General features: G+C 33.6%; 12 protein-coding genes and 4 pseudogenes across 18 annotated transcripts in view; 3 read left to right on the top strand and 13 right to left on the bottom strand.

Annotated features, from left to right (window-relative positions):
- LOC120170835 (oxysterol-binding protein-related protein 1D-like) overlaps positions 1 to 6,407 on the bottom strand; it is an 8,408-nt gene extending 2,001 nt beyond the window's left edge. The window contains exons 1-4 of the mRNA XM_039178693.1: positions 5,525 to 6,407; positions 4,089 to 4,445; positions 3,487 to 3,571; positions 2,695 to 3,161 (exon numbers count right to left, since the gene is read on the bottom strand). Of these exons, the coding sequence (XP_039034624.1) occupies positions 2,695 to 3,161; positions 3,487 to 3,571; positions 4,089 to 4,445; positions 5,525 to 6,037 (1,422 nt within the window). The 5' untranslated portion in view covers positions 6,038 to 6,407. The remainder of the gene's footprint in view (positions 1 to 2,694; positions 3,162 to 3,486; positions 3,572 to 4,088; positions 4,446 to 5,524) is intronic.
- A 7,998-nt stretch (positions 6,408 to 14,405) lies between these two features.
- LOC120170846 lies at positions 14,406 to 19,091 on the top strand (annotated as a pseudogene).
- Positions 19,092 to 21,975: 2,884 nt separating this feature from the next.
- LOC120170858 (probable pectate lyase 5) lies at positions 21,976 to 23,665 on the bottom strand. Its single transcript, XM_039178707.1, has 4 exons — positions 23,517 to 23,665; positions 22,685 to 23,434; positions 22,459 to 22,597; positions 21,976 to 22,387 (listed from the first exon to the last, which is right to left on the bottom strand). The coding sequence occupies exons 1-4, from the start codon at positions 23,618 to 23,620 to the stop codon at positions 22,166 to 22,168; spliced, it is 1,215 nt and encodes a 404-aa protein (XP_039034638.1). The 5' UTR covers positions 23,621 to 23,665; the 3' UTR covers positions 21,976 to 22,165.
- Positions 23,666 to 29,308: 5,643 nt separating this feature from the next.
- LOC120170797 (ultraviolet-B receptor UVR8-like) lies at positions 29,309 to 33,761 on the bottom strand. Of its 5 annotated transcripts, none has more exons than XM_039178686.1 (7): positions 33,743 to 33,761; positions 32,343 to 32,382; positions 31,938 to 32,218; positions 31,489 to 31,838; positions 31,003 to 31,404; positions 30,362 to 30,746; positions 29,309 to 29,774 (listed from the first exon to the last, which is right to left on the bottom strand). In XM_039178686.1, the coding sequence occupies exons 3-7, from the start codon at positions 32,160 to 32,162 to the stop codon at positions 29,532 to 29,534; spliced, it is 1,605 nt and encodes a 534-aa protein (XP_039034617.1). In that variant the 5' UTR covers positions 32,163 to 32,218; positions 32,343 to 32,382; positions 33,743 to 33,761; the 3' UTR covers positions 29,309 to 29,531. The 5 variants fall into 5 exon arrangements, with proteins under 5 accessions (XP_039034617.1, XP_039034608.1, XP_039034613.1 ...); XM_039178677.1 differs by lacking the exon at positions 33,743 to 33,761 and adding an exon at positions 32,524 to 32,775; XM_039178682.1 differs by lacking the exon at positions 33,743 to 33,761 and adding an exon at positions 32,503 to 32,521.
- Positions 33,762 to 34,966: 1,205 nt separating this feature from the next.
- On the top strand, positions 34,967 to 35,665 carry LOC120173698 (annotated as a pseudogene).
- Positions 35,666 to 36,575: 910 nt separating this feature from the next.
- Positions 36,576 to 40,720, bottom strand: LOC120170789 (neurofilament heavy polypeptide-like). Its single transcript, XM_039178658.1, has 6 exons — positions 40,485 to 40,720; positions 39,917 to 39,984; positions 38,872 to 39,811; positions 37,203 to 38,732; positions 37,042 to 37,096; positions 36,576 to 36,816 (listed from the first exon to the last, which is right to left on the bottom strand). The coding sequence occupies exons 1-6, from the start codon at positions 40,612 to 40,614 to the stop codon at positions 36,681 to 36,683; spliced, it is 2,859 nt and encodes a 952-aa protein (XP_039034589.1). The 5' UTR covers positions 40,615 to 40,720; the 3' UTR covers positions 36,576 to 36,680.
- A 1,168-nt stretch (positions 40,721 to 41,888) lies between these two features.
- On the bottom strand, positions 41,889 to 44,029 carry LOC120170780 (very-long-chain 3-oxoacyl-CoA reductase 1-like). Its single transcript, XM_039178647.1, has 3 exons — positions 43,368 to 44,029; positions 42,305 to 42,374; positions 41,889 to 42,212 (listed from the first exon to the last, which is right to left on the bottom strand). Exons 1-3 carry the CDS (start codon positions 43,997 to 43,999, stop codon positions 41,925 to 41,927), a joined length of 990 nt encoding a protein of 329 aa, XP_039034578.1. The 5' UTR covers positions 44,000 to 44,029; the 3' UTR covers positions 41,889 to 41,924.
- A 21,357-nt stretch (positions 44,030 to 65,386) lies between these two features.
- On the bottom strand, positions 65,387 to 80,125 carry LOC120173691 (annotated as a pseudogene).
- A 903-nt stretch (positions 80,126 to 81,028) lies between these two features.
- LOC120170736 (regulator of G-protein signaling 1-like) lies at positions 81,029 to 100,997 on the bottom strand. 3 transcript variants are annotated; one of them, XM_039178622.1, is made up of 13 exons: positions 100,779 to 100,997; positions 100,493 to 100,613; positions 100,334 to 100,397; positions 100,170 to 100,254; positions 99,746 to 99,819; positions 99,210 to 99,401; positions 99,030 to 99,118; positions 98,679 to 98,917; positions 98,381 to 98,505; positions 98,118 to 98,239; positions 97,829 to 98,051; positions 94,304 to 94,313; positions 81,029 to 81,050 (listed from the first exon to the last, which is right to left on the bottom strand). In XM_039178622.1, exons 1-11 carry the CDS (start codon positions 100,856 to 100,858, stop codon positions 97,854 to 97,856), a joined length of 1,389 nt encoding a protein of 462 aa, XP_039034553.1. In that variant the 5' UTR covers positions 100,859 to 100,997; the 3' UTR covers positions 81,029 to 81,050; positions 94,304 to 94,313; positions 97,829 to 97,853. The 3 variants fall into 3 exon arrangements, with proteins under 3 accessions (XP_039034553.1, XP_039034560.1, XP_039034556.1); XM_039178629.1 differs by lacking the exon at positions 100,779 to 100,997 and having other exon boundaries at positions 100,483 to 100,593; XM_039178625.1 differs by lacking the exons at positions 81,029 to 81,050; positions 94,304 to 94,313 and adding an exon at positions 85,842 to 85,851 and having other exon boundaries at positions 97,820 to 98,051.
- Positions 95,563 to 96,286, bottom strand: LOC120170759 (annotated as a pseudogene).
- Positions 100,998 to 102,845: 1,848 nt separating the features above from the next.
- LOC120170770 (protein NOI4-like) lies at positions 102,846 to 103,370 on the bottom strand. The gene is made up of 3 exons (XM_039178640.1): positions 103,281 to 103,370; positions 102,989 to 103,180; positions 102,846 to 102,895 (listed from the first exon to the last, which is right to left on the bottom strand). Exons 1-3 carry the CDS (start codon positions 103,287 to 103,289, stop codon positions 102,872 to 102,874), a joined length of 225 nt encoding a protein of 74 aa, XP_039034571.1. The 5' UTR covers positions 103,290 to 103,370; the 3' UTR covers positions 102,846 to 102,871.
- Positions 103,371 to 105,311: 1,941 nt separating this feature from the next.
- Positions 105,312 to 112,729, bottom strand: LOC120170725 (CAP-Gly domain-containing linker protein 1-like). The gene is made up of 10 exons (XM_039178613.1): positions 112,612 to 112,729; positions 112,402 to 112,526; positions 111,991 to 112,284; positions 109,551 to 111,884; positions 108,546 to 109,211; positions 107,563 to 108,415; positions 106,829 to 107,475; positions 105,929 to 106,076; positions 105,757 to 105,838; positions 105,312 to 105,663 (listed from the first exon to the last, which is right to left on the bottom strand). Exons 2-10 carry the CDS (start codon positions 112,474 to 112,476, stop codon positions 105,561 to 105,563), a joined length of 5,202 nt encoding a protein of 1,733 aa, XP_039034544.1. The 5' UTR covers positions 112,477 to 112,526; positions 112,612 to 112,729; the 3' UTR covers positions 105,312 to 105,560.
- A 2,997-nt stretch (positions 112,730 to 115,726) lies between these two features.
- LOC120167043 (GDSL esterase/lipase At3g48460-like) lies at positions 115,727 to 117,065 on the top strand. Its single transcript, XM_039176174.1, has 2 exons — positions 115,727 to 116,446; positions 116,548 to 117,065. The coding sequence occupies exons 1-2, from the start codon at positions 115,742 to 115,744 to the stop codon at positions 117,058 to 117,060; spliced, it is 1,218 nt and encodes a 405-aa protein (XP_039032105.1). The 5' UTR covers positions 115,727 to 115,741; the 3' UTR covers positions 117,061 to 117,065.
- Positions 117,066 to 117,201: 136 nt separating this feature from the next.
- LOC120170711 (probable LRR receptor-like serine/threonine-protein kinase At1g67720) lies at positions 117,202 to 121,743 on the bottom strand. Its single transcript, XM_039178609.1, has 15 exons — positions 121,568 to 121,743; positions 120,896 to 121,433; positions 120,273 to 120,784; positions 120,018 to 120,147; positions 119,787 to 119,858; positions 119,633 to 119,701; positions 119,446 to 119,517; positions 119,255 to 119,323; positions 118,984 to 119,156; positions 118,648 to 118,898; positions 118,420 to 118,546; positions 118,250 to 118,315; positions 117,980 to 118,166; positions 117,760 to 117,892; positions 117,202 to 117,681 (listed from the first exon to the last, which is right to left on the bottom strand). Exons 1-15 carry the CDS (start codon positions 121,635 to 121,637, stop codon positions 117,358 to 117,360), a joined length of 2,793 nt encoding a protein of 930 aa, XP_039034540.1. The 5' UTR covers positions 121,638 to 121,743; the 3' UTR covers positions 117,202 to 117,357.
- An 11,183-nt stretch (positions 121,744 to 132,926) lies between these two features.
- On the bottom strand, positions 132,927 to 137,022 carry LOC120170704 (protein WVD2-like 7). The gene is made up of 9 exons (XM_039178604.1): positions 136,609 to 137,022; positions 135,709 to 136,233; positions 135,008 to 135,619; positions 134,747 to 134,805; positions 134,599 to 134,661; positions 134,229 to 134,328; positions 134,065 to 134,136; positions 133,711 to 133,821; positions 132,927 to 133,336 (listed from the first exon to the last, which is right to left on the bottom strand). The coding sequence occupies exons 1-6, from the start codon at positions 136,675 to 136,677 to the stop codon at positions 134,250 to 134,252; spliced, it is 1,407 nt and encodes a 468-aa protein (XP_039034535.1). The 5' UTR covers positions 136,678 to 137,022; the 3' UTR covers positions 132,927 to 133,336; positions 133,711 to 133,821; positions 134,065 to 134,136; positions 134,229 to 134,249.
- A 3,595-nt stretch (positions 137,023 to 140,617) lies between these two features.
- Positions 140,618 to 141,305, bottom strand: LOC120170688. Its single transcript, XM_039178596.1, has 3 exons — positions 141,170 to 141,305; positions 140,814 to 141,091; positions 140,618 to 140,774 (listed from the first exon to the last, which is right to left on the bottom strand). The coding sequence occupies exons 1-2, from the start codon at positions 141,264 to 141,266 to the stop codon at positions 140,913 to 140,915; spliced, it is 276 nt and encodes a 91-aa protein (XP_039034527.1). The 5' UTR covers positions 141,267 to 141,305; the 3' UTR covers positions 140,618 to 140,774; positions 140,814 to 140,912.
- Positions 141,306 to 143,145: the final 1,840 nt, after the last annotated feature.

Genomic DNA, 143,145 nt, shown 5'->3' with positions numbered 1-143,145 from the left:
CTGCATTATGTCAACAACCACTGGCAGTCAATTATAACGTAAATAAACTCATTAAAACGCTGTTATGAATTCCTTCGGCCTAGAACCTAAGAATGCAAAACACCATGGCAGTAAGTATACATTTAGAAGCAAAATATGCATATATGTTCCTGGACAAGTTAGAAACAATCACAGAACCATTATGCCAGCATCTTCCTTGATTATTTACTGAACCTGCAATCAAATTAGAATTCCACAGCTAAAAGTTTAGATTATGAAAGGAACAACTTGGAAAGAAATGCAACAAAAACTTGGTTCTTTTTCCGAAATTCCTTAGACACAATATGAGATATTGAGTTCATATTTGTAAAATGGAAGGTACATAAATATAGTGTCCCTACTAGGGGTGCTTATCGAGTCGAGCACGAGCTGAGCAATGCTTGACTTGATTCGAAAACTATTCGACTTGTGTTCAGCTCGTGCTTGACTCAACTTGATACTCGATAAGTTACGACAAAAATTTGCTCGACTCGTGCTCGTTAAAAAAAACTTGTTGCTCGACTCGAATTGTTGCTTGTTAAGTTCACTAGAACTTTTGCCTTTTCCCCCCAAATATATGGAAAATATAGTAAATAGTATATAGAGCTTAATAGAAACATAAATTAAAAAAGTTTAACAAAAATATATCAAAATAGTGCGTGAAGCAATTCCAAAGTTTAGACTCCAAAGAAAAATCCACAAATACACCAAACTAACATATTACAACCAAAGTAACAATACATGAATACACCAATGACCAAACAAACATATTACAACCATTTAAAAAAAAATAAGTTTAATAATACATAATCAATCCTAAAAATAAGGTAATAAACATATTAAAAATTAAAAAAAGTTAACGAGCTGCTCGCGAACTTATCAAGACTCGTTAAGGTCTCGAGTTGAGTTCAAGTCGAATCAACTCGAGTCGATGATTAGCCGAGTCGAGCTGGAGTTACTCAACTCAATTATCACCCCCAGTCCCTACTCCCTACAGCAAAACATCTTTTTCTAAGGCACTGATTTCCAAGTAATCAAGCAAAAGACAATATGTAGTAGAAAATGACAAAATAATGGAAGTGAAAGACATTCAGAATTATCTTCCCTTTTATGATATTTCTTTTCCAAATTCCTTCAGATTTTAAAGCTAGAGCAGCAAACGGGGAAGTGGATGAATATGCTAAGTTGGGGATAGGCTAATTGGTTGGGGTATTTTTGTTGCATTGAGTGTGTTGTATTTGGGGAACTTCGGTCTTTTTTGACAATTGTGTTTTGCTTGCGGTTGGTCGATTGCCTTTCGAATATAGTTTTTATGAGTTCGGCATAGTAATTGTTGTGTTTCTATAGTTTTTTGTAGCTCATTGTTGAGGTGGTAATCAAGGTTGTTTGTGGTATTGTATTCTTCTTGTACTTGGATTTATGTAATAAAATTTTGATGTACTCTTTTCCTCCTTCCAATGACCGTTTCCAATGTCCGTTGAGCCACTCTTGTTGTTTGACGGTTATGAAGGGGTTTTTAACTAGACCTTTCTTTTTATCAAAAAAAAAAGCTAGCAGTTTTTTGAAGGGATAAATTTTCTCTCTCTATGATATTTCTCTAAACGGCTTTTTATAATTCTAGCAGCCTTTTTTTCCCTTTATGGATGGAAACAATAACACAATGTAGAAGAAAACCACTAGCATGTCCCCAAAAAGAGCATGTCATTCCTACCTGATCATGCATAGAAAAACCATCAATCAAAAACATCCATGAAAACAACAGGACAGCTAGTTCAGTAAGTAAATTGAATTGCTAGGGTCCATTAACATTTTTAATCTTACAAAACAATATTTTCTTATATTAATTTAAGATTCCAGCAGTTAAAGCCTCAAAGAGACTGCAAAGCTAAAAATCCAGTCACTACATTTTCAGATCTAGCAACAAAAACAAATTTAGGGTCATTCTTCAACTAGCTGGCTTCAAGATGACCAGATCTCATAGACTATCCCGGCGTTCATCTCCTTGTATTTATTGCAATGTTAGGTCAGTCTAGCCTTACCCCTTGAAAATGGTTTAAAGAAAGGGGAGGCGTTTGTTGACATCCATGACAACAGTTCTGAAAGCAAGTAATGCAAAAAGATCCAAGGCAAAAGGGAAATTGGAGGTGGGAGTGATGTTTATTGCAGAGCAAGTGTGGAAGTATGCCCTTGTAAAAAAGCAAACAAAGCTTGAAAAAAGGATGGGAAAATATTTAAAAGCAGCAATTAAGGATGAAAATATCAAGCATCGAAACTACAAACAAGTTCCCCAGCAAACCCAACCCAGAGAAAGAGTCATAAAGCCAGTGGAGGCACATATACAGATATCCCATTCTAGAATTATCTCTTCCTCCTCTCATTTGCTCCGTAGTTTCCTCGTTATTTATTTATTTATTCTGATTAGACAAGAAGCAAATAGTTTCAGAGCCAACAATACACGATAACTGACAAAGGCGCTAAATAACTGCTAATGATAAAAGAGACAGCTTCAAACTAAAACCCTATAGACAGCTTCAAACTAAAACCTATAGTGTATTGTCACATTCTAATATGCTAATCTACATAAAGCCAGTACATAAACTACCTGGATTAAAGAAACTAGCAGATCATGCTTTAAAACTTCTTTGCCACAAAAGAAAGCAGAGCTGAGGACCTGACCTGCTTTCCCCATTCCAAGGCTCGATCAACCAGGTATGAATACTCCAAATCCTCGAAGCATTTCTGCAATGAAGAGAGCGGTTCATTGAAGTACACAGGAAGACAGACTCCAGATAAATCCTTTCCAATATTATCCTTGATAATAGACCACAAGCCTACTGGCTTCTCTTTCTCCTTTGGTTCTGGCAGGTTATCCCTTCTCTTGACATAAGCATATTGAATGGTCCTGATTTCCTTTTCAGGCCTACACATACAATCAGAAAACAAAGCATCTTTATCAAATACACAGCCACTTCCAGTTTCCCTACACCTATAGGAAGCACTTCTTAGAGCTTCTGAAGTCAAAAAGTCATTTGTATCAAAATATGTTCCATCATCTTCATCTGTTTCAATGTCCGCACCATCTTGACTATCATTATCCACATCAGAATCAGTAGCACTACCCTCTGACATGACAGAGTAGAAATCTGCAACATGTGGAAGGCAAGGAGTTATTAAACTTCTAATCTATATTAAGACCAGGTAACAAAAGGAATCTAGTCATGGAACTTTTTCCTCACGAATAAGTTCTTTCAAGAGAAATTTAGCTGAAACTTCCTGCGGTCAATCAAGTAATTATTTAACCAACATGTGACCTAGGGCTTTGAATCAAAATTTCCCCTTGAAATTATGAAATAAAAAATTGCTAATAAGTTAATCAGCAATACTGAATAAATGTTACACAACATCAAAAGGGGTAAAAGGTGGGAATTAAAAAGAAATTATTTACTACAATTTAAAAGCAAAACAAACCACTAAATCGTCTTCCTTCTCCACAATATGACTTGCGTTCCTTTGTTTCATCAACTACAGTAGTTTCAAGCTCTATTTTCTCTGTCTGCAAACAAGACAGGAGATGGAAATTATACCTCAAAGGAAAACTTTTACAGAGCTGACTTTCTACATATTCAAGAAAAGCCAAATGTAAACAATATAATTCTATAAAAAAAGTAAAGAAATTATGAATATAGAAGCCAACAGAGGAAAAGGGGAACTGGCTTTGGGTATTTGAGTAAAAATCACATATAAAACATTTAATAATAAGTGAAATGCTTTTTGCTATAGACTTTAATGGGCTTGTGTATAGAATATAAAGTAATTTATTCATGCATAGTAATACATCAAACAAATACAGGTGATCCTTAAGTTGCTGTGTCAAATATCTTTTACTAAGATCAAATTACCACTACCACATTCTATGAGATAGGCAGAACATTAGATATAAAGGCGGAACATTAGGTAATATATCAACTCAAGCTACAAAGGCATAGTGGAAGAGTTTAAAGAATAGGTAAACACTCTACCATATATTTGACAACCAAATCGTACTATTTCACAATGAAAATCACATGTACCTCTAATTGCCGCAAGGTGTCAAGTAACTTAATATGCTTGCATTGAAGAACCCTGAGCTGATTTTGCATCTCAGAAAGTTCTAAAAGCATTATTGACTCACAGTCTTTAATGACCGTCTCGCCAATGCCTTCCTGTAACAAACGTGATCTTAGCTTTTCGGTTGAGATGACGACATCCTCAGAAGTTTGAAAATCATTACTTGACAGCACTCTAGGGAAAAGATCTTTAGCAGCCAGCAAGGCCTCAATCCATGCAGTTCTGTCCTCTCTTGACACACATCGCAAATGAAGAGTCTTTGTTCCTGTGAATATTGTAAGCCTTTTATCATCTGACTTGCTAGCACGAATTGAAGAAACCTGTGCATTAGCGTCCAAACTTTTCAGTGATCTTTCCCCAAAAACAGAATAAAAGATATTTTTAGAACCTAATTTTCTACGAGGTGCTCAAAGTGATGGAGGGTGGCAAGAGAGTTTGTTTTAGCTTTCTGGTGGGCATCTTTTTATAAACAGGAAAGGAGTTTTGAACTTGTGCCAGTGTATTTTGCTTCAATAAAGTAGGCTAGTTTATGTAGTTGATTCTCATAAGAAATAATGAGTGTACTTTCTTATCGGGTCATTCTCCAGAGTTTTCATCCAGAATGAAGCAACTGCAAGAGAATGCCTGAAATTACATCTGGAAAGTTTACTGCCACAACAATGGAAAAAAGAAGCATGTAAAAGGCTAGTATACCATATGGACTTTCTGCAGATGTTAGTGATCTAAACATTAGAGATCACAAAAACAGACTTTCGTAGAAACAAGTTAATCTTCAAAGTATTCAAGCGTATCATTTTTTTCTAAAATGAACCCAGACCACCTTCTCTTCTTTATTCCCGTTAATCCTCTAAGAGAACATCTGAAATTATATCTGGATAGTTTATTGCCACTACAATGGACGAAAGAAGCATGTAAAAGGCCAGTCAAATATATAGGCTTTCTCCACAAGAAAGAAATCTCAATATTAAAAACCATAGAAACAGACTTTCGCGAAAACAATTATTCCACACTTTAAAGCATCGAAGCAGGGACTTTTTTTTAGAATAAAATCAAAAGGACCTCTTCTCTATTCCCACTAATCCTCCAATCTTTCAAGGTCACTCCAAGGTTCGATTCGATGGGTTCTTCCAAGTGGCTCCATTGGAGGAAACTAAGAAATAATGCTAAAGAATTTCCAGCATAATTTTCTAGTATTAAATTTCTAGGCATGCAATGCAAGCATCAATAACCACACATCGAGAATTAAAAAACTACTGAAAGGGAAAGTTATGGTCCGTATATTCCTTTTCCTTCTAATAAAATACTGAAAGAACGGGCCCTTTTGCCACGGAAACAAAAACAACATAAAAAGCGGAAATTAAGTCTGAACCGAGTAATAAAAGGAAGAAAGCAAAATAACCTTCAGATGAATTTCACCAAACGGCTTGCACTGAGTCGTCACCGACTGAAGCCGATTGCTACTCCAGTTAGCTTTCCTCATGTACCGGACCGAATCCTCGCCGATCACTCGTACGCTCTTCTCCCTCGATGGACTCATCAATATCTTATCAGGTCCGTGAATTTTATAATACGAGAGAACCCCGTCTTCCAACACGAACCACCGCGACTTCCATCCTTTTCCATAATTCACCCATTTGTACAGTATCCCAGCAACACCGTGGATGCCAGTAACATCTCCAACAATAGGCTCGTCAAATAATGCCATGGAGGTCGGATTCATCACCGAGGGCGAAGATCTGTCAGTGTCGGCGTTGATGGAGGAGACCTGAGAGGAGAAACTCGGTTTCGAAGAGTAGTTAACGGTCCTAACGGGAGTTTCGATGCTCAGCTGACATTGACCCGATTTGGTAACCCCCGGGTTAGCCCGGTCACGATCGATGGAAACCGGTGCAATGCAGCATAGCGGATTCATCTCTTCTCAGAATCGAACTAGAAAAACAGAAACAACAACAAACAAACGGAAAAATAAATCTCACATTCACGGAGACGATATCCGATCAGATTCAGACAAATGCCGGAGACGAAGAAAAGCACCGGAAGAGAAGAAGCAGAAGCTCCGATTGGGGAAAAATCGGGCCGGATCCGAGGGAATGTGAGACCCGATCGGAGCTGTAAACGGAAGGTTCTCGAAATGACATAGAGACGGAGATTCACAGGGAAGGAGGGAGAGGGAAAGTTAGGAGAAGTTATAAAGAAGAGTTGCAGTGCGCACATAGATCCATTTATGGCAGTGGTCAGTGATTTCAGTATAGGAGTCGGGGAGGTCTCGATGCGTAGGTTAAGCTAAAATGCCATTAAAATTAAATCCCAATATATAAATGCATGGGGATTTCTTTTTCTAAAAATATATTTTTAATAATTTTCGGTTTGTTTTAACGATTTTTTCGTTGACGATGATTGTGGGTGAGGGGATACAGCTAACGTGCGCACTTTTGTATGATTTGAAGAACTGGAGGGGGGAAGTGCTTGTCCGTTGGTAAATGGCCCCCCGTTTCATGCGTAATGACTCTCTTGTCCCTATCCCCCGCATTTATTAACCATTGATTAATGATTACGATGTTTCCCGAGGGCGTTATGGGGATTTCGTATCCTTTGTGAAAGCGATTAATGAAAGGATAGGATTTTGATGCCCGTAATAGAGCAGCACCGTGACCGGCAATACATCCGCACTTTCTTTCTCGCATTTTTATTTTACCAATTTTAAAGAAAGAGTTGATTTTGATTAACCCCACTTTAATCTAACCAAATAATCATCATTATTAATGGTTAATGATTTGGTCCGCCTGCCGCATTACCAACAATTTTAGAAAAAGAGATTGCTTGTTTATTGTGAATTGGGTTAAGTGAAAATATTTAAACAGCTCCAATTTTAAGGAGTGTAAACCAAGGCTATTTATTGGTTCAACGCTTTTTCCAGACACTTTCAACGTCAGTGCTGATGCTACTGCTGCTAAATGGCTCTACTGAAATCAAAACCTGCCATTGCTTTTCAAGCTTTGCCTGCCACTCTCGCTTTGGTTCGCTTTCAACCAAAAAAAGGATGGGGATATAGTCATGACATACTCGAATAGAGGACAACCCTTTTTATGCTAATAGGAAAACCTAATGAAGCCACCTTTTACAACTGTGGGATGTGGATCAAGTGTGATGGTCCCCTATCGAAAGGTGAGATTTTTTTTACATAGTCTACTCGTTAAAGATTTGACGATGATGATTCATTTGATATCTAGATCACGTAAGAATTGAAGTTAAAGATTTTAAGATCAATTTGTGATAGAATTTGTGTCAATAGAGAGATCGTTAGATATTAACTCAAATTCTAATTATAAATTAAGTTATATTTCATTATAATTCTATTGTTCGAAGATTAATTGATTTTGAGCTAAAATTACTATTTAAATAAGAGTTTTTGTTTATCAATTATTTGATTCAATATGATCTCGGCTTTAGAATTAATAAGAAAAAATTAACACAGTTTAAGAAAACATTGTTTTTTTTAGGATTTATGTTACTTTTTTATGAAAAAGATTGTCTTACACCAACGGTAAATAAGTGTACATCGAACCCTAGAAATATGTACAATTGAATCATAATGGTCATGGCATCTCTCGTATATTTTCGCAAATAAATGATGTTATATGATAAAATGTGAAAGAAGCATATACACGATATTAAAAATGTCAAGTTTTGTGAGTGCTCATACATCATGTTGGTAACGACAAAATTTAAATTTTATTATCTAAAAGCGTCTCTAAATGTCTAAGATGATATTGGGGAGGGATTTGGTTTTTGAGAAATACTTAAGGGTTCCACTTGTATACCAAAAAATCACAAAATCAACGTACAGCTATCTGAATAAAAGTTTGATAAGTAAAATGCAAATGTTTTAAAAGTTCAAAGACTCTCAATGTAGTTTACCCTAAAAGATAAAAAAAATACTCTAATGTATACAAGGATAAACCCTCTAGCCGGAGTTGAAAATTTTAAACCATCATATGTTTTAAATTTTTTTAATGATTATTTATTTTTATTCTTCTAAAATTTTATATATTTATTTTTTTTAATTTTAAAATATATTTGTATAATATAAAATTATGCGGATATGCTATATAGTATATATAGTAACATAGAAGGGATGATAAAAGATATCCACGTCGACAACGTTGTCTGAATTGACCTCCCAACTTATCTCACTCTGGTATTTAAAAGGTTTGCTTGGAAATTGCATAAAATTAAATTAAGCAGCTTTGAACACCGTATACTTACAAAGAGCTGGAATCGTGAAAGTCTGCCATTAATGCATTTGCAGATTAGCAATTATCAATGCCGCTGGGATGCTTTTAGGGTGTGTTTGGTTGGGGGAATGTAAAATTTTTATGGGAATGAAATTTACATTTCCCTGTTTGGTTTGACCGAAATGTCATTCCCGGTAATCTTATATTATTAATAGTGGATTTTTTGGGTATATTACAAGGAATGTCATTACCTCCATTTCATTAGGTATTGTTAGATTACCAGTATTTTGGACCAAAATGTCCTTAAAAAATTTTATTTCAAAAAAATATTTATTCTGTCATTAAATGATAAAAATTATACGAAAGTTAAATTACAAATATATCTTTAAACTATTTTAGATTTACAATAAAAATCTATAATTAAAATTTTATATGAAGTTCAGGGGTTAAAATAAAATTTTACCATTTCATTAAACATTTTTATATTTTTAATTTTGTAAAAAAAATTATAAATTTAAATTTTTTAAAGAAAATATATAAATATTTTCCAACTTGTTAAAAAAATAAATATATAATAAAGACAATTTGATCAAATATACATTCTAATAATCTTTTATTCCTTTAACCAAACACAATAATCTTACATTTCTGCTAAACCAACCAAACACAAAATACAACATTCCCAGTAATCATATTCTCTGATAATATTTTATTCCCACTGGTAATCTTACATTCTATGAACCAAACGCACCCTTATTACATTGCAGAAAGGGAAAACCTATACCCATATATACTATTTTTTATTTAAAATCTATTTTTATATATATGTAAAAGACTTTTCAGCTCCATTCCATCAAAATAAATTCTTAACTTTAAATTTGTCGCAACCGTCTTTCGATTGGGTCCCGGAATTGGGCTTCGACTTAGGAAAATGGATTGGAGTCGCCACCGATCATTTTAAATCGATATTTAGGTAGATCGGACACCATCTTACATGGTCTGCGTTTTACCAGAAATATGTCGGGTTCGAGAGTTGGTTACGGTAAAGGAAGGATTAGCACCCTTGAACCGCCCTTTCGGTACCAATTAATTTGTCGGTTGTCTTAGTTGCGAAAAGTTAAAAAAAATTAAATTGAAATTTAAAAATTCGATTCGAATTGCTTACCTTTGATCGATTAGAATTTATCTACAAAGTTAAAAATATTAGATAAAAATAAATAAAAATAAATAAATATTAAATAAACCAAAAAAAAAATAATAAAACTAACTAAAATAGTAAATCAAATGAGAGAGAAAAATATTAGAAAACTAAAAAAATTAAATAAAAAATATGAATAAAGAAAAAACAATTAAATAATAAAATTGAGTGAAGTAAGGTTAAAAATGAATAAAATGAAATAAAATGAAAATGAAAAAAGAAATAATAAATAAAAAAAATATTAAATAAAACAGAAACAATACGAGGAGAGAGAAAAAATAATAATTTTAAAAAATATTAAAAACAATCAAGGCTTTGAGGACCAAATTAAAAAAATAAATCGGAATTAATGGGTTAAGTGGAAACTAAAAAGAGAGCTGCAAAAATGAAGAAACAAAAGGTTAGAAGGACTATATGATAATTAATCTTAAACATCAAATAGTGGCTAAAATAGAATCATTAATGAACCAACAACCAAGATTATCGATTAAACTAAAACTAATTAATGGGCAAACAGTGACTAAAACACAAGTGAATAAAAGTAAGAACTAGAACCAACACAAAATTTTATTCATGGGTTTGAAGATGAAACTACAAATAAAAGGAGCCATTAACATGCAAATAACCCATCACAAAAGCATGTGGGTCCCCTCCACTATATCATGTCGTTTTCCATTGTAACATTAAAACACATGTTGATTAATGCCATCAAAAATAGAAATAGAAGACCTAAGAGCTCTTCTAGTTTCTTCTACTCACGGGGAAGATTACCTTCAAAAAGCAAGCTTTGGCACCAATGGAGGCGATGGCCAAGTATTCGACAGAGAACGGGGTAAGCTTTCTTCAAATCCTTTCTCGTTTTTTATTTTTCGAACGAGTTTGAATTTTTTTGGTATTTTCCTGGCTTTAGAAAAACTCCCCGAATGCTCTCTCGAAATGTTTATGTGTTTCCCGTTCGAATCCGTTTTGGTCCCCCCTTTGCTTGTTGATTTACATGTGTTTAAATAGCATAGTGATTGGCTATTTTTAGACAGATTTAGAGTTCCATTTGAACTCAAATGCTTTAGTTTTAGAGTTCTATTCGAACTAAAAAATGATCATTGCTGATTTAGTGTCGAGAATTCCGGAGATGGAGTTGTTGGGTGAAAATCAGTGTCTACAAAATTAATTTAGATATAATTTGATAAATTAAAAAAATTAAACATTGATATTTTTAATATATTTGAATTTGTAGATAATTTAATGTATGGATTTATTCAACATGAATGCAGTTGATATAAATCCAGATTCAAACTACATACACATGTGAGATGAATAATCAAGTTAATAAAATTCAAATAAACAGATTTTTGATTGATAATGAAAACAATATATTATAAATCCATATGAAATATTAAATTTCACTAAAGCTTTATTTGGTCAACATAAGTCCTTTTTAAATAATTAAATATTTTATTGTATATATTTAATAATTCGTGTGTGTATGAGAAATTTAAAATCTCCATCATCCATGTACATGATTTTAACGACTATGACTAGAAGATCAAAGTCCAATACCCCACTACTTCACAACTAATTGGTCTATATTGTGGGCGAGAGATTTGAGGTTGTTATAGATATTTCTGGAGTAATTTTTTTCACGAAAAATTATTTGACGTTCATTTTGTTTATATAAATTTGTTTGCTTTAATGTTTATATATCTTATATAAGGTTTATTATCTAAATTTAAAGATTTAATATTTAAAATTTTGGTTTTAAAATTTAAGATTTATGATTTCAAGTTTAAAGTTTGATATTTATGATTGGATTTTAAAATTTTAAAATAAAAACAAACACATTATATAAATATATGCTGAATAATAATTTATTTCTTAAATGATTAAGTATAAAACATGATATCCATATATGTTGATTAGTTATAATTTTGTTTTATCTTTCATATATGTTTTATTTCATATCCATAAAGTTGGTAATTAACTATTCTAATAAATTTTAAATTGTAGATTGTAATCACGTGCAGAAGTAAATTTTTATATTGTGTTGTAAAGGTGAATTTTTAAACTTTTGTAGATGGACAAATTTATAAAATTTCTTAATGTAATAATAAATTATTAATAAAATTCCAGAAAATATATTTAAAATTTTAAGAATACGATTATTCTCCCTGTTCACTATTCGATTCATTCCTGATTGGAAGACATAAAATATAGAAGAAAATGAAGGTGGTGTAAAGAAAAAGGATGATTTTATTGGGAAGAAAACAAGAGCTGATGGGTCCAGAAACAGAACCTGAAACATGATGGGAAATGTCTTATGTTTTCTTTTTTCTAAGCAAAAAATAATACCAACCAATCGCCGACTAATTTGCGACCCACATGAGCCGAGGTGGCCAAACACGTGTCACGTGCCTGAGTTGATTTAACGTGCATTTGAACAAAGTGCCAAGATGTGACCACCTCGCTCCTTTCTTTTGTTTTTATAAATAAAGGACTTCATCATCGTTAACTTTGGATTCTCCTTGTCTTCCAAAAAAAAAAAACAACTTATCATGTTTTATAAGAAAACAAATGTAGAATTTGGACATAGGATAATAATATCAAAAGACAGTGAAGTTTAAGAGATTGAATCCCATTTATAATTTTAGATTAATTGATTTCCCTTTTAAAATTCCGTGAATTTTTTTACATTCGAATTATTTTATTAATCTAAAGTAAATATAAGATAGTATATGTTTAAGGATAATTCTTAATCATTTGATATTAAACGTTCATATTCTAATATTCTAAGTGCTCTAACTTAGAACTTCAAAAAATAACAATAATCTTTTTATCACCGAAATCATTTGATTTATGCTTATATTAAAAATTTAAAACACTTAGAAATGATTTTCAAAATGAATCCAACACCCATGCATTATACTTGAATACAAAACCATGAAATATATATCAATTCAACCGTACTACACATCACTTAACATTTCTGTCAAAGTCTAACATTATTATGTTGAGTTAATTGTATCACATGTACTCAAAGTAAGAGAGTTAATTGTATGACATGTCCTTAAAGTATGACTTCATTTTAAATTAATCCTTAAACTTTTTTAATATTCTAATTTATCCCTTAACTATAACAATCATTCTACATTAGTCCACAAACTTTTGAACATTTCAATTTTATCCCCAGACTATAACATTCATTCTATAATTTAGTCCCCCAAAATTTTTTAAACATTCTAATTTCATTCCAAACTATATGTATATATTAATCACATCCCTTGTTAATAATATCGTTAGACCAATTTATATTATTATACGTTTGAAAAAAAAATTTAGGTTAAATTATGGTCGAAACTAATTATATATTTGGATGAATTTAGGGATGAAATTGAAATATTCAAAAGCTTGGGGACCAATTTAGAAAGAGGGTCATAGTTTAGGGATAAAATCAAAATGTTCAAAAGTTTAAGGACTATTTTAGAACGAGAGTCATGGTTGGGGTGAAATTAAAATATTAAAAATTTAAGGGCTACCTTAAAATAAGAGTTATGATTTGGGGACATGTGATGCAATTAATTTTATTATGTTTCACTTAATCCAATTTATTATTTATCAAGTTCAGTAGTGCATCAATTCAGTTTCTCCAACTATTAAATTACCTTATGTGCCAAAGTGCATAGATAATCAAATTACATGTAACATTATCTTGACTGCACAACAAAGTCCACGTATTTTGCAAATCAGTTCCTTTATCTTCTTCATCCTATTATGGCTTGAATGTTTATTGTCCCTTTCCTTGTTCGACTACTATCAATTGTAGCAGCCACCCACTCCAACTTAAAGAATGGAGATTTTCTCATTGAACTAGAAAAAAAAACCCTAGAAATTTTTGCATAGATTGTGATATGAAATTTTAAATCTAACTGTCATCGGTGAGGACGATAAATATGATAATCAATAATAATAAATAAGTACAAAAATCTAAATTTACGTCTAATTCTAAAATTAATAAAAAAATTCAATTCATTATATTATTATTATTATAGAATAGGTAAAGTACACAAATGATCCTCTGATTATAGGATATTGTTTTATTGAGTCTTTCGACTATTAAAAGTTATAAAATGATACCTCGACTATAGGGAGTTGCTTTGTTGAGTCTCTCGACTATTAAAAGTTACGAAATGGTTACCTGACTATTCATTATGTTCTAAGCTCGTATTTTTCAGTTAAAAAACTAACTATCATATGAGTTGAACGATAACATACAAAATAAGATATGATAGTCATTTGAGATCATGAGATCCGATTTTATCATATCTAAGTTAGCATGTTAACGTCTAGCTCAAATTGTCGTCAATATTTTTAGTGAAAAATGACGGGTTTAGAACATAATGAATAGTCAAGTGATCATTTTGTAACATTTAATACTCGAGGAACTCAACAAAGCATCTATGTATAGTGTAGGGATCATTTTATAACTTTTAACAATCAAGGTATTCAATAAAACAATAACCTATAATCAAAGAACCCTTTGTGTACTTTACCCTATAGAATAAAGATCGAGTGATTAAAACGATAATAAATTAAATGTTTAGTGATTAAATTGAAAATTTAAATTTTGATGAATAAAGTTGGAGTGAAAATAAGGTTGAGTGGTGAAATTCGTAATTTACTCTATTGTTTTATTGCTAAGAGAAGTACCAATCAGGAGAACCAGAACGAGAAAGGAAAAAGAAGAGGGAATTCGGAGTTTTGATGATAAAGATTGGATTTTTTAATGGCTAGTTTTACTTGATTCCCCATAGTTTGGAATATCGCTAACGAACAACTATTGTGTGAAGAAGCATCTCGTTGAAACTTCGCTTATCTTTTTTTGGTTGGGATCGAAGTTTATTGTTGTTGGTATCCACTCAACAGTGCCATTGGGGGGGGGGGGGAGCTTGTTTTTCCTTATTTGCGCTTCTTCAAGCGCGCTTCATGACCATGATCTCTTGCCCCCAATTCTCTCTCGGATCTCGCTCGCAGATCCACCATAAAACCAACAGATCTCAAGCACCCGTTTTGATTCTCGATGGACCCAACTTCTCGCCCCGCTGTCGTCATTGACAATGGAACTGGGTAGGTTTATTTTTCCCCTTTTTTGAGTTATAGTAGCTGTATATTCATTGCTCACAATCTGTTTGATGAAATACAAATTCCCCTGTTGGTATTTCATTTGTTTTCTTGAATTGGTCCTTTTTGGCAGATATACTAAAATGGGATTCGCGGGCAATGTAGAGCCGTCTTTTATTCAACCAACGGCAGTAGCAGTTAACGAGTCTTTTCTCAATCAATCCAGAACTTCTTCCAAGTCTAATTGGTCAAGTTATTCAGCTGGGGTACTGGCAGATCTTGATTTCTTTATCGGAGATGAAGCGCTGATGAAATCAAGATCGAGTAACACTTATAACCTCATCTATCCTATTAAGCAAGGTCAAGTTTATAACTGGGATGCTATGGAACGGTATTGGCAGCAATGTATATTCAATTATTTAAGGTGTGATCCCGAGGATCATTACTTTTTGTTGACCGCGAGTCCTCTTACTGCTCCTGAGAATCGAGAATATACAGGCGAAATTATGTTTGAGACGTTTAATGTTCCAGGCCTTTATATTGCTGTGAATTCTGTGCTTGCTTTAGCAGCTGGGTACACTACCTCTAAAGTTGGTGACTGATTTCCTGAATTGTTTGTGTTTCTTTTGTTCTATGTTTTGGTTAGTTATTTACGAATTACGAGCATGTTATTTGAATCAGTTTGGATCCTTGACTATCCCTGATCTTTATTATTTATTGTATTAAACTAAAACTTTTAATTCTGTATCTGTGTATCAACGTTGGGTTTAGAATGGTCAGCTATTCAGTAAACTAATTGATTTAAAGCCATTTAGTAATTGAGAAATCAGTGCATATATCTATTACTAATCATATGAGTATAAGCCATGGGGTATTTTGGATACTTCATAGTGTTGAGTTTAAAGAAACAGTCTATATTGTACTTAGCTGTATACCCTACATTATGTGCATTTATTGTCTTGCTAATTATCCATATATAGTGTTTGCTTCCATTTAGATTGACATACAATTTTCTTAGTGTGAGATGACAGGAGTGGTGGTGGATGTTGGAGATGGGGCTACGCATATTGTACCTGTTGCTGATGGTTATGTTATTGGGAGCAGCATTATGTCAATTCCAATAGCTGGAAAAGATGTTACACTCTTCATACAACAGCTTATGCGGGTACTTGTTTTTCCTCGACTCCTTACCCATTAACATAAAAGTAATTTCTGCTTCTTGATATTAGAAAGCTTTTTCTTTTAAAGTGCTTTGTTATTCATTTACTATTTATTCAAGATTTCTAGTATTTATAGTTATTTATATGTCCTGAAGAGAAACTTATCTACTCGTCTTAGTGTCATTCAGCCTTATATATGGTTGTATTAATAAGCTTATGTACTTCTGTTTTAAGTACTATACTTTCACATACACAGTCCCAGTTGTGACAATATCACTATCATGCATTCTTCCAATTGCCATTTGGATTGTGTGGTATCTTCTTTTTAGAGGAAGCTGAGTGATGTTTTAAATTGTATTGTCATTGAAGAAATGCTAGATATAAGTTGACAACAAGAGCTGTTCTCAGGTAGCTGGTCAAATTAATGCGTCTTTTTTTTTTACCTCTCTTGTTCTTATTACCTTGCCTGAGATGGCTTTCATCAAAAGCTCAAAGGTGCTAGACTTCAAACATTTCTCTTCTTGTAGTTGTTATCTTGTACATGTGTAACTTTGATTCGTGGTTATGGATATAGTAAAATAATCTTTATGCATTCTTCTTGAATTCTTTTCTTTTGACACCATTTTTTGCAGGAAAGAGGAGAGAAAATTCCACCGGAGGACTCATTTGAAGCAGCTCGAAAAGTGAAGGAAATGTACTGCTATACATGTTGTGATATAGGCAAGGTCATATTTTATTTCACTGGATTGTGATTTTTTAGAACTTTTTGGCATGAGTCATCACCTCATGATCATTTCCTGGCATGAGATACTGTAATGAAGTTCTCATGTTCTGACTTTCCAATGGTAATTTGATAATGACTATTTAGGAGTTCAACAAGCATGACAAAGAGCCGGGAAAGTATATCAAACATTGGAGAAGTATTAGACCGAAGACTGGGGCACCGTACTCCTGTGACATTGGTTATGAAAGATTTTTAGGCCCTGAGGTTTGTCCTCTTTTTTTCTTTCAAACTCATTCCTTTCGTCTAAGATTACTGGAACTTTTGGTTTTTCTCCCCGTTTAATAAGTATATTTGGAGTTGGGGTTAGTCTAGGATAACGCTGCTACATTAACATTTTCTTGTGGACCAATTTAAGCACCAATTAGCTAACTCTATCAAGTGGTTAGACTCTTGGCTGCTTTATGAAGATTTCTCCTTCTATTAATATAAATATATTACACAATACTCACGTGCATACATATAAATATATCAATCGTACAGCAGTAGCACACAAGCAATGATTTTCTTGTTCATTAGGATTTAATTGTGAGATGTTTGATCATCGTTTTCCTTGTTTTCAATGTTTAAGGCTTTAAGCTATGTTTTCTCTTGAGACTTTGGTTGCCTTGCTTCAATCATTTCTTGTTATTTGTCGAAAAGCAGATTCCTCCAACTCTTTTCTCTGATCTGCTTAAACTAAAAATCTTCCTTCGTTTATGAGAATATAAGTATGTCCTAGCTGTGATCTTGCTGACAATGAGTTGGTGTAGACCAACTAGAACAAAATATTTCCTTGTCTAAATATTTTCTTCATTTCTCTGTGCCGGTTATATATCTTAAGTGCATGGTTTTGGCATTTGCTACTTTGATGTTGCAACTATGTATTTGATAATACACTGCTTTTGAGAAATAAAATTTTGATTAACTTTGCTGCTTATAAATTTCTTCTTGAATCTTGTTAATGATGTTTATGTATTGATTGGTTTGACAGGTTTTCTTCAGTCCTGAGATCTATAGCGGTGATTTTACTACTCCCTTACCAGTTGTAATAGATAAGTGCATTCCGTCAGCACCAATTGACACCCGAAGAGCTTTGTATAAGGTAAAGTATGATATTCTCACTAAAAAAGGAGAAGCAGTTTGCAAATTTTTTTGTTCTTTTATCCAAGATAAATCTAAATGAAACAATATGAAAGTATCATATTTGAAGGTTGAGATGTACTGATTAAGGATTCACCTAGCAGTCATGCACTTTGCCTCCTGATAAAACAGTCTCTTTTTAAATTAACTTAAGTGGGATGATGTTCTTGATGTGTGATTATTTTCCCTTTAAACTCTTGAATCAGTGTTTTTTTATTTATGAGCTGATTAGATTTTGTTTTCTCATACAATGTCTGATACTAATCTATATATTCAAAGTCATAGTCGAGTTATTCCTACCCTTTTTAACCAAAAAAAAAGTGCTTAGCGTAGTTGCAATATGCTGATAATGGCTTGTGCCTACAGTTGGTTACATTGTTGGTACTTAACAAGAAGCAAGGAAAGCTTGAAGTTAAATACATAAGCCTGATGACTGAATTGACAAGAGAATGAATTTTCACTTGTTTTCGTCATGTATCCTTATAAATACTTCAATGCTCTCTTTTCACTATTGAAACAATTTTCAGAACATAGTATTATCTGGTGGATCAACCATGTTCAAAGACTTCCACAGAAGGTTGCAGCGAGATCTGAAAAAGATTGTAGATGCCGAGTTCTTGCGTCTGATACTCGAGTTGGTGGGGAAATAAAAGTAAGGATATTTTTGCTTGTATTTTTATCCTACTGTGATTTTCGAAAGCTAATTTCTAATCCTGTTTGGGTCTTCACCTTCCAGTCACAACCCGTTGAAGTTAATGTAGTCAGTCATCCTATCCAAAGATTTGCGGTATGGTTTGGAGGTTCTGTACTTGCATCAACACCTGATTTTTTTGCGGTATGAATCTCCACCCATAAGCTCGTCTTAGTCTCTTTTCTCTTTACCAGCTGCCGAATGGCTTGAGTTTGGCATTTATGGTTTGTCACTGGTCTTGCTTGGTTGATTTGTCAATTGCCCATTTGCTTTACTTCTAGTGTTATGTTATTCATCAATCTTAAATTTTCAACACTAGAATGGCTGAAAGTCTTCTAACCTCCCCGATGTGCAGGCATGTCATACAAAAGCTGAATACGAGGAATATGGAGCCAGTATTTGCCGTACAAATCCTGTTTTTAAGGGCATGTATTAAGGAAAATGTCCATTCTCCAGCTGATTATTGGAAAAAGCATTCTCTGATAGTGCTTGGGTGCATGACTTGCTATTTCAACTTTAATCTTGCACATCAAGTTAATTCCCTAATTCCGGCTTTGATCGGTGCTCATATGCATTCATTGCAAGAGATGGTATAAAACATGGTAACCGGTCTTCAATTGCAGTAGTTCAAAAGGGAAGTTGTTTCATTCATTCTTCGATCCAGAGTTAAAAGGGGTCCTCACAGTAGCCTAGGAATGCAGTTAAACACTTGTTTCCATCAGGCCCTGCCAACACTGATGCATCAGATGGAATACCGAATAGTTGGTGGGAAATCTTCTGAAGAGCTGAATTCCATTTATAATGTTTTAGCTTACTCAGGTGATAGAGATTTTACAACATTTTCTGTTAAATTTGTGTCGGCCAATATTGATCAAAGTTTTGAAGATTCGATTTCATAGTTTTTGTTACAAAAAAAATAAAAATAAATAACTAATAAACATAATATTTCACATTATCATACAGCTAATGGACTAAAAGGAAAATTACTTATAGTCATCTTGTACATCTATGTATATATACTATTTATATTCTATTGTTAGTTAATGTACAAGTACAAGCAGCTGCCTTGTGCAAATCTCAAATTTGTCATACTAAGAAATTTGAGTAAACGTACAACTTATGATTAATAGGTCTGCGTCATGAGGTTTACTACACTCTCATGAAGCGGAGCCAAGTCAGCCAGCTATGGCTTCCACCTTCACGGCAGAGACACCGATGGTGGTTGCATCACTAGGAGCAGCAGCAAAACTTCTAGCATCCAGATCACTGCCAGCAGGGGCAACTACATCAACAGCAGCAGCGTCCGGAGATGGTGCAACAGCATCGACGGTGGTAACCAACGTGACTAAAGTGATTAGTGTCAATTTGATATTATTTCATATGTTTGAGATTTCTTCACTAAGGAAATGATTCTCCTTTTTTTTCTTCTCTCCCTTTTAGTGTGACCTTTGTAATTGTCTTTAACTTGATCAGAAATACGTTTTAAGATTCACAATTATGAATTAATCAATTGAACCTTTAATGATAATATAATATGTTTGACAATCAAATCTCATCATGTTATTCATAATCCTGGCTAATGAGGATTATCTATTTTTTTTTTTTCATGTCTTTATTTTTTAAAGAATAGTCTTCGTTTTTTTCCATGTAATTATAGAATAGATGGTTACTTAACGGTTAATGTTAAATAGTTGATAACATAGAAGAAAAATAATGGAATAGCTGGTTTTTGTTGATTGAGATTCTAAATAATTTACGAATATATATATATATATATATATATATATATATATATATATATTTATGAAATAGTTTTCCTTACAACAATGGATGCCCTCAGATCCCGTCCAAGTATTTCTTCCAGATTTGCATTTAATGTAAGTCCTTTTCTTTTAAAGAAAAAAAAAGTTTATTTGGTTTCGTTGAAGATAGGGAATAGTAGTGGATGAAATGGGTAAAACAGTTGACACAGAAAGTTACTACAATGTTAGAAAAAAGACCGAAAAGGAACATTCAACCCTGTTCCGTTTTTAAGCTTTTAGCTATAGGAGTAAATGTTATTCTTTTTAATTCGAGTAGTTATATTTGTAGAGTATATATATATATATTCAGGGTTGGTTTGGGTCGGGGTAGAAGAGGCTCCAGCCCTGGACTCATAAAAGTTTTATTTTTTAATGCATAAAGAATGGTTTCACCGGTTAAGTAAGGCCCCATAAATTTATTAAAATTTTTCTTGAATTAAATGTAATAAACGTTAATTATTATAATTTTTTGGAAAATCCAATAGACGTTAATTATTTTTCAATTTTTATTAACCATTTTTAAATTTTTCCTTTTTTAATTTAAAATAAAAAAATGTTAGTTATTGTACGAATAACTGTTCATTTCATTTTGAAAATTTATTATAACTGTTCATTTCTTTGCAGAATTCGATTTAATTATAAATTGTTTAGAAATTTATTATAACTGTTCATTTTTTTTTCAATTTTCATTAACCATTTTTTAATTTTACTTTTTTAAATTTAAAAACAAAAACGTTAGTTAAAGATTTTTGAAACTTGTTTTGTATTTTTAATTGATTTTATAAGGTTGAAGTCACTGGATGATAATAAATTAAGAGAATGTTATAATAATTTTAAGATTATTTTTTCTCATAATAATTTGTCGGATGTTAATGCAGTTGGGTTTTTTTCTGAAATGAAAATATTTTTCTAAGTTAAAGATTATTTTTTTATCATAAGTTAGAGATTATTTTTTTTCTCATAATAAATTAAGAGAAGCTTTTGTAAGCTGAAATTGTTGAAAAATTACTTGAAGTTAATAATGTCACAAGAAAGATTGAATGAGTATGTAATGAAAAAAAATATTGAAAAATATTGATGTTGACACTACGATTTTGTATCAAAAAATGCTCGAAGACAATATTTTCTATAAAATTTCGTGTGCTTTAATAGTTTTTTGACATTTTTGAGATGATAATTAATTACTATTTATTTATTTTAATAAAAAAATTAATATCAATTTTATACTATATATTTTTTATTTTTTAAAATTAGGAATTTATTTCTTTTATTTCGTCCCGGGTCAAAAAATAACCAAGTCTAACCCTGTATATATTATTAATAATAAAAAAATTATGAATAATTACTATCTTGTAATCATCTTAAATTATATAAAATAAAAGTTTTCATGAGATTATACCGAATCTCAACAGCTAAATCGATCCGCTTTGCTTTCTTTATTGTAAAATTTTGTAATATTCAATTCTAAATGTCCTTATATAAATTAATAATCAACAATTATATAAAAAAAATCACATAATGATCTTTCGATTTTAATTTATGGATGGGATGGTGGATAGAGGTGTCATTTATGGCGACAGGAATTGTCGGACCACATGACACGTGCTTTAACAGTACACACCTATATCGGTTGCTCGTCAATTGGTGTCGGTGGAAGCTGAACTTTCATTCATATTCTTCAAGCCCCCAAAGCTTGCTCCCTTTGTCGAGGGAAACCCACAGGCAGTCGCAATAAACAACACTTAAAAATGCTCGACAATGATTACTTTCATTGATTTTAACTAAAAACATACAATTTATCAAACACATTTCTCAGCTCTTGTTTCCGTTAGCTACTTGGGTGCTTTTACAGCAACAGGCTGATATAATCCATTCAAGATTATTACTCGTACACTTGTACTAGTATACACCATTGCTTTACTGTATCTATATAACGTCACTAGCAACGGGAACCCCTCTTGCAAACGAGTGCACCCGCTCCGGCAGTTAGCGAGCTCACTAAAGACGACGGTCTCGCACCCAAGCTCGATGCCCTGGCGTAACTCGATGACGCTCCGGTTCCGGATGCAGTGAAGAATGCTCCGTTTAACATTAGATCCCCTTCCGATCTCCAATTCCATTGCTTCCATTGACTTTGAGGCGCATCCTCGTGTTTTGTGACCTGAATTTCGTATATTTTAATTTAAAGTTTATCCTTTTAAACTTGAAAAAACAAAGTTTAATTGTTTAGACCTCTTTGTTGTCTTCAGTGTTTGGTGCAAGAAATCTATTGCCTTGGCTGTTGATTGTAGGCTCAGCACTGCCACCAATTGCATACATTATCCAATGTGTATAATCATTGTTCACCACGTGAAAATAACCATGCCTACATCTGCATGTACAATGTAAAATGGTAAAAAAAAGGTTACTATATTAAGGGTAATGTTTGACTGTGGGTAAATTTTATTTTATTTTTTACCTGGGCATTCTTTGTACAAGTCCTTCTCCAAAGTGGTTGAAGGCGATTGTGACTTGCATGTTCTTGTCTTGTTTATAAGTGTCACTATGTCCTAATAACATCACCTTGTCATGATGTGTCATGTAATTATTTGAAATGGTGATGGCGGTGGAACCATGAATGGCGTCGATCAGCCCGTCGTTGCAGTTCGACAATGAGCAATGATCGACCCATACATGGCTGCCTCCGAATATCGATACCCCGTCACCGTCGGATATCGTCCTCCAACCGTAATGTTCGGGAGAGTCCCTGACGTAAGCATTCCCTCCTCTCTTGCAATCATGAATGTTGATCCCGTGGATGATGATGTTCGTCACGTACTGAACGGTAATGCATGGTCCGCCGGCAATGTGGACGTTGGCGCCTCTGCCGTCGATGGTCTTGAATGAGTTCATAAGCAACTCTTCCTTCAATTTGATTGTCATGTCACCGGAGAAAATGATCCATAACGGTTCATCTTGGATAACGGCATATCTAAGTGTCCCGGGTTTAGGGTTAACAGGATCATCGTCACGGGGGTCGGTGACGACGTATATTTTCCCATCCCTCCCACCAATGGCATGCTTGCCGAACCCGATGGCGCAATCGGCTAGCCTCTGTCGATTCTTTTCCCAATGAGGGTCGCACCGCCAGCAATCGTCGATGGGATTGCCGGTTCCGCAAGAGAGAAACCCCAAGCTCCTCCTCGCCACGGTAGCATTTCTTATGCTCCTGCAAAAATGGATGAATATGTATTAGTTTTTTCGTGTCGCCATTGACGAAAGAAATTAAAGCAGAGGAAATCAGAACGTACTCATTGACTTGCTGGACAACTTGTTCGGGGTCTTGAACTGGTAAGGAGAAAACAGAGGTGGGAGCCATGAGAGGGAAAAACAGTAGAAACAAGAAGATTGCCATTAATCCCTTTGTTTTTTATTGCTTAATAAAGTCTGTGAATGTACAAATTCTGAGGAACTGAGATCCGACGAGGGGTTTTATAAAGGGGATAGAAATATTCATTACTTTTGGATGTTAAGAATAATTATCTTTTTATATACTATAAATGCTAAATTATATAAAAAAACATTTAGAGGATCCGATGATTTTTGGAAGACACGATTTTTCTCTAACCTTTATGTATGTCGGTAAAAAAATTTCTTTTCAAGAGACTGTCTTGCCTTTTAGACATCTTTAAAAGTCATTAAATTTTCTTAACGTCTTCCATAGAGCACTGTACATTCATCGTAAATAAGAAAATGTCGTCTAATACTTGATATGAGAAAAATCATTTTTTTCAAAGCATTATCTGATCAAATTTTTTGATTCGATATTCATACTACATAAATTATATGTGAATTATTTTTAAAATTATTATAATTTTAATTTCATTAATCCATGTTAGCCATCTTACAACGTTATGTTAGAATAACGTTAAGGATGTTTTGCTGGTTAGGATTTAAAAAAATTAGAAATAAATGAAGATATTATTAATTTAAATAAACACACCGACACTCTGTGGATCCACTATTATTGTGGATCGTCTATTCTTTGTTGGTTTCCTTGTAAACTCGAGGACAAAGTTCTCTTCTTTCTCCATCCCATCATCTTTATTACATAATTTTACCCAACTTTTGATTTTTTGAATTCTGACAAGGGACGAAGCTCCCTTCCGGCCAAGGAGTCCCGGTACACGTTAAAATTTATATATTAGATATAATTTTAGTTTAATAGTAATTTTGTTGATATAAAAATAAATATTTAAATTTAAAAAATATAAAAATTTATTAAATATTTAATCAAGTAGGGGTCGAATTAAAAAATGATAAATTAGTGTTCTCAAATTTTGGTCCAATTACAATTTAAGTCATTGTAAGTTTAAATATTAGACAAATTAAAAAAATTAAAAATTATCTTTTGAGTTTTTTTTTTAATTTAGGGTGAATACAAAATAATATATGTGCAAAGACTTTTAACTATTTGACAATGATCACTCATAGTCCTACATACATGCTTGAACTTGGGATCTCACGGATAATAACAATCCCTTAATCACTAAGGTCGTTTGGTTTATGCTGAATTTCAAGTTTAAATACCTAATAACTCTTTATATTTTTTTTTAAATAATCTAAAATTTCAACCTCTACCAATATTTAATTATGTATATGTCCCCATATATATTAAAACGATCACATTAATTAGCCTAATTATTCATTGAAAAGCCTCTCTCTCTCTCTCTCTCTCTCTATATATATATATATATATATATATATATATATATATATACACATGAATTGCTAACTCTCCCATTCTTAAATTTTAGTACCTAAAAGGACAAACATCCATAAATTCATTCGGCAGACTTTTAGCTTCTTAACTAATGATAGAGCTTTCATTTATCTGTTTTTACCCCCACTCCCCTTCTAAATTCCCCCAACCTTGTTTGCCAACTTACAATATACATAAATATCTTGCATTTATATAGAACATCACTGATAAAATAGATGAATAGTTATTTTTAAATGATTTTTAATATTTAAGATTAATATTACAAATAAAATAATTTATTTTTAATAAAAATTTAAATTAATCCATTAATAGTTTGAAATACTGAAATTCGTGTACATATAGTCATTATTAGAACTGTGGGTCTGATTTTAATCCCAATGCAGATGTAGTGATTGACGGTAACTGCTCAACCACATGCTGCACCATGTGCCTCCTTCATCATATATTTTCCAATAAAATAAAAGGCTTCCCATTATTGGTCTTTTCGTTTCTATATATTTGGTTTTGATTTAATCATGTTTAATTTATCGATCGATTATTATATATCAGATTTTGTAAAAGTTCATTTGGGAGTAACTTCTCAATTTAGTTTTTTACATTAGTAAATATTATGATTCAAACTCCTGATCTTAAGGAATTTAGTATTTCATCTCACTAGACCAACTGATTGTTGATAGTTTTTATATATTTATTCAAGAGTTACTTATGTCACACATACTTCAATTATAACCCTCGTTCTAAATTGATCCAAATTTTTTTTAAATGTTTAAGTTTCATACCCAAATTATAATATTCATTTTAAATTAGTCCTTAAACTTTTTAAATATTTCAATTTCATCACAAATTATACGTATTTACTACTCACATCTCTTGTTAATAAAACCATCATGTCAGATTATATTATTATATGTTTGAAAAAAAATTTGGGTTAAACTATGGTTGAAACTAATTACTTATTTGGATGGAATTGGAAGATTCAAAAGTTTGTAGACTAATTTAGAATGAGAGTCATAGTTTGGGGATTAAATTGGAATGTTCAAGATTTTAAGGACTAATTTAGAATAAGAGTCATAATTTAGGGATGAAATTAGAATATTTAAAAAGGATCGATTTGAAATGAAGGCCATAGTTTGAAGACATATGTCCAATTAACTCTTTTTTAATTACTATATTTGTTTCTTTTAATATTTAACACATTATAATTTTATTAAATTTAACTCGTTAAATATTTTATTTATTGTCAAATTCCCGAAATGCCAGGTTAGCATTCTAAAGTTGGCGGTTGGTTAAGAGATAAACTCTGTGATGATGACACCATGGATAGTTCTCTTCTAGGGTAGTTTTAATATATGTCTAAGAAAATGAGTTGTAAAATATTTTTTTTAATATTTATGATAAATCGTTATCTAAAATATTATTTTTTATCAAAAATATTATTTTTTTATCAAAAATATTAATTTTGCTACATAATTTTAGGTATAGAAAAAAATATTTTAGGTAATGCATAATATTAATATTTTTAGTAAAAAAAATAATATTTTAAATAACGCCTTACTTAAAATGTTAAAAAAATATTAACATTTTTAATAACACATTTATTTAATCTTATATTAAAACTGGCGTACCTTGACAACATGTTTATATAATCAAAAGTACAACGTGGTTACGTTCGACAATTGATACTTTCAATTTTATATCCAAAATGATTATTGATTTAATAAAAATAATTATTGATTTTTAATAAATTAATACAAGTTTTTTAAGAAAAAAAATACCGAGATCGAATACACATTTCAAAATATGAAAATAGCAATTGCGGCTAACAAAAATATTATTTGAATAAGAACTCGTTGAATAATCTCAATTGTTGGAGGGAGTGTTGTTCTCTCTAGAAGTATTAAGTTTAAACATTTGATTTTGCGGATATGAGTACGGTATCAATAGTTAAAAAAATTTGAAATATATATTACTTTAAAATCATTTTATGCTATTAGAAAAGAAAATATTAAGTGAATAAAAAATTGAATCAAATATTAATACTTAATTTTTTTGTAAATTTAAAATTTAAAATTCAAATATGTTGGATTAAGGTGGATTTTAATTTAATTTAATTTGAGATTGAATAGAAAGTTGTAGTTTGGGAGATTGAAGTGGGCACGTGCGTAAGTCCGTACCTACCGTGAAACCGGTGAAATGATCGCCATTTGTCAAGGGGAAAGGCACGTTCTCCCATGTGATAAAAATTGACATTTTCGACCTCAAAAACTCTTCACTTTAATACTCAGCGGTGGATGCCATGCACCTATGACTTCTCTAACTTTAAGAAAAAGGCAAAATCGAATCGTTCATGTCATAAACCTACCATTATTTACCAATAATATCCACTACAACGAGGATGCATTTGGCCTAGGAGACTTGATGCATTTGCCCCTAAAAGGTAGTAATTTGTTTGCGTCACCACTTAAATATCTCACTTAAGTGATACATTTAAAAATATTTTCTCAAATTTTAAAATAAAATATGTACGGATAATTTTTTAGAACGATCACTATCAATAAAATAAATAAATAATTTTAAAATAGATATATGTCAACTGTTCCCCTTCGACATGTCTGTTCAAGACACGTGGCTATCTGTTCTCAGCCATATGTCGTGTTTTTTGATAGACAACATAGACAGATTCATGAGTTACAATGTGCAATAGAGAGTGGTCATGAAAACAAATGATGATAGCATTATCCCACTAGCTTTGTGCATTTTCGTTATGCTCATAACCCTACTTTATAATAGCTTTCCTATATGAAAAAACAAAATGTACCATTTATTGTTAAAAAGATTATCCAATATTCTAATTATAGATGTAGCCTTAACCAAAAATCATGCATGATTTACATCCAATAATTAAAATCCATTGGATTTATTAATCATCATTACCAAAATTTCCTGATATAATAATAAAATCAAACGTGTCTAGTCTTTATAGTATATGTTTTGTGTAGGGTATGTATAAAATTTAATAAAATGGGTGGAAAACATCACATGGGTTGAACAACATGCCATGTGCCCTTGCCATTACAAATTAGTCATGAAAATGACAACTCCTGTTTGCTAATAAAATAACCGTTATCCAATTCCCATTTCACATTTATATATATGCACATGTACAAGTTAAAGATCATATTCATGCAATTTAGCCCTCACCACGGTATTATAAATTGCGCAATGAGTTTAATGATTGCAGAATCAAAACTGGATGATGAAACCAACACCATCCTTACTTTATAGAAAGTGAAATGTTAATTCATAACCATCAACTTGGATGATATATTATATTTTAGTCCTAACATTCTCCAATAATAAATAAGTTAGAGAGGAAGAGATCAACTCACTCCTAATGATTGGCTCATGTGACGAGTAGTTTGTTGAAACTAAATATATAGATGGTGCTAGCAAATTGCCCAATTTGATGTTTATCTATGTTTGGGGACAACCAAATGAAGAACCCAGCACATTATGCTCCTGTCAATGGAGTGCTTAAACAAGACGGAGAAAAGCCGTCAGGATGTATAAAAATAGGGTTTGAACGGATGAATATGTTTGTTTGTTTATTTTTAAAAGTATTTATATTTGGTTTATGTTCATTTAAATTTTTAATATCATATTAGTGTTTATTTATTTTTGAAAACAATTATATTCGATTCGTTTTATGTCTACAAACATGTTCATTTATATATTTAGAAACGTTAACTAAAAAAATTAAATAGTTTGAGTTTGTCAAAGACCCTGGTAAAAAATGAAATCACACCATTAGTCTTTAAATTCTTTAAGCTTCACATTTTAAACTATAAAACTCATTTTATATTAAATTTAATCTTTACCTTCACTAATATTTTTAAAATGTAAAAGGAAAGAAAACTAGATAAACAAACTTATAAACGAGACAATAAATGTTATTATAAACTATTTTGTTTATGAACATAAATGAACTAATTAGCTAGTTTATGAAATGAACATAAATTCGTTTATTTAACTTATAAACAAACATTTAGAGACCACACTTGTTGAATTGGGGAAAGGACGTTGCATTTAAAAGGAAAACAAGCAGGAGGGATGAGAATGCACGAAAAAGCAGTCCGCCCTTAAGAAAACAAAACCAAGCCCAATAGGAAATGCAACGTCCTTTCCACAAGGCTTGGTTTTGTTTTCTTAAGGGCTGACTGATTTTTCGTGCATTCTCATCCTGCTTGTTTTCCTTTTATATCTAAAATAAATAAATAAACATTTAAAAATGCAATTTTAACATAAGTAATCGATGAACCTTAACATGGATGTTTCAGTGTGCTAACCATTTTTCTTACCATTTTAGCCATTTTCTTAGGCCCTTTACTACACCTAAACTTGAATCTTCACAAATTCCTTTTTTGCTTGTTTCTATTTACAAAATAAACAGGGATATTTAGAACACCAGATGTCGTGTAATTGTTGATAATCTAATGGATGAAATGGTGCGTATGACATGGATGGAGAGACCATCGATGAATTCCTAATTGAGATCAATATCAACTCGCTCAGGGTTTCCCCTTTCTGTCTGATTGTTAACTAATTCTATACCTAGCTGACCTTTGTCCCCGGCGCCAAATGCATAAAGCTTCCCGGACTCGGTGAGTGCAAATGTATGAGCATTCCAGAATATTGAGTTTGTAAGGCTGATCTGTACCACCCGCTCGTTCACTTGCTTTAATGACGTTACCAGCTCCGGGCTCAACACATTGGCATGACTGTTTCCCTGCCATATAAACAATAAACAAAAAATATGTCAATTAAATGGATGAAATGTTTTCCTTTGGCAGCTCAAAGAATTCATACGCCCCTTAAGTTCTCATGTTCAAGTACAACATTGTCCGTTCTTCAATGAAAACAGCATGACTGATGAGTTCATATGAGATGTTGTGTTGTGGTTCTACCGCATCAAACTTTTTCAAATCTAAAACTTTCTTGTAGGTGAACTCTCAAAAGCAAAGCTAAAAAAGGAGTGTTCATTTACGTAGTTAAAAATGTAATAGATAGTGATCAATGGCGTAACAAAAAGAATACAGAATGATTCTTAATGAAGCGAACCTAATAATGCCCTCATACAAAGGCACATGAAGCATAATACACGAAACAATGTTGCAAATGTGTTGTAACCTCGAAACTAATTTAAATGGATGACATTGCTTTTCCTTTAAAAAATTATTTCAGGAGCCGTCCAATGCATAATTTTATTAAGAACTGATGAAAAAGTAAAAAATATTAATCAGGTTTGACGCTTAAACTGAGGTTAAGCATCCTGCAAATCACTACAGAAAGTTTAAGGGGAAGGGAAATTCAAACCTGTCCTTCCACAGCAGTATTATGTCCTAGGCTAGCAGATTCACCACAACCAAAAGAGTATACATCACCATCATCCGACACCACAAAGGTTGTGTAGTCCCCTGTTGCAACATGAACTGCTTTGACATTGCTTAGTGCCTCTACAACCTTGGGAACTGATTCACACTCTTCATTTCCATGACCTAAACACCCATAACGTCCCCATCCCCATGTGCAAACCCTTCCATCAAGACCCACAACAGCAGCATGCCAAGCACCAGCAGCAACCACCATTGGCTGAAGATTCAAAAGTTGAAATTGTTCAATTAGTCTAGGGTACTTTTCATCAGTTCTTGAGCCATGTCCAAGCTTTCCACCCAAACCACAGCCGACAGAGTATACGGACCTAATCATTCCAAAAAGAAGGGCACACCAAAAAATTATTAAACATTCAAATAAACAAAGATATATGACTACATATGTAACAACATAGATGGACTTTGTGATTCTAGAAAAGTCCAATACTTTAATAATATAAGAATCCAGAAGTGTCATTCAGCATCTCAAAGATTTATGATGACAAGTCATCAAAACCACAGTTTGGATGCCCTTCTAAAAATAAATTTAGAGAGCTGTTTGAAAAGGAGTTCAGATGAACTAACATGCCACTTGGTTGACAAGCTAGGCAAAGAAGGTAGCAGTATCCAGCTGCAATTTGCACCACAGGTATGTTCTCAAGTGCTCCCAATAGAGGCTGGGGCTCCACATCATTTGGCTCAGTTTTGTGACCAAGTTTGCTATCCTTTCCCCAAGAGAATGTGTAAACTCTGCCCTCTCTGGATAATACAGCTGTGAAAAAGTTCCCAATTGCAGCTTGGACAACAAATATGTCTTTCAAAGAGTCAACAGGCTGGGGAGTTGTAACTAGTTTAGTTCCTTGAACCCCGTATTCTGCTTCGTCAAAGGAATCCTTTCCAAAGGCATAGACTCTCCCAGCATCACTAATCAGCATTGTTCTGCCAGCCCCAGCAGCTGCTTGGATAATTCGAATGCCTTGCAAAGATCTACAAAATAATGGAGTTCCATTAACCCTTTGCATATACTTTTAAACCATCAGCCATATGCAGAGATACAAAGTATTTGGCAACCTTATTTGCCGAGGCCTCCAATCTTCTTCAGTATTGCCATGTCCCAGTTGTCCTGAGCTATTAGAGCCAAAAGAGTACACTTCTCCTGTTGATGTCATAGCAATGCTATGACCAGGCCCTGCAATTGCCTGCGATTTCTCCCTCCTGCAACATGCTTCCCCAGCAAGCAGAAACCTCAAGACCAATTTCCATGATCCCCCACATCTCTGCTTTAAAGTTTGACGTTCTTCATCAGTCATTGGCTTAAATATAGCTCTTCTTTGGCACATATCAAGAGCAGCAAGCTCGGATATGGACAATTCATAATCGGGGGCAAAGTTTGCAGGCTGCCTAAAGAAGGAGCATGTTGCCTGGAAGTCATGTTTACAAAATCAAATCAGCCAGCATTATCAATTCCAACATTTGAAAGGAGCTTCATGTTCAAAACGCTAAAGAAAAAATCCACTCGCCTCTAGTTTGGCAAGATCTTGAGGATCCAAGTTACAAGTGGTGAGGACATGAAGAACAATGGAAGGATTGGCAGCCAAGGGGAAATCTCCAGGAGTGGAGTCCCCAAAGCAATGGCGTACTTGTCGCAGAAATGCAGATACAGGAGCAGCAACAATAGTAGTAATTGGTTGATCAGGTATGTTATGGTATTGTACAGTAGTGGTTCCACTCGTTGAGGCATCCATGGGCACTGCCCAACTTTTGAAGTGCCCAAAATTGGCAAATAAGATTATCTAAATTGCTGACAATTAGGAAACATGGGTACAATAATCACTAAGAAACCCTCCAATGATCCAAATTACCTCCTAAATACTAAACCTATGTTTGACTTATTAGTTCAATCTACAAGTGCCAAAAATATCTACCTTAAATAATGGATTGATCAGCAAACTTCAAGTCTCAAACCTACAAATAGAAAAACCAAAAGAGAAGAAAAAAAGTTCTCATATAAACTCCTTGAATCACAAAAGGGGAAAAAAACAATTTTACACAACAAACTATGTGATCATTACACAAATCACAAACCAAAGGTTATCTTTTTTAAACCTCTTGAGAAACTTTATCTCAAAATAGACTAGTTTGGATGATCAAAATCTACACGGGCGAGCCGAAATGGCCAAGCACAGGGACACCAAAAACTAGAAAGAAAAACAGTGGCGAAAAAGCTTGTGGAGATGATGAAAAGATATATAAGTTTTAAACAACGAAATCTAAGGAGGAAGCACCGAAAGAAGAGAATTTTGAAAAGACGAATACTATTCCTCCATGAAAAGCATATTCATCGCATAAAGGAAAACCCAGAAAAACAAAGAATTCCCCAAGAAGGGAAGACACTCCTGTTCACGTAAACTCTATTAAAAAAAAGGTCAGATTGATCATTGACCTGATCAAAAATCAAGCAAGCAAAATCAACATCCGCCGTTCAAAAGACAGAGGATGTTAAAGAAAGAGAGAAAAAACTTATTTTTTAAGAAACCATCACATAATCAAAAAAGGCGAAGTACACTGGATCACGTAACAGAGAAGAAAAAGGAGAATCCAAAGAACAGAGCAGAATTACATGTTTAACAATGTCATTAGAAATCAAGGCAGAAGAATAAAGAGATGAAAATTACACATAAAAACCCATGATTCCTCAAAAACCCATTCTTAACTAACAATAATTGAAGATAATAAAACCCCAAAAGGTAGCGGAAAGTCAGGTCAGATTTGGAAGAACAAGGAAGTTGTTTAACATCTAATCAAAAGCCTCTGCTCTATTTTGTCGAAAAGGGCTTGAAAAACGGATTCAGATGGCGATTTCGAAAGAAAGAAAAAGGTAGATAATTGTTTTTTTACGTTGAATTCATAAGGAAGAGGTGAGATTTTCTCTTCATCTAAACTATGGTAACAGACTTATCACAACCACTGGTTCAACGAAATCTGAGGGGCTAAATTATAAACAATATTATTATTTCTTTTTCTCTCTCAAAAAGAATAAAGCTTGATAAGTTGATAAGAGGTGGGTGAATAATAATACATAGGGACCCTTTTTTCCACCTTCCTTTTTTAACACACTAGCAAAACCTAAATGCACATGGACCAGTTTCACCGGGAGATCGCTGAATCCCCACACGATTCCCGAAATGGATAACCGGCGATCCGATCGTCGCCGATCGAAATCGGTGGACCTTATGATCGCCATTAATAAAACAGAATAGCATGGAATTGGAAGAGAGAAACTTAGAAATTTTGACCTGTAAGCAAAAGCAAACTCGTTTCTTACTCTCTTTCACTTGTGAGAAAGCTTTCAGAGAAAGTTTTAAGGGGGAAGAAGAAGATGTACTTTCTTTTTCTGTTCTGGGAGAGGAGAGGAGAGGCCAGTGCAAATTGCAAACCAAATGACATGAAGACAGACTTAACACTTTTTTATTTATTTTTTCAACTTAAAATAATACAAATTAAATCAAATTAGATTTTTAATTGTTTTCTAATACTAATTAAATTAAATTAAAAACTAAGCAAAAACAAACATATATCGTCATAACTTCTAATCGGATTATCAATCTATTTGTTAATACATTAGAATTATTCTAATTCTAATTATATTATTTATAATTGTAATTATAGTTTTAAAAACACACACTAAATATTTCGATTTTATTCATCCCAATAAAAATATATATATTTATCAAATTACATTTTAGATAAATGTTTCGTTCTAGACTAATCTGCTTAGCAAATAACATACCAATACTTGTGACAACTTATCAAATATTTTTTCTCTTTATATAAGAAAATTATCTTTTCTTATAAAGGTTTAATATATGACTTAATATCTAAATTTTTCATTTTTTAATATAATATATTTAGTTTTTATATAATTTGACTTTTTAATTTTGCTATATGAATTTATTGTTATTTTTAATACAATATTTGTATTTTTTTATTAATCTAGAATGATCATAAGATATAATTTGTTCTAAATAATATTTACTATTTCATAATAAAATCTCAAACACTTTTATAGTCTCTGATACTCGAACCTGAAATCTCTTAGAATAATGATATTTCGTTTAATCAATGAGACTAAACTTTGATCATAACAACATACAAGTGCAATGCCATTTGTGATAGAAATTAATCATCTATTGAGACTTCGTTTTATGAGTGGATTGTTTTGGTATATTAAACATTTGATTCCAGCATCTTCTAATACATTATCACATAAAATAACCCTAGCTGTGGAAGAATATGCGCAACTACGTGGCTAAACATAATTGGTTGAACTGTTTCGTTATATATTATGAATTTGCAATTTGCTCATTGTTGCTATTTTGGCATACTAAATGATGAAGGAGCGATGGGTTCAGGTTCATCATCCATTACCACCAAGATTTTTTAACCAACTTAAATCAATAAAACAGGTTATGACTTATGATATCGACCGCAACCAATGTCCTCTTTCTGAATATTATTTAAAAATAAATAAAGTTTTATATCAAAAATACATTATCACCTTAGTCTCGCTTTTGTTCCTCCTCCTCTTCCTCTTCTTTTCTCATCAGCCCCGCCGCCAACCACCTTTCCTCTTCCTCCGAGTTAGAACTCATAATCCGACCCGGCTACACTTCCTACGACGCTTACATCCAACGCCAACTCAACAAAACCCTCAACCCTAAACAGAGGAAAATATGGATGACCCGTGACTGGGACCGAAAAATCGATGTCTTCTCCGGATTCTTCCACGAACTGAAGCTGCAAAACCTCCTTTCCAACTCCACCAAGTCTCTCTGCATCGGCGCAAGAGTAGGCCAAGAGGTCGAGTCGAGGCTCTGAGACGCGTCGGTCGGCGTCTCCGACTCGGTCGGCATTGACCTCGTGCCTTCCCCGTCGCTCGTCTTGAAAGGCGACTTCCATCACCAACCTTTCGACAACGAGACGTTCGACTTCGAGTTCTCCAACGTCTTAGACCACGCGCTTTACCCGCGGAAGTTCGTAGGGGAGATTGAAAGGACGCCGAAGCCCGACGGAGTCTGCGTTTTACACGTAGCGTTGTTGAGGCGGGCCGACAAATACTCGGCCAATGATTTGTACAGTGTGAAGCCGTTGCTTCGTTTGTTTCGGAGATCAGAACTTGTTCGGGTTCGGATTCGGATTGGAAACTGAAGTTACATTTCGTAAGAAGAAAACATTCCAACACTCATGATCTTAATAATCCATTGTCATTCGTTGACTAATTATAATATAATATACGTTATAAATATAATTGTCTAATATCAAGACTTAATATACTATTAAGATCATTTAATAAATTTGTTATTTCTTATCATTTTTAAATTATTGTTATTATTTTTTTTGTAAAGGTAAGGGCCAATCGGCTATTATCGACGAGTATTGGTTTTAGAAGGCAAATTCAAGTAATTTGTTAAGTAAAATTAACGCGAAGTAATCCATCTAATAAAGCAAATACCTTAACGTCTCTACAATGGAGGAGCGGTTACGTCTTTGGCAGACAAAAAGAAAACCCTAGAATTATTTTCCATCATTGCTCACTTCTTTTCATTTCATTATTATAGAATAAAACTATTTTATATGATTTCTTTTAGGAAACGTAAACATATTCTGGTTTTCAGCGAATTATTAAAATTATTTTAATTAAATAACAAGTGGGTTATATTAGTTTAAACTGCACCATGAAAGCAGCTGAAGTGGGGGGACAATGGTGTTGTACGTTCTTTCCTTAAATAATTATTTTAATTATAAATATATTAATTTTATGTTCTTTCCTTAAATAATTATTTCAATGAAATATTTATTAACTATTAAACATATGCGAGAATTTAAAGAACTTAGGCAAATTACTCTCAATTAACATCATATGTCAGAAAAATCATCTGACATGAATATCAAATCAATCAAAATTTTATACAGAATTATTATTATATTTTTAAATACAAAAAAGAAGAAGATCGAGTCATTGTTAAGTTCTATGAAAAATGGGTTGTAAAGAAACTAAATTCACCAACAATCAAGCATATATTGCAATGAAAACTGGGAGCAGATTACATTGACTTCAAGGTTATCAAAATCCTCCGCAAATACTGCAAAACCGATAAAAACATAGGGGTTGCAACAGTTCCCTCACATGTCATTACAAAAACGGCAGCCCATAATGGATGAACGACCAAAAATAACATTTGGAAAAACAAAAAACATGTTAACTATGGTGCCAGACTATCTGGAACAAATTCTTCAGGTTGGCTATCAATGTCTTGGGAGGCTGTTAGTTTAGCCTTCTTGTAACTGCTTGAATTCCGAAGAATTGCATGCAAGGATATGCTCTTTGGGCTGGAAGATCTGCTCCAAGAAGATGAAGCAATGATATGATATTCAGAGAACATTCTATTGTATAAATGGAGATGTTTGAGATAGAACCTATGCCTGTAGCTTGGAGGATTGTCAGTTTTATCGCATGCACGTAGGTGCATGCGAGTGTCGTGTACGAATATGTATCCAAAGTTCATCAACACGCAACAGCCATATCTTAAAATAGATTGTTCATCAATGTTTAATCAAACTTACCCCGGTTTTTGTTTCTTTCTTCCACCAGATTCTTCGCCTTCCGAGTCATAAGATCCTAAATGAAAATTCAATGTAAAGAGAAGAAATTATCACCCTGCAAACCGGATCACAATTCAAGACAAATAAAAATGATGCTGAACTAATAAAGAATATGATTTTACCATTTTGTGATGCACTACCCTTCGCTATACTATTGCTTGAGTAGTCGGATGATGATGAACTATTGGATGGAGCTCTGGTGCTGGAATCCGAGTTGCCTACCCCATCTTCATCATCAGAACTCTCATTATCATCGTGCCTAAATATGGTACCCACAGTAGCCAGTAAGCTCTTCTTATTTGCTAAGCTGGTTGCATCAATCCTGCTATTAGTTCCAGTAGCTTTTGCAACATCCAATTGAGACTGTGGCTCATTACCTCCCTTTTTTAGATTAATGGTCCATTTAGGTTTTTCAAAGGCAGAGCTTGACACAGCACGGTGGTTGTTTTTCTTTAAACCTGTATGCACTCTTGACGAATTGACCTCAATGGACTTTTGAGCAGTTTTAGGAGTGGCGTCGATTTTTCCAGATTTCTTAGATTGCGGAGGTTCTTCTGCTGCACTTTCGGAAATGGCCAAGAGTTGCTTACTTGGTTTAACATTGGAGCTACTTGGTTCAACCTTCGACAATGATATTTGAGATTGGCTGGAGCTAGCTTTGGTAGCTTGTGTTTTTGCTTCCTTGTGTTGATTCCCATTTAACATCTCCAAAGATGGTAACTCGGGTTTAGGGTTCTTCTTCCTTTTTCCTTTCACCGCAGTTTCAACTCCCGCTTTATGTGTGACCTTATCAATGATTACCTCACCAGAATCAACAGTTCCATGTTTCTGCTGGCTTTTGGCTATTTTGCTTCCACCGGGAACTTCTTTGCTGTTATAAACATTATCTACAAGAATGCTTTTAGAGTGATCTACACTGGCATCATCTTGAATAGGCCTTCCATCATGTTGTGGTTCAACTTTATTTCGGTTAGAGCCAAAATCGCTTCCATTCAATTGCACATCTAAGCTTGAATCTGCATTCACAGTCTTCCTTGTGGATTTAGATGATGTGCTCACCTCAGTCACATTATGAACCAGGAACGTTGGTTCCCGCTGATCGACATCATCTTTTGCTTGCAACTCTGGAGGGGTCAACACAGGAGAACTTTTCTTCTTATTTTTCTTCCTCGATTTATCAGCTTTAACATCATTAACCAGAGGAGAACAGTCTGATTTTTTCATTTTTGATTCCTCTTTTCCGTCACTTTTGCCGGCTTGCTCAACATTATCACTCAAATGCTCACTATTCACAGTAGTAGGACTCTCCTCGGCAGGAGATATTTCACTTGCAGGACCTCTATTACGTACTACATCTACTGCTTCGGTTCCTCCAACGGGACCCTTACTCTTCTTGGACTTCTTTACTTTCTTGGAAGACTTCTTGGGTTCCACGATTTTCTCTTCCAAGGTATCACTCTGATTTTCATCTCCTGATGCCCCAAATGCTTTCCGGAAATTAATTCCCTCTCGAGATACAGATGTAGGATGGCCATCCACATGACTGGAATTCTGATAATTTCTCGTCTTTATTACTGATGCAATAACCGGTTGGGGTGCTTCATTTTTACTTTCCAAGTTGCCATCATTAGTATCATCCATTTCATTGTCACCTGATCAAGTCGTTACCGATATTAACAAAAGTTAAATTTTGCCTCAATTCTACTAATCATGGAAGTGAGAATGAGAAGAGTACAGTTAAAATGGAAGGGGGAAAAACTTTAAAAATACTTCATATAATCGGAAACTTACCCTCGGAGTGGGGCACTCTATTTGTTTCACTAACTTCTTGCATTTCCATTGGAGAAATCGGACAAGGTTCGGATATTACTCCACCCATAGAACGTTTTCCAATAAAAGAATCTAGATCAGCTATGTTGTCTGAATCTTTGTCTTTGGCTTCAACGGCCTGAAAAGTGTCCAAATGAACATGATGAACATCTTTTGCAGAAGAGACTTCACTACCTGCTTGACTAGGATTCAATTTTTGCCTTTTCCTTATCTTCTTCCCACCACTTGCATCGGCTGGTGAAAAATGGTTTTGTTTCACAGATTCAATATTACTAATTTGGTTACCCATGTTCGCATCATTCAAAACCGAACTTGGTCCATCTTTAAACGAATTTTCCTCGAGTACATTACCTGAATCCAATGCATCTTTCCCAGATTCAACAACTATAGCATCATTTTCTTTCAAATTATCCTTTTTTATCTTTTTAGTTTTCTGCTTCTCCTTTAAAATAGATGCATCCGCAGAAGCTGGTAAATCTTCACATATGTTTTCTCCGACATCTTTCAACTGTGCAATCAGCCTTGGCCCCTTATTGGTAGCAGGGAAAGAAACCTGAGAATTACTATCAGCCATATGTTCAACTTCGTTATGCAAATCTTCCGAATTTTCTTTGGTGGAATTGCTAAACCCAAACTGTTGAGATGGGGAATTCTGTTTTGCACAATAGTTGTCCCGATCTTGTGGCAATGATGCATCATTGATGTTGGACAATCTTTTGATCATATCACCAGCTAGAGGATCAAACACATAAGCCGAATGATTTTTAATCCCGGGATAGTCATTTTCTCTATGCTCTTTAGCAACATCAACCAAAAGAAACCAATTTTCGCTCACTCCAACAAAAGCACTTTTCACAAACATAGAATCCGAAAGGTGATAAAAAATACCTTGACACTCTACCTGTTTGTGTTATGCAAATCATTTCATTGTAAGAATGAAATCAATTGTAAACATACATAACAACAACTAACAGGTATAAAGGTAAGTACAAGATAGATGACCTACCTTTAACGAATTAATCTTTATATTAGCGATGTTGGGAAAACACAGCGGATGCTCATACATTATCTTTTCTGCGAATCAGCAGAACAAATATCTTACTAACTAAGCAGAACTTTACAATACAAAACTTGAGAAATAATCAGCATCTTCATGCCATAACATTACCACATTACTTCATGTTCAAACAATTTAAAGGGATTCTCAATGGAGTTAACAACTCTTTCATCCATTGGAGCAAACTTTAGGTCTTTACATAACTCAATTTCAGGTCCATTCCAAGGGAAATTTCAGATTTTCTATTCAAGTTATCATCTTTGAGGTCTCAAATGGATGAAAACTCTGAACTGGAATTGAACAAATTATCTAAAAGTGCAAACACAATCTAAAGCACAACGTTGCCCATTGTGGAATTGGTTTCGTACAACATTACACCAAAGAAAAAAAAACTGATCTTTTAAGTACTTTGAAGAAAGATAAATTTTTATCCTGAAAATGCAAAGAAAGAAAGTTTACTGAAGACAACGGTAACCAAGAATACCAATAAGGGAAAAAAAAAGAGAGAGTGACATACTTTTAAGATCAGAAACGGTGTCGGAGTTGGATACGATCACCGCCAGGTGGGTGTCGAGGCTGGTGTCAATGAAAACAGTGTTGTAGACATCGGCACAACCGCAACCGGAGGTGGAATTCGGCTTTTTCATCTCCTCTTTCAGAGGAATGTGGCGACTAAGAACACGAAAAAGGGTTTCGATTGTGGAACCGGAGGTTTTCGATAGTGTTGCAACGTGGGAAGCCTTTTCGCTATTACGGCGGCATTATAAGGCAAGAACAAATTTGAAGCCTGTCTTGTCCCTTTAAACTGAAATTTTCCCTTACAAGTTTTTAGCAATTGGGCCCCTTCTTTTATGTTTCGATTTGGACTTCTTACATTTAACCCATTTAAATTGGGAATTGGATCATGGTTATCAGCTGGGCTTCTCCTAATTTCAATTATTTATAAAAGTTTTTAACTTCACAAATTTTTTTATTAATACGGAGTAAGTACAAAATAATATTTTTTCAAAAATAACTCTCAATCTCTCAATATTGAACGCTCACACCCTTGACATCTATAGTGTTCGAACTCGGATTCCCAAATAATAACAATTTCTTTACCACGGAGGTAATTTGATTCGTGCTCATACATAATTTTAAAATATTTAAAATGAAGACCGGGTATTAATTCAATTGATGTTATTTTTATTATTATAGTATTTATAAAGATAACGATTCAAAATATTTAAATATATAACAGTCGGTGTTAATATAACATTTAGGACATAAATTTTATCGTATTTAAATATGTAATAATTGTTGTTGTTGTAATATTTAAAACATAAATTTCATCAGATTTAAATATGTAATAATCATACCTAATATGAAATATCTTTTTACTTGATGTTTAAGTATTAGGATACGTTTAGAGAGAAAATATTGATACACCTCCATCCGGAGTGGATTATTTAACTAGAGATAGCCAAAAGTACCATATCTTGTGATTTGGTAGGTAAAATATTGTATATATATATATATATATATATATATATATATATATATATATATATATATATATATATATATATATATATATATAATAAAAGTGTATAGTTCATTATTTTATATTAGTTAATAAATTTTTAAAAGTTTTGAAGGAAATAAACTTATACAATTTTAGGAGAGAAAATAGATTATCAATAAAAATAAAAATATTTAAAATAAATGATATTTAAAATTTTTAGGGTGTCACTACCTTGACCGTCTCCTCGATTCATCCATGAAGATAATGATACAACATCAATTTAAAATATAAAATAATATTTATAAAAAAATTGATTTGATTATATCCATCGTAATTTGATCAAACCAATATGTCTAATAGATAAATATGATAGAAATCCAGTGAAGTTAAACGAAAATGACATATCACTTAAAATATATCTCCTCGTATTAAAACCTACATGGGACCAATAACTCAAGTATTTGTGTGGTTGTGGTTGATGTTTGGTCTTAGTTTCCGAGAATCTCTCATCATCATTCTCTTCCGCATCCCCAGAAAGTAAAGGAAAACACAACGATCCTTGAAGCTATCCGGCAACAATTTCAACAGCAAACGCTGCAAAGAATGTGGCCAATAAGGTACACACAGATGCTCCCCGTAACCTATCCACCGTATGCTTGCTTTGCTAAACGTCTCGGCTGATGGGATGAACAACGAAGATCGCCTGAATTTCGTCATTTTCGTGGCAACAAACAATGGAATCTACCATTTTCAAAAACCTCATCAAATTCTGCATTTCTTCTTCTTCTTCAAAGTATATATATATATATATATAGAGAGAGAGAGAGGTTTACCTGACATTGAATATGGATTCCAGTTTTCTTGTATTCCATGTTGATGCTTCTTGAAAACATTGTAAGGTATCTGTGCCAGAATTCCAAACTTCCTCTTTAAATTCTTCTCCAAGTTTCGTTAATTGTTTAAAAGGCAAAGCTTTAATTATTGTATGTTATCCAAGCTAATAATAAAAATGAAACCAAAATGTAATATTAGATATGATTTAAAAAAAATTAATTGAGTGACCAAAATGGAATAAAAGTGATAATTGAAGTATTAAAAGTATTGTTTACCCGAATATTTATTACCATCCTAATTTTACTTGTGAATTCACACGGTAATCGATAATATACTAATCTTTCGCACGTTATTCACATATACAGCTTCGAGAGTATCGAATGATCCCTCGTGTATATGGGTTTTCACTGCACTGGTCATCTTTGAGTTTTATAAAAATATATATTGTTTAATACAAACAAATAGACATAATTATAAAAAAGTAAATATATTATAAAAATAATTTTTATATAAAAATATCATAATTTATAATTTTAATTATGATTTAATATGAAATAATTTACTTTAACATTCAAAATAAATATAATTTTAATATTATTTGTATGAATCAACTTATTCTAGTAGTTAAAAGAATCATTGTTATTTTTAGAGGTCATGAGTTCGAGCATCAGCGACTGCAAGGGTGAATGAACTTTCATTCTCAATTGATTGACAATGCTTAGAACAAATACTAATTTTAATTACCTTAGTTTAATCAATATATATATAAAATTTTTATTTTTAGAATAAATATAATAATTTTAATTTAATATATTTTATAATTATTTCCTACTTCCATTTCACGGCCTAATTACAATTGAAACTAAACATAGAGAGAGAGAGAGATTATCTGATAAGTTAAAATAATCTTTCTATTTTAGTATTATTTAATATTTAAAGTTTATGATTTAATTATGTTTTAAATTTTTATTTTATGATTAATATAAATTGACACTTTAATCATGGTATGCCAAACTGATGATTAAAACCCTAAAAATAGTCGAAGAGGGAGGAGAAACTTACGCTTTTGAAGCAGCATAAATGGTGTATAAAGGGTAAGAACAGAAGCCACCGTAAGAACCAGAGCCGATGTTGACGATTGCACCTTTCTTTTTCTTCGCCATAATCGGAACCACCGCTTTAGTAATCCAAGTCGCCGCCTCTACATTCACCTTTATAATACTCTCCACCACCTCCGACTCCACCTCGTGGAAAAACTTCGCACCTTCATATGCCAAGCCGGCGTTGTTCACAAGAACTCCGATGTCCAGCCCTTCAATAACGCCCTCCATCGTCTTCAATATATCTTCGCCGCTGGTTTCTGCTAAGTCGACAACGACGTTTCTGGTCTCTACTTGTTCGCCAAATCTTTCACGTATGGCGTCGGCGGTGGCTTCGAGTTTCAAATGGTTTCGTCCCACCAAGAGTAGATTTAGACCGTGGGACGCCAGTTGAAACGCCAGGGCTTTCCCGATCCCATCGGTGCAGCCGGTGACTATAGCCCATGAACCGTAGTGATGTCGGAGGTTCTTTGGTGGCCTGACGAACATGACCCACACCCATTTTATGAAGCCGAGAACTGGTTTACAAAGGGTGATGAAACCTAGTGAACTGATGACGAAGATCACCATGAAACCAGGGGTCTGGCTTGCCATTTGATGCTGGAAAGTGGAAGCACCAAGTGATTATTGTGGTCCCTGTTTTCCGAATAATAGATACTTATTTAGATGTTTAAACGATAATACTTGAAATTGATAGGTTTCGACCTAATTTAATTAAGATATATATATATATATATTTTAAAAAATTCAGGTTTAAATTGAGTTTGAATTTAAGATAAAAAATATTTGATCCAATTCAAAAAAATATTGTACGTATATTTTATATATTTAAATATAATTACAATAATATCACTCTCTCTCTATAAATATTTAAATAAATCTTTATTTTATTCAATTAAATTAATATTTTTTTATAAATATGTGTCAAATCAAGTTAAATCACATATTAATTTTATCTAAAACAATAAATTGGATTTCGAATTAAATAAAATCATCTTAAATAAAATATATATTTTTATCTCATAGAGCTAACAAAAGACTTGACTCAATCTAATCTATATCCATCCGCAACTATAATAGTATTAAATTTTCTTTACCGTGCAACAGGTTAGAAATGGAAGAAATAGTGATCGACAACGACTAGTTTATAACTTTATATATCCAATGGCATATTGTTATTTAAATAATAATAAAATAAATAACATTTTTTAACTGTATATTAAAATTATCATACGTAAACATTTGAATGAGAGTTGTGCTCGATACAAAATCTATACCACAATTTAAAAGTTATCCATCCTGCAAATTTAAGATTTTTAACTAAGCAGAATTTGACAAGTCATTCATGTCATAGATCTTGATGATGAATGTTTTGGGTTAAATTAAATGTTAGTTGGTCATCTATCGTGTCATAGAATTTGACTAATCAAAACTATAATATTAGAGGTAGCTTATGCTTTTAATAAATTCTAGTTAAAAATATATTTTAAGTTCGTAACTCTTGAATAATGATATATATTTGATTGATTTAAGGTTAAAATTATTTAAAAATATCCGAGTAATTTAATATGAGTTCATTACCTTTAGAATGAAATAAAATCAAACTTCTATGGAGGATTATGCGAACAAAATCAGTAACAAATGGACATTAAGAGCCTAAATGGTAAGTTATAATTTTACTGAAGGTGGAGAGTTGTTATTTCTTGTTAGTTTTGTGGATTAAGGGTTAATGGTACAAATATTTCTTATAGTTTGTTAAAATGTGGTCCATGTAATTTTAAATGATTGTCTTATTTTTTTTAATTAATCACCGGTACTGTAGAGGTGAAGGCGACTCTCTCAACCCAATTTACTCCATTCGCAAACATCAGGATTCGAACTGTCATACCCCAATTTAGGGGCTAAATTTTAGAAATTATAAAGTATTGAATTTAAGTGATATTTTGGGAGAAATTGAGGATTAAATTGTAAAATCGTAAAGTTGGCAGACCATTTTAGGAAGTGTAGGAAATTCAGGGGCTCATTCCTGAATTTATCCATTTTTCTTATGTGTTGAATTATAAACCCCTCCCCGTCTGTTTTCCCATAATATTTCCCATTTCCTCTCCCCCTATCAACTACTTTAACCTCCGATCTCTCTACCGTCCGGCCACCGTTCGTCGATCCAAAACCACCATCGTGTTCGTTATCGGTCGGTGAACAAAACCCGACCTTTATCCCGTCGTGAATCAGCGTCGTTCGCCGTAAAACTCAACCAAAAGCTTCGTCGGTTTTAACTCAATCGTCATTGGTTTTCCGTCGATTCAGGTCAATTCGGCCACCCGATTTCGACACCCCCGCACCATCGTGTTCTTTGCATCGTTCCAAGTCCACTGGTGTCCTTCTTGTCTCCATCAGCGGCGGCGCGTGAGGGGGTGAGGAAGTTAAAGTTTCTGATGTTTTAAAATTGAGCTCTCCACCGTTCAAAATTGTGAATCGAGCTTAGTAAGTGTCTCCAAATCCATTAAAATAATTTTAGAAATTTTTATGGAATTTTTCTGACCTCTTAGGCCTCCGCATGCGTCACCCTCTGCAAGTGGGCCTTGTCTGGTAGCTTGGTGAGCCATTGAGCCGAGTTGCCAAGTCGAGCCGAACCGAGCCGCCGAACCGAGACAAGCCGATTGAGTCGTTGACCGTTGACGTGAAAGTTGACTGACGTTGACTTTGACAAAAAAGTCAAAATTTTCAAAAAGTCATATTTTATGTTTTTGACGTTCTAAGTTTGATTCTGAAGTTCGTTTCTCCAAATTCAAACCCGATAAGTTGTTTTCACTGATTTATCACCCGATTCGAACCGTTTTTCACAATTAAGCTCCGTTTTTGTTGAAATTTCTGTTGATATGTAATCGAGGAATTATTGGACGTTGATTTCAAGATTAAGGGAATTCAAATGGAGTAAATGGTCGATCAATATGGCACGAAAATCGAGGTAATACATTACTACCTTTTATGCTTTATGGAACATGTTGATATTGGTAAATGCATGAATGAAATTATTGGTCTATTAGATGTAAGTAATTATCATTGGACTCAGACGTAAATAGGATTAAGGATAGAACACTGTAAAAGCCTCAGACGACTCAAAAATGAAATAGGTAGAAGGACCGAGACTAAACCTCAATTCAATGATTTAATCAGTAAATCAATGAATCTCAAAACGCGTAAATTCTGATTAATCTTGTTATAGGTTAAATGTTGGAAATATTTGGATATGAAATTACGGAAAAGAGCACTATGGATAAATTACAAAAATGCCCTTGTATTGAAAAATGACCAAGATTTCCTTTAGTGGTGAAATTAACTTTCAATGAGTAAATGAGCAAAGTACTTTGAACTTTAATGGAATTGGAATACTTTAAAGCCTAATTTACCCGAAGTAATGACACTGTCGAAATTGAATAAAATTACGATAATAACTTTAAAGAGTAAAACGAAATATGAACGATTATGATAATAGAGGCGACCTAAGAACTCATACCTTGATTCACGGGTGGAATCATCGAATTAAATTCCGGATCTATATTGGAATTATAAAAATACCCTTATGGACTAAAATAAGTAAATGTCATGGATTAATTAAGAAATTCAAATAAACATGGATGTTGTATTGCTCTTAAAAGTTATGGAACGCAACTTAAGCCAGTCAACCAACGCTAGTGCTATATCAGTACCTAAATGGCATAGGTACCACTTGAATGCTTGTTCGTCTCCTCAAGTTTGGATTGATGAGAATTATGGAAGTACTCAGCTCAGCTCAACGCTAAATGACATTCGATACTAAGAAGTGGATATTCGTGAGATAAATTAACCACGAATACCAAAAAAGATTTTATTATATGACCAAAGTGAACTGAACGGAAGTACAACATGTATATGAAACTCAGAAGCGTATGAATTACTCGGGAAGACTCTGAAGTAACTGGGATAGATTTGACTACTAAATGAACTAAATAATCTTAATGACTGAGAATTTAGTAAGTGATTGGATGAGTCTAGGAATACCAATGAACTTGCATAATGTACAGTCCCTATGAGTTAAGAACTAAGAATTAAATACGTCGACAATTCTTGATATTGTAGCAATGTGGAAAGGAAATAAAGATTATTGGGATATCTGTTCGCTTCCTTAAAATATGTTCAACGATGATTCTGAAGATGATTTATGGACAAGAATTGTTGGTATTAAAGAGTGAATATCCTGAAAGGGTAATAAATTGACTAGTTGACAGTCATCAGTTCTGGGAGTGTTCAGCTCGAGTTATTCGATAATCCGATTGATTGACATGGATGGTAAGTGCCTGAATCTTCGTTTCTCCTTTATCAGCTCAAATCACTCTGGTCATACCTAAACACTTTCCTGATGCACATGAAACATAGTGAGCTTCTAAAGTATTAACCTTAAATGTCTGATTAGATCGGTTAGTAATTGATTCTCTTCAATAGGACCTCGTTCCTGGAATCCGACAAATTGCACAAGTTTCATGTTATCCATACTGATAACTACAATTACCTCTGAAAAATACTTGGATCCTCTAGTGTGTTCCATATGTACTATATGACGGTTTTATATGTTTTGAAATGAGTTTTTAAAGCAAGTATTGATTTACTGATTTATGAACCATGGCAACATAGAATGTGATATCTGATTTCGGTTTTCATCGAAACTATGAATTGTTCATGATTTATGGAATCATGGAATTTACTTGTTTATGAATTATGGTACCTGAAATGTGTTATCGGGTTTCCTGTTTTCACTAGAAAATATAAATTGTTCATGATTTATGGAATCATGGAATTTACTAGTTTATGAACTATGATTTTCTATTTTTGCGGGTTATATCCGAACTGTTCTATTGGGACCTTATATGGGTAGACTGATGGTACAACTCTGATCAAGTTGGTAATTTCTTACGGACCTAAGGTGATCCTTGGGTAGGCTCTCAAATCATGGAATTACGTATGGTGTACAGGTGGAAATCAGTTATACGATTTATTTCATTATTACGGTTATGTCATATTACTGGATAATGGTCCAAATATTACGATTTATGGCTAAAACTGATTTCTACCAGATTTTTTTTATATGGATAGGATTCTAGAGTATGGAGGCACAACCCTGATCCAGCTGATAAGACCTTACAAACCTAATGATAACCTTGGGTAGGCCCCAAGGCATATCTTAGGTTGGCTCCCTTTGTTGTGTGCTTAGGGTAAGCCCCATGGACGCAGTTCTAGGGAACTGCATAATGGAGTTTGGTTGGAGGGTTCTGGTATGGTTTTAAAAAGGTTTATATCTTTTCATTGGTTTTAATCGGAACACACTAGACATCCTATACGACCTCCTGAAAACGTGATACTATGAATGCTTCCTATGAATTGTTATCTTCATGGCTTCTGCTCGATGAACTACTAATGAAACCCCATATTATCCCACAAACTGGTATACGTCTGATTCAATAAGGAAATTATATGGCTTCCCATTTATCTGCATGTCATGTAACATCAACTGGTAGTATTGTATTACTGAGCTTCCCAAAACTCACTCTATTACTCACCATTGCAGGTTAAAAGAATAGTATTAGTGCATCTATCGACATCAGTAAGGGAGTTCTTTCGACGTTGTTTGCAGAGTATGATACATGTGATTAGGGGATATGTAGGTTGTATTTTATTTTATACACGAGTCTGAAAATCTGTTTTATTTATGAATACTGGTAAAGTTTACTTTTGTATTTATGAATGATTTTATGAGTTTACATGTTTTAATAAAAGTTTTAAATTTTCCGCTCTTTTTACGGTGGGTCGCTCCGATGGCCCTAATGTGACACTCCAGATCAGATCGGGTTACTCGCATCGGTTTGAGAGGGTTACACGAACCCCTGACGATGTGTCAGGGACACATGGAACTAATCTCCTATGATTTCATGTGATATTTTTTTTTATAAGAAAATAACTAAAAATCAAGGGATGTTGAAATAATTTTGTAATTCTCTTTTTTAATGAAAAATAGAAAATAAAGGATATGAGAACAATTTTACCTTCTTTTTCTAAAGGTAAAAAAAGCATCACGATAAAAGATACTCCTATTTTTTAATTAAAAAATCACTTTGACTTCTATTTTTTAAACATTTTGGTTTCAATGTTTCATTTTGGGAAATTACGGATGAAAAATCGTTAGTGAACAAACGGTCAACACTCAAATAATAAATGTCTCTTTGCCCTAAAATGACTTATTAGAGGGTTACAATGATCGAAAAATAAGAATAAGAGTGACACTCTGGTAAAATATTTGGAGCATTTTTGTCTTAAAATGAAACGGTGAGAGTTATGATGTTCCAAATAAAAAGCCAAAATAAGTATGTAGTCAAAGGTAGGAGGCAAATGGATCCCTTGTTTCATCCATGGAAGACTATTGGAAAGATATGTTTGTGGTGACAGATTCAAAGACGAAAGGGGTCTCAACTTCACAGTCGTATTCGAACTCGAATAGAATTATTCTACCAACATCGAAACAGTTGGTGGCTCGAGCATTTTTACTTATAAATCCGACGTTTCTTTGAACTTCTCCGCTCTATAGAACCAGCCAAAATGATGTTGCCGATGTCTTTTCGACCATGAGATAGAAGCTTTCTATTGATCAGCTATTTCTGGATATGCCACTAAATTTTACGAGTCTTCTGGGAAATGGCTGCCATAGTTGCAAATTGGTTTGTCGTATTTGTTGCAGTATTATACTCATGAAGTGCAAGCTCTGTTATTTTTTAATCAACAAGAGATGCATTATATGCTGCAAGTATGAAAAAATTGAGCTTTTATTGTTGTAGACCAGCTAAATATTTGTTTGTTGAAATCAACTGCATGTGACATATTGTGCTTAAAAACTCTGATTTCAATTGTGAGGCAACCTCCTTCCTAATGAAGATTTAGATGGAATGAATATCATCAGGATCTGTAACTTCCATCATATCCATCCATAATCTCCCCTCCACCGGGGAGAGTTGTTGCTTTATCAAATAAAATTCCTATTAACAAAAGGTAGATAAAAATAAAAATGTGCATTGATTTTTCTATAAATTGCAGAACATTTGACCTCCATTCTAATAAGTATTTTATTTTTGGGGTTGAATGTAGAACCCAACTGATTTCGAGGGTGGCTGCTGGTGCCCAATGTCCTTATACTTTTGCCTTTAGATTTGTCTCACACTTGTAACGACATGAATTCTAGGGTGCGTTTGGTTCACAGAATGTAAGATTATCAGTGGGAATAAAAGATTACCAGGGAATAGGATTACTGAGAATGTTGTATTTTGTGTTTGGTTGGTTTAGCAGGAATGTAAGATTACCGTATTTGGTTAAAGGAATAAAAGATTATTGGAATGTATATTTGACCAAATTGTCCTTATTATATATTTGTTTTTTTAACAAGTTGAATTCTACTATAATATTACTATAAGATATTTATATATATATATATATTTTAAAAATTAAATTCATAAAATTTATATAATTTTTTACAAAATTGAAAATATAAAAATGTTTAATGAAAGACTAAAATTTTATTTTAACCCCTGAACTTCATATAAAATTTTAATTATAATTTTTTTTGTAAATATAAAATAGTTTAAGGATAAATTTGTAATTTAATATTCGTAGAATTTTTATTATTCAATGACAGAAGAAATATATATTTTTGAAAGAAATTTTTTAAGGGCATTTTAGTCTAAAACGTTGATAATCCAACAATACCTAAGGGAAAAGAGGTAATGACATTCCCGGTAATATACCCTAAAAAATCCACTGTTGGTAATCTTACATTATCGGGAATGAGATTACCGGCCAACCAAACAGGGGAATATGGATTCCATTCCCATGGGAATCCCACATACCCGAACCAAACAACCCATTAGGGTCATCTTTCAGGTATTGTGTAACATCTCCTTCCCATATCTGTCACTGAATACAACTCGGAGATGTTACAAGAAATTATAGAATGTATCCTTAAAGAAAATCAGTAAAAATTTATTTATTTGACATCATTTATTTCGAAACGTTAAACCATAATAAAATATAATCATATAAAACACAATTTTAATTTTTTTATATTTAAAATCGAGTCCTTTAACAAGTAGCAAACTTAGCAGTTTAAAACTATAACTAGTATAAACTATTATAAACCCATTTAAAATAGTTTAAACCAAAATATCATTATATACATGCCAACTAAAAATCAAAACACATCGAAAAGATGTTATTATTGATACTGAAGACATAGTCCTTGATAGATAGATAGATGCCAAAAAATCTCCTCACTCCAACCGATGTCTTTTACCTACGTGTGAAATCATCACACGTTAAGTATACACTTATGCATTACTAAAAATATAAGATATAAAAAATAATAATAAAAAATGTATCTTATAATGATATAACAAAAGATATCATATAATAATATACGATAATTAGAACATTGACTTGTATTAAAGTAATTTCATATCAAGTATCACCTGAAAATCATCAATTCAAATATAAAACATTTCAAGCCAAATCAATTATAATCAATGAAAGATTTACTTTTAAAATTCATCAGTTAACTATATATACATATATTTAATTTTTTTAAGCCATTACCTAGAGTAAATAAACGAGAATGCAACGTTCACAAGTCAATAAGATGCTCTTTTAGTGTCAGCTAGTGAGATGTACTTTTAGTGCCAGTCAATGTACAAGATACTATAAACACTGTATCCATGTACCAATAATCAGGAATACCATAGTACCATCGTCAGTCTACTTTGTATTGTATTCTTGAGAGTACAATAGTACCATCGTCAGTCTACTATGTACTCAATGTAGCTGCTAGTACTTTATGGCATGCCAACTATATCAAGAACTCTCAATGTACATACAATGGGCATTCAAAATCATATTTCATTCGATAGATATATCAAAATTATCATATCTTAGTGCAGTGGGCATTTTATACCCAAAAATATATTTAAGTTTCATTGATAAAAATATTATAAAAACTTCATAATATAAATCAAAAAATTTCATTTTTAAAACATTCATGGTTGACATATCACAAGCCTTCCTTCATATATAATATCAAAAACATTTAACTACACTCACCTGATATGTCTCACTAGTAAACTTAAAAAACGCTGTAAACTCTACTCATTTACGTTTTCCTTTGCTTTAAGCTTGTTTTGATCTCGATTTTGTTCGGATTCTATACAAACATCAATCACCAAACACATACAATGCAAAGAACATATTAGTACCTTACCATACGTATGTGCAAAAGCAAAGAATTTAACCAATAAAATGGAGCTAGAACGTTAATCATTCATTTAACTTTAGATTTCAAACTTCAAACAACTTATTTCAACATACTACATCCGTTTCTAATTTCAAAATCAAAACTCAATTTTAAACCAAGTTCCATAACATCCCTCTTTGGCCAAACCTAATATAATCCATTTTCAATGGGTTTTCATCATCTTTCAAACATAGAAATTATAAAGAAACACTTAATCCTTCATATTCAAGCCTTATACCTCACAAAACAACATAACCCTAAAACTTAATATCTTCCAAAACCCAACATACAAGTGAGAAAACCATGGATAAATGGTACCGAATTATACAAAATCTCATGTAGATCACTTTTGTATTTCATGACTTCATTAAAATTCTTAACCAAATGACTTGAAAAATCAAAAGAAGATTTTCTCTCTTATCTTAGAAAACCACGACAGTAATGTAGAAGATGAGAAACTTCTTGATTTTTATTTTCTAGTTACTTACCCCACTTAACCTATTTACACTACTAGAAAAAAACCCCTTTAATGACGCGCATTACGCGTCAGCTATGGGTGCGGATGACACACAAATGCCTGTCGTTGAAGCCACCGACATGAATCTCAGATGACACGCAATTGTGCGTCATGAATTTATGACGTGCGTTTATGACACTCATTTATAACGTGCATTTATGACGCTCATTGCGCGTCATTGAATCCCCCGTCATAAATGAAGACGACACACATTTGTGTGTCATAAATTTATGACACACATTTATGACTTACATTGCGTGTCATTGAAGCACACATCATTAGAAAAGATGACACACATTCGTGTGTCGTGATTGTATCTCGTAAATTATATATATATATATTGTAGATTGACAAATAATCAAACTAAATCACATTTAATGCCTCACAATACTAAATATATATATCATATTATATATAAGCAATCCATTTGCATACAATATATTAACATTAAGTTATAAAAAATATTATAATCATATGTCGATACAAAATATCACGGCATAATAAAGTTTTCCACATAAGATACTCATTCTTTGCGAATATCAAACATGTCGACGTTGCGGGAGATGCAACTCCTCTAGATTTTTCTGTAATTTTGAAGTTGCTTCTTCAGAGTCGAGAACTCTTGAAACAATCTGTGAATGAGCATTGGCTTCAACTGAACTAGTAGGAACATCAGATGCACCATTTGTTCCCGAACCCTTACCAAAATTAGAGCTGATCACCTTTGGTTTCCACTCCTTATTTGAACCAACTGCTGATGACATATATGAATTAATACTTTGCATATATTAATCAAGCATCAACTATCTTCAGGTGAGAACATAAAGTAGTCCAAACATTTGTAAAGAGCAAACATTTTCATTTATGGTTATCAAGTCATCACTCATCACTAAGTAATATGAAAAGAACGAAAAATCAAGTAAATTTGTGGTAAATGTATCTTAAGCTTTAAAAGATATACTTTTCATTTCTCACAGTTACACTGTTATTTAAGGGGATATTTCTATTTATATATGGGTAATTAGCCCATCCTTCTCGATTATAATGATGATTTTCATTCAAACTTGCAACAAACGTGCTACTGAATTCTATTTCGCTGAGAAGAAAAGGTGATTGATATCCATTTACCAAAATTAGTTATAGATTCCAATGATTATAAGGAGTAACATAGTGGGTTTGAACTCTGAACATCCTTAATCAATCAAACAAAGGAGGCTATTCAACTAAACTTTCATGGTCTAAGTGAATTTAGATAAATCTCATCTCTAACAAATAACACACATATCTTGATATCTAGGTTAGATCGAGAGAACTTAAGCATCCATGTACAGTCCATCAAAAAGCCAAAAATCAGCTTTTTTTTTGGTGTATCAGAAGGATTATAGCACAAAATCCACAATGTTTCTCTGGATTTACCCAATTAAGTCATAAAACCAATAAAACACCATCTAAGTTTTATCAACAATTACCAATATATAGAAAAGTTACAAAACATCATTTATTTGGAAACTGAAAAGTTAAATAATAATCCATTCTACCTGTAGGTTTCTTTGATTTGGATCCAATAAATATGTTATTTGCTCATTGTATATCTGTAAAAGAAAATTGAAAATGAAGTGATAAGGAACAAGAATAGTACAACGCTAAGCAGTCCAATTATGTCAAAACTAAGAATCAAAATAATTCAATTAACTCTACCTCAAGAAAAGAACAACGGATTTGATACTTGAGATGTTTATCGGCATGCTTAATTCACAACTTCTAAACGGGAAATATAATACAACTCAAATACCTACCTTGGCACATAAAACTCTAATAAGGTGGGAAAGACAAACAATAATGCATAATGTATGGAAACATGAATTACTCAATCGTACTGATTTAGCAAATTAGATTACTACCTTATATATCGATCAGTTGGTAACCACATAAGTCACATATAAGCTAAATGTCCTCGGGAATAGACCATTAATAGTAATTTAACTTTGAAATAGGCTTGCGATGCTATATGCATGAAAAATAGAATACACAAAGGATATCATAAAGGCAAAAATAAGAAATTCATAGATCATTTAAAAGGATAGCAATAGAGCCCCAAACAAAGGGAACTAATTAACAACACATAAAATATTAGGAACAAAAAGCATATTGACAGTGGAACTTACATTTTATTAAAGAACGTTTCCAATAATACTGAGAATTAAGCTTATTGATTACAAATAATAATGCATTAATGCTTACCTTTAGGACAGGTTAAGACCTTATTGGTTTGAGCAGTCTGGACTTCAGTAATCACCCCTTGCTCACTATTGGCACAAGTTTTGTCTTCTCTTGAGGTTGTTGAAAACATTTTGATATTTCTATATAACAAATTAAGTTAAATGAATTTTAAGATTTTCCAAAAGATTTTCTAAGTATATTCGATATAATTATTCGAATATCAAAATATTACTCCAAATCTTTCAAATGTCATTTTTAATCCTTACTCAAGTGTAAAATTAAGTTTTTAATCCTAAAATAATTTCAAAACAATTTTACAAAGTATTTCAAACCGTTTCAAAACCAAAAATTCCAGATTGTCCAGAGGGAACCGATTCCCCTTGAATGGTTTGACTCTGAGAAAAACAGAATGCTCGGAGGGAACTGATTCCCCCCAAGAGGGTACCGATTCCCTCTTGTTTAACGGTTGAAATGTTTGAATTTTACACTTAGGGAATCGATTCCCTATGAGGAGGTACCGATTCCCCCCACGCTCCAAGCTGTTTTATTAATTGATTTCACACTAAAACGGCTCCATTGACTCCACTAATCATCCCCAACGTTCAGAATCAATTGAAGGAGTATTTAAACAAGCTTAGAAGCCATTGATCAATAACAAGAAACAACAATCAACAAAAATCAAGAGAGAATAATCAAACCTCAAGTTTGAGCATTTTCAAGCCTATTTCATTCAATATTCATTTTTTCTTTCAAGAACACTTATTGTGCTCAATTGTATTATTCTTGAGTGTTCTTTCTTTGTTCTAGAATTGTTCAAACAATCTACCTTGTGAGGATTTCCTTGTAAGTTTACAAATTTGTAATATTCTCTTTGAGAAAAAGTGTTCTCAAGAATTGAGATATATTCTTGAGGGAGTTGTAAGATTATCTCTTTGGCCTCAAAAGAAAGAATAAATTAGTGAATTTATTGGAAAATCCTTAGTGTGGATAGCTAAGGTAGTGGACGTAGACTTTGGTTGAGAAAGTCGAACTACTTTAAATCGTTATGCAATTACGTTCAATTTTCTGCAAAAGCTTCCACCAAAATTTTAATTGCCAATTCACCCCATCTTGACCGATTCCATCAATCAATTAACTCAATAATTGGTATTAGAGCCTCACTCATTTAAAGGTTTAATCGCCTATTGACTCGATTCGGGAAGAGTTCCATCGATAATCAAGTCATCAATGACCTCCACTTCAAATTTCAACTCCGGTCTCGATTCGATTCCCGTCAATAAGCCTCATTTCTTAAATGGAGCTAACTATGCCTATTGAAAGAATAAGATGGTGTATTTCATTCAATAAAGTGACATGAGAGCATGGAATGTTGTAGAAGACAGATATATCAAGCATCTTACTCATCCAAGATTGTGAAGTGAATGAGAGATAAAAATGTTCCAGCTCAACTCCAAAGTCATTCATATCATATTTTGTGCTCTTGGACCAGATGAATACAAAAGAGTTTCATCTTGTACAACCACCAAAGAAATATGTGATAAACTACAAGTCACCCATGAAGGCACAGACGAGGTAAAAGAATCTAAAATTAGTCTTCTAACACTTAGCTATGAAAATTTCATGATGAAACCAAATGAAGATATCAAAGCTATGACAGATAGATTCTCAACGATTGTCAATGGTCTCAAATCATATAGAGAGATCATTCCAAACGAAAAGCTTGTAAGGAAGTTAGTTGACTCACTTCCAAAATCGTGGTAATCAAAGAAGACGACAATCATCGAGGCTAAGAACCTAGAATCCTTAACTCTTGAAGAGCTAATTGGTTCCCTCCTCACTCATGAAATGATGCTTGAAGATGAGGTGAACCTCGATAAAATTGACAAGACACCAAAGGAGAAGGAGAAGAACGTGAGAGTTGCTCTCAAATCAACAAAAGATGAGAGTGATTCAGATAAAGATGACGATGACGAGGAGATGACATTGTTTGCTAAATGGTTTTGAAAAATGATGAGACCAAACCGATGAAGAAAATTCAAATGAAATGAAGGCTTCAAGAATGAACCAAAAGAAAAAGGACCCAATCATTTGCTATGAATGCAAAAAACTGGGGCATGTTAAATATGATTGCCCACAATTAAAGAGAAAAAGTCAATCAAAGAATAAGCACAAGGCTCACATGGCTACATGGAGCGATGAAGAAGGATTTGATGAAGAGGAACAAGAAGTAGCAAACTTGTGCTTGATAGTATTTGGGGAAGATTCTAAGGTAACCTCTAACTCATTTGATTTAGATGATTTATCTTATGATGAGTTATTAGAGGAATATAATGGGTTGACTTTGGATTATGAGAAATTGTTTTTAAAATGAAAAAAAATGATATTTCAAAATTGAAAAATGAAAATAATCTCATATCCAAGACCAATAACGATCTTGAAAGTAAAATCAAAGATTTACAAATCAAACTAGAAGAGTTTGAAAAAAAAATACTGATTTGTAAAATTTACTTTCAAGAGTCAATGATGATCATCAAAAGGAAATTGACGATCTTAAAGCTTCTTTTGATAAAGTTGGATCAAAACATTTTGAAAAATGAGAAAATTCAAAAACCAACTTTGTTAGAAAAAGTTTTAGAAACTATAATCATAGAGGTCCCTGAAGAATCTCTAATGGAAAAATCGTTAGAAGTATATGGGTTCCTAAAGAACTCATTACTACTAAAGATAAGGATATCCTACACAAATGGATACCTAAGGGGACTAGGATTTTGGAAACTAATGAATATGGACCCAAAAGAATTTGGGTACCAAAAATAAAAAAATTAATCCATGTTTGTAGGAAAAGGAGCATTGCTACAAGGCACGGGAAACAAACTCAAACTCATGGTACCTCGATAGTGGATGCTCAAGACACATGACCAGAGATAAAAGTCGGTTCATAGAGCTCAATGCCAAAAATGGAGGAGAGATGACTTTTGGTGATAACTCAAAAGGTCACATTGAAGGTATAAGCACTATAGGTAATACCTCTTCCATACAAATTAAGAATGTTTTATATGTGAATGGATTAAAGCATAATCTATTGAGTATTAGTCAATTGCGCGATAAAGGATTCAATGTCATGTTTGATATTAATGGTTGTAAAGTCATTGACATTACATCTAATCGGATTATGTTTGTTGGCCATAGAATAGGAACATTTATATAGTGCATCTAGATTTCATAGATATGACTAATTTATGCCTATTTGCTAAGAATGAGTATGATAGTTGGTTATGGCATAAGAGACTAGGACATGCTAGTATGAGCGTTTTGCAACGGTTAATTCAAGGAGATTTAGTTCGAGGGTTTCCAAAACTAAAATTTGATAATAATAAAATCTGTGATGCTTGTGCTAAAGGAAAACAAAAGTGAATTTCTTTTAAATCCATTAATGACGTATCCACTAGTAGAGTATTACAATTGATCCATTTAGATCTTTTTAGGCCATCTAGAACTACTAGCTTGAGTGGAAAAAAATATGCATTTGTCTTGGTAGATGACTATTCTAGATATACTTGGGTTCTATTCTTAAATACTAAAGATGAAGCATTAGAAAAATTCATCACGTTTTCAAAAGTAATCCAAAACGAAAAAGGTTACTCTATAACTAGTGTTAGGAGTGATCATGGAACTGAATTTGAAAATATTGGATTTACTGAATTTTGTAATTCTAATGGTATTAACCATAATTTTTCAGCACCTAGAACTCCTCAACAAAATGGACTTGTTGAGAGGAAAAATCGAACTTTAGAAGAAATGGCTAGAACCATACTTTGTGAAAACAATTTGCCAAAATATTTTGGGCGAAAGCCACAAATACCGCTTGTTATGTTATTAATCGAGTAATGACTAGGCCTATTTTGAAGAAAACTCCATATGAACTTTTTAAAAATAAAAAGCCTAACATTAGCTATTTTCATCCTTTTTGATTTAAATGTTTTGTTTTAAACAACGATAAGGACAATCTTGGCAAATTTGATGTTAAAAGTGATGAAGGAATTTTTCTGGGTTATTCCTTAAATTCTAAAGCTTATCGAGTATTTAATAAAAGAACTTTAGTTGTAGAAGAGTCTATACATGTTGTTTTCGATGATAATCCCCTTTCGATGAAGGATTCATGTGTGAATGATGATGTAGGCATTATAAATATACATGACGTTGGAGAACCATCATCAAAGGAAGAAACGAAAGATAAGGAAACTCAAGATCCTCTCGAGAATCCAACCATTGAAGAAAGGAAAGTCTCTTACCCAAGGGAATACAACTATGTCAAGGATGGTGAAATAATAGGTGATCCATCCAAAGGGGTAATAACTCGATCTTCTCTTAGAAATATTTGTAATTATGTTGTATTTATCTCATGCATAGAGCCTAAAAATATTAAAGAATCAGTAAATGATGAACATTGGATTATGGCTATGCAAGAAGAGTTGAATTAATTTGAGAGAAGTAAAGTATGGACATTAGTTGAAAGGCCTAGTAATAAATCTAATGTAGGTACTAGATGGGTATTTCGGAATAAGCTTGATAAAAGTGGTAATATAATGAGAAACAATGCTAGACTTGTTGCTCAAAGGTTTACTCAAGAAGAGGGCATAGACTATGATGAAACATACGCTCCCGTAGCTAGGATGGAAGCAATTAGAATGTTATTAGCATTTGCATGTTTCAATGAATTCAAATTATATCAAATGGATGTTAAAATTGCATTTTAAATGGTTTTATAAAAGAAGAAGTGTATGTGGAACAACCTCCTGGTTTTGAAGATTCAAAATTTCCAAATTATGTTCTTAAATTAACAAAAGCTCTTTATGGTTTAAAACAAGCTCCTAGAGCTTGGTATGAAAGATTGTCAAATTTTTTAATCGAAAAAGGTTTTTCAAATGGGAAGGTTGACACTACATTGTTTTTAAAGCATAAAGGTAAAGATTTATTAGTAGTTCAAATTTATGTTGATGATATAATATTTGGTTCTACTAATGATGTTCTTTGCCAAGAAGTTTCTAAGCTAATGCAAAGTGAATTCGATATGAGCATGATGGGGTAGCTCTCATTTTTCTTGGGACTCCAAATCAAGCAAAGAAAAGATGACATCTTCATCAATCAAGCTTAGTACGTCAAAGATATGCTCAAGAAGTTTGGACTGGAAAATGGGAAACCTCATGACACTCCAATGAACTCATCAACAAAGCTTGACATAGATGAAGGAGGTAAATATGTGGATGTTAAATTATATAGGTCAATGATTGGCTCTTTGTTTTGTTTAACCACAAGTAGACCAAACATTATGTTTAGTGTTTGCTTATGTGCTAGATTTCAATCATGCCCTAAGGAATCACATTTACTAGCTATTAAGAGAATCTTTAGATACCTTAAGGACACTTCTAGTTTAGGACTTTGGTATCCTGGAGACTCTAGCTTTAGCTTGCATGCCTTCTCTGATGCGGATTATGGAGGTTGCCAATTAGATAGGAAAAGTACCTCCGGTACTTGCCAATTCCTTGGAAATATGCTGATTTCTTGGTATTCAAAGAAACAAAATTGTGTTGCATTATCTACCACTGAAGTAGAATACATTTCAGCCGGTAGTTGTTATGTACAAGTTTTATGGATGAAACAATAATTTTTTTATTATGGAATTGAAGTATGTACCATTCCTATCAAGTGTGACAATACTAGTTCTATTTGTCTCACAAAAAAACCCATCCAACACTCTAGAACTAAGCATATTGAAATTAGACATCACTTCATTAGAGACCATGTCGCTAAGGAAGATATAGTTCTAGAATTTGTTGATACTTTGCATCAATTAGCGGATATCTTTACAAAACCTTTAGATAAAGAAAAATTTTGGACACTTAGGAGAGAATTAGGTTTAACTGACATTTCCTTTCCTCACTTAGTGTTTAAATTAATTTTAGCACTTTTAAGAATAAATAAAAAATGCTTATAATAATAATATTTTTTATTGCTTTCTTTGCTAATAGTTAGGGGGAGTTTATAATTCTTAGAGAAAATTAATTTTATGTTCAAATGTAGTTTAAAGATAAAATTGTTTGATTGAACATGATTAATTTTCAATATATGAGTTGCCAATACCACTAGAGCAAATTAATTTAGCATTTTGAGTGTTTAAAAAAAAAATCAGATTTTAGCATTTTAGTGCAGAGGGAATCGATACCCTCCTGAAGAGGAATCGATTCCCCCCTTTGAAGGGGAACCGATTCCCCCATGTAGGGGAATCGATACCCCCTGGGGGTTCTGGATAATACACGACCATAATACCCTATTTTTCTCAATCCCTCTTCTTCTTCCTTTTGTCGCCAATCACTCTCTCTATCTCCCAAAAGTCCACTTTGTTTCAAAACATTGATTTCTAGTCGAAATTACTTCAAATATCATCTCCTAAACCTGTTGGAATCATCAAACTAGTGCAAAAATCATCACATTCTCACAAAATCCGAAAATCTTCAAGGTGTTTTTTTTAAAACTTCTATTGTATACTTTTTTGAATATATGACTAGTTTTAATTAGTTCTAGATTGAAATAGTGATCGGGCATTGATTGTTTAATGTTTAGAAACTGGATTTTACAACTAATTTCATCAAAATCTCACAAATTTTCAATTAATTTTTGAATTTTCGAAATTAAAAAAAAATTGTTTTCAAATTGTTGTGTTTTGATTTAATTATGTTGTTACTATGAAAACTATACGCATATTAATTTCAAAACTTGTTTTTCAAACATAGTTTTTCAAAACTTTGCCCATTAGGATTGTTTTAGAGAACCTTGAAATATTGAGGACTCAATTGAGTTTTGGGATTGATTATATTGCATACACGTGTTTTAAAATTTGCATGTTACATTTTCTATTCCGATTCTTAAACCATGTCAAATCCTAAACAACCTAGGACATCGTCTAGTCGCTCAAGTCAAAACCGACCTCTTATTTCTCCACTTAATCCAAATAACCCAAATATGACCATTCTGAACTCTTGTTTCAACGTACCTGGTCGTAGACAGGATCTATACCATCGGTACCATACTTGTTTTGAGTCATACAAAATCCGGGAAGAGAGTATCCTTTTGATCAAAGCTATAGAAGATATGGACTTCCAATATCTTCCTACTCTTAAATCCTAGAAGTTTGATAAACTCTTTAAACTCAAACCTTTGGTTTATCATCAATTAGTCCGCATTTTTCTATTCCAATGTGGTATGTGTCCAAAACGAGCATCGATATGAAACTATAGGAATTCGATCCTATCTTTTAGACAATTCATTTTTATTGACTCCGGCACAATGGCTACCCAATTTGGACTAGATAACTCAGGTTTAATAAAAAAAGACTATGGATTCACCCTATAAGTCTAAGGATAGTGAGAGTACCCTAAGAACTCATCATGATATATTCCTTCATTATATGATCTCTTGGTGGTTTAGACCATCCGAAGGTAAGTACTCCTCCCTTAGGAACATAGATATATGATGGATGTACTGTATCCAACATAAAAAGAAGATTAACCTACCACATATCATCTTTAGTGAGTTTCCATAAACATTGTTCCTTCCAAGAATATAGAAACCTTGGTTTATGGTTGTCACCTTAGTAATTTGTTTATCAAACTCGATCTTAGGGTTTCTTGTGATATTCCTATCCCTCTCCAAAACCAAATCAATCTTACTTCCTTGAAGAAAGCATGATGGAAAAATGATAAGGAAACAGGTCAATAGGTTTATCGTCCCGAACTCAGAACTTTGAATTGTGAAACATTTTGATGTTCATGGATTGTTTTATTTTGGATGTTTAAATTTGTTGGATAATTGGATATTTGAACTTACATGCTTATATATTTGGTTTGGTTTTAACTTTCATTTTGAGCTTAATGTTTATTTTTGCATCATTTACATATTAGTTGCATTATGACCAATTTTTTTTGCCATATCACATTGTTTATGAATATTTCTTATGAAACTAATGGCTAATATTTCTTTTGATTGTGATCTTAGCATCTTAAAGCTTTAAAATCAATTGGCTAATATTTTTCAAAACCTTGTTTAAAATCATTTAAAAGTCTTTTTGATTTAACAAAAAGGGGGAGAAGTGTTTTAAAGGGGAGAAGTGTTAGAGTAAAGGGGAGTAATTTCAAACTTGATTTCAAAATCTTAAAATTACTAAAATGTTTTGTTATATCAAAAAGGGGAGATTGTTGAAAACATTTTGATATTTCAATATAACAAATTAAGTTAAATGAATTTTAAGATTTTCTAAAAGATTTTCTAAGTATATTCGATATAATTATTCGAATATCAAAATATTACTCCAAATCTTTCAAATGTCATTTTTAATCCTTACTCAAGTGTAAAATTAAGTTTTTAATCTTAAAATAATTTCAAAACAATTTTACAAAGTATTTCGAATCGTTTCAAAGGCAAAAATTCCATATTGTCCAGAGAGAACCGATTCCCCCCAAAGAGGGTACCGATTCCCCCTGAATGGCTTGGCTCCGAGAAAAACAGAATGCTCGGAAGGAACCGATTCCACCCCAAGGGGGTACCGATTCCCCCTGTTTAACGGTCAAAATATTTGAATTTTACACTTAGGGAATTGATTCCCTATGAGGGGGTACCGATTCCCCCCACGCTCCAAGCTGTTTTATTAATTGATTTCACACTAAAACGGCTCCATTGACTCCACTAATCATCCCCAACGTTTAGAATCAATTGAAAGAGTATTTAAACAAGCTTAGAAGCCATTGATTAATAACAGGAAACAACAATCAACAAGAATCAAGAGAGAATCAAATAGAAAGCATCAAACCTCAAGTTTGAGCATTTTCAAGCCTATTTCATTCAATATTCATTTTTTCTTTCAAGAACACTTATTGTTCTCAATTGTATTATTCTTTAGTGTTCTTTCTTTGTTCTAGAATTGTGCAAACAATCTACCTTTTGACGATTTCCTTATAAGTTTGCAAATTTGTAATATTCTCTTTGAGAAAGAGTGTTCTCAAGAATTGGGGTATATTCTTGAGGGAGTTGTAAGGTTATCTCTTTGGCCTCAAAAGAAAGAACAAATTAGAGAATTTGTTGGAAAATCCTTAGTGTGGATAGCTAAGGTAGTGGACGTAGGCTTTGGTTGAGAAAGTCAAACCACTCTAAATCGCTGTGAAATTACTTTCAATTTTCTACAAAAGCTTCCACCAAAATTTTAATTGCAAATTCACCCCCATCTTGGCTGATTCCATCGATCGATTAACTCAATAGAGGTCATTTTTTATGTGCCATCAACATTTACACAAGCTTCCAAGCAAGAGGTAACACAAGTAGAGTTTTGATTAGATAAACAAATTTCTTCATCACAAACCTTCTCTGTTTCTGCAAGTTGTTCTGGATGGCACTATTCAGATATAATCATAACTGATGAATCATTATCCTTAGTTCCTTTATTTTTAGGAGAAACATTAGCACCTTGGATCATGATAGAAGACTCTCCAATATGTATGGTATCAGAATCTTTTACTGCTATATTGCAAGATCTATTATTGTCTACATTTTCAAGTAAGTTATTACTTTGGCCAGAATCTTGGACTACATTTTGAGACCTCTCTATTTGAACCCCCATATTAGAATCATTTGTACCAGCATAAGGAGAAATTTTCGTTGCAGCAACATTGGTTCATTCTAATGGTGTGACGTTTCTAAAATTATCATCTCTTGCACAAACAACATATTTGGGATCATACTGCAATCTAAAAGAATTCCCAGAGTCTTTATTTGTCTCAAAATTTTCATTTTCATCAGCTGCATGGAAGTTGAGACACAAATTTAGTCCATAATCAACTCACTGGGGTGAACTTAAAGTTTCAGCATCTTTAACAAACTGATTCTGACCATCCTTGAAGTTAACAACGTATGGTAGTGGACATGGTTCCCAACCACAAAGACTTATAAGCTTTTGAGCCTGAAAATTTTCCAAATTAATAAATCTTCAACACCAACAAGAACTCAGGAATGCATAAATGATAAAACCACAATCATCAATGCAAAAAAAGTTAAACTTGTAAAGTCATAAATTGGAGAAACCATTGGATTATTATAACTCTTTTTTACCAAAGCAGGTGGAATGATATGAAAATGTAGTAGAAGGAAGTTTCAGAAAGGAGCATGCATGTTTAAGTGTACATGTTCCTATGAATCTGAGACTGGCAAAAATTTTCAGCCCTAATGTGCTTGTAATTGCAAACAGCAAGGAGAAACAAGTTTCATACCAGATAGTACAAGTTAGCAGAATCCACAGCAGATCCATCTTCTTTACATTCTATATGAGAAAATTCAGCATTCCTTTTCAGACAATCCACCATTAGGGGTTGTTTGAGAAATTCTTCGAGCTGAGGACTTCTCATAAACTCAATGGTTGAAGAAGAAATTACTGGAAGAGCCATAAGTTGAAAGAGTGAGTTAGATCTCGCCCGAAATTTATCAACCAAATCAGCAGGCACAGTGGGAGGAAATTCAGTCAGTCTTTCATCACAGACATTGTTAATCCAAGAGCAAGTCAATTTGTGTCCACTATCCAGCTTTAAGCTAAACACCGAGGCCACATTCTCAAATGAAGAACATAAAAAAATGATATCTAATTTATCCTGCAAATACCAGAATTTTTAAACGAGAAAATAACCTCAGTGACCAAAAATGCCTTATAATATACGATTTTAACCAACTTTTTTTGGATTTGCCAAAATAACCAACTAAATCGCAATGCGATCGATAATTCGCAACGCGATCTCCGGTATCGCAAATCAGTTTCCAGATTCGCAACGCGAACTTCGACTATCGCATTGCGATTTACATATTCGCATTGCGATAGTCCAAGTTCGCGTTGCGATTTATTCCAAATTCGTTGCGATAGTCCAAGTTCGCGTTGCGATTTATTCCAAGTTCGTTGCGATAGTCCAAGTTCGCGTTGCGATTTATTCCAAATTCGTTGTGATAGTCCAAGTTCGCGTTGCGATTTATTCCAAGTTCGTTGCGATAGTCGAAGTTCGCGTTGCGATTTATTCCAAATATGTTGCGATAGTCTAAAATTGCAACGACGGTATTGCATTTGTTTCTTAAGAATTTTCTCTAAAAAGATAGTATTCGCGTGGACGTGTCGAAGACACGTATTACCACGACCACGACCACGACCACGAGACGAGACGGGACGGCGGCGGCGGCGGCGCGCGAGAGTCTCCCTTGTTCTCTATCACTCAACAAGGAAGTGGGAAAGCCAAGCCTTAAATACCATTCCTAATAGTGTTTCCAATACTATGTGGGATTGAGCATTACCAACACTTGTTCCCAATACTATGTGGAATTGAGCCTTAAATAGTGATATTATTTTTGAATGTTTTGCTTTAAATTGCAATAATCGCGATTGATTGTAGATTGACTTTTAATTATGACATATTTAATCGTATAATACTAATGCAATTGGTTGCTGATTCAGTTGTTTTAAGGTGCATGATTGTTAATTGTTTCCTGAATAATCACATTGTATTGGAAACAAGTGTTGGTAATGCTCAATCCCACATAGTATTGGAAACACTATTGGGAATGGTATTTAAGGCTTGGCTTTCCCACTTCCTTGTTGAGTGATAGAGAACAAGGGGGACTCTCGCGCGCCGTTGCCACCGCCGTCCGTCTCGTCTCGGGTCGTGGTAATACGTGTCTTCAACACGTCCGCGCAAATACTATCTTTTTAGAGAAAATTCTTAAGAAACAAATGCAATACCACCAGTCGTTGCGATTTTGGACTATCACAACGAATTTGGAATAAATCGCAACGCGAACTTCGACTATCGCAATGAATTTGGAATAATCGCAACGCGAACTTCGACTATCGCAATGCGAATATGTAAATCGCAATGCGATAGTCGAAGTTCGCGTTGCGATAGTCGAATTTGGAAAATCGCAACGCGAACTTCGACTATCGCAATGCGAACTTGGACTATCGAAATGCGAATATGTAAATCGCAATGCGATAGTCGAAGTTCGCGTTGCGATAGTCGAATTTGGAAAATCGCAATGCGAACTTCGACTATCGCAATGCGAATATGTAAATCGTAATGCGATAGTCGAAGTTCGCGTTGCGATAGTCGAAGTTCGCGTTGCGAATCTGGAAACTGATTTGCGATACCGGAGATCGCGTTGCGAATTATCGATCGCATTGCGATTTAGTTGATCATTTTGGCAAATCCAAAAAAAGTTGGTTAAAATCTTATATTATAAGGCATTTTTAGTCACTGAGGTTATTTTCTCTTTTTAAACTATCTGGCCAAAATTAAGCAATATTAGATACATAATGTGCCTTGATGTTGTATCCAAGAAAGTGGGGTCGAAAACAGGAGACGTGCTCCGCATGATTAACACGCCAGAATATCCATATCCACATTGACCCAACCTCTCATAGCACAATTAACAGCATTTACTACCTAAAAAGAATGGAAAACATTATCATCTATTTGAATTTAAAAAAAAACAAAAAGCATAGGAAAGGGTAGGGTATGGTGAGAATATAGAAATATAAAATAGAAACCTAAGGCTTAGCAAACCAAGTCATGGATTTGAAAGTTGAAAATCTCCTGAGAAGATCTACTCTATCCCATGGTCTGCAAAGTGGAGATTCACTCGTAGCTAAGCCATGCTTATTCTCTTCCGCTACTAAAGAATGCGTTGGATTTGGGCATTTCTTCGCTCCTAATAATTGTTCTTGTCTCCCTATTCCCGTTCCCAGTGGCGATGGACTACCCATTAATTATAATTACAAATACATTTTATATACAAAAAAAATAGCAGTAGTGATGAGATTTAATTGAAATTTCAAGTTTCATCAAACAAATCAGTGGTTAAAACTTAAAAACAAATAGAAAAAAGAAAACCTTGAGTGGAAGAGCTTGTCCATGATGGAATGAAACCTCTTCTCTGGATCGTTGGCCATTTCTTCTTAATGGAACAATAATAATCTATTGTCTTTACAGAAATGAAACGAACAAGGATTTTGTTCAACTTTTGCCGCTCCTACAACCACTGGGCTCTTCTAATCATTGCCTTTCTTACCCCTTGTATCAGTTCTCCTTAGATGATTTTGGTGCTCTCGTTTGGATTTTGGAGGATGAGGTTTGGGGAAGAAGCATTCTCCATCTGATTTCTCAATATCGTGTTTCTTGGTAACATGAATGGAAAGAGAAAAAGGGAAACATATGTTTAGTGTGAACTGATGATCGAGGGGGAAGAAGCGGGAAATGATGAAAATTATGGGGGTGAAATTAAAAGACTACTTTTACAGACGACACATAATTAAAAGTGTACTCCGTGTTTTTTCTAATTTTTTGAATTATAACAATTAAATATGACACACATTATTGTAAGTCATAAATCGTTCAGATTTTAATAAACATGACATTTTTTATGACACGCATTTTTTGCAAGTCATAAATTAGCGTGTGTCATCGTTTCTGTATCATTAAAGGTATATTTTCTTGTAGTGTTAATATCAAAATGAATTTAAAAATTGATTTTAATGCTAAATAACCATTTTAACTTGGAGTTAGTAGTTATCAATTTTAACCTTGCAAAAATCTTTAATTACAAACTTTCGATTTTTCATCCAACAATAAAGATTTAACACGAAAATCAAATTAAATTCAATGATTCATGTTAAATCCTAACATTTTAACACATGGAAATAACATCTTTGTCCTTGCTCTATTAGCTAACAAAATATCTGATTTTTTATTCAATCCGATTATTTGAATTTTTCTTGAACTTTAACACTTTATAGCTTTTAATAAAAATTTCGTACAAAAAATTTGAAGGGTAAACTATTTATTTACATGACCAAAATATATAACTTTTAAAAATTATAATTTATTCCTTAAACTTTTCTCAAGTTTATACTTTAGCCATCAAATTTTCATTTTATTCAATTTGGCCACTAATCAAAATTTTGGGGTATTACATATTAATGATCTAAACCTTCTGATTGTTGGGGCAAGAATTGAATTTGGAGTGGATTGTAATGGCCCAAAGGATGAAAAAATTGGATTTTTGAATTTCATTGCTTAGTTGAGGGACTAAAGAGATAATTATAAAAGTTGGTTGAATTCATTTTTATAATGAGAAAATAACTTTAGTGACCGAAAATGCCTTATAATATACGATTTTAACCAACTTTTTTTGGATTTGTGAAAATGACCAACAAATTCGCAACGCGAACTCCAATTTCGCAACTTAGTTTCCAAATTCAAAACGTGAATATGTAAATCGCATTGCGCTTTTCCAAATTTGCAATGTGATTTTCAAATTTGCAACGCGAATCTGTAATTCGCAACACATAAGTCAAATTTATAACACAAAAGTCAAATTCACAAAGTGCGTTTATTTTCGCAACGTAAATTTTATTTTCGAATTCGAAACACAATATTAATTTCGCAACACAAATGTAAACAATATAATCGCAAATCATAACCTAAAACCCTAAATCACAACTCAGTCCCATCTCCATCTCTCACTCTCTACGACGACATCTGTCCCCATCTCCGACGAAATATATCCCCATCTCCAGCGAAATCCGTCTATCTCCATCTCTCAGAGCCACCCTCACAACCATTCACGGTCAGAAATGGAAAATCAACCACCGAGGGTTAGTTATTTTAATTATTTTTATTTTGAAATTTTTGTATTATTATTAGATTTTTCATATTTAAATTGTTGATAAATTTACTGGTAATTTCAATAATAGATTAACCATTTCACTTAGATTGCTTAGTAAATTCATTCGGTTGCTGCCAATACTGCTAAACTGTTTAGTCTTTAACCCTGTAAAGCTAATATTTATCTTTGTTTTGTCTTTTGGTTGAAGTAATGTAATTCATTTAAGTTTCAATTTGCAGAAGACAACGCGATTTTAGTTTCACAGTGTTGCGAATTTAAGTTTCAAGAATAAACTACTACTCTTTATGTTGTCCTTGAACCTGCACTAAACCTATATGTTGTCCTTTTAAATGTTTATATAAGTGCTTACTTCTGGAATGTTATCTGATGTATTTTATGAACTATGATAGAATAATGACTTGGGTGAATATCGTGCAAGTTTGAAACATATTTGGCTTTGTTTTCATTGTTTAATATCATGTCTGTTTATAGTGTATAATTTGTAGTTTTTGGTATATCTAACTTGGTATGTTTATTGTTTTTGTAGAAATTTTTTTCGGCTTTATTGACCTTAAGGAATAAATTAAGCTTACTCACTACAATTGCGTCGATACTTACACCTGTACAAAGAAAATTGTTTGAGGATACTTGCTTCGGGCCATGGCTGAAAGTACAACATCCGGGTGAAGATGCTATGTTGACCCATTTGTTTCTTCAGACCATGACTAACGATCTACCCGAGAGGATACAACGTGGTGATGAAGAGATATGATTTCATTTTCCTCCAGCGTATACTTGTTTTGGGCGGGAGGAGTTTTGCTTAATCACTGGTCTACGCTTCAGACACGATGATGTAGGTCGGTACACTAGTCATATCGCCCGCCCATCATGGTTATCTCGGGTTTTTCCTGAGCTGTCAAAGGCAAAGCCGAGTTTACACGTCGACGACTTGAAAATATTATTTGTTAAAGATGGTTTTACTCGGATGGATGACCTCGATGTTGTTCAAGTATGCCTTTTATTACTTTTGCATGCCGACTTTTTAGGCAAAGAGGTCAGACAACCTATTTCCGAGGACCTAATATTATTGGTAGAGGACCTAAATGCATGGAACATGTTTCCGTGGGGTTCATATCTCTGGAAAGCTACCTGGAAAAAGTTGTCGTCTGCCTTTGAGGACCGAAAAAGTTTGCGTGGCCATGGTTCCAAATACATTTTGGCAGGCTTTATTTGGGCCTTTAAGGTAAGAATTTCTATATAATGTTTCCAAAATTATAATTAATTATTTAACAATTACTAATGTTTGTGTATTATATTGTTTGTAGATTTGGATATTTGAGGCTTTTCCCAACATGCAGACATATGCAATCAAAAATTCAAATGATATTTCTAGGGCTATTTCCTGGAGGAGGATCCGGCTATTGGATTGGGAAGAGTTACTATCATATACGACGATGAGTGATGTAAGTTAACACAAATACTACCATATATAAACAAGTTATTACTAGTAGACGTTTAACTTTGTTTGAGCTTTTATATTGTTAGGAGGCCAACTATCCATTACAGAGGCTAACACCCATAGAGGCTGAGCTTGCCACTGATTGGTGGCAAGCTAGTAAGCATTTTTTTGATGGCAAGGATGATGAGCACCCCCCACTTTGAGAGCCATCACCTGATCGAGCCGATTCTACAGCTCGACACCCAGAGCCATCACCTCCACAACGAGAGTCATCACCTATTCCATCACATTATCGAGTCTCTTCTCCACCATCACCTCCACAACGAGAGTCATCACCTATTCCATCACATCATCGAGCCTTTTCTCCATCATCACCTCATGATAGGCGACCAGCAAAGATGCCACAACATTTATCCCCCTGTTCTCCACCTCTACGAGATTAGTTAGGGGAGTTACGCGATGAGGTCAATGATTTGCGTGAGGAGGTCAGTACTTTACGTGACGACAATGGTGCATGGCGTGATGAGGCATGATCTTTACGTGGTGAAGTAGAGGTTTTACGCAATGACAATGGTGCTTTACGTGGTGAGGTATCTACTTTAAGTGATGAGGTAGCCGCTCTACGTGAGATTGTTGCATCATTGTAGAATGAGGTTCATACTCTACGCAATAAGGTAAGTTTGTTTAATACTATACTAAAAATGCAAATAACCTTTTTTCGACATTATTTATTTGTTTATTTACTGATTTATGTATTAATTTATTTTTAGCGGGCCGATAAGGTAGATGCTTTACATCGGGTTTTTCTTGTACGACGGGGTTCACACATCAGACGTCGTGCACGTGTCATTACGTCTCCGTTCACCCCAATAGTGTCAAGACTCCGTAAGAAGAAGCCCGATTCACCTGTCATTGTTCAAGATGCCTCTCCTATCGTTCAAGAGGCCCCTATCATCCTTCAAGAGGCCCCTCCCACCGTTCAAGAGGCCCCTGTTATTGTTCAAGAGGTCTCTCCCACCGTTCAAGAGCCCGATTCACATGGCATAATATGTCGACATATTGATAAACCCCCTCACGTGCCCGACATGATGGATAAGAGTTGGCTTTCGTATGAGTTACCGGTCAGTACCATTCCGATATCTAAAGTGGAGAGGAGAACACTACCGGACACAATTATGGATAATACCCTTTGGGCTAAGACCGCAGTTGGTTTTTATCTACATGAGCAAAGCCAGGGGTGTTACGCTGACATATGCAAACTCGACGATGATATGCATTTGTTTCTTGAACGGTCTTGGTGGGGTGTGTTATTAGGGGTTGAAGACAATGGCTATTTTGAATGGGGGGTAAGTCTTATATTCTTCTTATATTGCAATTTGATTAATATTTTTTTAAAATTTATGAAATTCACTAATATATGTATTTTTTTATAAAACAACATATTGATGCATGGGTGTCACGTCTTCTGATAATAAGGAAATTGAAGAAAATAAAAAATACGTGATGGACTATTATGCCGATGTCTTTTCACGTAGCTCACTTGAAATATCAGAGAGACACTTCATATGTGTTGGGAAATGGAAAAGCTAAACTTTATCCTGCGTGGTGGGAAGTCGATAAAGTTAGTATTTATTTTTGAATATTTTAAAGGTGTTCATAAATAAAAATTTGATGTGCGCAATTGAATTATTATTTATGATTACAGGTGTTTATCCCTGTTTTGGAACGTCGTCATTGGCTTCTCGTCGAACTTCAGCTCTCATCCCTGAAGACGATAGTATATGACAGCATGTTGAATTACATACCATTGTCTGATTTGAGAGATATTATTTGTAAGGGACGGAGCGCTCATTTGGCTAAATACTTTGATGCGATTGATTATTGGACTAATTCTGGAAACAAGAAGCCAAAGAAGTTCAAAGTTACAATGATCAGAGACGAGACCACGCCATAACAAACGGAGGGAGCTAAAGGGGATTGTGGTCCTCTCGTATGCATGTGCTTGTAACGTTTGACGACAAGAAGTAAACAGTTTCTACCTCCCATAGATAGAGATAGAGGTGCAGTAGGCTTGTGGTTTCAGTATTTTATGGCTAGAGCGATATATGCGAGACTTTGCCTATCTGCATCTGCGTGCTAAAAGTGTGCATAAATAATTGGTAAGTTTGAGCAAGTGTTGTTAACATATATACTCTTTGTTGGTTTGAAAATGTTTGGTTATGTACCTAGAATTCAATAATTTGTTGTTTATTGGTTTTAGATGTGTAGGAAGTGTTGTTTGAACAAATGTTTGGTTTCTGCAGGTTAATCCTGAAGTGAGTTGCGTGAAATTGATGTATTTGTGCATAAAAAACTGTCTGGAGTACACTTTTTTTGCTTGTTTAATTGATTTGTAAAAGTTGATTTGTTGTTTTAAATTTTAATCTGCATTATGTTGAAGGTATACTTTCGCAACGCGAAAGTCAAATTCGCATTGCGATTTCGCGTTTCGAATTTGACTTTCGTAACAATCGCAACATGAATTTGACTTTCGCAACAATCACAACAATCTGATAAGTGATAACAATTAAACAGATCATAACAATGTTCAAACTCAAGTTACTAATGAATGTCTAACTAAAATGTATGCATTTACACATAAAATACACATAATACAATGTTTGCATTTAAAAATCACCTAAGTTAATAAGTCCCAAAAGGTGAAGCCGGTTGTGATTGGGATTGCGATTTTGATTTCCTTTTGCTTGGCACCATATGAGCTTTGGATTTTGATGAGGATCCATATTTTGGTAGAGGAAAAGATGATTGTGATGGCACTGGTGATCCACAGGTCAACCTTGTATGACCACTTTTCTTGCACCGACTACATGTCGATATCCTCTTCTCTTCACCCTTAGACGGTATACGATCATGATTTTTTGGTCGGCAATGTAGCCTGATGTCCATGACTGGTGGCAAAACTGTTTGTATGTCATCTGGTATGTCACACTCAGAAGGATGTGGAATAGGGTAGGCAATCTCGGCATAAATATGTCGATATACTTCTGCAGTGTAGCAATCCATAGCGTATGCGCTTGAATCATCTTGGTTTAGATGAAGAGCAGATGTTTGTCATTTCATACAACTACACGTCTTTGCATTTAGATCGACAAGCCCATTTAAGTTATTATCCAATACTTTAAACAAAGTGTTTCAACATGGTTCAACTCTCCATGACGTTGACTTCACAACACGTTTCGTTATCTTTTTTTCAGTCCATGGTGTAACACGACATTCCAATGTTCCTGTAAATTTAAATAAATAATACTTAGTAAAATATATGATAAGTTACGAATTTAAAGAAATAATACATGCATGGTTTCTTTGCTTGTAGTACCACTGTTAAATAGAGGCTCGAAAAAACTCCATTAACATAGTAATGGGTAATTTTCGGGAATGACGACTTAGAGCGTTGATTGATTCTGCACTATTAGACGTCATGAAACCATATCTTGCTCCAAGTTGATGTACTCTTGACCATCTTTCAGACCTGACATCTTCTAGTGTTTGAGAACATTGAGGCAAAACATGTCTTAAACAATTTATATGCTTATTAAAATCCACTTCCCGATAAGCTTTTACAGTCTTCCAGTATGTCCATTTGTGATTTTTTATACCAGCAGACCTTGATTTTAGATTTCTGTACAAATAAACACCACAAAGTCTATGAAAAACATATGGGAAACACCTTCTAACAGCGTTGTCAATTGAGTTTGCCCTATCGGATATGATTGTCAAATTGCTAATAGGACCTATGCAATCCCTAAGATGCCCTATAAACCATGTCCATGAATCAGAGGTTTCAGATTTTCCAACCTCGTAAGCTATTGGCAGTATCCCATTGTTAGCATCCATGGCTACTGCTAATAAGTTTACTCCAAGGTATCGACCTTTCAAATGTGCTCCGTCAACTATAATAACTGGCGCATGCAAGTAATAAATGAACGAATCTACAAAATAATATACACAAGACATAATCATTTAAATGTGAAATGCATGTAACTGACAAAAATGAGTCAACAAAATTATAATGATTTACTAACTGCGACACCAATAACGATAAACAACAACGAATATGAGATACTAATCTTGAACCGAACATTCATGTCATTCATAATTTCATGTCCCCGATATACCCTTCCATTCAAAAACATTAACTCAGCCAGAAAACCACCCAACACCTTTTTGTTTGCATGTCTATGGTGAGAAAAAACTTGGGTTTTTGAACATGTATGTTTATCAATAAAAGTCCTAACTTGAAACATTTCGCAATCTTTTATCCTCTTTGCAATCATACGCCACGTACAGTTTTTGTCAATCATACACTTTGTTTCGAAACGATATTTGCTTGATTTGTTAACTTTTAGTTGATAACCATCTTCCACACATTTCGTATACAAAGCTATCTTCAAGTATTCCTTTGTATCAAAACAATAATCTTTCTTGATACGAATAACTTTTGTGTAACAATCAACTGCTATCTTTACCAACTCTTCTTCTGGTATCTGAAGTAATTTTGGCATATTCCAGTTATACTCCCGTGGTATTTTCTTCTTTTTCTTTTCTTCGGGGACTTCTTCTTCTTTTTCTTCTTCTTTAGGGTTATATAAATTATAGAATGGATGTTCAACATTTTCATTCACAGTCGTAACTTCCTTCTTATTATTATCAACAACATCTTCCTCGGCAGCGGCTGTTTCATCATCAAAATTTGAGTATTGACCAATATCAAAATCATTACACGCAGGGTCTGTTTCTTCTTCTGAAACATCATCAAAATCCGAGTATTGACCAAGATCAAAGTCCGGGTATTGACCAAGATCAAATTTCGAATACTGATTAGTACTCACAATTTTTTCTGTTGGCTCATAATCGTTTAACTGGTCAGTACGAAAATCAGAATTTGGTGCTGAAAGTTGATTGGGATTTGGATTAGGAAAAGGTTGTGGGTTTTGAGATTGTATTTGATATTGTGTTTGGTATTGGAAATGTGGTGAAACAAAATTTTCTTGGTGATGAAATTGTGGTGGAACTATCAAATTTTGAGGTTGATAACAACGTTGTACATTGTGAACACCATAAACTGGGGTTGAAGAACTTAGTTGATTACTACCCGCTACTGACCCAACTTCACTACTTCTAGGTTCAACAACATACAATGTAACATCATCTTCTTGTGAAACACTAATGTAAGCAATGAATCGTTCAACATCTTCATTGTCGGTTAACAAATAAACTTTACCTTTTCTCTGATAAGATAGCCTAAATCCACTTAGAGGCTCTAAATTCAATTTCTTTGCAACACGTAATATTAGAGTTTCATAAGTTAACTTTTTTAATGACAGTTTTAGTTGAAGATTCATGGGTAAATGCATATATTGTAAAACACCATGAACATTCTCCCATGACCCTCCAAAACACAAATCTATCCAAACATAATCAACATTAGATGATTTCATTCTACAAATTGTAAATTAATTTACTAAACAAACGAGCTATAAACTACATATCATCACTAACTTAGAGAAAAACATACCTTTATTAAATTGATAGTTGATAATTTGGGAGAGAAATCATTGAAAAATTATATAGAAATAAAATTATGTAAAAAAAATTAGAGATGGGGAAGGATGTCGTTGGATATAGGAACGGATGTCGCCGGAAAGAGTGATAGATGGAGATGGAATGAGTTGCGATTTAGAGATTTAGGTTATGAGTTGTTGTTGCTGCATAGTTATATACCCAAAACATTTGTGTTGCGAAACTAAAACCTGTTGCGAAATTAAAATTCGTGTTGCGAATTCGAAAATCGAGTTACGAAAAGAAAATTCGCATTGCGAATTTGGAAACTGAGTTGCGAAATTGGAGTTCGCGTTGCGAATTTGTTGGTCATTTTCACAAATAAAAAAAAAGTTGGTTAAAATCGTATATTATAAGGCATTTTCGACCACTGAAGTTATTTTCTCTTTTATAATTTCATGGGATTCTTGAGACAAGGGTTGAGCACTTTTTTGGCTCATTCTCTATCCTTGATCTCTGCATATTTTTCCTCTTAAAAACTTTTATTCCATTATTTTTGTTCAAAGTGGTAACTTTTAGAAGTTAGACCCTCTCTTCATGAGCTTCAAGATGAGCTATTAAACTCCCAAAAATGATAGTTGGGCCCAATCTTAGTTTAGAGGAAGTTTGTGGGAAAAATGAACATTTTAAACCCTTTTTCATTTTTATGCATTTTAAGGTTTGTTCTATTATTCTAGCATAAAAGATGTCATTTCGATACTTTTATTTTCTTCGTTCAAGCTTCTAAGGGGATTGAAGAGACCTTTAAGGTTAGATGAAAAGAAAATTGTGATGGACCATCAGTTTGAACCTTCATTACTACTGATAAGAGGTAAAGCACTCCCTCCTCTATGTGTACTTCATGATGTATGTAAAGAATGTTTAGGTGACTTAAATATGTACTATATTATTTTTGTGCTTAGCATGTCTCTGAAGCTTTTTAATGGTAAATGATGTGTTGATATGTTTAAAACTTTGCTTTAAGGTCCTACATATCTATTTGATATCCAGATTATGTTCGAGCGTTTTTGAGTCGAGTTTAGAGCTATTTTGGAGCATTCCCAAACTCAGAATTTGAGTTTTCATTCTAGGGTTTTAAAACCAAACATTGGACTTTGAAACCCATCAAAACAGAACACTCTATGGGTGTTGAAATTGACCTTGAGTTTCAAAACGACTAGTTTTGAAATCGAAACTGGTTATCCGAATCAAATGGTAATGTCCAATCACTGGTGATAATTATTTGATGACGTAGTTGGCATAGTTAGATTGCATTGCATTCGTATCATATTTAATATGTATGAATATATGTCACGTCTAAATTATTTATTATTGTGTATTTATTGAATATTGTGCTTTATTCCCGGTTGATGGGTCTGCACTTAAGGACACACTCAATTTTATAGCTCTCTCTCTTAATTTTCTTCCTTGCAATTTTCTTGACTGTTAAAATTATTCTGGTACTTAAAGGATTGATTAACAATATTTCATTCCGTACGGTATGACTAATATTTGAATTTAATTATATTTCATTCTCTTTTATTTTATATTAGATTTTTGAGACATTATTTTTATAATATTTAACTTTCGTCGATGCGATCTTGAGATATATCTCGGTCGGATCTAGGGTTTACAGTAAGCTTCTGGTTGATGTTTGGTCTTAGCTTCCGAGAATCTCTCATCATCTTTCTTTTCCGAATCCCCGTAAAGTAACGGAAAACACAACGATTCTTGAAGCTATCATGCAGTAATTTCAGCAGGAAACACTGAAAATAATGTGGCCAATAAGGTACACACGGATGCTCCCTATAACCAATCCACCGTAAGCTTGCTTCGCTAAACGTCTCAGCTGATGGGATGAACAACGAAGATCGCCTGAATTTCGTCATTTTCCTGACCACAAACGATGGAATCTGAAATCGCTCAAAAACCAAATATAGAAAAACAATCTTATCAGCAAATTAAACTAGAATTAGAGAAATATAATAAGTGTATGTAGAACAGTTGCAGACTTGCAAAATTATTTGATAAAATTATGCATTTTTTTTATACCAACCTGACATTGAATATCGATTCCAGTTTTATTGTATTCCAAGCTGATGCTTCTTGAAAACACTGTAAGGCATCTGTGACAAAATTGCAAACTTCCCTTTGAATTCTTCTCCTTACAATAAAACCCTAAAAATAGTCGAAGGGAGGAGAAACCTACACTTTCGAACTAGCATAAATGGTGTATAAAGGGTAAGAACAGGAGGCACCCCTTTCTTTTTCTTCTCCATAATCGGAACCACCGCTTTAGTAATCCCAGTCGCCGCCTCTACAGTCACCTTTATAATACTCTCCACCACCTCCGACTCTACCTCGTGGAAAAACCTCGGACCTTCATAGCTCAAGCCGGCGTTGTTCACAAGCACGCCGATGTCCAGCCCTTCAATAACATCCTCCATCGATCGTCTTCGATATCTCTTCGCCGCTGGTTTTGGCTAAGTCGAGGACAACGTTTCTGGACTCTACTTGTGCGCCGAATCTTTCACGTATGGCGTTGGCGGTGGCTTCGAGTTTCAAAGGGTTTCGGCCCACCAAGAGAAGGTTAAGACTGCGGGACGCCAATTGAAACGCCAGGGCTTTCCCGATCCCAACGGTGCAGCCGGTGACTACAGCCCATGAACAGTAGTGATGTCTGAGGTTCTTTGGTGGCCTGAGGAACATGACCCACACCCATTTGATGAAGCCGAAAACTGGTTTACAAAGGGTGATGAAACCTAGACAACTGATGACGAAGATTACCATGAAATCAGGGGTCTGGCTTGCCATTTGATGCTGGAAAGACCGAGTAATTGTCTGCCAAAGTGATGGCGGTTCTCAAATTCTAGGATACTTTAAATTTAAGTATGTATATTTAAACACGAATTAATTAAACTCGATTATTAAAAGATTAATTATTAATTTTAAAGCTTTTAGGTTCGAAGATAATGTTTGTAAAAATATTTCGACATTCGTTGTCAATTGATTGAGGGTCTTTCAAATGAATATTACATTGTAATTATATGAGACTAATAATAAAATCTAGTATAAAATATACAAATGGTCTCTCGACTAAATGATATTGTTTTGTTGAGTTCATTGATTACTAAAAGTTATAAAAAGGTCTACTAACTATAAGGAGTTATTTTGATGAGTCCTCCAACTATTAAAAATTACAAAAATGATCACTCGACTATTCATTATGTTTCAAACTTGTCTTTTTCCGTTAAAAAATAAACGATCATTTGAGCTGGAAGTTAGCATGTTGACTGAGATATGATAGTCGTTTGAGATTATGAGAACATACTTTATCGTATCTCAGTTAGTAGGTTAACGTCAAACTCATATTGATGTCAAATTTTTAACATAAAATGACGAGTTTTGAGCATAATGAATAGTCGGATGACCATTTTGTAACTTTTAATAGTCGAGATATTCAATAAAGTAATATTCTATACTCGAGGGACCATTTGTACAATTTACCCTAAAATCTATATGTTTAAACATAAATCTTGGTTCATAGGAATATTAAAATTTCTTTATTGTCCAACAGTTAGAAACTAATGAGATTGTGACGAATAACTTAATCGGAGCCCATTCCATTACCTTTAAAATCAAATACAAGCAAGCTATTTAATTACAACTTCACTGAACTAAAGAAACAATAAAATAATATTTAGAAACATATACACGCATTACTTTTCATATGCAAAATATTATAAATTTACATATTTTGATAACACATTTTAAGTAAATTTTGACACGTTTATATATTTAAATCGTGTTTGTCGAAATTATTTTTAGTTTGACAATATTTTGAAATATTTATACGTTTTGAAAAATGGAATCGTCGTCATTATTTTGGATATAAGGATGGTCATGGTTTGAAATTTTGTTCTCCGGATCTCGATATGATAATTTCAAATTTTCACCCAACATCCGACCCGTCTCGGTTTATAGGGAGTTTAACTCGCCTCGAACACTAGAGGTAAAAATCTATCCTGACTTTATCCGATCGAACATCAACTTTCAAAACTCTAATTTCATTCGACCAAAAGTACAATTTCATAAAAACTAAAAATATATATATATATTCTTAAGAAAATAAAGGAAAAAAGAGTAAAACAAAAATGACTCGTTTTTATTATTATGATAGTTTTCGACGATCGATGGTTGTTTTTTACGATTTCATCGATAAAGAGATTGTTGAATCATTATTTAAATTTTGAAATAATACAAATTATTAAAAGATTAAACTGTAAAAAGAAATGCATTCTTAAACAATTATCAAAATTTCCCATAATAATTTTTTAAATCATCTTATAATTATTAAAAATAATCATTTTTTGAGATTGTTGAATCATCTTATAAAAGCAATTATCAAATTATTAAATATAATTATCAGTAAAAAAGGATATGTTTGAGAATTCAAATAAACACCATGAATGCATAGGGTATTAGCGTTTAATGTCAAATAATTAAAAATTATCTTTGAGCATATATTAAGTAATAGATATGCTGTGCGACAGTTTAATTTAAAGTTGATTTAAGACGATTTTTAATATAAATTATTTTATCCAACCTAATAAATTACATTCAATAAAAAATAAATCATTTTCTAACCTTATATCAACAAATTATGTTCTAAAATTTGCGATAACTATGACTTCTAACATTTGGTAATCTTGGATGGTTATAATAATATTAAAAAGCATTTTTATTATATTGAATTTTCATCTTCCATCTTTGAACGAGTGAGGAAAGAAGGAGCAAGTGGAATTTCTAAACCAAGTAATCAACTGAAAACGAATTTAAAATATTTTCTTGTAAATTTGATAAGCCCATTAGTTGGTTTATCCATCAAAGTCAGGAAGGGAGGATTATTAATGATATATTAAATTCTATCAAATTAGGTGAGAAATTTTATTAAATTACTTCTAACATTTGGATTGGGTTTGGGTCGGATCATTTTGGATCGGATTATTTTAGGTTTAGATTATATTCGATTTAATTTTATTCGGGTCGATTTGAATCTGGTTCGGATTTAATTCGGGTGTATGGTAAATCGGGTCGGGTCAATTTTCAGGTCGAGTGATTATCAGATCGGTTGTTTTTTTTTTGTTCGGATCAATGTCAGGTCAATTGATTTTTGGGTTGGGTCAAACTTGGATTAAGTCAATTTAGGTTGAATTGATAATGAGTCTAATCGAGTATATATAGAATTACTAATATTTTCTTATAAAAAAATGTCTTTTTGTTCGTTAATCTTATCATTTAGACAATTAGACTTAATTTTAATTCTTAATTGTTCAATATTTTGAATAAAACCATCATTTAGAGATGATAAATTGTGACATAAATACAATCATATAATGTGCTTTAGAGCATGTTACCAAAATTTTATATTGATCTTGTACGAAAAGTTTATAATAACAACAATTAGATAAAGAAATAAAATTTTATTTTCAATTATAGATTTAATATTTTTATTAAATTTTAAAAAATAATAGATAACTTTATGTCTTTATTTGTTACGTTTTAATTGTAACATAACACACGAACTAACTTATTTCACTGGTTAAAGGAACTATTGTTTTTCTTAAGGGTCATGAGTTCAAGTACCAGTGACTGTAAGGGTGGTTGAACATTTATTGTTAAATAGTTAAGAGTATTTAGAATATATACTACTTTGTAATCACCTTTAGCTTAATCAAAAAATAATTGTAACATAACTAAACTTTCTATTATTTTTATTATAAATCTAATATTATTTACTTTGTTTTAGTTGTTTTATATTATTTTTATTATAAATTTAATATTTTTATTATAAGTAACATAAGTAAATTTTATTTGTTATTGTTTTAAATCTTACTTTTATTCCTCTTATTATGTAACATAAGTAAACCTTAGTTGTTTAGACTGCTTTCGATTCTGCTTAATTTTAGTTCGGGTTACTGTTGAGTTAATCGAATGACGAAATTGGCCAAGAGGGGGGTGAATTGGCAATAAAAAATTTGTGGAAGCTTTTGCAGAAAATTGAAAGTAATTGCACAGCGATTTACAGTGGTTCGACTTTCTCAAACAAAGTCTACGTCCACTACCTTAGCTATCCACACTAAGGATTTTCCAACAAATTCACTAATTTGTTCTTTCTTTTGAGGCCAAAGAGATAACCTTACAATTCCCTCAAGAGTATACCCCAACTCTTGAGAACACTCTTTTCTCAAAGAGAAGATTACAAATTTGCAAACTTACAAGAAAACCTCACAAGGTAAGATGTTTGCACAATTCTAGAACAAAGAAAAGAACACTCAAAGATGAATACAATTGAGCACAAAAAGTGTTCTTGAAAGCAAAATGAATATTGAATGAAAATAGGCTTGAAATGCTCAAACTTGAGGTTTGATGCTTTCTCTTTGATTCTCTCTTGATTCTAGTTGCTTGATGTTTCTTGTTCCTGATCAATGGCTTCTAAGCTTGCTTAAATACACCTTGGATCACTTTTGAACGTTGGGGATGATTAGAGAAGATATTATAGCCGTTTTAGTGTGAAAACATTTAATAAAACAGCTTGGAGCGTGGGGGGAATCGGTTCCCCATCATAGGGAATCGGTTCCCTAAGTGTAAAATTCAAATATTTCGACCGTTGAATAGGGGGGAATCGGTACCCCCTGGGGGGGGATCAGTTCCCTCCGAGCATACTGGAATTCTCGGAACAAAAATGTTTAGGGGGGAATCGGTTCCTCCTATGGGGGAATCGGTTCCCTCCGAGCATTCTGGAAATCTCGGAGCCAAACCATTCAGGGGGGAATCGGTTCCCTCTGAGCAATCTGTAATTTTTGGCTTTGAATTGGTTCGAAATACTTTGTAAAATTATTTTAAAATTGTTTTATGATTAAAACTTAATTTTACACTTAAGTAAGGATTAAAAATGATTTTTGAAATATTTGGAGTAATGTTTTGATATTCGAATAGTTATATCGAATATACTTAGAAAATCATTTGGAAAATCTTAAAATCAATTTAACTTAATTTGTTATATCGAAATATTAAAATGTTTCAACAATCTCCCCCTTTTTGATATAACAAAACATTTTAGTAATTTTAAGATTTTTGAAATCGAGTTTTGAAATTACTCCCCCTTACTTTAACACTTCTTCAATTTATCATGTAAAACATTTAACACTTAACTTATTCTTCTCCCCCTTTTTGTTAAATCAAAAAGACATTGTAAAACAAGGTTTTGAAATCATTTAGCCAATTGATTTATTAATTATAAGCTTAAGCTGCTAAGATCACAATCAAAAGAGAGGTTAGCCATTAGTTTAATAAATCAATATTCATAAATAATGTGATATGGCAAAATTGGTCATGTTGCTAATGATGATGTAAATGATGCAAAAATGAATAAAACACCAAACATATAAGTTCACACCATTCATAAATCCAAAATCCAACAATCCACAAAATCAAACAATTCAAAATGTTGAAACAATATTCATTTTGTTCAAAGTTTTAAAGCTAAACATAAAATCAAGCATCCGGATCGGTAGGAGGAAAACGGGCTCGCATAGCAGCCATTTCATGAGTTAGTTCATTGATACGAGCGTTGGTTGATTCATTGTTTGCACGCATCTCCCGAAGAATCTCTAATTGTTGAGCTCCCATTGTGGATAAATGAGACTCTATAGAGGAAAAGCGCGAGTCCATGGTAGCGTATCGGAAATCGAATGTCTCCATAAAAGATTGCAAATATGGAGGCATTTGATGCGTTTGTTGTGCTTGCTCCTCGGGCTGCTCTTCGGGCTGATCAGGCTCATCTTCGGCTTCATCGATATCTTGCATTAATTGCTCAAGCTCGGGATCTTCGTCAGCTTCAGGTGGAGCTTGTGAAGAACTAGCTCCCGGAGTAGAAGATCGAACCCATTCACCGGTTTCTTTGTTCTTTACCCATCCCGCTCTCGTTAAGGAAAGAAGATTTATTTGTTTCTTAAGAGGAAAAACGGCATCTAGACCGACTCTAAGCCCAGCTTTGGAAAACATATTACTCAAAAAGCAACCGTAAACTAGAGATGAACAAAGTTTCTTGTTAGGAACAAGATTTACGGTTTCAACAATTTCAGCAAAAATAATCTGAGGTAGGTTAATTTTAATACGGTTTTCGAAACAATGTAACCACCAAAGATCCAAAGCTCTAAGAGTAGAATAACGACCTCCGGATGGTCAAAACCACCAAGAAATCATTAGATGAAGAAAACGCTCATGTAGGTCTAAGATACTCGCACTATCTCTTCTTTTATAACGAGAACCTAAAATTTGTTTTTCATTCGAAATACCATCATTATCTAATCCAAATGTATTGGCTATATATGCCGGGTCAATATATAAGAATTGTCCTAGGAGGTAGGAACGAATTCCTATGGTTTCGGTTTCATCTTGATTTTTAATACAAACAGCATTAGAGTAGAATATACGAACAAGTTGATGGTAAACGATGGGTTCAAGATCAAATAGTTTATCAAATTTCCATTCTTGTAAAATGGGAAGATATTTAAAATCGATAGCTATCATAGCTTGACGAGAAGGAATACGTTCTTCCCGGATTTTGTAAGAATCGAAATATTGATAATACCAATATCGGTGATTTCTAGACCCAGGATGATTAAAACACGAATTTTGAATAGTCAAGTTAGGATCAGTGGGATTGGGATTAGGAATAGGATTTTGAGGAATAGGAGGAGGATTTGGTTGACGACTAGAACGACTAGATGAAGACCGAGGACGTTTAGGATTTGACATGGTGAAGGAAATCGGAATAGATAGAATAACCTGCAATTTTAAAACAGATGTATGCAATTCAATTAATCCCAAAACTCAAATGAGTCCTCAATATTTCAAGATTCTCTAAATCAATCCTAATGGGCAAAGTTTTTGAAAAACTTTTGAAAAATATGGTTTTGAGAAACAATATATGTATAGTTTTTCATAACAACAACATAATTTAATCAAAACACAATAATTTGAAAAATAACATTTTTTTTATTTCGAAATTTTAAAATTTTTTGAAAAATTCTTGTGTTTTTGATGAAATTAGTTGTAACATCTAGTTTCTAATCCCTAAATAAGCAATGCCCGATCACTATTTCAACCTAGAACTAATTACAACTAATCCTATGTTCAAAAATAATGAAATAGAGAGTTTAGAAAAATTACCTTGAAAGATGAAGATTGAGGGGATTTAGATGTTGTTTGCATGACTTTAATGATTTCAACAGGTTTAGAAGATGATATTTGAAGTAAATTCCGATTAATATCGTCGATTTGAGACAAAAATGGAGATTTGAGAGTGTAGGAGGTGAAAAACGGTGGAAGAGAGGGAGAGAAGAGGGTTTTGGGATTTTGGGGGTGTTCTGCCCGATTTTAACAGAACCCCAGGGGGGTATCGATTCCCCTGTGGGGGGAATCGGTTCCCCTTCAAAGGGGGAATCGGTTCCCTCAGGGGGGGATCGATTCTCTCTGCACCAAAATGCTAAAATCCGATTTTTTAAGCACAAAATGCTAAATTAATCTTTTCTAGTGGTATTGGCAACTCATATATCAAACATTAATTATGTTCAAACAATTAAATTAATCTTTAATTGATTTTTGAACATAAAATTAATTTTCACTAAGAATCACAAACTCCCCCTAACTAATAGCAAGAATGCAATCAAAAATTATTATTATAAGCATTTTTCAAGATTTATTAAAAGTGCTAAAATTATTTTAAACACTAAGTGAAGATAGGTTGGTCAAACCTAATTCTCTCCTAAGTGTCCAAAATCTTTCCTTGTCTAAGGGTTTTGTAAAGATATCCGCTAATTGGTGCAAAGTATCAACAAATTCTAGAACTACATCTTCCTTAGTGACATGGTCTCTAATGAAGTGATGTCTTATTTCAATGTGTTTAGTTCTAGAGTGTTGGATGGGATTTTTAGTGAGACAAATAGCACTAGTATTGTCACACTTGATAGGAATGGTACCTACTTCAATTCCATAATCAAAAAGTTGTTGTTTCATCCATAAAACTTGTGCACAACAACTACCAGCTGAAATGTATTCGGCTTCAGTGGTAGATAATGCAACACAATTTTGTTTCTTTGAAAACCAAGAAATCAGCATATTTCCAAGGAATTGGCAAGTACCGGAGGTGCTTTTCCTATCTAATTTGCATCCTCCATAATCCGCATCAGAAAAAGCATGCAAGCTAAAGCTAGAGTCTCTAGGATACCAAAGTCCTAAACTAGGAGTGTCCTTAAGGTATCTAAAGATTCTCTTAACAGCTAGTAAATGTGATTCCTTAGGACATGATTGAAATCTAGCACATAAGCAAACACTAAAAATAATGTCCGGTCTACTTGCAGTTAGATAAAGCAAAGAGCCAATCATTGACCTATATAATTTAACATCTACACATTTACCTCCTTCATCTAAGTCAAGCTTTGTTGAAGAGCTCATTGGAGTGTTATGAGGTTTCCCATTTTCCAGTCCAAACTTCTTGAGCATATCTTTGACGTACTTAGCTTGATTGATGAAGATACCATCTTTTCTTTGCTTGATTTGGAGCCCCAAGAAATATGAGAGCTCCCCCATCATGCTCATCTCAAACTCACTTTGCATTAGCTTAGAAAATTCTTGACAAAGAACATCATTAGTAGAACCAAATATTATATCATCAACATAAATTTGAACTACTAATAAATCTTTACCTTTTCTCTTTAAAAACAATGTAGTGTCAACCTTTCCTTTTAAAAAACCTTTTTCAATTAAAAAATTTGACAATCTTTCATACCAAGCTCTAGGAGCTTGTTTTAAACCATAAAGAGCTTTTGTCAATTTTAAAACATGATCCAGAAAATTTGAATCTTCAAAACCTGGAGGTTGTTCCACGTACACTTCTTCTTTTATAAAACCATTTAAAAATGCACTTTTAACATCCATTTGATATAATTTAAATTCATTGAAACATGCAAATGCCAATAACATTCTAATTGCTTCCATCCTAGCTACGGGAGCGTATGTTTCATCGTAGTCTATGCCCTCTTCTTGAGTATACCCTTGAGCAACAAGTCTAGCCTTGTTTCTCACTATATTACCACTTTCATCAAGTTTATTTCTAAAAACCCATCTAGTACCTACAGTAGATTTATTACTAGGCCTTTCAACTAATGTCCATACTTTACTTCTCTCAAATTGATTTAATTCTTCTTGCATAGCCATAATCCAATGTTCATCTTTTAATGCTTCTTTGATGTTCTTAGGCTCTATGCATGAAATAAATGCAACATAATTACAGATATTTCTAAGAGAAGATCGAGTAGTTACCCCTTTTGATGGATCACCTATAATTTCACCATCCTTGACATAGTTGTACTCTCTTGGAAAAGATACTTCCCTTTCTTCAATGGTTGGATTCTCGAGGGGATCATGAGTTTCCTCATCTTTTGTTTCTTCCTTTGATGATGATTCTCCAACGTCATTTCTAACGTCATTTGCTTGTACAATACCTACATCATCATTAACAGAAGAATCCTTCCTCGGAAGGGGATTATCATCGAAAACAACATGTATAGACTCTTCTACAACTAAAGTTCTTTTATTAAATACACGATAAGCTTTAGAATTTAAGGAATAACCCAGAAAAATTCCTTCATCACTTTTAGCATCAAATTTACCAAGATTTTCTTTACCGTTGTTTAAAACAAAACATTTACATCCAAAAGGATGAAAATAGCTAATGTTAGGCTTTTTATTTTTGAGAATTTCATATGGAGTTTTCTTTAAAATTGGCCTAATCATTACTCTATTCACAACATAACAAGCGGTATTTGTGGCTTCCGCCCAAAAATATTTTGGCAAATTATTTTCACAAAGCATGGTTCTAGCCATTTCTTCTAAAGTTCATTTTTTCCTCTCAACAACTCCATTTTGTTGAGGGGTTCTAGGTGCTGAAAAATTGTGGCTAATACCATTAGAATTACAAAACTCAATAAATCCAAGATTTTCAAATTCAGTTCCATGATTACTTCTAACACTAGTGATAGAGTAACCTTTTTCATTTTGGATTATTTTTGAAAATGTGATGAAATTTTCTAATGCTTCATCTTTAGTACTTAAGAATAGAACCCAAGTGTATCTAGAATAGTCATCTACCAAGACAAATGCATATTGTTTTCCTCCCAAGCTAGTAGTTCTAGTTGGCCCAAAAAGATCTAAATGGATCAATTGTAATACTCTACTAGTTGATACATCATTAATAGATTTAAAAGAAACTCGTTTTTGTTTTCCTTTAGCACAAGCATCACAGATTTTATCATTATCAAATTTAAGCTTAGGCAACCCTCTTACTAAGTCTCCTTGAATTAGCCGTTGCAAAACACTCATACTAGCATGACCTAGTCTCCTATGCCATAACCAACTATCATGCTCATCCTTAGCAACTAGGCATAAATTAGTCATATCAATAGAATCTAAATGCACCATGTAAATGTTTCCTATTCTATGACCAATAAGCATAATCCGATTAGATGCAATGTCAATAACTTTACAACCATTAATTTCAAATAAGACATTGAATCCTTTATCGCATAATTGACTAATACTCAATAGATTATGCTTTAATCCATTCACATATAAAACATTTTTAATTTGTATGGAAGAGGTATTACCTATTGTACCAATACCTTCAATGTGACCTTTTGAATTATCACCAAAAGTCACTTCTCCTCCATTTTTGACGTTAAGCTCTATGAACCGGCTTTTGTCTCCGGTCATGTGTCTTGAGCATCCACTATCAAGGTACCATGAATTTGAATTTGTTTCCCGTGCCTTGTAGCAATGCTCCTTTCCCTACAAACATAGATTAATTTTTGATTTTTGGTACCCAAATTCTTTTGGGTCCATATTCATTAGTTTCCAAAATCCTAGTTCCCTTAGGTATCCATTTGTGTAGGATATCTTTATCTTTAGTAGTAATGAGTCCTTTAGGAACCCATATACTTCTAAAGATTTTACCATTTAAGGTTCGTTGAGGATATCTATGATTGTAGTTTCTAAAATCTTTTCTAACAAAGTTGGATTTTGAATTTTCTCCTTTTTCAAAACGTTTAGTTCCAACTTTATCAAAAGAAGTTTTAAGATCATCAATTTTCTTTTGATGATCATCATTGACCTTTGAAAGTAAATTTTGCAAATCTAAATTTTTCTTTTCAAACTCTTCTAGTTTGATTTGCAAATCTTTGATTTTACTTTCAAGATCATTGTTGGTTTTGGATATGAGTTTATTTTCATTTTTCAACTTTGAAACATCATTTTTATATTTTAAAAATAATTTCTCATAATCCGAAGCCAACCCATTATATTCCTCTAATAGCTCATCATAAGATAAATCATCAAAATCAGATGAGTTAGAGGTTACCTTAGAATCTTCCCCAAATGCCATTAAGCACAAGTTTGCTACTTCTTTTTCTTCTTCATCGGAACCTTCTTCATCGCTCCATGTAGCCACATGAGCCTTGTGCTTATTCTTTGATTGACCCTTCTTCTTCAATTGTGGGCAATCATATTTGACATGCCCTGGCTTTTTGCATTCATAGCAAATGATCGGGTCCTTCTCTTTTGGTTCATCTTTGAGGCCTTCATTTCGTTTGAATTTTCTTCCTCGGTAAGGTCTCATCATTTTTCTGAACCGTTTGGCAAATAATGCCATTTCCTCGTCATCATCATCATCATTAGAATCACTCTCATCTTTTGTGGATTTGAGAGCAACTCCAATGTTTTTCTTCTTCTCCTTCTCCTTTGGTGTCTCTTCAACTTTATCAAGGTCCACCTCATCTTCAAGCATCATCTCATGAGTGAGGAGTGAACCGATAAGTTCTTCAAGAGTTAAGGACGATAGGTTCTTAGACTCGATGATTGTCGTCTTCTTTGATTGCCATGATTTTGGGAGGGAGTAGACTAACTTCCTCACAAGCTTTTCATTTGAGATGATCTCTCCATATGATTTGAGACCATTGACAATCGTTGAAAATCTATCCATCATAGCTTTGATGTCTTCATTTGGTTTCATCCTGAAATTTTCATAGCTATGCGTTAGAATACTAATTTTTGATTTCTTTACCTCATCGGTACCTTCATGTGTGACTTGAAGCTTGTCCCATATTTCTTTGGCGGTTGTACACGATGAAACTCTTCCGTATTCATCTGGTCCAAGAGCACAAAAGATAATATGGATGTCTTTGGAGTTGAGCTGGAACATTTTTGTATCTCCTTCACTCCACAACCTTGGATGAGTGATAGGCTTAATGTATCCTTCTTCTACGGCATTCCATGCTCCCATGTCACTTGCTTGAATGAAGTACATCATTCTATTCTTCCAATAGGCGTAGTTAGCTCCATTGAAAAAAAGAGGCTTGTTGACGGGCATCGAATCGAGACCGGAGTCGAAGTTTGAAGCGGAGGCCATTGATGACTTTAATAATCGATATAACTCTTCCCGAATCGACTCAAGAGGCGATAAAACCTTCAAATGAGTTAGGCTCTGATGCCAATTGTTGAGTTAATCGAATGACGAAATTGGCCAAGAGGGGGGTGAATTGGCAATAAAAAATTTGTGGAAGCTTTTGCAGAAAATTGAAAGTAATTGCACAGCGATTTACAGTGGTTCGACTTTCTCAAACAAAGTCTACGTCCACTACCTTAGCTATCCACACTAAGGATTTTCCAACAAATTCACTAATTTGTTCTTTCTTTTGAGGCCAAAGAGATAACCTTACAATTCCCTCAAGAGTATACCCCAACTCTTGAGAACACTCTTTTCTCAAAGAGAAGATTACAAATTTGCAAACTTACAAGAAAACCTCACAAGGTAAGATGTTTGCACAATTATAGAACAAAGAAAAGAACACTCAAAGATGAATACAATTGAGCACAAAAAGTGTTCTTGAAAGCAAAATGAATATTGAATGAAAATAGGCTTGAAATGCTCAAACTTGAGGTTTGATGCTTTCTCTTTGATTCTCTCTTGATTCTAGTTGCTTGATGTTTCTTGTTCCTGATCAATGGCTTCTAAGCTTGCTTAAATACACCTTGGATCACTTCTGAACGTTGGGGATGATTAGAGAAGATATTATAGCCGTTTTAGTGTGAAAACATTTAATAAAACAGCTTGGAGCGTGGGGGGAATCGGTTCCCCATCATAGGGAATCGGTTCCCTAAGTGTAAAATTCAAATATTTCGACCGTTGAATAGGGGGGAATCGGTACCCCCTTGGGGGGGATCGGTTCCCTCCGAGCATACTGGAATTATCGGAACAAAAATGTTTAGGGGGGAATCGGTTCCTCCTATGGGGGAATCGGTTCCCTCCGAGCATTCTGGAAATCTCGGAGCCAAACCATTCAGGGGGGAATCGGTTCCTCCTATGGGGGGGAATCGGTTCCCTCTGAGCAATCTGTAATTTTTGGCTTTGAATTGGTTCGAAATACTTTGTAAAATTATTTTAAAATTGTTTTATGATTAAAACTTAATTTTACACTTAAGTAAGGATTAAAAATGATTTTTGAAATATTTGGAGTAATGTTTTGATATTCGAATAGTTATATCGAATATACTTAGAAAATCATTTGGAAAATCTTAAAATCAATTTAACTTAATTTGTTATATCGAAATATTAAAATGTTTCAACAGTTACTTTTGGATTAGGTTAAATTCGGTTCGTGTTGATTTTGATTCGGGTTGCTTTTGGTTCCGGTTGCTTCAATTCGGGTTATTTTTTGTTCTGGTTATTTTCGGTTCGGGTCAAATTGGATATGAGTCCATATTGGTTCAACTAAATTTTGGATCGGGTATGATTCAGAATTCGGAACAAATTTAATCATCAAGTTCAGGATAATATCGGGTATTGAATCGAGTAAATCAATTCAGATAATCAGGCTCGGGTCAAGTTTACCATGTCTAATTACTTTCGCATAGCAAACAAACATCATGTATTAACTCATTAATAAATTAATGATCAAATGATATAATTAAATTTAAAATTTAAATTTAATACCTATTATATTTTCGGAAATCATCTTCAAAAAATATATCTAGTAAATTTGATATGTATATGATTACTCAAATTGATTTACTCGATCTGGGAACCGATATAGATTCGAACAAGAAGATCCAAAATTCATCCGAACCCAAAATAACCTGAATCAAATCGAAATCAATCCAAATTTTAGTTGGACCGAAAGTAATCCGAACCGAAAGCAACCCTAATATAATTTACACATATCTGGTCCAAACCGACCTTTGACCCTTTTTAACCGATAATTGAGTATGAGTAAATGAATAATTTATTTATTTATTTATTATTATTTATTTGTAGCACAGATAAAAAAGTAAAATGGTTTTTTCTCATTTATATTATACTACTAGTTAACCATCACTTCTAGTAATAGTTTAATGATTTAATATAATCTTTCTTCGATTAAAAGACCATCACTACTAGTATTTCAGTAACCATGACTTTTCGTCCAATTCAAAATAAATAAATCATCAACCACCAATGAAACAATACCATATTTAATTTAAAATTCGAGGATAGGTTTAATATAAAAAACTAAAGTTTAATATCTAATAATATAATTTATCCTAAATTATTAAAGCATTAAATGTTAAGAATAATATCATGTAACAAGCTTGGCTCTCCTTCGGAGGCCAATAGAGAGACGCCAAGCATCAAGAAGGTGATCCGGTAGGAATCGTGCAAAACACCATTGAAGGGCGTGAGACCAATAGGGGGTGCACCGTGCTTCGTAACCTATTTGACGGATGCCGGCTTTGGCATAATCTCTAATAATCTATTATTTCGTTTTGATTATCTAATTAATTAAATTTTTTTATAAAATCGTGTTTAATGTTACGTTTTGGTCACCCATTATTAAAAATTTAATAAAATTATTAAAGTGATATTTCTTTGATTTTTTCAATAATGATGTGGTATTATCTTATGATAACATGTAAACATCATCGTTAATTTTTTAACAGTGGTGACCAAAATGTAATATTATGTATAATTTTGATATATAAAATATAGTTAAATGACTAAATTTACTCATTTTTCTTTTTTCTTAAAGTCAAGTATTGGTCCATTCTCTTAGTTTATATTGCACAAAAAGAGATCTCGATAATTGATCAACGTACCTGCATTTCATGTATAACAATGATCTTGTATCCGAATATAATATGGTAACGGTATATGCTTAATTTTTATATTATATTTGTATTTAAAATACTAATATAATATTTAAAATTTTTAAATGTAAAATAAACTTTTGAATTATTAAAAATAAAGATAGTTTTATAGATTGTCCTTAAATTATTACTTTCATTTTAAATTAATTCTCAAATTTTAAAATATTTTATATCAACATCTAAACTATAACTATGATTCTAAATTAATCTCTATACTTTAAAATATTTTATATTAATTCTGAAGCTATTAATATAATTTTACTTTAATCATTCATTAACATGTTAAACTATACTGATTAAAAAAATTAATATATTTTTAAAGGTTTTGGAATTGAACATGTGATTAAAAACTTCTCAAGGCCATCAAAAAAATTAGGATGTCATAGATTCGATTCTCAAGATTTTAAAAAATTAATAGAGTTAAAGATACAAATGATGAAAATAGAATGATATTGATAGTTTGAGGACTGATATAAAATATGTTAATATTTAGGGACTAACTACAATGGGGTCATAGTTTGGGAATTGATTTTAAATATTTTAAAATTTATAGATTAATTTAAAATAGGCATAATAACAAAAACAAATACTTCAAACGTTTGATTAAATAGTCACTTTGGTTCATATTTTGTTAGAGTATATTGGCATCAACATTTCATTTTAGGGCAAAAAGGTCCCTCCATGGATAGAAACGATTAGTAAACAAACGATTAACGTTCTAAAATAGGAGATTTTTATCTTTTCTTTTTTTTGAAATAAAACATTGGAGGACAAAATGCTTAAAAAATAAAGATTAAAATAATTATTTAGTCAAATATTAAAAATATTTTTTAACATTATAGCTTAAATAGAGGTACTAATTTAGAGACCTCTTGTAAAATTAGCTCTTAAAAATAATAAGAAAAAAACTTGTTTATTATTTTAAATAATATAAATCCTAAATTTAAATAAAAGATCGGAGGGAAATAAAACTTTAGTTGGGAATAAACAAAGGAAAGAGATGTGAAAAACGGATAGGCCGCTTACGCTTTTGTTGCAGCATAGACAGTGAAAAGAGGATGCGAAGGCACAATGACGGAAGCACCGGAGCCGACGTTGACAACCGCACCGCGCTTTCTATTTACCATCGCCGGCAGCACCGCTCGGCTAACCCAAGTCGTCGCTTCCAAATTAACCTTAACAATCCCCTTCACCACTTCCTCATCCACCTCATGTAAATACATGGCTTTAGGGTACGTTATCCCCACATTGTTAAACAACAAACCGACTTCCACCCCTTTCATCGCCTCTTCTATCAACTAGACGCCGGCGGATACGTCGCCGTAGAAATCATGGGCCACAACCTTGATCTTGACAAGCGGGAATTCCGCTTGGATTTCGGTGGAAACTGTTTTGAGCTTATCTGGGTTCCTACTGACGAATATTAGGTTGAGGTCTCGGCGAGCAAGTTGATTGGCAAAGGATTTGCCTATGCCGTCGGTGGCTCCGGTGATAAGAGCCCATGAACCGTACTTAGAGAGGTCCTTAGGGGACCGAAAAAGGTGGTGAAAAGTTTGAGAAGGGAAATGGAGCGGTTGAGGAAGGAGATGAAACCGATAAATGAGACGCCAAACAGCCATAAAGGTTGCATTGTTCGCGGTGGTTGATGGTGCAGAGAGCCTTTGTTGGTTGCAATATCGAGGTTTCGGGTTTATTAATATTGGCTGAAGATGAGTCGTTTAACTTTAGGTCGTTGATTAACTGAAATGAAACAGTAACGTTTCATTAAAAAAATTATATGTTATTGAGTATTATTATTTAAATATAAATATAAATTAAATATTATTATATTTTGATATTTAAATTTTTAAAAATTATATTTTTTATTTTTTAAAAAATAGACATATAATATATTAAGTCAAATATACAACAGAAGAAATACACTCTGAATAATTATAATCAAAATATAATGAAAAACAATAAACATAAACAAAATTGATGTGATTATGGACATCTAGGAGTCGTTGTGCTTTAATATATGAATTATATAAAAAAATTATTTTATTTTATAATATTAAATTAGATTCATTTATTAAAATTTGGTTTGATCATGATTAAATTCCACTTTAACAACTCTAATCTAATATAAAAATAAAAACGAATTGGTGGAGATTTCTCTATTAAAATTGAATACCTATTAAAAATCATATTAATTCAATATTTCACTTTAAATTTATAATTTAATTTGAGTTTAAATTTAAAATTTAATTTGAGTTTAAATTTAAAATTTATAATATATATTTTTCAAAAAAAACCATAAAATAATAGTAAAATACTTGAATCACTTTTAAAATACTTAATTTTAACACTATTAATATATATTTAACAAATATAAATATCAAATATATATAATTTGATTCAATGTATAATATGTTAAGTAAACTTTGATATGATGCACATGAAATTTTAATTTTTTGTTTAATTATATATATATATTATTTTAATTAAATTTGATGTATTTATAAAAAAATATTTTATTTTAATTATTTGTTTAAAATATATAATAGTAAAATAATACTATATTAAAAAATAAATGAAAATTTTGTATATTTAATTATATAAAATTAAAATTCATATATTTTGCCACTTACATTTAACAAGTACATATATAATTTTAAAATTTATTTCTGTTAACGTATTTTGAGGTATAGAATTCATTACACGTCAATGAATAATTTGAGCTGAAAATAACACACCTGTCGCCTAGTGAATGGGAGTTCATTCGGTCCAATCTTGACAACTCATCCCCAGAAATTAATGGTATTCCCAATTTTTAGTAAAATTTCCATAAATAAACATTCGATAAATTAGGAATTTTACTTGCTTAATCAAAATTTCATATCTCAGTTAGAAAATCGTCTCACTAAACGAATAAAGTAATATTTTTTATAATTTTTAAGTTCCAAACCAATTTAAAAATATATAAAAACGAATCATTCCTGAAAAAGCATAAAAGTTCACACACTCTTTAAACTACAGTTGGATTCACGTGCCCAGTACAGCTACTGGGGATCAATTTAGTGACACTTGTCGGTCTCACGAATGATACATCAATGAAATTTAGTTGAGAAGCAATTTTTAATTTGTAGGATAACTCGTCGTATCATTCGGTTTTGTCGGTCCTTAAAATAGGATAAAACATGCATGAAATATTAGACTCGTTTGTGATATGATTTTACTTACAAAAAATATTGATAATTTACAAATCCTACATCTATTATGGGTATGGATCATGTGCATCTTGGCTTGAGCCACACGAAAAGTGGTCATGGTGAAAGGGATCATCAATAGCATGAACACAACTCAACCTGGGTGAGAAGCTCATCTGTTCCATTTCATGGCCGTTGGATCTTACACTGGTTTCATCCTTGAGTTTGATGAAGTACATGGATGACCAGTAATCTTTTGCCAAGTTCTGTAGTAGAAAATTTAGTTTATGAATGGAAGTAATAAAAATGATTTATGATTACACAAAACCTACCGTTTTCATCAACTGTATTAGTTCGTTTCGTGCATCGGTAAAGAGATCGGGATGTGTTAGGTCAGTGGTGTTCAAGATCGCTTGCCGGCTTCTATGAGATATGTTAACTTCCATTACTGCACCTGTATGACAAAGTTGACCAAGGTTATATAAAAGAATCATGGTAATCATTACAGAAAACATGGTTTCTCGAATGAAACAAGAGGATCTGATAAAGGTCGAAATCGAGCTTGGTGAATGAAACGATCATGGAAGTAACGAACCTGCAATTATGTATTTATTAATGATATGTCGTGCCATGTAAATCCTTCTTACAGGGTCATCTGTTGGAATTTTGCCAAGTTCATGCACCTCTTCAAAGAAATGTACGCTTTCCCCGGCCAAACAACTACGATCAAGATAAAAACTGTTCAATTTTAATCTTCTTTTAATCTTTTAAGATCATAAATAATGTGTTCTTCGGTTGCTACAGAAACCGTTGCCCCTTTCTTTTTCTTTTGGGTAGTTGTAACTTTTGTCAAAATCTAACCAAGTGGAGCTTAGGGAACATGTGAAGTGTACCTGTCTGCAAATGCCATAAAAGACTGACGGAACTTTTTGTCTGTAAGAAGCTTATCCAATGGTTCGTTGGGATCGATGGCAACAGCTTGTTCTCTATGCAATAGCAATCCGCTATCCGGTATTCCCAGAGCTTGACACATTGTTTTGAATTTTAAAGGTCCTTTTTTTATGAAGCTGATTTGTGTGAGCAAAGGCTGAGAGATCGACATGGAAAAGAAAACCAGTACGAGAATGCTTGCCTGTGAAACATAGCTGAACCATGTTAACGAAAACAAGAAAAACACACGACTCCATTAACTTGTAAGGCAAGCCAATCAAGAGGCAAAGTAACCGCATCAATAACAAACATACCGTAGACAAAAGGAGAAATCGGGAGGTGACTTGAAGCCATGAGATATCTTCGTGAACTTCATTCAAGATGTATGCGGAAATCCAGAGTCCTGAGAAGAACAAAGGGCATAAACATGTACACATATGCAGAAAAAAATGAAGGAAACGTATGCCTTCCAAGGAACAAGGATAAACATGTACCAATAAGTGAGGCCGAAACAAGTATTCCCCGCCACAGGTCTTTGAGCTCATCAAACCTAAATTCTATGTGCCGAATCGCCCCCGTGAAAATGACCAAAACAGCGATATACAATGTGTGGAGACATATTGCAGCGATTATCCAGTAAGTTCCCAAGTGGCACCTGTAATTGAGAGGCTTCATCATGTGAACAACTACAAAACAGTAACTCCAGTTAAAAATGCGAATCACATAAAAGTGAAAGCAAAAACGAGTCAAAAGAATTATCATAAAAATCATATTGGACTGATAACAGAAAAGAGTCGAAAGAATTATCATAAATAAGCTCGAGCCTTGATGATTGATCCGCAAATTCCAGTGTGTCAACAAGAAAATATTTAGTCGGTGCAGGAATGACTCGAGTGCAACAGTCTTGCCAACATAAGTTCAGACAAACAATCGAAACAACTTTTTTAGAGAAAGTTTTGCTAACAGGGCACTTAAACTTCATTGCAGTCCGTTCAACCTAATGAAATAGATAGGTTTCTAAGATTCTTACTCGCAGCGCTGGCGATCCACGGCAAGACAATTAGTGGAAGAAAAAAGTGAGATCGAATCGGTGGTAAACGCCTCCTGAAAAAATCAACAACATATAAACTAATCAATTTTCTCCCTAAAATGGCATCTTTAACCAGAAACATCTCTGCAACAATTAAACACCTCCAATGTGATACAAACTTGTGGTTTGGCAGCAAAACTCAAGTAAATTATCATATTGACTGAGTAGAAATTTGCTCTGTAGCAAACTTTCACAGAAAAATGCAGTTAAATTTATTGATTAAAAACTTACAGCAGTGCCCATGACTGAAAAGTTTCACATAAAATCGACACAACAGTAAGTTGATTCTCAATTTCGTCATTTGTTTAGTTTCGATCTTTACAATTGGTCTTAGAATCTGCAAATAGAAGGAATATACACTTACTTAACAAAAGCATAGTATAGGTGAAAGGCCTGTGCTATGCGGCAGCTAATCAACAAACCAAATCCGAGTGGACCTTCAACCCATACTGAAATCAAAACATACTTCAGATTATTTCATAGAAAAACTATAAAGTAAATTGCAAAGTAGTTTAGAGATTTATAAACCTGCCCAAACATAGCAAGACAGCCACCAATGGTTCTTTTTGTACTTGAGAAAATTACCAGCCATCTGTAAAAAAGAATATGGTTAACAATATAATGAAGTCATTTATTGTGTGTGTGTGTATATAAGTGACAAGGAAATGGAAGCCTATATTGTTTTACCACAATTCCTATCAGAAAGTTGAAGCTGGCAATAACTTGAATGACTGGAATCCAAAAGGCACTGCCTTTTGCACTCGGAACATTGTGTATCAAAAACGGAAAGCTTGACCTCACAAAAAGTCTGCGGGAAAAAAAGGAATTTAATTTCATCGAGGCATAACATCAAACAGATGATCCCCAAACAAAACTGCACATCTAAAGACCAAAAAGGGGTGAACTTGAACAAAATGAAATTTTTATGAGATCTAAGAAAAGGGGTTTTAATAAAGAAGGTAAAGGGACGTACAGAATCATGGAGAATATGGCTATGGAAACAGCAACATAATCGGAGGGGCAGCCACCATGAACGGCGGAGCAGGTGGCCATCGTTTTCCTGTGACATATATGATTGGTAACAAATCAAATTAAGGAATTGAACGTTGAATATTCTTCAAGTAAAAGGAAAAGAATTGAATAATAAGTCATTGGTTGGGAAAAACACGGAAAGTGTCCTCGATTTCCAGTGCCTATGAGTCGCCATCGTTTCCATTTCCACATGAAGGCTTTCTTTGACTAATTATTTAATCAAAGCTATATTTGCCGAAACCAAGATTTTATTTTTGGTCAAAGTACATAAATAATCCCCGTTTAAAGATGTTTGTTGAGTCTCCATTATTGAAGATTATAAAATGATCATTTCACTATTTATATGTTTCAAACTCATTATTTTTCGTTAAAAAATTGATGATTGTCTGAGTTAAACATTAACCTACTAAATGGAATATGATAAAATTATATTTGATGACGTCCACAAACGCTTTATTACTTTTAAGCATTAGCTTGACAATAAAATATTTCAAGTATTGACTCAATTACATAATATAAACGAAGACTCGATTTATAAAATATAGTTCAAATGATTCTAAGATCAGATTTTATTATATTACACTCAACAGGTTAACATCCAGTCTTTAGACCTTCATTTTTTTTAATAAAAATAGACGAATTTAGAACATATCAATAGTATACGACCGTTTTGTATGCTTTAATAGTTAGAAGACTAAACAAAGCAGTGCTCTATAATAATGGACCATTTTGTACTTTACCCTTTATGTTTTAGGTATCTGTACATATACACGTGGCTTGTTGTACTTCAACATTGGTCTGCGTTTTGTTTTGTTTTTTAGTCATCGTTGTCCGTATTATTCACTGATTAACACGAGAGCCCACGGATTCACTCATGTGTCATTGGCACGTGTGTGTCACTTTCCGTTCGAATTTTACTGCAGTAGTATTCCCTTCTTCCCTTTTAATCAAATTGTATAATTTTCAAGTAAGATTTTAAAATTTATTTTTGCCAAAATTTATTCAAAAAAATTAGTATCAATTGTATTGTTTTATAAAAACAATTTTTTAAAATATATTTTAAGAATATCGTTCAGCTTCTTCATTCCCTTTTAATTTTGTTATTTGATAGTGATTGACCGTTAATTAAATAATTATATTTAAAATATAATTGAATGTAAATACCTACAACACTATATAAAAGAATTAGACATTGAAATGCCAAATTAGTTAGGAAGGACATCAAATATTTTATAAGGGAAAATTATGGCAAAGAAAATTAGGCATCTTTACATAAATAATATTTTTTTAATTATTTAATAAAATGAAACTTAAGATATTAATTATATAAATGGCACTCATTAAATAATTGATTGTGTTATGTAGATCAAATGTCGTCTAGTTAATCGCGTTTTTTAAAAACCGTATTCACATTCAAATAACATAATTATTTAAACTTATTAAATAAATTAATTATTATTGAAAACTCGTATGTTTATATTTTATTTATGTAATTGATATATCATTTCTTCGAATTTTAATTATTTTCGTATCATGTCTTAGTTTATTGCACATTTTTGTATGATTTATTATAATCATTTAATTTTAATTTTAAATTCATTGAGTGGTATCTGCGATTAAATGGAGTGTTGTTCTACCTTGAGATCACGAGTTCAACTAGCTGCGTTTGCATGGTTTGTGTACCTTATCAATAATTAAGAAATATTATAAATATATACTAAATTGTAATCGTCCAAATAAACTATTAAAAAAGTAATTCTAAATTCATTTACCTAAAAATCAGACCATTTCATTATATAATGTGCAAAATTATAGCTATAATCGCATCCCAGCACTAGGAAGATACATGTACTCTAACATTAGTAAACAACAGGAAAGCGCATAGAAAAATTCCATGAAAAACATGGAAACACTATAAGCACTAAAAAAGCCAATCAAAAGTAAAACGAAAATGCCAACAAATAATGACAGCATTAACTGTGAAGTAGTATCAGTTCTCCCCAAGCCAGTAGACTGAATGTGATCTCCAGATTTTCAAGCAAAACAAAACCATTTTCTCTGCCATGGGATTGAAACAGAACAATTTAGTAATGAAAAATGATCGAGTAAACCCCAAACAAATGTTCGAATCTGTGGAGAGCTTAAGCTAACCTTAATGGAATGTTTATGTTTTCTCTTCTGTTTGTTCTGTGATTTTAGGCTTTCAGTGGCAACAACTGTAACACTGCCCCCAGTTCTCTTCTCATCTCTAGCTATGTTAAAAATGGCAGTAAATCCTTCTGCTGAAGCCGGATCGTTCTCATCCCATTCCCCGAATTTCGGCAGAGGCTGAGTTTTATAATGCTGCAAACATGGAACAAAGAAGATTGAAGAAATCAACCTGCAACAGAAAACCCAGAAAGAAAAGAAAGATTCTTGGGGAGAGAATGAAGGAGAAACTTACGGATGCCATGAAATGATTGAAGAGTAAGTGGGGAACTGTGAGGAAATGAAAAAAGTTGTTTTTTTAAGGATGAATTTATGGATGATGAAGATGTTGCTGGGATTATTCAAAGGCGAGTGAATTTATATCAGTCGAAAACAAGAGAATTGATTTTCCACGCGGATCAAACTCGTCTGAGACACGGGATATTCTTATTTAATTCAACTCTGTTTCAGGTGGGTCGTCATTGGTGGTAGACTCCACCAATTTTACTCGGTATGAAATGGTGGGCTTTAAAGGGTTTTTAGGAATGTTGATCCCTAATTGGGTATTATGGGTTTATTCATAAATATAAGTCATGTGTGAACACTTCAATTCTAACATCAATTTTAGTATGAGATAGCTCTCATATTAAATGCCACCATTCCTATTAATACGTAAGAAATTCAAAGGTTCAAGATGATGTGAGCATTTATATCTTATTATAGTAAACTTAAAAATAATTGCGTGATAATCTAACAAAAAAATATTTAATAGAAAATTGTCATAAAGAAAATAATAATAAATAAAAAATCGTTGAGAGGATGTAGAGTTTCTAAAAAATTTCAAAAGAACTTTAAAAGATATGAAATCGTTCGAAGAATGTGGAGTATCTCTAAAACTTTAAGAGAACTCTAAAAGCTAAGGGGTTTAGATGCTTCAAGACTCAATTGAGTAAGGTTCTTGCTTCTAGGGAACTTGTGTAGAGGATTTCCCGAAGGCTTCTAGAGAACTTAAACGAAGATATTGCAGTTGAATGTTAGTTTTGAAAGACATATTATAAAATAATTCAAACTGGAATTAAACTGATAGCAGAGTTTATCGAGGACAATATAGTTTCCTTAAAACATATTTGTCCTTTCTTGGGTGTTTAAGAACGTCAGACATTTATCAAGGATGCAACAACTGTTCACTGGTAGGTAACATTGCTCCAATGATGAAATCGAACTTAATCTTACCTTTTTCTGTCACTCAATCATTTTGAGTATATCATACACCGTTTTAAAGATCTCGTAGAATAAAATATAAAACTATAATTTTATTATTCAAACCTTCAATTTACTGATATATAATATCCTCAGTTGCAACGTATCCATTTTTTTTCAACCCATCTCAAGAATAATTCTATTATAAGGTCAATATGAGATTTACAATTTTTCTTTAAAGTTTTGACTCATAATATATCGATTTGCTTTATTAAACTTGGAAATAATCCAAACATCATTCCACAAATATGCTAATCAAAACCAAGGACCATATCTTTCCATGAGTGTGAACATGTAATTTCATCAAAGGTAGAGGGGAAAAAAAAGAGCTTTCAAACAAGCATTATGGTGGATCAAAATGAAATACATACATGATAGTTGCATGGACCCAACATGAGATGCCTGCTGTGCAGTTACAATTAGGAGATGATGGTTTATCAAGTTAAGAACTGAAGTCAAACTCATTGGTTGGTGATGTTGAACTGAAGAAAGTCTACTTAAGCTACTAATCAAGTGATGAACATAAACCAGAAAAAGAAAAAGAAATGAAAAAACACCAAAACCAACAAATTTCCCACCTAGTCAGTCGATAACATCAAAATTTTCTTTCGTTGTTTATTCTATTTTACCATAATATTAACAATTATTGAATATTATAATATTTTATGAGAATAGCTACTCTAAAAAAAGAATAATTCACAAATTTAATCATTTTTTTTATCTTTGGCACAAGCAGGACGAAGCATATACGTACTTAGACCTAATAATGAAGGAACTAATTTTATTTTTATTTTTTAAAAAAATTACACTCTCTTAACTAAATCGTGTAATCTTACAATTTCGACCCAACCAAACAAGTTAATATAAGATGTTGATATTTTTCACAACATTCAGTAAATCAAACGTACCCTAAAAGGAAATGCACTAAAATTATAGCCAGGCAAAATTCTGAAGAGCATAAAATAATTATATCAAATTTGCCTATTATCAACCACAAATTGCAATTATAATCCCACTCGAACAACGATGGCACAATGGAATTAATTATTATTACCTTGACAGAATGAACCTTACATTCTCTGCGGTTACTAAAAATGCTATCGCAGAGGATGTATATGGTGCTGAGAATGTCCACTAACCTATAAGCCTATGAGGCACCATCGTAAAAGAACAGAGTTAGACGATATAAAACTAAAATGAAAAATACGGGGAAAGAATTTATTACAATATTTTTATGTATGTCGTCGTTCCAGAGAATTGATGACCACAAACTTCGCTACACGATGGTCCCCAGTAGCCATATATGCAGGAGAAGACAATAGGCAATGAAGCCAAGCCTTGCTCTCGGACGACTGCTTAGAACTCGGCTGCCAGATACCCTGTAGCAATTAACAACAGACATATGATCGTTATAAACAAACAAAGTGAATAGAAAGCAGGAAAAGTTCCTTTTCTCATGGATAAATCTTTACCATATTCCATCAACTCGATCTGCAATCAACTTTCCTTGTTTTGGTATAAGGCCAGTTGTGTTGAGAGACTTGAACAAACGATCTGTAAAAAAGACACATGCTTAAGATCTTGAATTCTGGGACTTGTATCGATCAGAAGTTACTTTTCTAAAATGAATTTCAGAATGCAAACCTTTTTCCTCATCAGTTTCCTCGCCGTTGATCAGGCGATCAGATTCTGAGTCAATATTCAGTGCAAGATGGTCAGCTGATCCTTTTCGTATAATTCGCACGTGAGCAGCTGAAGGAACAGGAGATATTGTTTTCTTTCCAAGTGACCCCTGCATAAGCATCAAAAAGTAATTCGAGTCATTAAGAGAAACGTTTGCAGAGATGTACTGACACATTACTAGAGGCAAACCAATATAAAAAGACACTGCAAGAATGTCTTTGAGTCATTCATATTGCAAGTCGTTAAATTTCATAATTAACTCCTCCAAGATCACTTTATATTATAGGTCAAAGAAATAAATCTCTCATAAAGCAATATGGTACGACAAATTAGATCTATTACATGTCACCAGAACTAAAGCACCATGTACACATCTAAAATTTGAAACTTGAAACTATTTATAAGAGAAAAAAACACCTTAAAAATAAGGATTATGATTTGGTACACCACCAATGGAAAAAAATAATTCCATAAACGGCCTTAACATTGACAATGTCATTTATTTATTTTTGAAATTTTAAAATTGTTTTAATGATACTTGTGAAATTTTAAAATTGTCATCATCGTAAGGCCACTTGTGAAATTGCTTTTCTCTACTGGAGGTGCACCAAATAATAATCTTAAAAATAAACTCTTATCTTCCTCATAATCCAACTCAAACAAGCACCTTAAACTCTTTCTTTTTATTTTCCTCCTAAACATTCATCTTAGACAATTAAGAGCTGAACAAAATTAAAGTCACGATAAAAATATTAACAGAACAAACAAGTGTACATGTACCCAACCACAGACATCATAGTTACAAGATCAACATAAATCAAATTAATCATGGAAATGCCAAATGTGTAAGAAAACACTTACCACGTCTTCAATTTCGGATATTTCTGACCCTGTGGATGCAGAAGGTGCTTCAAAGATGCTCCTTTCCTGGACAATCTCAGGCTGAACATTCCTACCCTGAAGAGAACCTTCAAGTAACTTAACCTTAGTAGACAGTTCATCCACGGCATTTTGGCTGCCAAGCAACTTGGTACCTAGTTCCTGTGCTCTGGATTTTGAACTTTCAGCCTCTAATAACAGAGCATTCACCTGCTTTTCTAAAACAGGCAAAATTGCCCTCATACCAACAGAAGTTTGGCCTCCAATAAACTCTTTACCTCCCAACCCAACAACGATCTTTTCCAAATCAAATGTAGCCCCGGAAAGCTCCATTTTCATCACTTCCAATTCTGTCTTATTTCTAGCACATGTCTCAATTTCTTCTTTAAGATGCTCGATTTCAAAACTCTGTTGTGAAAGTGTAGACTGTAATTCTTCCTTCTCATACGAAAGTAAATTTATTTGATTCTGCAATTCAGTGAAACTGTCAATAACAGAAAACAGTTTCTGAACATCAGTTGAGCTATGGGTCTCCAGGTCTTCAGACTCTACAAGAGGAATTTCAATTGCACTTAGCTTGTCCAATAAAGTTCTCAACTGAGATGCTGACAGGAGCGGCTCCTCAGCTTCTACAACAATACAAAACAACTTAAGAGTGGCCATTAACAATCAAGTGCACAATATTAACAAAGACAAAGTGAGGGGGAGAAATTTACCTTTTTCTTTCATCAACAAATTATCGTACAATGACAAAAGTTCTGCCTCTTTTTCTTTCCATATGGCCTCTTTTGCTTGATAATCATCTACCTTAAGCCTCACTTCTCTGCACGAATCTTCCAATGCTTCCACATCACTCTCCAACTTGAAAACCCTACTTTGATATACGCCTCTTTCTTCAATAGCTTTCTCAGATGCTCTTCTGGTATCTTCCAATTCTTTCTGCAAAACATGAACAACTGAGACCACTTCTTTACTTGTGGTTTCGAAAAACTTCACCAAACTTTGAACTTTTCTAGTAGCAGTCAACAATTTCTCAGCTGTTTGAACATATCTATTACCACCAATTTCTTGCTGAGCCATGTCTTGTCCAATAAATTCTTCTTCTAGGTGCAAACGATGGTTCAAGTTTTCAAGCCCAGGAAGAGAGCTAAGTTCTGTAATAATGCTCTTAACTTCAAGGTCCAGATCTCCAATTGCATCTTTACAAGCAAAGAATAGAATTTCAACATCATTCTGTAACATAGCCATAGCCTTCTTTTCTTGTTCACGCATTTCCAAGTTTTTGACATTTTGTTTCAAGGATTCCATATTCTCGACCATGTTTTTTACCCCATCCTTTGTGGCATGTAATTTTTTTAACAGGGCTGCTATTAACTCGTCTAGCAAGCTTGAAAAAACTTCAAACTTATCTGCAAGGATTTTATTTCGTAATTGGATCCCTTCTGAAACCCTTAAAATGCACGAAGGAACATCATCAGCATTTATTGCATTTTCTTCACCATTCCCCACTCCAATGTTCATATTATTATCAATAGCATCAGTGAAACATCCTGCCAGATGAGCAATATCCTGAGATAAAGGAAAAATATACAATTAAAAATCAATAATTAATTACTTTTCTCATTCCAAAAGTTAAGGAAAGAAAGTGATTCAATGTCCAAAGTTAGGCAGGTGAAAGAAAAAGGAGGGTTACATGTACCTCCATGAGTGGGTAACCTTGCAGCATTTCACTTGTGTTTTTAAGGGTAAGATCCACATCTTTCAGGTGCTGCAAGTTCCTGTCAAAGCATTGTTTCATAGTAGACAACAAACTTTGGTCTTTGGCTAGTATTTGGAGATTATTGAGATGACCACTCAACTCTATGGATCTGCTAGCTGAGCTCTCTCTGCTTCCAGCCAACTCTTCCGTGCATGCAGTCAGTTTGGAATTAAGAGTTGATAACTCCCGATCAGCAATTATTTTTTCACTTTGAAGTGCAGAAAAGTCTTTTTCTGCCTTAAACAATGCATCTTCAAGTGATCTTATGGTTATCCTAGCATCAGCTAGCTCCCTAGCCTGGATCTCGGTTTCATCTTTTAGTTTCTTTAGCTCATTATCCAAGTTGGTCATTTCCAGTTGTGAATTGTTACTTTGTTCAGTTAATGAAGCGACAGTCGTCTCCGCCTGAGAAAGTTCACTTTCAAGTGACTTTATAGTGTTATATGCCTCAGAGAGTCTGCTAGCTTGAATAGCACCTTCCTCTCTCAGTTTCTCCATTGTCGTCTCTGAATCAGCTATGCTACCTTGAACCTCCTCTTTCTCACGGATAAGAAGTGAAATTTTATTTTCTGCCAGTGACAATGCCTCTTCAAGTGACTTTCTAGCCTGGATCTCAACATTAGCCAACTCCCTAGCCTGGATCTCAGTTCCATCTTTTAGTTTCTTCAGCTCATTCTCCAAGTTTGTTATTTCCACTTGTGAATTGTTACATTGTTCAGTTAATGAAGCAACACTCATCTCTGCCTGAGAAAGTGCACTTTCTAGTGACTTTATAGTGTTATACGCCTCTGAGAGTTTGCTAGCCTGAATAGCGCCTTCCTCTCTCAGTTTCTCCATTTCCATCTCTGAAGCAGCTCTGCTACCTTGAACCTCCTCTTTCTCACTGATAAGAAGTGAAATTTTATTTTCTGCCAATGACAATGCCTCTTCAAGTGACTTTCTAACCTCACAAATCTCAGCAAACTTGTTAGTTTGTGAATGAGTTTCTTCAACTGCTTTCTGCAATTCTATTTCTATATTCGTTTTGCCAAATTCCATGTCCCTCTTCTCTTCAACGAGTTGAGACAAATCGTTCTTGGCAACAGCCAATGCTTCTTCCAGCGACTTTATAGTTGCTTCAGCCTCTGCTAACTTGATAGTCAGGTTATTAGCCTCTTCCTTTACTTCCCTCAAGTCTTGTTCAGTCTGTGTCTTGGCAGTCAGACAATCTTCAATATACCCAGCAAGAAAGTTCAGCTTCTCCACAGGCTCTTGAAATGTGGAACCAACTGGAATGACAACACGATCAATCGATTCAAATACTCTCTGCAATATGCTATTGCTCTCAAATAAGAACTTCTCAAGTTGATCCTTTCCCTCAATCATAGCTGCAAGGTCACTCTCCAACTTCGGGATGCGCTCCAAATCAGTAGACAAACAGCTGATCTGATCCCTGCAGTTAGCAACTGTAGATACTTCATGCTGTAACTCAAGCCTCAGCTTCTCAATTTCTGACTTCTTTTCTTCGATAAGAAGTTTCAAGTTTTCCCGATCTTGAACTAAGCCCTTTCCCTTCTTAACTGCCATTGATAATTTCTCCCTCAGCAGACCAGATTTCTCCTCTGACCGTTCAAGATCCTTTTGCAGAACATCTTTCTCCTCCTTCAGTGCAAAAAGTTCCTGAGAAGATACTCTGAACTGATTTGACAGATCATTTAGCAGTGACCTCACCAGCGTATCTTCTTCTAGTATTTCCTCACAAAGTGTCAACTCCAGATCCCTAACATAGAACAGACTTTGAAGTTTTTCAAATAGCTCTGCTTCTACAAAAGTAGTCCCTAAAGATACACTAGTTTGTTCTTTCATCTTCCCAAAACACCTATCTATTAGCATGGGAAGATAAGAAGCTTCTTCAATCCTTTCTTGATCCTCCATTGTCACTCCATAAGCCTCTACCATCATCTGGATCATCTGATCTTTCTCTGATGAAAGTTGATGGACCTTCTCAACTACTTTTTCATATTCAGTTGAGAGGTTGTCCAACTCCGTTTTAATATAATCTTTCTCTGCTAGTTCGGTTGTAAATGAAGCACTTAGATGATCCTTGTCCAATGATATCTGATGTGCCTTTCCTACAATTTCCTCATATTCCTTTCTAAGAGTATCTATCTCTTCCTTGATGTAATGCTTCTCTTGTTGTACAGTCGAAAGTGAAGCAGTCAAATGATCTATCTCATAACAGGCAGCTTCCTTTGTTCTGGAAATTTCAGTTTGCAACATATTTATGTCATCTTTAGCCTGATAAAAGGATTCCTTGAGCCAAGCCAAACGAGAATCTAAATCAGAAAAGGTGGCATTTTCAGGTAAATCAATTGCAGAAAATGCGTCTTTCAATCTGTAGTAGTCCAATGAAGCTCTCTTCAGTTCATTTATTTCATTAGCGAGCCATCTAGCTCTTCCAACAATATCCACTGATTGGAGTTCTTCAGGTACATCAGTCTGGGATAGGATGTGTTCAAATGTCTCAATAATCAAGGTCTTTTCCGAGAGTGATTCTTGCAATGACACAACCAAACCTTCACTTTTCACCAACTCTTCCTTGTGTGATTCAGCAGCTTCTAGAGCATTGGACCTCTCATGTAATTCGGCTAGGCATTTCTCAAGCTCACTAGTTTTATCAGCAAGAGATTTCTTGAGAGCGTCTCGTTGCTGAACCAATCCCTTCCCTTTTGACACAGCCATACTCAGCTTTTCCTTGGTATTAGCACACCTCATCTTTTCCTGCTCAACCTCTGTCTTTGTTTTTTCAAGCTCGGATTTTAGAATCTCCACCATTGCTTTCTCACTTTCAACTTGCTCAAGAAATTTCCTATTTTGATCTTCTAGAGCCACTATGTTTTCAACCAGCTGTGCTTCCTTCCCCCTCAACTCAAATAACTCATCACGGGCAGCAACAAGTACGGTCCCAAACTCATGCACATCAAAATCAGACTCAGCCTTTGTCAAACACAGCCTAAGTTGATTAACTTCAGAAAGAAAATGGTTATACCTATCAATTAACGCCAATGTGCTTTTCTCAACAAGGTCAACCTGCTCTCCACCAGAATCACCCAACAAATCTCCTTGATCTATAACCGACCCAAGAGCAGCCAAAATCCTCTCCAGTGCATCCTCATATTGCTGGCTCTTAACCTCCTTACCTGTTTCTGCTTCAGGTTCTGAACTCATAAGTTTGGCATTCAGCCCTTCAATCTCTTTATCCTTCATATAAATCTCCCTTGAGAGTGTCTCCATCTCTTCCTGCAGATACCATAATCCTAACTAAGAACATGTAATCTAAAAACCATTGAGCAATACATGAAAATATTTATATATACATACACATGTATATAATTATACACTAAACCTTGTATTTGGTTTGGAGTCCCTCTTTTTCTTCAACAGCTTGCTCCAGCAAAGCGCGCATGCGTTCCATTTCTTGAACAAAGTGATTGTTATCATCATCTTCATTATTGTATTCACCATTATCGATTTCATCAGACTGTTTAGCTACCCCATTCAGTTTTTCATCTAAAATGGCATCATTTTCCCGTGCAGTTGGCGTTACAGCTTCCTTATTATCGTTATTCAACTCATCTGAAGCATCCATAAACATATCTTCTTTGCCATCAGCCTGAGATATATTAATAGATTCCATATCCTGAATTGATAAAGACAATAAATATAATTAAATAATATAGCAAACTAAAGATTTTCTTATTAACAACGAACAGAAGAGAACTGAGATTTCATTTCTTTTATAGAAAAAAATGAATACCCGATTAATCGAAGATTGAGTAGGAGCTCCAGAATCCTCCGAGTCGTTAATTTCAGACATTTCTACTGATCGCATATATTCATAATAATCAGGGATAGCTACTTCTTGAATAACAAGAATCAGATCTGCAAGAAAAACCCAGCGCCAAAGAATTTTTAGAATAATGAATACATAAAAACCCTAGAATCAAGGCGGAGTAATGGATTTGACCTTAATTCAAATCCGGGAGTGGATTGATGCAGTGATGAGATTCTGATTCAGCTTCGATACATAGGAGGACTTGCAGAATGCGCGCAGCAGATTAGTACTATATTTTGTTTTTTTTATTTATTCATATTATTTTGTTTTCATTTGTATTATTTTTTTTTCTTGTTTTTGAAATACAAAGCTATTTTGCGTCATTGTGTCGGTTTCATTGGTGCGTGTGACGAAGTTCGTCCAATGAGAATGCGATTGATGGTTGGTCTCGTAAATTGGAAAAACAATGCAATTAATAGGTTTGTAAAGTAGACACATTTTTTTTATAGAAAAAAAGGTATTATAACAAATACTAAAAAGGCACTGATATGATCATATTTTCAGAATCGGACCGGTTAGCGAATCGATTATATTATTGGTTTATTGGTTTAATCGGTCGAATTGATTCGATCGGTTGAAAGAATCGGACGACGTCATAATTATTTAAAAAATTAAATACAAATATAAAAAATATTTAATAAAAAATAATTTTTTATATCACAAGTCATATCAAAGCAAGTCATAACATATTTAAGTTAAAAACCATAAAATCAAGTGAAACAAAATGATTCAAATTAACTACAACATAATATTTAAGGTAAAACATATTAAATAATAAATATAATTATATAATTATAATTTAAAAAAAAATGGGGCTAAAAAAATCAATAACAAAATAATATTGTTTGTTTAATTTTTTTAAAAAAACAATCTCACATGGCTAAGAAACATAAAAGATCATCCCAACTAACTTCTATAAATAATAGAGGTAATTTGACATTCAAAATCATGGAGCCTTTTGGTGAGCATTGAGTGAACTATTCTTTTACTTCAATCAAGCTCGAATTTAGACTTCAATCGAGCTTCTAATTTTTTTTTGAGTTCAAGCCTTTTCGAGTTCAAGTTTCAATATTATATTTCGAGTTCGAGTTAAACTTCATAATTTTTAGCTCGTGAGTTTGAGTCGAGTTGAGTTTACTTTTAAATTTTTCAAGTTCGAGTTGAGCTCAGCAATACTCGAGTTCAACTTGGCTCGTTTAACAAACGACGTCGTTTGGTTTAATTTTTTTTAAAAAAAAAAACAAAAAATGCGGTTTTTTCCGGTTTTCCCCGATTTTTTCCGGTTTTCAGCCGGTCCGATTTGAACGGTTCAACGGTTCTAGCCGGTTCACTAGTAGCGGTTCAACCGGTCTAAATTGAACCGGACTAGACAACGATTCCCGGTTAAACCGATTGAACCGATCGATCCGGTCCGATTTTCAAAACAGAGGATATGATCAATTTCCAATTATAAAATCACTTCAATATTTTTAATTTTTATTTTAAAAAGCATTTTATATCCTCTATATTATTATTTAACGCGCATAAAAATAAATTTGATAATTTAGGATATTAATTTTATCGAAATTTATTAAGTTCAAAAGTAAAATTCATATAACCTAAATCTAGTTTAAATTGGATTCCCACACCCTTATTTTAACAGTTAAAAATAATCTACATCTTAAACATGATCTTAACCCAAATCTAAGTTGAATTTAACTTGAGTTCAATTCACATCATTTTTTCTCCCTCCAACACAACTTATTTTTCACTAGGATGTTATCACCGAGACATAGTTCTATCCAACCATATCCCCAACTCCTACGAATACTCAAATAAGAAAAGTATACAATAGAAAATCTCAAAACACGTAAAGAGAAGAGTAATCGTTATAAAAAAAAGAATGAGTCATATCTTTAGTTTGTGATAAATGAGATATTCGATTACAAATTTGTATGATAAAAGAACTTATAGAGATAAAAAGATAAACGTATCCGAAAGATATCATGTTTTGACAACGAATTTTCAAAATAAAAAAATATGTATTTAAAGTTATATATGTATATAATTTGTAAAAAAAAATCAAAAAATAAGATTAAAAAATAAAAAAATATATATAATTTTTTCAATCATCATCACAGTAGATAACACCAATAAATAACAACCGATTCGATTGATCTTGAGACTTGATGGCCAAGAAATAAAAAATAAAAAATAAAGGCGAAAATGAAAATGAGAAAGATTCATTAAAAAAACCCAATTTTTAATCTTTAAATATCTCACTCGAATTCTAAACGGATCTGATCCGCTCAACCTGTCTTAGATTCGTGCCTAACCTAGGTTTTAGGGAAATTTGCTTTCATGCCATGCCGTCTTTTAGGAGACTTCAATTAGATCTTTCGTACTTTCAATTTGAAATTTAGCCCATAGATTTTAGATTTCATTCAATTTAGTCCTGTTATATTTTAGGAATTAATAATTAGGTCTTATTTTAATAATTTGATAAATTTTGCCATATAGATTCTTAATATGTTTCAATTTAGTCATAATTTGGTCTAATTTATTAATTTTAATCAAGTTTATATATAAATTAAATGCTCAATTGCGTTTATATATGATAGAACGATATATCAAATCAATAGTTTTCTTTTTAAAAAAATAACTTCAATTTTTAACCAAGTGTTCCTCTTAATTTAATATACAGATTTTTACACAATAAGTCCATCAATTATAAATTTATTCTTTAAAAAACAAATAAAAATAAGTAACTCAAACAATATATTAGGCCAAGATGAAAAGTATACTTGATAGTGACCAATGAAACCGGTTAACTTGTATACCCTAACTCTCTCCGTATATTATATATATAAAGATGAACACATGATTTTATGTCATGGTATGAATTTAAGAAGTTTACTTATAAATATAGAGATAAGAAATTATACCTAAATTATACGAGGATTGAAATTTTCAGAGGATATACTCGCACTCTAATATCTTTTTTGATCAATAGAAATATAAAATTAATATTTGATAGTAATTTAATTAAGAGTTAAATAGCTGCCAACATGGCAAAATGTTGTCCAAAAACTGTACGATTATTCTTTGTAAGGATCGATGAGAGCACTGATTGTGCACTATACGCTGTCCTAAAACCAGTGAGGTCCATACGTGACCCTTTCCTCTTATAGTCTTTATACTATCTTAAGGAGGAAGGTTTAGCATAAAAGCCTGCAAATTAACGTCAAACTCTAACCCAAAATTAACACTGATTCAACCCAATATGATCATCTCCAACCACTCTTTCCATGTCGTCACTTTCGTTCTCTTTGTTTCATTCTCGTTTTCTTATGCACATTTACGCGATATCATACCTAAAGAGATTCGTTCGACGTCTTCCAACTCCGGTTCACTTTATATCAACATCAAAGCCAACCTCAGTGGCTATTTCCCCAAGGTTTTTGCATTTGGAGACTCGTATACCGACACTGACAATGCTCGATTATTGGGTGTTTTGAAAAGCTACGTTGGAAGAAACTTGAACATCAAGTTATTGGGTGGTAGATCAAGTAATGGTCGAATGGTGGTTGATTTTCTTTGTGATTCACTCAACATTCCCACACTAGAACCATATAAGGCCATTTCTTTAAACAAATTCTCCATCAAGGGTAACTCTGGGGTCAACTTCGCGATCGGAGGTGCCTCATCGCTTTCCGGTGACTTCTTTGCTAACCATAAGATTGGTCACATACTTATATGGAAAGGCATTCCTTTAGGTTTCCAAACACAAATCGAATGGTTCAACAGTTTCGTCACCGGAATAGCTTGCAAGGGGAAGTTCGAGGAAGAATGCAAGGCGGAAATGGGAAAGCATCTCATTTGGATTGGACAAATCGGCGTTGATGACTTCGTTCGTGTTATAGGGTCATCTGTTTCCATGCGGTGGCTTACAGATATAACCATTAATCAAATCTCCAAATTATTTACAGTATGTATAAATATGCACATTCGAAATGAAATCTATTTACACAATTGTGAAAATGCTTACATACAAACTTGGTTTTTTTGTTCTTTGATCGTATGTTGCAGACGGTGTTGGACAGCGGTGGAAAGTTCTTCGTGGTTCAAGGGCTGCCACCGGTGGGATGTTGTCCTCTGGCCAAGCTATTGACACCACAATCTGAAAAAGATGAAATGGGCTGCTCATTAAGTATTAACAGAGCAGTAATGGCTCACAACGAGCTCCTCCAGAAGACATTGGAAGACTTTAGGATAAAGCATGGAGCTGAGGTTACAATTTCATATGCTGACTATTACAATGCATACAAAACAATCATGAGAAACCTTTCCGGCTTCGGGTTTTCCGATGGATCCCGAGCATGTTGTGGCGTTGGAGGTGGACTTCTCAACTTTAACTTGCACAACCTTTGTGGCATGGCCGGCACCACCGTGTGTGAAAACCCCTCTAACCATGTTCAATGGGACGGATTTCATTTGACGGAAGCAATGCATAAAGAAATAACTCAACTGTTCCTCCATGAAGGCTTCTGCAAACCATCCTTTTATGATATAATCAGTAGGCAAAGAAACTTACGTGCATAGATGACCGGCCAATCTTTCATGGAGTATGTCAATTAGTAAATTAAGATGTAATTAACACATAAGATAAAATCAATGAAAAAGTTGGACTAGAATTCAATTTTATTACCCAAAAATTCATTCTTGTGTTTCCAAATGTTTCCTTAGGTACAGAAAAGACAGTAACTTCGCATATTTAAAAGTAGTAAGCCTGTGATACAGTTGTTTACATTCCGAATATACAAACTTCGTTTTAAATGACAGTGATATTATCACCATAGCACATAGGCCAATAAGATACCAGCTGGTTGAGCTGCAAAATTATCTAGCAGATGGGACTAGGCTGCCATTTGAAAAATCGGGGCTTTCGGTTTCAAGAAAGCTTTCAAGTAGAGTTTTCCTTGAAGATTGACCCCTGGAACTACCACAAACTAACTGTGCATTGCCTTCATCCCCTTTCTCGATTTTCACTGCATCTTGTATAGCCAAAACGATCTCCTGCATCTTGGGGCGAGAATATCCGCGTTGTTCAACGCATTGGATAGCCACTTCAGCAATCCTCCAGATTGACTCAATCTTGACATTTCCTACCAGATATGGATCTACAATGCTTATTACATCGCCTTTGCGTATTAAGGATCTTGCCTGTGAAAAAATGACAAGCGGCTCAGATTTCAGTGCCTCATATATTAAGAAATGGATGAAAGTTGAAGAGAAATGTACCCAGTGAACAATGTTAAGTTCAGGACCAAAATCTTCAACTGATACTGGTTTCTTTGCGGAGATGAGTTCCAGAAGAACAACCCCGAAACTATACACATCACTCTTTTCAGTCAGTTGTTGACTTGCATAGTACCTGTTACAACATTAAAGATGATTGGTTAAGCACATGATTCTTTTTTTCAAATCAATTGTTAATGAATGGTAAACCTATATAGCTTACTCGGGATCAAGGTAACCGACTGTTCCTCGTGCCACACCTGATACATGGGTTAAATCTTCCTCAGCTTGTCTTGAAAGTCCAAAATCAGACACTTTTGCTCTCATGTTAATGTCTAGAAGAATGCTGCTTGTTTTTACATCTCGGTGAATTATACTTGGGTTGCAGCCAGTGTGCAAGTATTCAAGGCCTACAGCAATCCTAATTTATGTTTATGCTTAGAAAAAAAAACAAATACCAATGCATCAATTATTTAGATCTTCAGTACTAAACCTTTAGCTGCATCTTCTGCAATTCGTAAACGAGAAAGCCAATCCAATGGCTTCTGGTTGACTGAACCTGCCATCATGTCCATATATTCTTAATTCTTTTGACCACAATAATATCCTCAAAGGGAGAATGATGGAAAATAGACGGTTTGATTTTTTGGTAGAGAAGCAAACCATATATGTGATCCCTCAAAGTTCCATTGTGCATATATTCATAAACTAATATACGTTGATGAGCTTCGTCACAATACGCGATTAGAGGAACCAAGTTTCTATGATGAATTCTTGATAAGAGGGCAACCTGCAAGCATGCTTCAGTCATCACTTAATCATGTCGTATCTTAACTATTCCTCCCATACAACAACGAGAGCACTTGGGTTGAGGGGATTATGGGACACTACCTCAGTCGCAAATTGCTTATTCAAATGGCTAGATGAATCACCCATTGTCTTGACTGCAACCTCCTTTCCGTCTTTCAATTGGCCATAGTAGACGGATCCAAAACTTCCTTCGCCGATCTTTTTGCTGAAATTGTTAGTTGCTTCTTCTAGATCAGACAGTGAGATACAGTATGCCACACCTTCGTCCAGTAAATTCCCGCCCCGTGCTATTGAACAGGCCGTTGATTGTTTGGTGTCAGGTTGCAGGGTACCTGATGGAAAACAATAATGATTTATAGAAAATACTGAGGTCTGCACATTGGATAAATGATAAACGAGTAATTAAAGTGCTCGCACCATTTTCATCGCATTTTCGGTGAGACATCTTCCTTCGGAAATTGCGCAACAAAATTAAACTTGCCAAGAAAAGAATTAATAAAACCGCCAGAACTCCGATTGAGGCTCCAAGTATCAACTTAAAACGCAGTTTTCTCTGTGCCTCATTATGTAGTCCAGGATTACCTTCATATCTACAACAGAAAGGTATATATTTTAATAATAGCTGTTTATAAAGTTGCTGTGTAGGATTACATAGAGCTTAAGGTGTAATGCGCTACAACGTACTCACTCGAAATTTATTTTCTTGCTTAGCAATGCCGCAGGAATTTCCCCACAAAACAAGTTGTTCTGTATGTTCCTGAAATATATAGATTACCCTAAATTATCTGCTTCTAATAGCATTTTTGTTAAAAAAACAAAGCATATAATTCTGTTGAATGATCTGTAAATAGGAGATAACAAATCAAGATTTCTACTTACAACTCTTGTAAGTTAGGCAGACGGCCAAGGTCCGAAGGTAGTGAACAGTTAAGTTTATTGTTCTCCAGATGTCTGCAAGCACCGGTAAAGGATGTGAGTTGGGACAAGCTCACGAGAGAACAAGTACCAAAGTGAAATGCCAACCCTGAATTCCAAAGCAAAATATTGCACAGAGTGAAGAGCTTACACAATTTTCAGATTGATAAGGCTACTCATATCAGGTAATGGCCCTATTAAGGTGTTGGAGTCCAACCACCTACAGAAGATGGGAGCTTTTCAGCGGAAGGTAATCGGACAAATTCATGAAGATTAAATCCGGGATGTTGAAGAATAGGACTTACAACTCAATCAATCCCTCCATTTGATTAATCTCGGATGGAATTTGGCCCTTCAGATTCTGTCCTGACAGTGCACTGTTCATCAGGTTAAAAAAATCCTTCAAATTCCATGAACAAAAGAGTAACTGGTCTCAAAAGAACTTAACAAGGTTGTTTTAACAATCAAAGGTAATGCAGTAAAGTGTGATATAGTTATGAAATGAACAGAAACTTTACCGAGTTCGAATGCATTACATTTTATTTATTCTTGGAGGTGTTGGACTGCAATTTACCCATGCCCAGGGAGTAGGAACACAAGGATCACCTCCTTCATTTGCCCATACGCTTCCGGCAGCAATATTCCGAATGGCATCGAGAGCAGCCACTGGCAAATAGAGAAAATAATGAGTTATTAGCTCACTGAGTCAAGCAAATTCCTTGAACGTACATGTACGATGTGCAATACGATCAAAAGTTTAATAAAATCAAAACACCGCAGGGCCATCTTACCATCTCGCCTGTCAGTTTTTGCAGCAATCTGCTGGTATTTATTTATCTCAATTGCATTAAGGAGTGGTCCTCGAGTAGAATCATATGTCTTGGAAAAAGTGAATGACAGAACAAAATCGAGAGTAACGTTCATGTAACTCGGTTCATAAAGCGTGTAGCTCCCGTTGCTATTCTCAGCTATATTTACCACAGCATTGCTATAATCAGGGATGTAGGGCTCTCGCAATCTGAATTTTCGGGTTTCGTTCGGAGCCAAATCTTCAATTTCAGCAAAGTATGCATAGGCTCGAGCATTGGCGGGGAAGCCTTCGAGGTTTAATCTGTAGCTAAGATTTCCTTCAGTGCCAACAACTGCCGTTTGCATCACTTTAACAGGCGGATATTCTCTGGTTCTTATATCAATGTTCTTCGACGTTTTGATTCTTTCTGTTCCACGAGCCACTCCTACAAGAAAATTTTGCCTCCTATCGAGATCAGACTCCCAAAATCTGTCATATGGATCATCTGGATACCTATAAATGCGAATTCGGTTTTCATAAATCAACACAGATGTCCATCAAATACCTTGCAAATGAAGCAAAACATCAAACAGTTCTTAGATACCATATCAGATCATACTTTACCTCACTAAATCCTTTGTTAAAGCACCAAAGTTCACTCTAGCTGCCACATTCAAGAAGAAATCATTCTCAAAATCTGTAGCATACATGGAAAGATTCAAGGGGCGAAGCTCGAGTGTTGAAATGAAGGGAAAACCAGTTGTTGCACAACATAAGCAAACTTCAATGGAATCTGATGGAGCCCTTATGATCATTTCATTCACATATGTTTTGGAGCCCTCTTGAATTGTCACAGTCCCCCACAGGGTCGCATCTAAGTAGAGCTCGAATTTCGGGTATGCATCGACATCTCCAGAGCTTACATACTGAAACGTTGCACGAACAAGGTACCTTCTTCTCTCCCTGGTCCTCAAATTGTAACAATACTTCTTGTTGTCCGAAGGAAAGTCTCTTCGAGTTTGATACTGCACCGAGTTACCGGTCGGGGTTTCGACCAATACTCTTCTCCCGTGTTTCATGATATCCATGTCTGAACTCCATGAAAGCTCAGTACTTGGATCAGTGTAATCAACTGTGCTTCCGCAATCTAAACTGATAAACTCTGCAGGCCACAATCAAAATGATGATGATGATAATACACAATTTTTTTCCATTTTAGCATCTTTATTTCTAAGATTTATTGCTTTATGCTTAATTCATAAAACCATATTACATGATAAACCAAAAAAAACATACCTGAAACTTGGGATACAACAGAGGATATAAAGTAGAAATATAGTATAAATAACTGTGAAAATAAAGCCATTGAAGATCATCAACAAGGCAAAACTGATTCTTTTGGTGTTTTATTTTTTAGACTAACAATTTTGCAGTAAATGAAAAGGAAAATGTGGGTTTTTATTCAAAATCTTACCCATTTTTACTCCACTAACCTTCCACTTTCCCCCCCCCCCCCCTGATTGATGAGTTTTTCAGTTTATGCAATGTACATTCATGTCTCTTTCTTTTTTATTTTCTTTTTCTTTTAGATTTTGGAATTTCCTTTCCCCAAGAGCTACTTTTCAGAAGAAAAAAGAAAATAGTAAATTTATTATTTATATAAAAAAGAGTTAATTGCACAGGCTATCTCAAACTATAATTTTAAATTTGTCCCCCAATTTTAAACTCCTTTATAACAATTTCTAAACTATATTTTCCATCCTAAATTAATCCTTAAAATTTTAAAATATTATATATCAATCCTCACACTATCGATATCATTTCATTTTAACATTTTTGTTAACCTGACATTAACTATATTAGTTTCTAAAAATCCTATAAATTGAATATGTGATATTCTAAAAAATTCTCGAGATCTTTAAAAACAAATTATATTTTTAGAAGGTTACGTGTTCAATTCCCAAGATCTTCAAAATCCAATACGTTAAGAAAATAATTAAAACAAAATGATATTGATAGTTTGGAGACTGATTTAAAATGTTCTAAAGTTTATGGACTGATTAAGAATGAAGTCATAATCTAAGGATCGATATAAAATATTTTAAAATTTAAAGATTAATTTAAAATGAATGTTATAATTTGAGGATATCATATGCAATTATATCTATAAAGAAAGAGTGTGGCACTAACAAAAGCTAAAGATAAAGGATTAAAGTATAAAAAATACTAATTACAAATACCGAATACGCATAAAATGTATCGTATTTATTATAATGTTTTTATTTTATATTTTTACGTGGTCCCTGTAATTACTGTACCATCGAAAAAAGTTAATGCTGCTTTTATTACTATTTAATGTGGGACCGAGTCTGGAGAAAGGTTGGCCATGCAAAACTCATATGCAAAGAAGGTAAGAGAAAGCGATAATAATTAGGGTCAAGTACACAAATGATTCCCCAACTATTAGATAATACTTTTTTGAGTCCTTTAACTATTAAAAGTTATAAAATGGTCTCCCATTATAGGGAGTTACTTTGTTGAGTCCCTCGACTTTTAAAAGTTACAAAATGATCACCTGACTATTCATTATTATCCAAATTCGTCTTTTTTCGTTTAAAAATTAACGACAATCTGAACTGGAAGTTAACTTGCTATATGAAATATGATATTATAATCTCGAACGACTATCATATCTCAATCAACATGTTAACGTCCAGCTCATACGATCGTTACTTTTTTAACAAAAAGTGACGAGTTTGTAACATAATAAATAGTCGAGTGACCATTTTGTAACTTTTAATAGTCGAGAGACTCAATAAAGCAACTCTTTATAGTTGAGGACCATTTTGTAACTTTTGATATTCAAAAGATTCAATAAAACAATATCCTATAGTTGAAGGACCATATGTATATAATAATTAAATATCACGATTATATTTGAATTTATATAATACAAATGATCTGATAGATAGATCGATATAGAATTTTATATTAGGAGAGATAATTTATAATATTTTAGGGGATAAAAACATGTTATCAATACAAAATATAAAATATATGTAAATTTAGAACTCGTTGAGTGACTTCAACAGTAAAAGTGAGTATTGCTCTCCCTAGAGGTATCATGTTTGAATAGTTACGTTTGCAAGGTATATGTACGTTATTAATGACTAAAAAATATTCTGAACAAATACTATATTATAATAACCTCAAATTATTCAAAAAAAAAATATGAGAATTTAAAATTTTTGAGAAATATATCAAAATTTATATATATATAATAAAAAAAATATGACATTATTTAATTAAACTTTTAATAACTTTAGATTTTACTTTTGCTTTTGTTTTATACCCAACTTTACTGCAAACTTTTTGAAGCTTGTGGGGCCAAAAAGTAAGAAAGATGAAAGCAATTTTCATGCCAACAATGTTAATTTATTAAAGAGAAAATAATCTCAGTGACAAAAAATGTCTTATAATATATGATTTTAACCAATTTTTTTTAGATTTGCCAAAATGACCAACTAAATCGCAATGCGATCTCCGGTATCGCAAATCAGTTTCCAGATTCGTAACGCGATTCTGACTATCGCATTGCGATTTCCCAAATTCGCGTTGCGATTTTCCTAATTCGCAATACGAATACGTAAATCGCAACGCGAATTTGGAAAATCGCAATGCGATTACGTAAATCGCAATGCGAATACGTAAATCGCAATGCGAATACGTAAATCGCAATGCGATTTACATAGCGCCATTCGTATTAACGCGTATTTTTTTTTTCAAATTCCAAACACGAATATATTAATATATCGGAACACTGAACCGTCCACAGTATATCCCGTAATCGCAACTCATAACCTAAAACCCTAAATCACAACTCAGTCTCATCTCCATCTCTCACTCTCTAAGGCAACATCCGTCCCCATCTCCGACGAAATCAGTCCCCACGACGATATCAGTCTCCATTTCCGACGAAATCATTCACGGTCAGAAATGGAAAATCAACCAAATCAACCACCGAGGGTTAGTTTTTTTAATTATTTTTATTTTAAAATTTTTGCATTATTATTAGGTTTTTCATATTGAAATTGATGATAAGTTTACTGGTGTTTTCAATAATAGATTAACCATTTCACTTAGATTGCTTATTATATTCATTCGATTGCTGCCAATATTGCTAAACTGTTTAGTCTTTAACCCTGTGAAGTTAGTATTTGTCTTTGTTTTGTCTTTTGGTTGGAGTAATGCAATCCATTCAAGTTTCTTTCAATTTTAGTATTTGAAACCGAGAATGACTATTGCAATGCGATTCTGTCGTTGCGATTTTCATTTCGCGTTGCGATTCTTGCGTTGCGATAGTCATTTTCGTGTTGCGATTTTCATTTTCGTGTTGCGATTTAAAGATTTAGAAACTATTCTTCTTCTGCAAATTGAAACTTGAATGAATTGCATTACTTCAACCAAAAAACAAATACTAAATTCACAGTGTTGCAAATTTAAGTTTGAAGAATAAACTACTACTCTTTATGTTTATTGTTCATATCTTCACAGTGTAGTTTTTGGTATATCTAAATTGGTATGTTTATTGTTTTTGCAGAACTTTTATTCGACTCAATTGACCTTAAGAAATAAAGTAAGCCTGGCCAAAACAATTGCGTCGAAGCTTTCACCTGCACAAAGAAAAATATTTGAGGATACTTGCTTCGGGCCATGGCTGAAAGTACAACATCCGGGTGGAGATATTATGTTGACCCATCTGTTTCTTCAAACCATGACTAGTGATCTACCAGAGACTATACAACATCGTGATGAAGAGATATGGTTTGATTTTCCACCGGCGTATACGTGTTTTGGGCGGGAGGAGTTTTGCTTAATCACCGGTCTATGCTTCGGACACGATGGTGTAGATCGGTACACTAGACATATTACCCGCCTATCATGGTTTTCCCGGGTTTTTCCTGAGCTGTCAATGGAGAAGTCGAATTTACACGTGGAAGACTTGACGAGATTATTGAATAAGAAAGATGGTTTTACTCAGATGGATGACGTCAATGTTGTCTGAGTATGCCTTCTAATACTTTTGCAAGCTGGCTTTTTAGGCAGAGAGGCCCGACAACCTATTCTTAATGATCTGATTAAATTGGTAGAGGACCTAAATGCATGGAACCTGTTTCCGTGGGGTTCGTATCTATGGAGAGCTACATGGAATAAGTTGTCGTCTGCCTTTAATGATCGGAAAAGTTTGCGTGGCGATGGTTCCAAATACACTTTGTCAGGCTTTATTTGGGCCTTTAAGGTAATAATTTTTATATAATATTTCCAAAATTATAATTAATTCTTTAACAATTACTAATGTTTGTTATTATATTGTTTGTAGATTTGGATATTTGAGGCCTTTCCCGCCATGCAGACATATGCATTAAAAACTTCTAATGATATTCCTAGGGCTATTTCCTAGAAGAGGAAACGATCCTTGCAGCAATGGGAAGATTTACTACCGTATACTATAATAAATAATGTAAGTTAACACAAATACTACCATATGTTTATAAACAAGTTATTACTAGTACACGTTTAACTTTGTTTGAGCTTTTATATTGTTAGGAGGCCAACACTCCATTACAGAGGTTGACACCCACGGAAGCTGAGCTTGCCACTGATTGGTGGCAAGCTAGTAAGCTTTTTTTTGATGGCACGGATGATGAGCAGCCACCACTTCGAGAGCCATCACCTCACCCAGAGCCATCACCTGATCGACCCGAATATACACCTCCACAACGAGAGTCATCACCTATTATGTCACATCATCGAGCCTCTTCTCCACCATCATCTCATGATAGGCGACCGGCAAAGATGACACGACGTTTATCTCCATGTTCTCCACCTCCACGGGATGAGTTAGGGGAGTTACGTAATGAGGTCAATGCCTTGTATGAGGAGGTCGGTACTTTACGCGATGACAATGGTGCATGGTGTGTTGAGGTGTCTACTTTACGTGGTGAGGTAGCAGCTCTACGTGAGATTGTAGCATCGTTGCAGAACGAGGTTCATACTCTACGTAACGAGGTAAGTTTAATATTTTTCATATTTAACTTGATGATAAATTTACTCATAATTTCACTTAGATTGCTTAGTAAATTCATTCTGTTGCTGCCAATACTGTTTAACTGTTTATTCTTTAACCCTGTGAAGTTAGTATTTGTTTTTTGTTATCTTTTGGTTGAAGTAATGCAATCCATTCAAGTTTCAATTTGCAGAAGAATAATAGTTTACTATCGCAACGCGAAAATGACTATCGCAACGAGAGAATCGCAATGCGAAAATGACTATCGCAATGCGAAAATGACTATCGCAATACGAAATGAAAATCGCATTGCGATTCTCTCGTTGCGATAGTCAAATTCGCATTGCGATAGTCATTTTCGCATTGCGCTAGTCATTTTCGCGTTGCGATTTTGTTGTTGCGATTTTCATTTCGCATAGTCATTTTCGCGTTGCGATTTTAAGTTTCAGATTCTATTCTTTTTCTGCAAATTGAAACTTGAATGAATTGCATTACTTCAACCAAAAGACAAATACTAACTTCACAGTGTTGAAAATTTAAGTTTCAAGAGTAAACTACTACTCTTTATGTTGTCATTGAACCTGCACTAAACCTATATGTTGTCCTTTTAAATGTTTATATAAGTGCTTACTTCTGGAATGTTATCTGATGCATTTTGTGAACAATGATATAATAATGACTTGGGTGAATACCGTGCAAGTTTGAAATATATTTGTCTTTGTTTTCACTGTTTAATATCATGTCTGTTTATTTACTAATTTATGTATTAATTTATTTTTAGCGACCCGCTAAGGTGGATGCTCTACGTCGGTTTTTTCTTGCAAGACGGAGTTCACGCATCAGACGGCGTGCACGTGCCATTTCGTCTCCGTTCACCCCAATAGTGCGAAGAATCCGTAAGAAAAAGCCCGACTCACCTGTCATCATTCAAGAGGCCTCCCCTATCGTTCAAGTGGCCCCTATCATCCCTCAAGAGTCCCCTCCCAACGTTCAAGAGGCCACTGTCATCGTTGAAGAGGTCCCTCCCAACATTCTAGAGCCCCATTTACACGGCGTAATATATCGAATTATTGAGAAGCCCCCTCACGTGTCGGACATGATGAATGACTGTTGGCTTTCGTATAAGTTACCGGCCAGTACCATTCCGGCAGATGAAGTGGAGAGGAAACAACTACTGGAAACAATTCTGGATAATACCCTTTGGGCTAAGACCGTAGTTGATTTTTATCTACATGAGCGGAGCCAAGGGTGTTACGCTGACATATACAAATTCAACGATAATATGCATTTGTTGATTGAACGGTCTTGGTGGGGTGTATTATTAGGGGTTGAAGACAACGACTATTTCGATGGGGGGGTAAGTCTTATATTTCTTCTTATATTTCAGTTTGATTAATTTTTTTTAAAATTTATGTAATTCACTAATATATGTCTTTTTTTGTAAAATAGCATATTGATGCATGGGTGACACGTCTTCTAATAGTAATGGGTAATTTCCAGGAATGACGACTTAGAGCGTTGATTGATTCTGTACTATTAGACGTCATGAAATCATATCTTGCTCCAAGTTGATGTACTCTTGACCATCTTTCAAACCTGACATTTTCTAGTGTTTGAGCACACTGAGGCAAAACACGTCTTAAACAGTTTATATGCTTATTAAAATCCACTTCCCGATAAGGTTTTACAGCATTCCAGTATGTCCATTTGTGATTTTTTATACCAGCAGACCTTGATTTTAGATTTCTATACAAATGAACACCACAAAGTCCATGAAAAACATCTGGGAAACACCTTCTAACAGCGTTGTCAATTGAGTTTGCCCTATCAGATATGATTGTCATATTACTAATAGGACCTATGCAATCCCTAAGATGCCCCATAAACCATGTCCATGAATCAGAGGTTTCAAATTTGCCAACCCCATAAGCTATTGGCAGTATCCCATTGTTAGCATCCATGGCTACTACTAATAAGTTTACTCCAAGGTATCGACCTTTTAAATGTGCTCCGTCAACTATAATAACTGGGCGCATGCAATTAATAAACGAACGAATCTACAAAATCATATACATAAGAAATATAATCATTTAAATGTGAAATGCATGTAACTAACAAAAATGAGTCAACAAAATTAAATTGATTTACTAATCGCAACACCATAAACAGCAACTCAAAGCGTCCATCTCTATCGGATATGATTGTCATATTGCTAATAGGACCTATGCAATCCCTAAGATGCCCCATAAACCATGTCCATGAATCAGAGGTTTCAGATTTGCCAACCCCGTAAGCTATTGGCAGTATCCCATTGTTAGCATCCATGGCTACTGCTAATAAGTTTACTCCAAGGTATCGACCTTTTAAATGTGCTCCGTCAACTATAATAACTGGGCGCATGCAATTAATAAACGAACGAATCTACAAAATCATATGCACAAGAAATATAATCATTTAAATGTTAAATACATGTAACTAACAAAAATGAGTCAACAAAATTATATTGATTTACTAACCGCAGCACCAATGGCGATAAACATCAACTCAAAGCGTCCATCTCTATCTGTTTTGATATGAGTTACCGACCCAGGATTTTTCAGCTTTAAATTGTGACAATAAGCCGGCAGTTGGGCAAACGATGCTTCTGGCGACCCCCTCAAAAATTCCAAGGCATAACATTTGGCTCTCCAAGCTTGAGAATATGAGATACTAATCTTGAACCGATCATTCATGTCAGTCATAATTTCATGTCCCCGATATACCCTGCCATTCAAAAACATTAACTCAGCCAGAAAACCACCCAACACCTTTTTGTTTGCCTGTCCATGGTGAGGAAAAACTTGGGTTCTTGAACATGTATGTTTATCAATAAAAGTCCTAACTTGAAACATTTCGCAATCTTTTATCCTCTTTGCAATCATACGCCACGTACAGTTTTTGTCAATCATACACCTTGTTTCGAAACGATCTTTGCTTGATTTGTTAACTTTTAGTTGATAGCCATCTTCCACACATTTCGTATACAAAGCTATCTTCAAGTCTTCCTTTGCATCAAAACAATCATCTTTCTTGATACGAATAATTTTTGTGTAACAATCAACTGCTATCTTTACCAACTCTTCTTCCGGTATCTGAAGTAATTCTGGCATATTCCAGTTATACTCCCGTGGTATTTTCTTCGGGGACTTTTCTTTGGGAATTTCTTCTTCTTCTTTTTCTTCTTCAGTGTTATATGAATTACAGAATGTATGTTCAACATGTTCATTTACAGTCGTAACTTCCTCCTCGTTATCATCAACAACATCTTCCTCGGCAATGGTTGTTTCATCATCAAAATTCGGGTATTGACCAATATCAAAATCATTACACGCAGGGTCTGTTTCATCTTCTGAAAAATCATCAAAATCCGAGTATTGACCAAGATCAAAGTCCGGGTATTTACCAAGATCAAATTTCGAATAATGACTAGTACTCACAATTTTTTCTGTTGGCTCATCATCGTCTAACTGGTCAATACGAAAACCGGAATTTGGTGCTGAAAGTTGATTGGGATTTGGATTAGGGAAAGGTTGTGGGTTTTGAGATTGTGTTTGGTATTGGAAATGTGGTGAAACAATATTTGCTTGGTGATGAAATTGTGGTGGAACCATTAAATTTTGAGCACCATAAACTGAGGTTGAAAAACTTAGTTGATTACTACCCGCTACTGACCCAACTTCACTACTTCTAGGTTTAACAACATACAATGTAACATCATCACTTGAAACACTAATGTAAGCAATAAATCGTTCAACATCTTCATTGTCGGTTAACAAATAAACTTTACCATTTCTCTGATAAGATAGCCTAAATTCACTTAGGGGCTCTAAATTCAATTTATTTGCAACACGTAACATTAGAGTTTCATAAGTTAACTTTTTTAATGACAGTTTTAGTTGAAGATTCATGGGTAAAGGCATATATTGTAAAACACCATGAACATTCTCCCATGACCCTCCAAAACACAAATCTATCCAAACATGATCAACATTAGATGATTTCATTATTGTAAATTAATTTACTAAACAAACAAGCTGCGAAACTAAAACCTGTTGCCGGATGGGGAAGGATGTCGTTGGATATAGGAACGGATGTCGCCGGAGAGAGTGATAGATGGAGATGGAATGAGTTGCGATTTAGGGATTTAGGTTATGACTTATTGCTGTTGCGTAGTTATATACCCAAAACATTTATGTTGCGAAACTAAAACCTGTTGCGAATTCAGAAATCGAGTTGCGAATTTGAAATTCAGTATTGCGATAGTCAGAATCTCGTTGCGATTTACAGATTCGCATTGCGATTTACGTATTCGCATTGCGATTTTCCAAATTTGCGTTGCGATTTACGTATTCGCATTGCGAATTAGGAAAATCGCAACGCGAATTTGAGAAATCGCAATGCGATAGTCAGAATCGCGTTGCGAATCTGGAAACTGATTTGCGATACCGGAGATCGCGTTGCGAATTATCGATCGCATTGTGATTTAGTTGGTCATTTTGGCAAATCCAAAAAAAATTGGTTAAAATCGTATATTATAAGGTATTTTTGGTCACGGAGGTTATTTTCTCTTTATTAAGACTTTAGCCATTTCCCGACAACCGGAAAACTTCAGTTTTGTGACTTTTGTGTGTCCAAATAATCTCTGGGTCCAATATACACTTGTTTCATATGATCGAATTAAATTGTAAATAATAAATGATCACGTTATTGTATAACATAAACCAAAAAGGAGACAAGTGTTGTATCTCTCTTCCTCTCAAAAAAAATGAAAGATTGTTGGTTAAAGCATAAAGATGCAATAATTAAATGGTCATGGATATAATTTATTCTTTTTATTTTCCAAACTATAAAATTAAACAAAACCTACATTCTCAATAGCTATCATAAACTGTTATGAACAATTAATGGTAAAACGGGGGAGAGAAATTTCTTGGAAAGTCACAAATTATTGAAGGATCGAAGTGTTGTTCAACGTTACAGGGAGGTTCGAAAACTTGAAACGGGGGCTTAAGATGCAATCAGAGGTGTAAATCAATCGAGCTTAAACGAATAAAATTATATCCGTGTTCATATTTATTTTTAAATGTGTTGATGTTTATTTATTTATTTTTAAATATGTTCGTTCTTATTTATTTGTTGTTCGCGAATGAACACGTTTAATGTTTTTGAACGTATTTATTTATAAGTTTATGAATATGTTCATTTAATTTAACGTTCACGAACATATTTATTTAACGTTCGTTTATATATAATCAAATTTTAATTTTACTCTTTTATTTGTAAACTAAAAATAATAATAAAGTTACGTCACGAATGAATTAAATCTATATTCATTTATAGCATAGCTTCACTACGCCATCTCCAAGGGCCCCATAAACAAAGCAATCAAAATGATGAGGCGGAAGCCCCGGGCTTCGAGACCGCCTTGTCTTTGTCAAACAAAAAACACAACTTCGGTTTGATAAGGAAATGGTAATGTGAAATTGTGAATAACACAAGGCGGCCGATCGTGTGGGACAATGCCTTCACATCTGAATAATTGGAAGTGGGAAAAGCGTCTCAAATTCAAACTAGCACTAAATTTAAGACATTTAGCACTTCACTGTTAAACCAATGGAAGAATTCATTTATGGACACCTTTCAACTCTGAATTGATATGCAACACAAAGGATGTTATTGCTAATTTAATTTGGCCTGATCATCCTATTTGAAAAAGAAAACTACTAGCTGCTTATATATATATATATATATATATATAGTTTTTTCTTGTTCATATCCAAATATCTTAGGGCAGCAGGTCCAATATAGGGAAAGGGTCCATCGGTAGATGACTTTAAAATCAGCTAACAACGGTCTAAACTGGGCTTACACCAAGTTCATTACTATTATTATTTATGAAATGATAAATTATTATTATCAAGCATGAAAACTATGGGCATCAGCCAAAATTGCCTCGCTGACTCAGAATTTGCACAGAGAAACCTGAATGCTGCCGGCATGGTAGTACCTATGAACTAAGGGCATCACTGTCTGAGGACTTACAAATCTGCTGGCTTCAAGGTGATGTTTATCCTATGAACTTTGCTCTCCAGGATTATGAGTTCTCCGAGTACAATGATTCAGCATTGATACCCGGAATTCCATTCTACTTGTATGATGCACCGAGGTTCGACCACAAGCATCTCTTCGATCCTACAGAATATTATGCAATTGATCAAGGGATGTTGGCGTATCTTGAAGTCATTTTCGGTGAAGAGACCATCCTTTTCTATATCAGGTACTTCAATTGGATGTCATTTTCATAAACAGTTTGGACTTGGATGTTGAAAAACATGTATAATACAAATGGTGATAAAACATTAAACATAATAGTTCTACTGCTATAAATTTTCTGACCTGGACTATGCATCTGTAACTGCAGTATTAACGTGCCCGTGAACAGTTCAAGAATGGAGATAAACTCCTCTGAGATTTAGCATAGACAGCTAACATAATCCAAACCACATAACCAGACAGAAAACTTCATACGCAGAAAAATAGCTAAGGTTCTTCACAAAAGTGTACCTAGGACCTATGTGGAATTTGGCACTAAAGAAAAATTACAAACTACACTTTGTTATCTTTCCCATTCTATCTCACAACATTATTTTCAGTTTCTATAACTGTGTCACTAGAAGAACTTAAGGTCATCGGCTGCATCCACCAGCTATTGATCCTGCATTTTCGTGCTTGGATGAAATACTCACTTTGCCAACAGAAACCTGGATATTGGGGGAAGCATTTTCATGCCTTTTCTTTGGCAATGAGGTCCCCAATATCCTATTATTTTTCATTAGTCCATTCTTGGAGCTTTCAGTATTAATGGAAGGCCTCTTTGGAGGTATAGAGTTTGCATTCTACACTGTGCTGCGGGATTGCTTCCTTCCTTGTTTTGGTGATTGAGGCTAACTTGAAGTGATCTGCAAAGCATAAATTTACTGTCAGATGGGCAACACAAAAGCTCAAGGCACGGTAGAAAACATAGAACATCAACCTTTTCCAATTACACTAATTCAATGAATTTGAAACTCGGGGAAGATCGGGACAAAGTTAAGTTTGCCTCTGCACCTACTGACCACCAAGAGAAATAAAGGATCACAAAGTATGTGTCTGTGTGTATGTATTGAACTGACAATGTAACTTGAGGCTAACTTTAATTCTATTCCAATGCATAGAGAACAAAAATTAAAACAAATGGTTAAGCTGTTCAAGATAATAAAAAGGGAAGCAGCATATTCCATTGTATCATTGTCAGCATCAAATGAAAGTAAGTTAAGAGTTATGTGATAAGAACCTTCTTAACATAATTGTGTGATATCTGTGATCCATGGCATGAACCTTCATTTGATCTAGCTTCAACATCAGTGCTTTGCCTGAATTTATTCAAGTCATTCTTTGCTTTCTCCTGGATATCACAGGCCATAAATCAGTTTCACATGCAAAGAAGCAAATGCAATAAATAAGCACACAAGGACCGAGTACACATGTAGTATAATACAATTCTCTATATCTAATTGGGCAACTCATCTAAAATGATTCATCAATTAGTTCACTACTTTGCAATTTATGAGCTTCGACTTAGGAACCGCAGGGTTTATCAATTACAACTTGTGTTAACATCCTAACAAGGTTGTCTGATTTGTAGTACCTTTGATTTTACTTGCGTGTGTGATTTTTCTGCCTCCTTTGAATTCATTTTGTCTTCTAGCGTCTTAAAGAACTGGAATGGAGCAAGTAAGGGAAACACTAAGCTTTGTATGATTTGAAAGCATAGCAATTAAAGCATGAAAAAAAAGTAATGGTAAGACTTGCCTCTTTCCGTTTTTCTGCCCTTTATTCGCTCCTGAAACTAAATGGACACGAACTAGTAGATTTTGTCCTTGTTCCACTTGCATTTGAAGATTTCGAGCAGCTGCCACACAATCAATACAGAATAATTATGAGGTTCATATAAGACATGGACTTTGGTAATTAGTTCAATGGTATCTGCGACCCGGTCTACAAAGTAAAACCGGGGAAAAATAACACACTGAAGCCATTGCACTTTGAAATCAAATTGTGCATAAATACCGCACAACGCACTTGTGGTAGCTTCCCGATAAACGATGTTAATAACTTCGATTAGTTTTCAGACATCACCAGTATGCAAAACATGTAAAATGTCAGAAGTAAAAACTCTTACTTGGAAATGGGTGGCCATCGCTTGTTTCCTGCAGCTGAAACTGACTTATTTACTGATATGGTTCTGTAGGTATAGGTCTAATCATGTAAGCAAAAGGGAAAACATTTGGACAAAGTTTCCACAAAGACATTTCAGGAGTGAAGATTACCTTTTATCTTGTGATTGAATAACTTTGGAAGCATGATTTGAACCCCCATTAACAGTTGCCTGCAGTTTGTGAATGAAACTCTTCTTAATCACACTTCATGCTTATTTCCTAAATATTTAGTACCCTCAAAAGAATTCTAAATAAAAAAAATGTCCAACAATATTTTGATTTTTCACCTTGTGAAAATAAATATGTTATTTTGTCATCCACTCTTGAATGTGCAAATAGAACAGCAAACAAATAGCGTGATAGAGACATTACCCTGGATGGAGTTCGTAGCAGAGTCGAACTTTCTCCGGATATCTTGGGCGATGTTTTATTGGCTTCACCAGCACGTGGAGAGAAATTCATTGACACGTGAAGGGATTTTTGAGTTATTCTCCTCTGCTCATTTGAGTCTAATGAAGGCTTCTTATTAATAAAAGCATGGTTATTTGACTCACTTCTGATTCTAGGCATTGCTTCTTTGGATACTCCACCATGATTAGTTAACTTCAAAGTGGAATTTGTTTGTCTTTTTTCACTTGATGGAGTTAAATTCTCTTGACCAGCAGCTTTCTTCAATACCCTGGTTCGTGCTTGTGGAGGAGTTGCACTATCTCTTGACATTCTTAATGACGTTTTATTAGTTTTACCAGCACTGGAAGCAAAATTAATTGGCATGTGGAGCAGGTTTGGCATTGTTTTCTTCTTGTCATTTGAGTTTCCGGTGGGCATAGCAACATCAGCATCATTCCTGACTGGTCCTGGAGCCAGTCGTTTAGAAGGATGCAGTGGAGATTTGGATGCTCTACTAGGAAGAGATGCCTTTGATGGAGAATTTGTTCGTCTTTTCTTGCTTGATGAAGTCGGGTTCTTTGGCTCATCATGTTTCTGTAGTGTTCCATAATGAGGATAAACATATAAATAAAAACCCGATTTAAAGGAAGAATGAAACAGAAACTAGTTTAAATAAACAATACCTTCAGAGGAATCGTTGGGGTTGCCGTAATCTTGTCATGGATTTCAACATCTTCGAAAGCATTCAAATTCTTAACCTGCTGACATTCCTCCATATTCACATCTTCTTCCATCAGCGTTGGACCTTGTTCCACGTTGGTGACATCATTTTCTCTTAAAACATTAAGATTGCCTGCATCTACATAAGCAGTATTAGCTATCTCAGCATCGGAAAAATCTAACACTTGTTGATTTGCAGCTGAAGGCGTGTTCGAATTGGCTAAATCCATTTGAGAAGCATCGTTTGTGACAATATTGGTCTGCTCAAGCAAAGCCGCGGCTCTCATCGCAGCTCTTCTCTTGTAATGAGCTTCAAAAAACGCCCTCTTCTGAGCAACAGATCCCGGTTTCCAAAACTTCTCGACTTCTTCCAAGTAACGATTGTGAGAAAATGTTGACCATTTCTCCCATGCCAATGATTTCGACATAAATCTGCCGAAAGATATCGATTCTGTGAGGGCACGAATCTGGCCATGAGCCGGGTCACCCTGAGATTCAAAATCGACCATCAGTTTCCTGACTCAAACAGGAAGAATAACAAAAAGCTTGAAGCTCAAAGATTGATGGAGAAAAAACAGCATAATCAGACAATTTTCTTGGGGAAATCATTGGAATGTCAAGTATGCTGTGTTTGGTCACCGAGAAAATGATAGGAAACAGCCATTAAAAGCCCTAATCTCTTTCCCCCCCCCCCCCAATCTTCTATGAGTACTCATTTCCCCATATTCCCATTAACAAAACAAGTCCAAATAAAAAAATAAAAATTGAATCAAGAAAATCCATTTAAGCAACAAAGTAAATAGTAAAACTAAAAGAATCATCTTTTTATCGGTAAAGTTTCAGGCTTTGTTCACAAAACTAACCTCTTCAAATTCACAAGAAACATCTACAGGATTAGAAAACAATCTAACGAGACAAGCAGATTCATCCATTTCTAAAACAAAACAAAAAAAACCCAGAACTTTTTCTCTTCTTCTGTAGCTTCCTTCTCACTTGTTCTTGTCTTCTCGTTAACTCTTCTGGTTCACAGTCACTCTGCAAGTAAAACAAAAAAGAAAGCAAAGACAAGCTCCCCCTCTTCGAATCTAACCGTTATTATCTGAAAACAGTAGTCTCATGGTAATGGGTCCATTTCAATCTCCGGAAAAGAAAGCTCCTTTTTATTTCCTGTTTGCCTTTTTTTTTATAAATTATTATGGCCAGTTCATGCTGATAACTGACAAGAGTGAGGAAAAAATAAATAGAAAAGGGGGGAAATGTAGGGACTCGTTGGATTTAGAGTATCTGGAAAGCCTTTGTATTACTTAAAATTGGCTGTTAATTTGAATTTGGAAGACATGAACAAAAAAGGAAATAAAGAATAGGTGCAGCCATGGATGCAGGCAAATAATTAAGGGCTTTAAGAAAATAGGTTTCGCAACGGCTGTTGTCTGCAATTATGCATGAAAATGTTGGCTACACATCTACATTTTTCTTTCCTTTTCATAAGTCAAAACAAAAACTTGGTTTGACTTTGATGGAGATTGGTCAACTACATCCGCATCAAAACAAAATTATATTTAGGTAACAAATATAATTTCTTTTAAATTACGTTTTTATTTCTGATTTATGGAAAATGTTATTATCATATAATAATTTATTAGCAATTGTAATATTCTTTTTAAATGGCATAGATGTCATTATATTTAAATTTTTTGATATTATATAATTCATGTCGTTTAAGACAAAAATATCCTTGAAATAATAATAAAATTTTTATAGATATTTCTTAATTCTAATTATTCGTGTTTTGCTTAAATTATAAACGTAATAATAATAGTTTACGTAGGTTTTGATTTAATATATTATTTGGGTTCTTTGGAAACCCAACTAATGATTAGATTTTAAGTGTATTTCGTGCAGTTATACAAATTTGACAATTGTTATAACACTTAACGATGTTTGAAATGAGATTAGCAATTCCAAAAAATCAATGTTAAAAAGGTGAAAAAATCGAAAAATTACTAGTATCATTTATATAATTTATCTTTTTTAATTTTATATATTTATTTTGTTACATTAATAATTCGTTAAAAGTTTAACGATAATTAACTTTTGATGATCGCATCTTAATTAAATAGAAATAAAAGTGAATAAATATTATATTTTTTAATTTAATAAGAAAAAATATAAAATTGATCATTAATGTTTGAGTAAGTTTTTATTTTCATCACTAATATTTCAAAAGTCACAAATCGATCACTAATGTTATCATTTATAACAAATTGGTCACTCGACGTTAACAATAGTGACGAAAAACAGCTGACGCGTTGACTGCTTACATGGACTGGATTAACTGGGTTGATTGCCACGTTAGAGACCCAAAAGCCTTCAACGGACACCTTTTCTCCTTTAAAAAAACACAATCCCTAAACTTAATTTAAAGATTTTCATTTCTATCTCTATTCTTTACACACACACAAAATGAAAATTGGAAGAGCAGAGAAAATCTGTGAAGATGGAAGACTCCATTGATGTTCCATTTTGCAGTTGTGGATGCCCAGCTAAGATTTTTTTTTCTATAATACCCAAAAGAAACTTACCATAAAGCATAATGTTGTCCCCCCTTTATCGTAACCTCCACGTAAGTATGATGGGTTTTCTTTGCTCGTTTTCCTCATTACATTTTCTCTTAGACGAATGAAATAATAAGAAATCGTTTTTCTCAATATTTTTTCTCTTAAACGAATTGAAAAAGGATAAATGAGTTTATGCAAGAAGAATAAATGGGTTTATGGAAGAAGAATAAGAAAATGATTTATGAAAGAAGAAGAAACATGTCTATGAAAGAACAAGAAACATGTCTATGAAAGAAGAAGAATGTTTCAGAATGATAAATGAAACTTTTGATTCCCCCTTTTATTAATTAGGATAAACAACAGAGTTGATCACTAATGTTTAAATTTTCGTTTTCCTAATAAAATATCAAAAATATGACGATCAACTCAATCCATGTAAACAGTTAACTCGCCAAATGTATTTTTCGTCATGCATGTTAAAGATTATTAACTTCGTGTGACTAATTTGTAATAAACGATAACGTTAATGATCGATTTATGACTTTTAAAACATCAGTGATAAAAACAAAAAATCACTCAAACATTAACAATCATTTACATAATTTACCTTAGATTTTAAGTGTATTTCATGTAGTTATACAAATTTGACAATTGTTATAACACTTCATGATATTTTATATGAGCTTAGAAATCCCAAAAAAAATCAATGTTAAAAAGGTAGAAAAATAAAAAAAATACTTAAATATTAGTAACATTTATATACTTTATCCTTTCTAATTTTATATATTTATTATACTACATCAACATCAGTTAAAATTTTAACGATAGTAAAAAATATATATATAAGATATAAACAAAAATTATCAATCATGATATTATTTCACCTTCACCAATCGAGTCGCAGGTATCTAACATATTCATATCTAATGATTTTCCACAAAGTGGTGACGAAAGGTATAACTTGTACAAATCTTTCCAGTTTGCAATTCGATCCGATCCATTAGTTCGTAGAGCTATTTACTCGATTGCAGACATTTTTGGAACACCTCTAACATAGGGACAAATAGTCAATTTTGAAAGAACTTATTGTCAACCTCTTTCAGATATGAATCCATCTGATTCAGAAGAGAAGAACTTGCATCAGTATCTCAATTTCAATTCAAACATGGGTTTGATTCACACTCCATGTTCTGAGAAATATTTACCATCCGAAAAGCGGAAAAAATGGAGTCTTTGTCTAAAGAAATGCGTTGAGAAAGGGTGGATGTATAGAACCTTTCAACGAGATAGTGCTTTTTCAACTCTCTCAAAACGGAATCTATTCCAAACATATATGCCATGGGTCCTTACTTCGACAGGGTACAAATATCTAAATTTGATATTTTTAGATACTTTTTCAGACCTATTGCCGATACTAAGTAGCAGTCAAAAATTTGTATCCATTTTTCATGATAGTATGCATGGATCAGATATATCATGGCGAATTCTTCAGAAAAAATCGTGTCTTCCACAATGGAATCTGATAAGTGAGATTTCGAGTAAGTGTTTACATAATTTTCTTCTGTCCGAAGAAATGATTCATCGAAATAATGAGTCACCATTGATATCGACACGTCTGAGATCGCCAAATGTTCAGGAGTTCCTCTATTCAATCCTTTTCCTTCTTCTTGTTGCTGGATATCTCGTTCGTACACATCTTCTCTTTGTTTCCCGAGCCTATAGTGAGTTACAGACAGAGTTCGAAAAGGTCAAATCTTTGATGATTCCATCATACATGATTGAGTTGCGAAAACTTCTGGATAGGTATCCTACATCTGAACTGAATTCTTTCTGGTTAAAGAATCTCTTTCTAGTTGCTCTGAAACAATTAGGAGATTCTCTAGAAAGAAATACGGGGTTCTGCTTTTGGCGGCAACATGCTATGGGGTGGTGGTCCCACTTATGGGGTCAAATCAATACGTTCTAAGAAGAAATATTTGAATATCAATCTCATCGATATCATCGATCTCATAAGTATCATATTAAATCCCATCAATCGAATCATTTTTTCGAGAAATACGAGACATCTAAGTCATAAGTAAAGAGATCTATTCATTGATAAGAAAAAGAAAAAACGTGAGCGGTGATTGGATTGATGATAAAATAGAATCTTGGGTCGCGAACAGTGATTCGATTGATGATAAAGAAAGAGAATTCTTGGTTCAGTTCTCCACCTTAACGACAGAAAAAAGGATTGATCAAATTCTATTGAATCTGTAATTTACCCTATTTAATTTCTAATTATCTTCGACAATAATAGTTTAATTAACACGAATGTTCAAAATCCTAGAATCACGACTAGGTTTAGGAATGGTTACGTACAAAACCCCATCTTTCACTTCGGCTTTAATCTTCTCAAACTCAACATTTTCAGGCAGTACAATTCTACTACCACATCTCCCAAAGCTCTTAGCATCCCATTCTTCTTCTTCTTCTTCTTCTTCGTCATCTTCTTCTTCCCCGTTAATCTTCTTTTTCCCAAGTTTCTCTGCCTTTAAAACCAACGTGTTTTCTTCAACCCACACCTTGACATCATCTTTGTTCATCCCGAGCATATCGAATCTAACCTTTTACTCCCCTTCTCTTTCCTTGATCTCCCATGGCGTCCTCCTTCCTTTCCTGTTCTCGGGGGAGGATGGCAACGGCGATGGCCAAGTACTCGAATATGCAAAAGGGTCATCCATTACCCTCTCCATTGTTTCCATCATCTGTTGCACTGTTCTCGCTGTCGGGAACCTGTCCCATGACCCTGTTTTAACATGAGTTCGAGATTCGATCAGTATCCGAAAAGAGAGAGAAAAATTAAGCTTTGGGTAATTTTAGTTACCTGTTGGTGCAACCGGGCCAGCTCTTTTCTTGTCGGGTCTGGTAGTAGCTCTTTGCAAGTGGTCGAGGTTGCCTCTTTTTTCTGCTGCTGCTGCCATGGCTCTAATGTTGTTCTTACATTTGAAGCCTCGGTTGTTCTTACATTTTCTTCTTCGGTTCAGAGGTGGTTGTTTTTACTTTGGTTTTGCCTTAAGCAGGTACAGAAGAAAAAAATAAAGGGTAGATGTTTTAAAGGAAGAGTAGACATTTCTGGAGAAATTAAAGATGGAGTTGAGTCTTCAAATTTCCCGATTTCTCCAGAAACCAGAAGGTTTTGCCTTCGATAAGGTAAACCAATACAAGCTAGCTAGCTTTGTCCTCTTCATTAAATTCATGATGGGGCTATCACGGAAGGGCCCAAAACTTTCTGCTGAATATTCAATAGATATGCCCAATTCAAAACCCATCCTATTTGTATAATTCTATGGATATTCAACTGATTCTTACCGCACGAACTAAACGATTACAGTGTTTAAGAAATTATTATTAATTTTTGATGTCTTAAGTTCGAGTAACTTATATATAAAATATAATATTTATAATCTAATGATTGAAAGTCTTTAAACATAAATTAATTTATATTCATATAAATCATTGTTATCAGTTTATTTCATATACCTTGAGAAGTGTCAGATTCTGCTCAGGCTCTGCAGCTTTTGCTGCCCTCTCAATTGCAATCCTCTAGACATAGAAACAAGAATTTACAATGTTTGTTGGTAATATATAGAGAGCCAAATGACACACATGCACTCAACAATTGGATGTAAAAAATTAATCCGCTTAAAAAATTTAATTAAACCTATTCGAATCTGAATTATTTGTGATACTACAATTTAAAATTGATCCGTTTTTAATCCGTTTATGATACGAGGTAATAATGATCTAAAATTGATTCGAGTCTAAACTATTTGTGATACAAGGTGGTGATGACCTAAAATCGATTCGAGTTTGAACTGATTGCGACTTAAACCTGAGTTAGATCTAATTATTTTAGATTTGAAACTAACTTGCACTTGACTTGCACCCAACTTAAGAATAATCTAAGTTCAAATTGAACCTGATAATACGATAACCAAATCTAACATGTATTCGACCTGGCATGAACCTTAACCTAAAATTAACCTATTAAAATGAACATAAAATTTGACATGCATTCGACCTGATATGATGAAGGTGGGATAAAGTATAGTAGAAGCTCTTTATATAAAAAGTTTTAACAAGTTTATTTTTTAATTTACTAACAGTACGAAGAATTATACATCAACAATACATTAAATATATATTTTTAATAAAAGTATGTTTTACGGTAATATTATATAATCTATGTACACTTATACATTAAAACTGTATTAAGCATAATTTTTATGTATATATAGAGCTACGTGTTGAGACATAAATCCTCAATCACAACTGGAAGAAACAGCCTTAAACATGATGCTGGAGGTTCAAGTAATATGTGAAGAGATAATCAAGCCGTCTTCTCCAACTCCTCAACAACTTCGACATTACCAGCTCTCCTCCCTCGATCAACAAATTTTTAATTTAAATTTTAAACAATTAAATACATATAAAATTTTAAACTGAAATGAAAGATTATTTTTTATTTTTAAAATAATTTAAAACTTGTATTCTATTGTAAATTTTAATTTTTAAAATAAATTAATATTAATTTTTATAAATTACATAAATAATTATTTAACTATTTTTTATTTTAAACTGAAATGAAAGATTATTTAATTTTAATTTAATATTTTTATAGGTTAAATAATAATTTCAGTATGTATTAAATCAATTCTTGACCCAATTTATTGGTTAAATGTTAAAATATTTTTGTGAGATGTCTTAACTTCGAATCATATATCTAACATTTTTATTTTATTTTGTTTTATTTTATAGATAGTTTAATAAAAGTTAAATATATGCTTTGGTAAACTAATA

The sequence above is a fragment of the Hibiscus syriacus genome, unplaced genomic scaffold (assembly GCF_006381635.1).
Source record: "Hibiscus syriacus cultivar Baekdansim isolate YM2019G1 unplaced genomic scaffold, ASM638163v2 tig00003041_pilon, whole genome shotgun sequence".
Classification (NCBI taxonomy): domain Eukaryota; kingdom Viridiplantae; phylum Streptophyta; class Magnoliopsida; order Malvales; family Malvaceae; genus Hibiscus; species Hibiscus syriacus.
Note: the sequence above shows the minus strand (reverse complement) of the source record. Positions and strands in the feature narration are given on the sequence as shown.

What these genes read in the sequence shown, in the direction of transcription:
- LOC120170736 (XM_039178622.1), bottom strand. Translation starts at nt 100,858, where the DNA reads ATGGCCACCTGCTCCGCCGTTCATGGTGGCTGCCCCTCCGATTATGTT. An exon ending in CTATACTATGCTTTTGTTAA is followed by an intron (nt 99,820 to 100,169) that starts GTAAGTGTATAT and finishes TGATTTTTTCAG; the next exon opens with GAGGCGTTTACCACCGATTC. An exon ending in GATTTCTCCTTTTGTCTACG is followed by an intron (nt 98,918 to 99,029) that starts GTATGTTTGTTA and finishes TATGTTTCACAG; the next exon opens with GCAAGCATTCTCGTACTGGT.
- LOC120170780 (XM_039178647.1), bottom strand. Translation starts at nt 43,999, where the DNA reads ATGGCAAGCCAGACCCCTGGTTTCATGGTGATCTTCGTCATCAGTTCA. An exon ending in ATTTATGCTGCTTCAAAAGC is followed by an intron (nt 42,375 to 43,367) that starts GTAAGTTTCTCC and finishes ATTCTGGCACAG; the next exon opens with ATACCTTACAATGTTTTCAA. An exon ending in GAATCCATATTCAATGTCAG is followed by an intron (nt 42,213 to 42,304) that starts GTAAACCTCTCT and finishes TGAAAATGGTAG; the next exon opens with ATTCCATTGTTTGTTGCCAC.
- LOC120170797 (XM_039178686.1), bottom strand. Translation starts at nt 32,162, where the DNA reads ATGGATGCCTCAACGAGTGGAACCACTACTGTACAATACCATAACATA. An exon ending in TGGAGGCCTCGGCAAATAAG is followed by an intron (nt 31,405 to 31,488) that starts GTTGCCAAATAC and finishes ATTATTTTGTAG; the next exon opens with ATCTTTGCAAGGCATTCGAA. An exon ending in GCTTGTCAACCAAGTGGCAT is followed by an intron (nt 30,747 to 31,002) that starts GTTAGTTCATCT and finishes TGGAATGATTAG; the next exon opens with GTCCGTATACTCTGTCGGCT.
- LOC120170858 (XM_039178707.1), bottom strand. Translation starts at nt 23,620, where the DNA reads ATGGCAATCTTCTTGTTTCTACTGTTTTTCCCTCTCATGGCTCCCACC. An exon ending in GTTGTCCAGCAAGTCAATGA is followed by an intron (nt 23,435 to 23,516) that starts GTACGTTCTGAT and finishes CCATTTTTGCAG; the next exon opens with GAGCATAAGAAATGCTACCG. An exon ending in ACACTGAAGACAACAAAGAG is followed by an intron (nt 22,388 to 22,458) that starts GTCTAAACAATT and finishes TACGAAATTCAG; the next exon opens with GTCACAAAACACGAGGATGC.
- LOC120167043 (XM_039176174.1), top strand. Translation starts at nt 115,742, where the DNA reads ATGATCATCTCCAACCACTCTTTCCATGTCGTCACTTTCGTTCTCTTT. An exon ending in AAATCTCCAAATTATTTACA is followed by an intron (nt 116,447 to 116,547) that starts GTATGTATAAAT and finishes CGTATGTTGCAG; the next exon opens with ACGGTGTTGGACAGCGGTGG.
- LOC120170704 (XM_039178604.1), bottom strand. Translation starts at nt 136,677, where the DNA reads ATGGATGAATCTGCTTGTCTCGTTAGATTGTTTTCTAATCCTGTAGAT. An exon ending in TTTCTTGTGAATTTGAAGAG is followed by an intron (nt 136,234 to 136,608) that starts GTTAGTTTTGTG and finishes TTTGAATCTCAG; the next exon opens with GGTGACCCGGCTCATGGCCA. An exon ending in CCCCAACGATTCCTCTGAAG is followed by an intron (nt 135,620 to 135,708) that starts GTATTGTTTATT and finishes GGAACACTACAG; the next exon opens with AAACATGATGAGCCAAAGAA.
- LOC120170725 (XM_039178613.1), bottom strand. Translation starts at nt 112,476, where the DNA reads ATGCGATCAGTAGAAATGTCTGAAATTAACGACTCGGAGGATTCTGGA. An exon ending in TTTGTTGATGAAAGAAAAAG is followed by an intron (nt 107,476 to 107,562) that starts GTAAATTTCTCC and finishes GTATTGTTGTAG; the next exon opens with AAGCTGAGGAGCCGCTCCTG. An exon ending in GGAAACTGATGAGGAAAAAG is followed by an intron (nt 105,839 to 105,928) that starts GTTTGCATTCTG and finishes TCTTTTTTACAG; the next exon opens with ATCGTTTGTTCAAGTCTCTC.
- LOC120170711 (XM_039178609.1), bottom strand. Translation starts at nt 121,637, where the DNA reads ATGGCTTTATTTTCACAGTTATTTATACTATATTTCTACTTTATATCC. An exon ending in CCTCCAAGAATAAATAAAAT is followed by an intron (nt 119,859 to 120,017) that starts GTAATGCATTCG and finishes CCTGATGAACAG; the next exon opens with TGCACTGTCAGGACAGAATC. An exon ending in ATAAGCAATTTGCGACTGAG is followed by an intron (nt 118,547 to 118,647) that starts GTAGTGTCCCAT and finishes GCATGCTTGCAG; the next exon opens with GTTGCCCTCTTATCAAGAAT.
- LOC120170789 (XM_039178658.1), bottom strand. Translation starts at nt 40,614, where the DNA reads ATGAAAAAGCCGAATTCCACCTCCGGTTGCGGTTGTGCCGATGTCTAC. An exon ending in CACCGTTTCTGATCTTAAAA is followed by an intron (nt 39,985 to 40,484) that starts GTATGTCACTCT and finishes GCTGATTCGCAG; the next exon opens with AAAAGATAATGTATGAGCAT. An exon ending in AGAAAGAAACAAAAACCGGG is followed by an intron (nt 36,817 to 37,041) that starts GTAAGTTTGATT and finishes TTCTTGGAGCAG; the next exon opens with ATCTTCCAGCCCAAAGAGCA.
- LOC120170770 (XM_039178640.1), bottom strand. An exon ending in AACATAAACATTCCATTAAG is followed by an intron (nt 102,896 to 102,988) that starts GTTAGCTTAAGC and finishes ATCCCATGGCAG; the next exon opens with AGAAAATGGTTTTGTTTTGC.
- LOC120170688 (XM_039178596.1), bottom strand. Translation starts at nt 141,266, where the DNA reads ATGGCAGCAGCAGCAGAAAAAAGAGGCAACCTCGACCACTTGCAAAGA. An exon ending in TGGCCCGGTTGCACCAACAG is followed by an intron (nt 141,092 to 141,169) that starts GTAACTAAAATT and finishes ATGTTAAAACAG; the next exon opens with GGTCATGGGACAGGTTCCCG.